The sequence below is a fragment of the Hevea brasiliensis genome, chromosome 18, assembly GCF_030052815.1.
Source record: "Hevea brasiliensis isolate MT/VB/25A 57/8 chromosome 18, ASM3005281v1, whole genome shotgun sequence".
In the NCBI taxonomy this organism is placed as follows: domain Eukaryota; kingdom Viridiplantae; phylum Streptophyta; class Magnoliopsida; order Malpighiales; family Euphorbiaceae; genus Hevea; species Hevea brasiliensis.
The window spans coordinates 36,242,555-36,386,733 of NC_079510.1; the positions used below are offsets into that span (position 1 = coordinate 36,242,555).

Sequence of the window (144,179 nt, forward strand, 5' to 3'; positions counted from 1 at the left end):
TGCAGCAATTTAAGTAGAAAATAAAGAAAACAGGTAATGGGTAATGTAAATAAAGTGTTAATCTAAGCAAAAATTAACTAAATTAATAATGGGTAAGCAAAAACAAAGACTAATTAATAGTAAAATTGATTCCAAAGTTGGGGTTTATGAATTAAGTCTATTGGGATTTGTCTTGGGTCATCCAATTTTAAAAGAAAATAGAGTTTGAAGGTGATTGATTCTAAAATCCTTTGATATCTTTTTCAAGCAAACCAAAGAGTATTTTAAGAAAACCAAACCTACTTTCGTACGATATTTGATTAACTTAAAACCCATTAAGTTTTGTAATCAATCAATGAATCCTCTTAAAACCCTAGTTTATTTCTAAATCTAGGGGATTTCAAGTTCTAATCCTTGATTATCTATCAATGATTTTCACCTTTCGGTCCTTCAATCAAAGATTAAAAACTAGACCCAATGGGATCCAACATTAGGCAAGTCATAAAGCACACAAAGAAAAGAATCAAAACTCATATTTATATAAATCTAGATAAAACCCAATCCAAATCCACAAATAGATTCAAAATAATGCGACCCAACTCTGAAATCTTAGAAAAACTATTCTATCATGATAAAATTTACAAGAGGAAATGATAAAACTAGCAAAAGAAACATAAAAATAGACTAAAAAATAGAAAAACCCAGGGGAAGGAGAGCCCAAAACTCTGAAAAACTGCAGGTGGACTGGTAGCAGCTCTCCAGCAGAAATGGCGTGCTCCTTCTCCTTCTTATTCTTTCTTGCGTGTTTTTTTTTTTCTTTTCTTTGTTTCTTCCCGTTTCCCCTTGTTCTTCTGGCAAAAACTAGGAAATGATGAATTTATATGGTCCCAAAAAGTTGCCCTAAAAGTAAATAAGAGCTAAGGAGTGGATAGGAAATGAGGTGTAAAATTATCCAAGTCAGCAGCACTATTCACGTTCTGGGCAGTCTGCTTAAGGTTCGGCTTAACCCTAAGCAGCTTCTTAGCAAATTTCAGCTTTTAGTCGCACTGTCTGCTTAAGGTTAAGCAGACCTTCAGCAAATCTCGGCAGACTTAGAGTAAAATAGACTTTTCTGCTCATGTTTGACTTGTGCTGCACCTTAAGCACTGCCGCTTTACCCTAAGCAGGATCTTAAGCAAAAACTCAAGCAAATTTCGGCTAACTTGCTCTTTCAAGGCTTGATTTCTTCAACTTTCCTCTATGCTTGAAGAACTCCAAATTTCTTCAAATCACTTCCTAATGCACTCATTGATCTTTGATTTGCCACAAAATCCTATCAAAAACAACAAAATTACAAAAATCAAATATAAAGTATCTAAAGTTAACAAATAAGCTAAAATAAAGCTAAAAACATAAAATATACTAAAATATAAGGGCAAAATGGATGCAAAACTACCCTAAAATGCCTATATGAAATGAGTATAACAGTACATCCCAACAGATTAGGTTTCCTAATCTCTTATCTCTCTTGAACTCACTGATACTATAAATTTACAGTGACTGAGCTATCCACTAATGACTACCCGCAGTGGTATCCTCACTCCCATCTAGGGCAACTATACTACCAAAAGTTACCTTTATGTCGTCGTGCCTTGCACTAGATAGGCACATCGTTAGCCTTATACTAACAAAAACACAGCATTCTTTAGAGTACGTACTCCCATGACAGACCTCAACATGTCTGCTAACTCTATTTCACATCTCTATGTACTCTACGAAAATTAAGAAACTAACTGAAGCACTCTTTTATTATCCGAGTTATAACGCAAAAGCTAAAAATAAGGAGTTATAGAAGAAGACAAAATAGGGTCCTATACTTTGCATGTGACCTCCTAATAAGACCCCACACTCCCAATTATACTCTTTCCCATGAATCAGGAACCTAAGCAATGATACCAATCTTTCACTATCTTTGGTGGCAAAAGAGGGTACCTATCAGAGTACTTGCAGGCATTACATATAGCCATCCTTGCAAGCCCCTGAGCGAAGAGCCACGCTTTGCCACAGTTCACGCATGAGAGTTCCCAGGAATCGTAGGCATTGCGTATCGCCATCCCTACTTTGCTATAATACCAACCTTGTCACGACTCAAATTATGGGCCAGACCGGTACTAGGACTTGGGTCAGCATAAGGCCCCTGAAACCCATAGTAAGCCCAACTAAACTCTAACCTATCAGTAGGCTCATGTTGGGCCCAATTTCAAGAAATCAACAGGACAGAGTCCAGTCATAAGATGGACCATCCAACGGGGAGTTATTAACTCACCCGACCTATAATCTCAATAAAAATACATTTGGGAACTCAACTCACCCATCAATCATCCACAATCTAGAATAAAATCAATGGGAGCTCCACTCCCTCATCTATCATAAGTATCCAACCACCAAATTACACATACATAAAGTTTAACAAGTTACAATCCTAAATATTAATAAATATTACAGTCCCAAACTAAATAATATGTTTCTTCACATGCGGAGGGCTAGGATTTATATTTAACAACACAAAACATAAAATTAATAGCAGCAGACCTGCGAAGAATGAAAGCAGGTTAAACACATGGACAAAGCTCTCCAGTAATATGGAAAAATAGTGAACATGAGTGAGCATTTGACTCATAGAGTAAATATTTATTTTACATACAATCTCTATAACTATATAATTCTAATGGATCCTTGGAAATGAAATGCATCATCTTCATACAATTCATATTAAATCACATCAAAGATAATCTGGAGCACTTATGCACCCGTGTCAAATCCATACTTACACATACATATATGGGGAGCTGATCCCCCTACCCAGCTCTCTTAATCCAAGGCCTGCCAGCGAGATCAACTCGAGCTGGACTTTTGCTTAATAATCCATATACGGGGGCTAGCGAGATCAACTCAAAACTGTGCCTACTCCGACTTATCCATAATAAGGATTGAGTCGTAGTGAGTCAAGCTCCAGCTGTGTCTACCCATCCTACCCATATTCATATAGTCCACATACACACCAACTCACACACACACATCTCCAGATTATCAAACACAGCAATCAAAGTAATATCATCAAGTATAAATGCAAAACAAGACATGCCTAATATTTAACTATATAAATATAAGTATAAGTGATGCATGAGCATGCCAGAAATATAATAATATTGAAATTATAAATAAAATAAATATCTACTCACAACACTTTAAAGGTTACTGCGGTGGATGGGCAGAGGAAGAAGGCTGTCTCGGCTCACCTAAACAATATACCAAAATTATCAATAAACAACTTGAAACAAAGTTGTAGAGAATCAAAAGACAGCCTAAAGGTTTTGCCGAAAATCCAACAGAGTTTTCCCTATACCTAGGAAATACCTAACCTGCAAAATGATCCAAATAACACTTCTAAATCACATCTTCCATATCCACATCTCATCAACATCATATGGCCCCTCCTGGGCCCATCAAACTAGTAAAAAATTATATAACTACACATAAAATAATTATTTAAAAATTCGAGGTGTTACATCAATTAATGCTCAAAATGTTAAAGGGCAAAGTAAATTTAGAGTATATTTGACTTAATTTTTGAAAATCAATTTATAAGCACCTAAAGTTTATAAGCTAATTCAAGCTTATAAACATTTAAAATTTTAAACAATTACGTTTTTTGTTTAGGTGCTTTTAAGTGACTAATAAGTAGTTAATGTATTTGGTAAAAAATGACTTATAAACACATTTATTATTAAAATAGCTAAATGAGATTTATGATAAAATTTTAAAAATTAAACAAGGATAATATAGTAAAATATTTTGTCAAGCTAACTTATAAGTACAGGGCTTATAAGCCCCAAAATAAAAAGTTGAGTCTCCTAGCTTATTTTTTTAGTTTATAAATTCAATTTATAAGTTCAAAAATTTTTATAAACAAATAAATCAATATATTTTTAAAATTAATCAGATTATAAGTTAAAACAAATACCCTTTAGTATTGTATGATTTGACATTTTTCTTTTTATTATTAGGAGAAACGGCATTGTTGCATGCTACAGCAACTGCATATATGGAGTTTTTTACAAAATGGGTGTAACAGAAAAAATAATATACCAAAAAAGGGTGAAATTGTGGTGAGTTAGAAGATTTGAGAGCGGAACGCTAATTATAATAGTGTTTTGAGGATGGAACGCTAATTACAATAACGTTTAAAACTGAACGCTATTCATAATAGCGTGCAATTGATTTCAGTTAAAAATTATTAAACAAAATAATTAAACAAAATTGAAGGACAGTTGGACGCCACCTAGGAAAGCTGGATGCTATCATAAGTAGAGTCCAACTTTATTTTTTTTATTAATTGTTTTATTTTATATTTTTAAATAAAATATAAATATTATTTTAATAAATAATATTATAATAATTAATATTATATACCATAAAATTTTTATTATAAAAAATTATTTTCTAATTTAAAATTGAATTAAATTTTAATTAAAAAAATTAAAATATAAAATGTTATTAATTTTGTTTAATAAATACTTTCAGAAAATAATAAATCACTAAATATTTAATTAAATTTTAAATTAAATAAAAATTTACAATATAAAATATTGTTGATTTTGTTTTAAAAATTATTTCAAAAAAAATTAATTATTAAATTTAAATGTTACTAATTTTATTTTAATAATTATTTTAAAAAAAATAATAAATTACTAATTATAATTAAGCATTATTATTAATGAAACATCCCTAATTTTTAAATAATTATATATATATATATATATATATATATATATATATATATATATATATATATATATATATTTTAACCCTCATATTGTGGACTTCGCGTATGTACTTTCATTTCGTGAAAATTCGATCATCGCCTAGATCTGCAATTTTGGGCTGAGCAGATAAGCTGCTAGAACCATTTTAGAACCGGGTCAAGATTATAGGCTACCCCACCATTTTTAAACGTTCTGAACGCGTTCCAGTTGTTAGATTTGGCATAGGTAAATTCGAACTCTACATTACTCAATTTTTGCCTTGTACTGGGTTAAAATAAATTTTATAAAATATTCATGGATGATAAGAAAATTACGATTCCTATTGCAATAGCCTTATAATATTGTTAAGGACCGTGGGGCAGGTTTATAAAATTTTTAAAGTTAGTTTAGATAGTTTTTGAAAAATATTAGTTTTAAAGTCTAATAATTGAGTTGTCTGATATTGTGATTATTGCTTGGTTTGGAAGGCCCAGGAGGGGCCATATAATGATGATGAGACATGGGTTGAGTTTAAAAGTGTTATTTGAACCATTTTGCAGGTTGGGTAGGTCATAGGTGTAGGGGAGACTCTGCCGGATTTTCGGCACGACTTAGGGTGTCTTTGGTCTTTTTCAAGCTTGTATTGAGTCAAATATATTAAATAATTATAATAAAATTGTCAAGTGAGCCGGAACAACCTTCCTCCTCCACCCAGCTACCGCAGTGATCTCGGTTCAAGTTTTTGAGTGAAATATTAATTTTAATTGTAATTTCGATATTATTATATGTTCAAGCATGCCCATGCATCACTTATAAATATGTATCTATGTAGTTAAACACTAGGCACATTTTATATTGCATTCATAATTGTTGAAGTGCCATGGATGTTGTTTGTGGTAATTTGGAGTAGTGTGTGTGCGTGGCGTGCGTGTGGTATGGTATTGGGTATGGACAGGATGGGTAGACACGGATAGAGAGACACTTGCTGTGACCTGGTCCTTCGGGGTAGACACGGCTTGAGAGACACTCACTGGGACCCCGCATTTGGTTTATTAAGCGAAAGTCTGGCTTGAGAGACACTCGCTGGCAGAGGTTGGATTAAGAGGGCTGTATAGGGGATCAGCTCCCATATATGTATTGCTTGACAGTGTTGGGTGTGTGAGTGCTCCAAATTGCCTTTTTGCTGTTATGATATGAAAATTATGATGATGTTTCATTTCACTTCACAGGGTGCATTAGCTTTAGATAGCTATAGAGATTATGGTTAAAATTAATATTTTACTTTCTGAGTCGAACGCTCACTCCTGTTCATCTATTTTTCCAGACTACAGAGGGATTATTTATTGTGGCTAACCTGCTCTTCTTCTTCGTAGGTCCATTGATAGTATTTAATGTATTTTGTACAATTGAGTTAAATTTTAGACTACGCATGTGTTAGAAGCACTTATTTTTATTTTGGGCCTATATTATAAAAGTTATGTTGGACCTGTAAAATTATTAACTATATGCATGATGGGATTGGATGAGGGAGCTGAGCTCCCATTTGAGTTATGACATTTTGATTATGTGGAGGGTGAGTTGAGCTCTCCAATTTATTATATATTGTGTTTACAGGTCGGACGAGTGAAAAAATCCCCGTTAAATGGTCCATTTTATGGCCGAACTCTGTCCAGTTGAATTCTTGAAATTGGGCCCAAATGGGCCTTAGAGTTGGGTTGAGGAATAGTTAGGCTTACTACGGGACTCGGGGGCTTTAGGCTGGCTCAGGTCCTAGTGCCAGCCTGGCCCGGCCCATAGGTTGGGTCGTGATAATTAAATTTTCCTAATTATTAATTTTATAAAATAATTAATGTTTATTTCATAATATACTAATTAAATCAAGATTTGACTCGAGTTAAATCTTAACTCTTAAACCTTCATGACTGAATCAATTTTAAAAATTTTGTTTTGTTGTCCCAAAGAAAGTGACAAAAAGGGGGGTGAATTGGACGCTTTTGGTAATTTTTTAGTCATTGCTCAAGACTTAATAAAAAATTGTGGCTTTGCACTTCTATGTATTTGCATAACTCTATTTTTAAGATGTAATTTAAGTGATCAAACAAGTTATGCACAAATAGCAGCTCATACACAAAATAATAACTTAATATCAAGTGTATCTTTTCACATATAAATCAGAATTTGCAGGTTTAATTGTTCAAGCTTAGTATTAACTCATTAAAACAAATTTTCAACACATTCAATATATAATCAGAGAAACAAAGTGCTGAAAATTAAAGAGTTAAAGGAAGAAAAGAATCAAACACAATGTTTATAGTGGTTCGGCTCTCTTAGCCTACATCCACTCTTCCCAAAGTCCCAATTTGAGAGTCACTCCACTATTTGATCTTTTTTAACAGGCAAGATTCAAAGCCTTTACATTCTCAGCAAGCTTCCCAAGTGCTTGAGAACCTTTACAATGTCTTTACTTCCCGTAAAAGCCCACAAGCTTTACAAGGTGCTTGAAGACCTTCTACAAGTGTGTCCTCACACTTACACAACCTTAAATAGGTTTTGGTGTAGATGAAATCACTCTCAATAACTCTCAGATACAGAATTTAATGGTAAAAGATTGAGAGAGAAGATTTGCACTCAAGCTCAAGAGTATTTGAATGAAAGCTTTAAAAATAGTATAATAAATTCTCAATGAATAGGAACACTTTCATTCGGTAAAATTATAATAAATGATGCCTTTTATAGGTGCTTTTCATTGCTAAAAATGTCTGCTAGAGAGTGTGCCTACTGGCTCTTTAATTTTTAAAAAACTAGCCGTTACTTCTTTGAAAGTCTTGTAGCAGAGTTGTGTCAGGTCAGAGCATGAAAATAGTTAACTAAAATTTTCACTGGTTAACTAGTTTCATAAGATAGAAAATTTTAGACAATAAAACTAGTTAACTAATTTTCGCAATGAGTTAACTTATTTCGCTACTGTCTGACTTAAATTTTGAAATTTTGATTTTTTGAAGGAAAGTTGTAAAAATTATTTTGACCATTCAAAAACCTTAGAAATGATGTAAAAACACTTTCTAAACTCTTGAATCTAAAAAAAAAATTGATTTTAGGTCTTAAATGGCATAATCTCTCCAATATTGTACAATGGACCTAATAACTTAATTTCTATCTTAATTCTTCATGGACTTTGATTCGTCTTGTGTTATACAAGATAATAATCTCTTTTTATATCAGCCATTTTAATAGAATAGTCCTTCCATTAATGTCTTTGCATATCATGTTAATGTATATTTCATTAAGTTTTGCTATTATCAAAATTACGCTCATTATAGCTTACGGGGCCTACAATCTCCCCTTTTTTGTTGATGTCAAATCTTAATGAATCTATGAAGATTATAAAAAATTAAATTGTATAACTATCTACATATGTCATGTATGCAAGAACTTGCTTTGAGACAAGCTCCCCCTATATGTATGCACACAATTATTCAAAATGCAATAAAGTTGAGAAGCTACAAAATAGCTCCCCCTAAATCTGATATTCAAAGCATTTTAAACAATTTCCAAGATCAATTCAATCATCATATATAAGCTATATCAACCATAAGTCAATCATAAAAGATCATCATCATATCTTCAATAACTTTCCAAAATAAGTCTAAAATATCTATATCAGAATATGAACCATATAACCACTAACAAAATTAGTTAACTAAAAATATACCCAGTTAAATAAAAACATTCTGTCAGTTAAAATATTTTCCTATCTTCTCCTAATTTCTCCCCCTTTTTGACATCAACAAAAAGATAGACTCTCTCCTATTTTCTCCTATTTTCTCACTCTTTTTGAAAAATAAACAAAAAGACACAACTTTGAAAGTCATAAATCATATTTCAAGGTTTATCTTTGCTGCCAAGGATCCTGCCACTTCTCCTAAGGTGAGTAGGATCAACAGCTTTGGCTTGTTTCTTCTTCTTTGGGGTTTTTTTTTTTTTCAAATATGGTTACTTGGATTTTTGGAGGAATGGGTAAAACTGATTTTCTAGCTTGTGCTTTGGTTTTTCTAGGGCCATATTGCATGGGTAAAGAGATGGATGATTCAGGTACTGGTTGAGAGGTAGTAGGAGCAGGGTTTGATTGATCAGAGGATGGATATTGTTACTGCTTTTCTATCTTATTGTCAACATCTTTCTTCTCCTCTTCTCGTCTTGAACCATTTCTTCCTTCACTTTTTTCCATTCTCACTGCTGCTGTTGCTTTTAGTATGAGATGGGGAGGATTCTCTTGATTTTTCCTTGTCAGGTTCTTGTTCTGCTTCTGATTTCTCTTCTGCAGTTTCTTTCTTCTCATCATTTTTCTCTACTTCTTCAACCTCAGCTAGCTTACTTTTTTCTTTTTCCTTTTAAGCAATTTCTACATGCTCATCTTCTTCTTCTTCTTCTTCCACTTCAAAAATTTTTACTCCACTTGGTTTAGCAGCCTTTGCATTGCTAGGACCAACAATACCATGTGGGTAGCTTTCAAGATCTCCAAACTTCCCAAAAGATTCACCAAACAACATTTGAGCCATCTTCTTCATGAACCATTCCTGCCTGTCTAATCTATTGATCAATATATCCATCTTTACATTTTGCTCAGCCATAATTCCTTTCTGCAATTCATGAGATTTTTCTAAAATACTCAAGCTCAGTCCACTCATTTCTTTTATTTCCTTCATCATTTCTAGATTTGCTTTACTTATTTTCACAAAATCTGACATTTTCAGCTTCATTTTCTCTTTCTTCTTAGAGCTTTCCCCTTCATCTATCTTAGAACTTCTCTCTTTCAACTTGCTTATTGGGATATCAAATTCTGTTTCAGAGTTTGATTCTGATTCAAATTCAATCTCAATCTCAATCTCAGTCTCTTCTTCTTGTTTTTTCTCTTCTTTTTTACTCCTTTTCCTACCATCATCAGCCTTGAATATCTCCTTAATAGGGATAGGATTTGAGCAACACAACAGAACTAGCAAGAAAAAGCTACAGAAGAAGAGACCGAATTTGAGCAACACAACTTTCTGCCACAATGTATTCTACTTCAACAGTAGAAAGAGTTACAGAAGTTTGTTTCTTACTATGCGAAGACACTAAGGCATGACCTAGGAATTGACAAGTACCCGAAGTACTCTTTTTATCCAATCTACTTCTAATAAAGTCAGAATCACTATATCCAACTAGATCAAATGTGTCACATTTAGGATACCATAATCCAATTGAGTGTGTACCAATGAGGTATTTGAAAATCCTTTTAACAACAATTAGATGAGATTCCTTGGGACATGATTGAAGACGAGCACACAAACACACACTAAAATGAATGTCGGGTCTTGATGCAGTTAAATATAAAAGTGAGCCAATCATACCTCTAAATAGCTTTTGATCAACATCTTTACCCTTTTCATCCTTTTCCAACTTGATAGTGGAGCTCATAGGAGTTCCAATACTCTTTAAATCATCCATCTTCAATTTCTTTAGCATATCTTTGATGTACTTGGATTGATTAATGAAGATGCCACCATTGAGTTGCTTAATTTGTAGTCCAAAGGAAAAAGATAAGTTCACCCATCATGCTCATTTCAAATTCATTAGCCTACATCCACTCTTCCTAAAGTCCCACTTTGAGAGTCACTCCACTATTTGATCTTTTTCAACAGGCAAGATTCAAAGCCTTTACAATCTCAGCAAGCTTCCCAGGTGCTTGAGAACCTTTACAATGTCTTTGCTTCCCACAAAAGACCACAAGCTTCACAAGGTGCTTAAAAACCTTCCACAAGCTTCACAAGGTGCTTGAAGACCTTCCACAAATGTGTCCTCACACTTACAAAACCTTAAATAGGTTTTGGTGTAGATGAAATCACTCTCAATAACTCTCAGATACAGAATTTAATGCTAAAAGATTGAGAAAAAAGATTTGCCACTCAAACTCAAGAGCATTTGAATGAAAGCTTTAAAAATAGCATAATAAATTTTCAATGAATAGGAACATTTTCATTTGGTAAAATTATAGTAAATGATGCCTTTTATAGGTGCTTTTTATTGCTAAAAATATCTGCTAGAGAGTGTGTCTAATGACTCTTTAATTTTAAAAAAACTAGCCATTACTTCTTCTAAATTTGTGTAGCAGAGTTGTATCAGGTCAGAGCATGAAAATAATTAACTAAAATTTTCACTAGTTAACTAGTTTCATAAGACAGAAAATTTTAGACAACAAAACTAGTTAACTAATTTTCGCAACGAGTTAACTAATTTTGCTACTGTTTGACTTAAATTTTGAAAATTTGAGTTTTTGAAGGAAAGGTGTAAAAATTATTTTGACCATGCAAAGACCTTAGAAATGATGTAAAAACACTTTCTAAACTCTTAAATCTAAAAACAAAATTGATTTTAGGTCTTAAATGTCATAATCTCTCTAATCTCGTACAATAGACCTAAGAGTTTAATTTCTATCCTAATTCTTCATGGACTTTGATTCATCTTGTGTTATACAAAATAATAATCTCCTTTTATATCGGCCATTTCAATAGAATAGTCTTTACATCAATGTTTTTGCATATCATGACCTATAAAATCACTTCAAAAACTTATGCACAAAGGATTAATGTATATTTCATCAAGTTTTGCCATCATCAAAATCAAGCTCATTATAGCTTACGGGGCCTACATGTTTGTCTCAGTTAATGTGTGCATTTAGTCAATATTAATTTTATTACTATATGTTTAATTAATTTTAGGCTAAATGACAAAAAAAAATCAATACCTTTATGTCAATCATCAATTTTAGGGGTGGCAATAGATCGGATATTTACGCATACTCAATTTGAGTGAACCCTGATAGGATAAATTTGGGTAGTATATAATCAAGTTTGGGACGGGTTTGGATTTGAGAAATAATACCAGTGATGGGTTTGAATTTAGGTAGGGCAACTTTCACGAGAATTTTACCTGTTATTATCCTTAATTTTAACCAAACCTTTCATTTTTATCAATTTAATCATAAACTTTTCATATTATTTTCAATTATAGCAATTATACATAATTAAAAATAATTAAACTCATCAATTTACAAATTATTCAAATATTTTTATTTGTATGTCAGTTTTAGCTCATCTATTTAATTTTATTAATTTATTCAATAAATTTAATATTTTTATTATTTTTAACAAATTTCTTATTCATGAAAATATAATAATTGAATAACATATTTAATATTGTAATCTTAATAATTGAGGAAAATTAATAATAATGCTTAATTATAATTAGTAATTTATTGCTTTTTGGAAATAATTATTAAAATAAAATTAATAACATTTAAATTTAATAATTAATTATTTTTTCAAAATAATTATTAAAATAAAATTAACAATATTTTAAATTGTAATTTTTTTTAATTTAAAATTTAATTTAATATTTAGTAATTTATTATTTTTGAAAGTAATTATTAAAAAAATTAATAACATTATTTTATATTTTAATTTTTTATTTAATTGAAATTTAATTGAATTTTAAATTAAAAAATATTTTTTTATAATAAAATTGTTATGGTCTAAAATATTATTTATTATAACATTATTTATTAAAATAATATTTATATTTTATTTAAAAATATAAAATAAAATAATTAATAAAAAAATAAAATTGTAGGTAGCGTCCAGCTTTCCTTTAATTTTATTTAATTATTTTATTTAATAATTTTTAACTAAAATAATTTAATAAAATCAGGTGCACGCTATTATAAATAGTGTCCGACTCAAAACGTTATTATAATTAGTATCCCACTCTCAAAACGCTATTATAATTAGCGTATTGCTCTCAAAACTTTCAAACTCAGCACTTTTTCTCCTTTTTTGGTAATTAAATTCTAACTTATCCCTTCTGGTATATTATTTTTTCTACTACACCCATCTAGTAAAAAGCCCCATATATGGAGTTCTTTGAATACCTAGTTCTGTTATTGTTTAGCAAATATCAAGTGTTGGTTCTCTTCGCTGACCAAGGGCTTCTAGTCGCATTCTTCGCTTGGAATAAAGTAGGTTACTTTTTAATTCAAAATGGCTACACATCAATTTTTAAGACTGCTCAAGGATGCAACTAAACTCTCAAGAAATTGATTGTAGCTTGGCAACCATAGCTAGTGCTTGGCATAGTGGCCAATCATATGCATATGCTGCCACATTTGAATGCATTTTGGCTTTGTTCTGCCCCCTTTGTAAGGAGGAAATGAGGTCTTCGTGTGGAACAACTTAGACAGACAACAATTATTTTTACTCAATTTGGATTAATCCGATCAACTCAAACTTGACCAAAAAATAATAGCATGAAGACAGTGTGCAAAAGAGGAAAGCGACAAACCTAAACTTAGTATTCTCTTTCAATACATATATACCTGATCCCACCTTTATTCAATTATTGAGAGCTTGAAGACCATATTGGATTTTCTATATGATGGCTTATCTACTTGTTAACTTGGTTTGAAATCCCATTTTGCATGCTGTAAATGAAACTAGGGGCAAAATTTCCTTCTTAATGTGCTTAATGCAATTTTCCTTGACCTACCGCCAATAAAGACTTTTGAGGCTTCTTGAATCCTAATCATACACAAAGTTGCTGCCTCTAATAGGTTCATCAAGCCTAACATAACTTGGTTCAATAATTGAAAAGCATTCCACTTACATAATATGATTAAGTTTGAATCCCTATTTGCACTAAAAAAAAAAGGTATCAACGATGGATTGATGGATCTAGTACTGAATCTATCACTAATTTGCCACAAAAATATAGATTAGTGACAGATCAACAAATCCGTCATTGAAATACATTACCGATGAGATTTTCAGCGACGATCATAATCCGTCACTAATCCATAGATAATTCACAAAATTGACTTTCAATGATAAATTTTAGTCATTTGTTAAAGTATCAGCGATGGATTAGTGAAGTATCAATAACGAATCTGTAGCTAATCAATATTTTTCTATAAAATTTTAATCTGTCACTAAATCACTATTTGATACTTGTGTTTTCTTTTAATATTCCTCCGGTCTATCTACTCAAAGGGATGTTGCTAAAATTAACTCTTCAATCATATGTGTGAGCGTACACATGTCTTATTATAGTTTGTTTTGATAATATTTGAGTGAGATGATAAGTATGAGCTTTGTAAGTGCACAATCCATCTTTTTCTACTTGCTGAAAGTAATATATTTCTGTAGTTTGTTTTGATAATATTTCTTTCCTCAAATAACAAATCAAAATATTTCAATAATTTTTTTCACTAATTAATCATCTCTAAATCTTTAATTTTTATTCAAATTTTATGTTAGACAATGTGAATATGATTACATTATATCAAAAATAAAATTACTTTATCAATAGATATTGGGTCGAGTGGAAGGAATTCAATTCCTCTAAAGTAAGGCCTTGGATTTGAGCCTGTGGGTCACTGGATAAGGGTCCCAAACCAAAATAATTACTTTGGTTTATTTTAAAAAAATATCTTTGTGAAATTTTTGTATTTTACTTTTTGCATTTAAATAAAGTGATTTTTATTTTTTTTTCATAGTAATCATTTCAAAAAAAATTAAAATATAAAATATTATTTTTAAATATATATATATATATATGAAGGGTCACCATTTTTACATTAATTTAATATTTTTTTTCATAAAACATTTTCTTTACGAAACTAAAATTACGTAAAATTTACGAAATAGAAAATAGAAAATTTATAAAATTTTCTATAAAACAAAGTAATCTTTCTTTAAAAAAATAATCATAAAATATACCATTACTCGAAATTACAAATTAAATTCATCATAGTTATTTTAAAATAATCAAACAAATAACAAATTAAAATTATAATAATTTTACTTAAATTCATATATATCAATATATACAATTATTATTATTATTATTATTATTATTATTATTATTATTATTATTATTATTATTATTATTATTACATAATCTAGGTTGTTGATTTAAGTATATGTTAGATAGTCAAAGATAATTAAAGGGCCTAATCATATCAAGAAGTCAAATCTTTATGCAAATTTTCTATTTAATCTAAATTTTTTATTTTGACAATTAAGGCTCAATTTCTAAATGCCTAATGGCATAAATAGTTCATAATTTTTACATTTTGGTGAATTAATCAAATTCTTTTAATTTTAATAAAATCAATTATAATCTTAAAATTGATAAAATTTTATTTAAAATTAAGCATAAATTTTAAAAAAAGCAAGTTAAAAAAAAAAACACTTAACCTCATTCAACTACGATTTTTATAAAAAAAAAATTAAATTATATAAATTATAATAAAATATTCATTTTTCTCACATAATTAAAAGAAAGAGAGAGAAGTGTTAACATATTTCTTAACTAAATAATTATTATATTTAATAAATATAAAAAAATATTAAAAATTACTATTTCTTAATTTTTAAAAAAAATTAATAATTATAAATAAATTTTAAAATACGACAAATAAAAGTGGAAGAAACTATTTAACTAAACAATAACTTTGATTGGTTGGGCTTTCAACCGAACCGACCCATTATTAAGAACCCAATAGCCCAAATGCAAAAAGGATTGAGAATGGTGGGAAGGGAGGACGGGAAAAAGGAGGAAGAAGAGAACAGAGAACCCTATTCCAAGTAGAAAACCGTCGGCTACTTTGCTCCTCTTTTTCATTCTCCCTTAGCCACTCCTCAATACCATTTTGCGAGTGAGTGTGTTTTTTATTATTTTTACTTTTTAAATCTAAATTATATGACTTGCACTTTGATTACTTGCTCTACTTTGTAGTTGCTCTGTAGTTGATCTTGGGTTGGTATTAGTATAATCTTCAATTTCTTGGACAACAGCCAGTTTTCATGATGTTTTAATTTTGAATTTGGCTTGTTTTAGTGGATATTTGGTGTGGTTTATTTTCCTCCATTGAGCTTTTTCTGTATAGTAGCTACAGCTGGTGTGGAGTTGCTGGTTCTGGTGTTTTAGCTTTTTGTTTGCATGTTTTGTTAGTAGTTATTCTGCTTATAATCATTTTTTGGAGTTTAGACAAATGCATGCTTTGGTTATGCGAGTTTGTTTATTGAAAGTTGTAGTATCACATTAGCTCACTTGAATTTTGGGCCTTAATATAACAGAATGGAGAATGTGAATTCATGTGGATGATTTGCATTGCAATTCTGATGGGTTTGAGTTGAGTTATTCGTTGCTGAAAATGGAACCCATGAATGTTGCTTTTGAATTTAACATTTTCATCAATGATAACCCAAAACCAATCCCAAGGACCTGGAGAATTGAAATGGAAGAGTTGTTTTGTTGATTGGGGTGGGGATAGGGGCAGCAAGCCAGCAATGGATTAACTTTATTTATGCCATAGTCTCTTACATATTTGATTGCGCATATGCCATCCATGAGTTTTATGTGATTGTTTTAGATTGCTTCTTTCCAAGAGGAACTCTCTTTAATACAGTGGGAATTAAGAACTCATACAGTTACTATTTTTTTTCCCTTCAATATTGAAGTGGTGGGAAAGGGGTGATTTGAACACAAGTACTGCTCTAAAGAAAAGAGGCAAAGCTACCAATTAAGCTATACCGTGGCCACTGTTTAATGTTGCCATTAATTCAATCCTTTGTGGGTTAGATTCGTATTGTTAAATTCCATGTTTTACTTTCACTAACTTATTATTATAAACTTATGTTGACTGCTATTCAACTATGAAAACAAGCATTCGTTTTGTCATTGGCTTGCTCACAAATCTTCTGTTAGCAAATAAAAGAGAGAGTAGTACTTTTAAAAGACCTTCTGTTTAGAAATTAAAATTTTATAAGAATTTAATTTAATTAATTTTTTTATTAATTCTCATATTGAAAATGAAAAAATTTAATTTTTTTAATTTTTAAAAAATATATTTAAAATAATAAAAATAAAAAATAATTATATAAAATTAAAGATTTATTTTAAGCGAGGGAAATCAGAATACCTGCCCTTACAGCAAATGGGTTCCACAAAAAGCTGAGAATCGGCTGAGAATTACATTGTCTGCCGTAATTTCACCACAAAAAGCGATTCCATCTCTAGTAGATTGGGATACAACACACGATGGGCTTAGAACTGTTGGGCCTCCTTGATTTACTTTTGTGTAAGAATTTAATCCTAAATTTAAATTCTATTAACAAATTAATTCCTATTATTAATTGCTTTTCAATTTAAAATAATTTATTTCATACTTTTTGTTTTAACAACAAAATAGTCTCTACATCTAAATTTTATATTGAAGTAATTATATATTTTATATTTAAATAATTATATAAAATTATTTTAAAATAATATATATAATTAAACTCATTTATTTTACATATAAATTCTATATTTATTATGTTGATATCGCATATCATTTATTCATTACTACATGTTGTGAAGGCTTAAAATTTTAATAAAGGACCGAGCCTAGAATTTTAGTAAGAAAGTGAAGTTATATATATATATATATATATATATATATATATATATATATGCACACACACAAGCGGATAAACTTATTTATCTCTTGAAAATAGACATGATTAATGTGCCATTTAATTACTTTTTGTATTGATCATTGACGTTTTTATATGAATTTTATAATTACATTCATTGTCAAATTGTGATTAATAAATCTTTTATGTTTTTATTACCTAATGGTCACAGTCATAGATTAAAAAAATGTGTTATATTGGAGGGAGAGGTGCATGTATGGTTATTTTTTATTTTATCTACTCCTTCATTAGATCTTTCCTGCACACCCGACTTAAAGTGATGCATGTGTGATTATTATAAAGAACATGTATACATATTAAGAGATAGACATAGAGGGAGAAAATCAACTAAACTTGTTGAAAGAGGCAATGGGCATATCTTATTACCTTTATTATGCGTCAATACATTGGAAGATGAATACAATCAACATGAATTATCCTTTTTATTTATTACAATTAATAGTGATCAAATGACCTAAATGATGACATTTGCTTAATAGCCGTTAAGATCTGATGGATTCACCCATTCTTGTCTCTGAAGTTTGGCGACTAAATCCTTGTCAAGATGGAATGCTCTTATTAGAACATCAGGATTAATGGATGGGCTGGCTCCAAAAACTGTATTTGCTGTTGTCACAACTCCTGGATTTTGACTGTTTAATGCTGCTATGGCAACTGCAGGATTTTTTCCAATATTCAACTGGAAGTGAATGAGTCCAAATGGAAATACAAAAACATCTCCTGCCTTGAGAACTTTAGCAAAAACACGATGATCAGGATTGGATGTGATAAAACCAGCATACAAGGTTCCTTCCAAGACAGTTAAGATCTCTGAAGCCCGAGGGTGATGGTGGGGTGGGTTTAGTCCACCATTTGCTTCATAGTCTATACGAACAATGGATAGGCCATTAGTATTAAGTCCTGGTATCGAATCCACAGTCAAAAGGTTGGTGCGTGCTCCAAGTTGTTTGGAAGTTTCGCTGGCAATATTAAGCCCAGAATGGAAGAAATCATCTGCTGTGACATGGTCTGGGTCCTTGCAAAATTTTCCATTCACGAACACTGCATGAAAGAAAGAAATGTGTTATACCATTATGTCATTAACACAATTTTATTACCACGCATGAATATAACTATAAGATTTTAACCGTTAATTATAATCGTTATATGTAACGGTTTCATTTTAAAATTTTTCAAAAAGAAACTTATGAAATGAAAATAAATTTGAAAATGCTGCCTAAAAAAAATCAATTAATAATAGTAATAAAAGGAAATAACATAAACGGTTGCATACCACCAGAGCTAGCATCATCAGTTGACACACAAAAGTCCTGGAGAGGGCTAGGGTCATAGGCAATGGCAAATGAGGCAGCCAAAGCCAAGAAAGCAAGAGCTACGAGGAAATTAGAAACTTTCATTATGTTTGCTGGGAAGCTTAGAATTCTTAGAAGAGTTTTGTTGTTGTAAGGGATGAGAAATCTTGCATGGGATGCTTGGGTATTTATAGATGAGGGTTTTTAGCTAGGGTGACCAAAGAAAATTCAAGAATTAATCAAACAAGGAAGGTTTTTCAAATTTGTAATCTTAATCTGAAGGTCAATTATCTAATTTGCATGGAATACATCTCCAGACATCGTGCATGTGGCTTAGATTAATTAGTCTCATATATTGTTTGTTGAAATTTGACCTTTTAAGTTGGCCAACCTTTCTTTAAGTTGGCCAACCTTTCTTTCATACTTTTTTTTAGTTGAATTCCAAAATGTTTTAACAAATAACTTACATAATTTATGTCACGACCCAACCTATGGGCCGGACCGGCACTAGGACCTGGGCCAGCCTAAAGCCCCCGAGGCCCGTAGTAAGCCTTAACTATTCATTAACCCAACTCTAAGGCCCATTTGGGCCCAATATCAAGAAAACAAACGGACAGAGTCCGGCCATAAAATGGACTTTCCAACGGGGAGTTTTCGACTCACCCGACCTGTAAACACAATAAACAATCCATTGGGGAGCTCAGCTCACCCTCCACATACTCATCAACATAATAATAAATGGGAGCTCAGCTCCCTCATCCAATCCATCAAACATGCATAGCATATTAAGTTTACAGGTCCCAAAATAATAATTTAGTTTACAGACCCAAATCAAATAACATTTCTAACACATGCGGAAATTCTAAGATTTAACAAGTTTATACAAACAGTAATAATTGACCTGCGAGGGAGAAAAGCAGGTTAACCAAAATAAAATCCTCCTGTAGCCTGAAAAAAATATTGAACAGGAGTGAGCGTTCGACTCAGAGAGTAAAATATCAATTTTAACCATAATCTCTATAACTATCTAGAACTAATGCGCCCTGTATAGTGAAATGCAACATCAACAACATTTTCACATCATAACATCAAAAAGGTAATTTGGAGCACTCACACACCCTGTAGTATCAATCATAACATATGGGAGCTGATCCCCTATACAGCTCTCTTAAATCCAACCTGGTGCCAGCGAATTACTCAAGCTCGGACTTCCACTTAATAACCAAATCGAGGGTCCCAGCGAATTACTCAAGCCGTGACTACCCCTCGAAGGATCGGGTCCCAGCGAATTACTCAAGCCGTGACTGCCCCGTCTGTCGACACCATATTTTGGCCGATCCCTAGAATCAATAAAAATTCTTCTTTGAACAGCTAATCACGTTTCCGATCCCTCTTTGATAGGCGGTCACATTTCCGATCTCTCCTCACAAAGAATTGAATTAATGCTGAGTCCTCATATTCATTAAGGCCTCGCCGATCTCTCAAATCATTTACCGACCTCTTAAACCCGTTGTCGAATTTCCGGACCTGTCAAGTATATTCCTGATCTCTGTTGATAAATAAAATGAACTGGCACTAGATCTTTTCCTACCAGTTTTATTGCCGACCTCCTTTTCGGAAGATTAAGAGCTAAAGCTTTGGTTCGGTTTAACGAGGGTTCCGATCTTAAGTGTTCAAGTTAAATTTTCAATTTTAATCAAGTCCCGTTCAGCATTTCTCCCCCACCGATCTCATGCTTATTGTGCTTTCCGATCTTTTATACTTAGATTAATAATGGCATTTAGTTCATGTTTCGCTATGCTCATACAATCAAATACTTAGGCAATTCAAAGATTTTCCAATCACATCCATTCATTGAACAAAAGAGATATTCCATTTCATTTCATAATTTGTACAAGTTATTCGGTGGGGATCACCCCACTGATTTACATTCCGCTCTCTCTCTCTCTTCCTCGCCTCCTCCTCACTATCTTCACCATCGCCCCGAGCCAGTCGTCCATCCAAGAGAAGTCCTCTTCGTGATAGCGCTTTGGAGTTCGGCCAAGAGATCCTTATGAGCATTCACATAGGCTCCGCTATTCCCGACACCATCTCTTCATCCTTTCCTTAAGCTCTTTGTCTTTCTCGAAAGCTCCTTATCCTTCGTTAAGCTCCTCTACAAGTTGAGCGACTGAAGCGCTTCATGGCCTGAAGTGCCTGGACTTCTCTGAGAGCCCGTTCACTTTCAGCCAAGTCACGAGACCTTTCGGCCAGCTGGTCTTCATGGTACTTCGCCCGTCCCTCGACTTGAGATATATAATCCCGAGCGGATGAGAGTTGGGATCGAGGGAAGCCAATTCGATTTTTCTTCCCGACCTCCTTACCTGAGACGCTGAATCTTTTCCGAATCATGGTCCGGTTCACTGCACACTCCACGCTTAGGCTCATGGTTCGAGTCAAGATATCATCGAGACTATTCTCAGGATAGCCTGTCCGGTCCTCCCGAAAGAAGATGGTAGACACCGTGACTTTGGCAAAATCGGGTTCTCCCCGACACCCGGTTATTCTTCAAGCAGTCGATCCACATTTGAGCGCCATGAGAAGAGGTCCTCCCAGAAGCTTGAGGAGGCCCCCCTTCCGTGCTTGGGACAACTGAGAGAGGCGGAGGCTGCTCTTCCGATCTAGGAGGAGATCTGACAGCTTCAGTGGTCGGCGGACCCGAAGGTTGAGGTGGGTCTCTTGGTATCTCCCTGTGTTCGTGACCGGTGTTTGAAGTCGTTCAACGCTTCATCTCCTTTACTTTCCGAAGATCTCTTTGTCCTTCTTCCGCTTCCTAGAACCTCACCACCCGCCATACCGCACAAAGAAAAGGTTAGTGAGATCTCTAAGGTCCCGAGAACCGAGATATAGAAAATACCAATGCCGAGGTCGAGAGCTAAGTTCGCGAGCTTGGCCGGTGATCGCTGCATGGTCCAATGGTGCGATTCGCGATCACCGCATTTGGACAGAATATTTTAGAGTGGCGGCACGACTTTTCACTCCATCACTATTGAGCTTTCCTCTTGACTCGAGGTAATGTGCTTCGAAGGGGCCTGGTACCACCAAATACGAGGAAAGTCCTCAAAGCATTTCGGATCTTTACTCCTCGTAATGAAGAACCTGGTTCTTCCAATTCTTAAGGGATGAGGGCAGATCGGAAAACAAACCCACAATGAGGCTTCACTGAAAGAACCAAAGTGTTCGCCATCCTTTCGCGAAGTTAGTCCAGTGCAGCTCGGCGAACACCTTAGCCGTAGGTCCGATTCCCTTAGCTCGGCATAGACCTCTGAAAGCAACCAAGATCCGCCACGAGTTGGGGTGGATTTGAACAATGGATACTCGGTGAAATTTTAGGACCTCCTTATAGAAATCGTCTAGAGGGAACCTCGCATCGCCTTTAACTGCTCCTCGTACACCATAACCATGTCATTCTCTTCAAAAGAGTGATCGACCAAGATCGCCATTGCACTTGATCACCATATGAATCGAGACAAATGTTGTGTTCTTGAACAAACGATTGCAGATCGGATTCAAGAACCGACGGAAGCTCGTCTATAGGAAGGGTCTCTCTCCTTGAAGGTGGTGCAAGCCTTGATGGTATGACCCGACCCCGACTGGAGCAGACCCTAGGGGTTTAGGTTGCACGCCGGGCCCGATCGCCTCTTCTTCGCCGATGATGACCATGAGAATCGAATGGAAGGAGGGCTCGCCGCTCTCGACCTTCTGCACCGCTCATTTTTAAAAGAAACAAAGAACTTAAACAAGAAAGAAGATCAAAGTCCTTACGAGTCCGATCGGCGGTGAGACCGAGAAAATGAGAGAACTTCAAGTTGTGAGCAGGGATTGAAAATGGAATGAGAGAATAACCGCTAACCCTCCCACCCCTATTTATACTAGTCCGAGCATTTAATGCTCGCGAGGTTCTAGGCAGCGCATCGATTGGTGACGCGACAATGTTTCTCGACACTTTTCTCAAATATCCGAATGTTCTGAGATCGGTTTATTAGAGATCGGCATAATAAGTTAAACATTTTGAATAAAGGGTCAACTAAGTGTCATTCAGGTAAAGAATCAGATTGGATAATCACATTAGGGATCGGAAAATAATCAATGCAAAAACAATAAGATGATAACCGACAAAATGAAGTCTTTATTTCCAAAAGATCGGATTGCATACATCCTTTGGGCGATCTCTAGGGATCGGATTACAATAAAGGTCTAACTACATCATTTGGGAGATCTCTAGAGATCTGATTACATTGAAGAATTACATCATTTGGGCGATCTCTAGAGACCGACGAAAATCCTATCTGAAGGGGCCGATCTAAGGATCAGTTTATAACTGATCCCAAGGATACCACCAGCCGATCTAAGGATCGGGCTATAATCGATCCAAGGATTGCCGACCGGATGCTTCATCCGCCGGAACACCCAATGTGGATCGAATCATTGTCGAACACTCAATGTGATGAGAAGCGAATGAACTCGTTGAGCAACTCGAGATCGGTACAACCGAGGCCCGCAATACGGATCGGTCAAATCGGTTCTCTCACCATCGTCAATTAGGATCATCCAATCACCGGATCGTAAATTTTCATCGGTGAGAAGGAAATCCATCGGAAAAGATCAAAGCCTCGATTATAGCGAACTTCTACGGAGCGGCTAGAACAAGGTAAGTAAGAAATGAAGAGAGGAAAGTCGATGAAGAAAATGTCTCCGTCGATGGTATATATAGGGAAAATGAGCATTTATTCTTTGAGCGGAAAGCAAGCGGGCGCTTGAGAATCGAGATGCAATTAATGCTTGGACCGAATCGGTGATCAAGGGATAAAAGAGATCGGAGATAGGAGATCGGCATGAGAGATCGGAATAGGAGCTAGGGGAGGATCGGAAGACAAAAAGAATAAGACAAATCCCAATAACCGTCGTCGAGAATCGAGCCGAGGTAGTTAAAGCGTGGCGACGAGATCTCCACCGCACGCCTAAGAATCGCCCGCAATCTTGACAGTGCGTGGTATGTCATGACAGTCTGTACATCCCAATCTCCACCGTTGATCTCACTTGTAAGGATGAATCCGAACCCTTGGATCAAAAGAGAAGACGACAATACCAGCGTTTTCACTCTTAGCCCTCGGATCGTTCCGGACAAGAGGACTCAAGACCGTCAGATTAAAAGAGGAAAAGGACAAATATTCTGAGAAGCGATCTCAGCCATTCGTTTTGATTCTCTTTAATTCCTGAACATCCGATCATGTACTTCAAAATCTTGACCCTCCATCTCCCTCAAAATAAATCCTGACCCTTCATGGGGAGCACCCGATTCCTATAAATACCTGCATGAAAAACTGTTCAAGGACGGAAAAAAAAATATAGACAAGAGGCTGCTATTATCGTGGAGGAACTCTGAAACTTCATTCAGTTTGTTACTCTGCTGTTTTGTAGTGATTAAAAAGACTTTTGAAACTAGTTTTCAGGAGTGTTTTCTTGAAAAAGATTTTGAATACTGGAACTCTACATTTCCAGTTTGTTCATTATCCGTCATACTCTCATCATCTGCTTTCTTTTCCTCTGTTCAAGCTCAACTTCCTTCCACTGTTCTTACAGTTACCTTTTAGCTAAAGCATCTCTCGGTTTCACGACAGACATCAACTCTCAGGCTGATCAATCCGCCATCTTCATCACTATTTACCACCTCATAGTTATTTCAATACATTTGGCTCCTCACAGACATCAACTCTCAGGCTGATCAATCCGCCATCTCCATCACTATTTACCACCTCACAGTTATTTCAATATATTTGGCTCCTCACAGGTAAGAGTTCATATTACTGTTTTATTAAGTATTTGCGTTTACTTTTCACACTTTCTTTGTTCTCTTTACGTATGCGGTTTTCTCTAAGTTTATTCTAAGCAAAAAATCTCAAAGAACGTTACTCTCGAATTATCTCTTTAGTGATCGGTTCATCATTCATCAATTTTCGTCATTTCTGAATACGAGCTTTTAGCTCCTAGTAGCGTGTAAGTGGTCAGGCAAAATATAGGTATCTGCAACTTAAGGGTCTCTTTTAAAAGAGAAAGCTTGAATAACACGTCAGGAAAATAGCCAAACTATTAGGCTGACGTGAACGGGAATTCGGCAAGATACCATGAAGAGGAATAAAACCAAAATAAACTAGACAGAACAGATCGGACATTAATAGGTATGCGTAAAATGACTACATGGAAGGTCGGTAAATCAAGTTTAGTATTACCCATTTAGTCATAGGGTATCAAGAAACCTTATCTCCAGCATTTTTGAATGCCAGAAACCTTAGTTTTAGGTTCTTGTGACATGTAGCTGAAATTGAAATTCGGGAGATCGGCAAAGCCCCTTCCAGGCTCCTGCTAATCCGAAAGAGATCGGAGGAGGGTTCTTATCCGGTCTCCCCTCAAAATTCTAATAAACGTCTAAAAGAGATCGGAGGAGGGTTCTTATCCGGTCTCCCCTCAAAATTCTAATAAACGTCTAAAAGAGATCGGAGGAGAGTTCTTATCCGGTCTCCCTTCAAAATTTTAATAAACATTAAATAGAGATCGGAGGAGAGTTCTTATCCGGTCTCAACTCAAAACATTAATAAATAACTCTAAAGGAGATCGGAGGAGGGTTCTTATCCGATCCCCCCTCAAAATTTTAATAAACGTCTAAAAGGGATCGGAGGAGAGTTCTTATCCGGTCTCATCCTAAAAATAAATAACTTAAAGGGGATCGGAGGAGAGTTCTTATCCGGTCTCCCCTCAAAACTTTAATAAATAACTTAAAAGAGGTCGGAGGAGAGTTCTTATCCGATTCTCACACTCGTTCACTAAGGTTGTCTCATTTACTTGTGTATCTGGGTAATCCTAATTAGTGAAAAACCAAATATTCCTCTTACCAAAAGGATTAACATTCCCGTTCAAGCCCTTCTAACTAATTTATAAAGGACGCAAAATTAAATCTACTTACCCTTATTAAGGGACGAGGTGGGGTGCCTAACACCTTCCCCACCCGTTTACGGACCCCGAACCTAGAATCTCTGTCTTGAAGTGGTTTCATTCTTTATTTATCTTCTCAAATGGTTTTCTTTAGTTACCCTCAAAACTAAGGTGGCGACTCCTCACTCTTTCCCACTTCGGTGAGTGATCGTCCGGGCGACCGCAAAAATCCCATTGCGACAGCTTGGCGACTCCACTGGGGAGACTAGGGACCCAACCCCAGTCTAGAGGTCCAAAAGTAGGCTTAATTTTTGTCCGATCAAATTATATTTAGAGGGGCTCACTCGGCGATGTCTTATATGCTAATTATTATTGCTACTAACTATTTTGTTTTGCCTGTTCTATCTCCTACAGTGCTCTTCATTTCAAAGAAAAAGGAAAAAAGAAAAAATGGAAAAATAAAATCCCCCTGAATTGGGAAGAGGTAAAAGTGTCCCTTCACACACTGAACACTTACACAATGTCCTCACACACTATGGTCCTAACCCGGGCTTTCTTACCCTTTTAGGAAAGTAGTATTGGTTCATGTAGAGGTACCCGTGGGTTTTACCCCGTTAGTATCAGTGAAGGCTTCTGCTCAAATTGAAACTCGTTCTATTTACCGTGATACGTGGAATTTTCCGATAATATCATGGGGGTAGGATGGGGCTCTCTTTTCTGATGAGGGCAATTTGGGAACTGTGGCTATTAGAAAATTAGATCTGAGCTAAACCGTCACGATAGGCGAAAGCCGTAGTAAATCGCCTCATAAGATAGAACTATCCAGATAGGTAGCGCTTACCGGTGTTAGGAGTCTCCCTACTATAGGACAAAAGGGCATACTTACTCTTACCTATTACCTTTAATTTCCTTTTGTTCATTTCTTTTGAGGGTAATCTTGAATCCTACTAAAGCCTACACATTTTCCTACTTTGATAAATGTGTACGTGTCACCTACACAACAGTATGATTCAAAATTACCTAATTTGTCTTACTAACAAATTTTCCATGAGCGTTACCAAACCAAGAGTCCGTATAAGGATAGGCATCATTTTTATCATGGCATCCTTGAGTCGATCGGCGGGAGAGGCTCGAGATGCTAAACTTTGGTCCAAATCAGCTCATTGGTGGTACCCTCGCAAAATGATGTTTCCGAGGCATACATTAGCTCAATACCTTCACTAGATCTGGACAAAATAGAGGTCAAAATGAACAACCTCGAGGTGCTGTCTAATAGATGGAGGTTGCTTCCGATCGTGTCAAGGTACGATTTGAAGAGAAATGCGGAAGGATTGCAACCTTAATGCAAGTCAAGGTCCAAATCCTCGCATTAAAAGCCATGTTGACGGTTTGGAATCCTAAGTGCAGTGTTCTCTTTCAATGACATTGATACGGCCCCCACTATGGAGGAATATCGGGCATTCTTTGGGGATCCCATACTCATTGCGAGCGGATCTACTTACACCTCGAGCATAGCGGACACAGAAGCGGTTGGCACATATGTTGGGTTCTCCCCGGAAGAAGTAAAGTCCAGAGAAAGCGATCAAAGGAACACGCATGGATGGCATTGGATGTACCTTGAGAAGCGGTTAGATCATCACCTCCAAGAGAAAGCGGTGGGATCAAGCTTCCGTAGCACTCGCCTTGGGAATCTATGGTCCGATCCTGTTCCGGGGCCATTGGGGATCATCACTTGCGGTCAATGGAGGTATTTTGGACAGTAGAAAGCGGGGATCAATCCGATACCGGCAATTCTTGCGAAACCTTGTTAACCTAACTACTGCGGACAACGAGGAAAGGGTCCATTAAGTGTTGCTCTCGGTTATTATACCTCTGGACTATCGGTCACATGTGTCTGTGGAGACAAAAGGATTGACTTGGTACCTTGACCAGCCTCCCATTGAGAAGATGATCCGGTTAGTGATCACTCGAAGAATGAAAAAAAGCATGGCGGGAGCAGTTTTGGGTTTCAATAGCCATGATTATTGTTGGAGGAAGTCGTGGACGTCAAGCCAACCCATCTTGATTGGTACAGAGGTATTCGGTCGGTGTCCCCGATTGGAATAACCGGTATACAAGTTACACTCCAAAGACGTAATGAGGCGGTTGGCTCAACACGATCCATGATCAACATTAAAGAATACCACCAAGGTCACTTCTACCATGAGCTCAAGGAAGAAGAAGGGTTGAAAATGGCTCGCAAGTCCCGGAAAACATCACTCTAATGGAGAGATCACCCAAAGGCCCAAGTGCCTCGGCGATTACCTTAAATGGAGAGCGATAGGGACCAAGAACGCTCTCAGTAGAATTCAAGGGCGACAACCCTCGCCAAGACGCCCTATTAGAGGAAGGCGATAATCGCTGGTTGACTCGCTACAAAGGCAAATACCGAGAACTCACAAATGCAAGAACGAATGAAACAATTGGAGGACCAACAATGAAACTTAAGAGAAGGGTAAGAAAGATCAAGGAAGAGGCAAGGGCCGAAAGGATAGGGTTCAAGAGCAAGAGGTACAGTGGGAAAAGAAAGAAACTCTCTCCAAGTGAGGTCAAAGAGATGAAAGGCGAGAATAGTAAGCTTCAGAAAGGATGAAGTACCAAGAGGTACTCGTTGAAGAGTATAAACAGGAAAACAAGAAGAAGAAGCTTGAATTAAAGAACAGGCACTCCTCATCAACGACATCTTGAAAGAGTGTGCTAAAGAAAGGAAAGAGAAAGAGAAACAAGCTGCCTCTATCAAGGACTGAAAGAAAATGTGGACCAGTTGGAGAAAATGATAGCACAGGAAAAAGGAACTATTATTACAGATCCGAGTATGCTCTGAAAGTGTTCGATCTGCCAAACAAGAGGAAAGGTTATATGAGTATCTCGAGAAAATGTCATCTCATTATAAAGAACCTCCTGAACCTAGGCGATGTAAAGAATATGTTGTACAAATTATTGATTAATGAAATGATTTTTGGACCATTGTTTAAGCGATTTGTGAATGAATAATATGACTCCGTAGGAACTCCTCGCTAGGGTTATGTGAAAAATTGAGTGCGCTATATGAACAGTATCATAAATGCACATTCAATCCGTCATTCACAAATCGGACTATCAAACGATGCCATGATAAAGTTGATGCGGTTATCCTTTTGCGATTCCAACTGGCTCTCAAATGCCATCAGTATCCTTCGTCCAGACCAGGACTTTTAGTTTCTTTGCAAAACTCAAATTCATTTAAATTTTTTTTATCCTCACAGGAAATCAATATTGATTCAAACAAGGCAAGTCTGACCAAGCACACGATCCAACCCAAGCGAGTGTACTTAACAAGATCTCGAACGAGGAAGATAATGGAAAATCGGAGCAAATGCAGAACCTACAGGGACAGTCTCCGAGTTGAAAGATCGACTTTACGAAATTATGAGACTAATGAAGGAAATGTCTCGAGAACAAACACCTTGAACCTAGCCCACCATTACCTCCTCCGCCTCCTACAACAAATGATCCTCAGCAAGCTTCAACCTCTTTTACCTTTCAGTCTCCCATTCCGGACCCGACAATCACTGTCAATCCGTTGACCATAAATAATGACCCACCTTTTTCCTATTACCCGACCGTCTCAAATACCGAGCCTCACCATTCAATCCCGATCCCTCCAGTTTACTCCACCCCTCAGCTCCCGGTTGGAGGAGCGTATCATACGGTGGAAGGAGAACATAGGGTGAGAGAAAACGAGAAACTATCTGCCCTAGAAGAAAGATTGAGATCAATAGAAGGGTTGAACATGTATGGCTCGATCGATGTGTAAATCACGAGATTGGTGCGGATGTGGTGGTACCACCCAAATTCAAGGTTCTGATTTCGACAAATACAAATGAAACTCAGATCCCGCATCCACACGGCAACCTACATTGCCAAAATGTTCGCTTATGAAGACGATAGACTTCTCATTCACTTCTTTCACGAGAGCCTCTCCGGAGCAGCTCTGAGATGGTGCATACAATTGGACAGGAGCAAGCTGCACTCCTGGAAGGACTTAGCCGATACCTTTCTAAAGCAGTACAAATTCAATTGTGATGCGGCACCCACGAGGAGGACCTCCGGAACAGTGCAGAAAGACCGGGAAGGTTTCAAGCGGTATGCCCAACGATGGAGGAGAAGGCGCGAGTATATCCTCCAGTGACCGATAATGAACTCTGCTCCCTATTCATCGAAACATTGAAGGCTCCCTACTTCAACCTGATGATCGGAAATACCTCCAACAGCTTCTTAGATATCATCCAAGCCGGTGAGAGAATTGAAGCTAATCGAGAATAGGAAGACTACAGGAGTTGGTGAGAACCACATGAAAAAGACTGCCAATTTTGGCAAGAAAAAGAAGAGTGATGTGCATTCCATCACTCGACAGAATAATTTTCCCCAATTCCCCCAAAATAACTACCGGCCATATCCTCCCTCTCATGGCCCAACTATCGCAAACATCCCACCCCCTTTCCCTAATTATTCACAACCACGCCCCTGTCGCCCCACTGCAAATTTCCAACCAAGACCACCTCCTCCTCCGGCTCAACCACGACCACCACAAAATAACCCAAGACCTCCAAGGAATCTGATCCACCCTTCCCCTCCCTCTCGGTGAAATATACCGATACCTTGTCGGTATAAACCAAATCGTGCAGTCCCTTTAGACCCAATCCAGCCGCCATATCCCAGGTGGTATGATGCCACTGCCCGTTGTGAGTATCATGGAGGAGCACAAGGGCATTCAACTGACAACTGCGGGGCACTCAGAGGGAGAGTGCACGCTCTAATCCGGAACGGGTGGTTGAAGACCGAGGGAAATGGTTCCCTCCCCAATGTCACCTCAAACCCACTACCTAACCATAATGCGGGTAGTGGTGTGAATATGATTGAGTCGAGGAGAAGGATCAACAACGAAATTGGACAAGTTGGTCCCTTATTTCAAACAAATTTTTGCCATATCGAAGAGAAGGTCACCTTTGCCCTCGGTAGCAGGATTTGAAGAGAGTACAGGTGTCCTTACCATGGAGCGGCAATGACCATAAGCTGCAAGATTGTGAGGGTTGCAAGAAGTCCAAATTTGTTATCTCTTAAAGTTCTGAGATGCTAGACAAAGGCGGAAGGGGAAGTGAACACCGCTAGACTCAGCCAAACTGCTTCTACCTCCAAGCCCAGAATCACTTTCTCACCCCCAGTAGCCTCACCGCCAGTAACAGTTATCCGAACTACGCCCCAGCTTCCTGTCACCAATACTCACGCAGTCCCTTGGAACTATAATTTCCAAGTTTTTACTCAGGGAGCGTCAAGCAGCGCATCCGTCCCTAGCCTTGCCTCACCTCCGACACCACCAAAACCATGTTTCGCTCCTCACGAGCATTTCAGGATGACTTATGCTGGACCTGCTAGCAACATTACTCCCCAAACCAGTTCTCGGCCCGTTATTGCAACAAAACCTTCTCCACCTGAGCAAGAAGTCGAGTTTATAACTCGAAGTGGGAGGTGTTACGGGAACGAAGAAAGAGAGAAGAAAAAAGGGAAAGTAAAAATGGGAGAGTCATCAAGAAACACGGAAGAGGAGGTTGAGAAAGCAGAGGAAGCAGAGCCTATTGAGCGCAAGGAAGATGAAGAACTGCTGCTCCAAATAATGAAGCAAAGCGAGTATGACGTGGTGGAGCAATTGAGAAAAACCCCCGCCCGAATTTCACTGTTATCACTGATCCTGAGCTCGGAAGTCCACCGACAAGCCCTACAAAGAATCCTGGATCAGGCCTTTGTGAACCCCGACATTACTCGAGGCGGTTTGAGAAAATAGTAGGACAAATCCGGGCATCGGCTCTGTAGCCTTTTACGAAGAGGAGGTAGACCTGCGGGCTTAGGGCACAATAAAGCTCTACATGTAGCGTGAAGTGTAAGGGTTGTATAGTGGCCAAGGTTCTCATCGATAACGGATCGGCCCTCAATGTCTTGCCTAAGCGCGACCTTAGCCGAGCTACCGGTTGACCAATCGCATATACGTCGAGTGAAATTGTGGTAAGAGACTTTTACGGTACCAGGAGAGAGGTACTGGGAGACATTGACTTGCCAATCCAAGTCGGGGCATGTACTTTCAACGTCACGTTTCAAGTGATGAACATTGAGCCGGCTTACACTATGTTATTAGGGAGGCCGTGGATCCACTCTGCGAACGCTGTTCCTTCAACCTTACACCAGAAGATCAAATACATTAAGGACGGCAAAATCATCACGGTCAGGGCGAAGAGGCCATCTGGTCACCAAGCCGCAATCACTTCCTTATGTGGAAGCGGCGAGGAATCATTGGAGAGTTCTTTCCAGGCCCTTGAATTGCAAGATCTTTGGGAAGGAAGGGGCTATGGCTATGGTGGCCAAAGTAATGTCAAGAAAGCGGGTATCAAGAGGGGAAAGGCTTGGGCACCTTTGCCTTGCAAGGAATCGTCGAGCCTATACTGGCTATTCGGAAGATAGGCCGTTGTGGTTTGGGGTATGAGGAGGATGCCCTCGTGGATGGGCGATTACGGATGAGGAGAATGCTTGGGATCAGAGGTTCGACCAGGAGACGGGAAAAATGACAATAGTCCCGAGACGTACGGAGATCTTCACCAAACCGGTCATCCAACATCCGGCAAGTACAGAACAATCACCAGATGATCCATCCATAGATGTCATCCAACTGGATTCCTTGTATGAGGCCCTAGTTTCACCCATGGCTGAGGAGCAGGAGCTTGACAACTGGACAACGGAGGATATCCACGTACTCAATTTGAGTAAAGTACCTCTGGTTATCTACACTTGATCACTTTGTCCATGGTGACAAGTGTAATACTGTAAATGGACCTTTTCTTATGGCATTAATATTAATGAATTGATAGCGCATTTTAAATCCAATACTCTCTTTCCTTTTAATTCCATCCTTATAACATGTTCTATTCTTCATTCATTCATGACCATTCATCAATTAACACCTAATAATCCAAAAGACTCAGAAATTCCTCAGTTAATTTTGAAATCCCCATAAGCGCCATTACTTCAAGTAATTCGAGGAAGACCTTACAGAAGAAAGCAATGAAAAAGATGAACCCTGCCTCGTGCCTTGTGAAGATGAAACGCGCACAATAAACTTAGGCACGGAAGAAATAAAAAGGGAACTTAAGGTAGTGGAGAGTGAGGAATTGGGAGATATGATCGGTCAGCAAGGAATTTCTCGGCGTATTTTCATGGAGCTATGATGATATGGTCGGTTTGGACCCCGGATAGTGGCGCACAAGATTCCCTTAATTCCGAGAACGATCCGGTGAAGCGGCGAGGAGAATGAATCGACACCTTGCTCAAGGTTCGGGATGAAGTCAAGAAAGCGATATGGCCGGGTTCTTGGAAGTAGTCAAATATCCCCAATGGGTGGCTAATGTCGTCCCGATAATGAAGAAAGACGGAGAGTCGGGGTGTGTGTTGACTACGGGGACCTTAATAAAGCAAGTTTGAAAGATGATTTCCCTCTCCCTCACATTGATGTGTTAGTTGACAATCTTTGCGGGATTGGGTAGGTGTTCGTGTATTGATGGGGCATCGGTACAATCAGATTCCGATGGACAAGGAAGACAAGGATAAAGCGCTTTCATCACCCAATGGGGGTATTTTGCTATCGGGTCATGCCCTTCGGGTTGAAGAATGCGGGCTACTTACCGGTAGCGCAATGGTCACATTATTCCACGATATGATGCATAAAGAAGTGGAGGTATATGTGGATGATATGATCATTAAATCCGAGGAGAAGAGAGCCACGTTCAGTGATGAGGAGGGTGCTCGAAAGGCTCAGAAATACAAGTTGAAGTGAACCACGCTAAATGCATCTTGAGCTAGATCGGGAAAAGCTGTTGGGATTCATAGTAGCGAGAAAGGGATAGAAGTGGATCGGACAAAGTTCGAGCTATTCAAGAAATGCCGTCCCCAAAAGCGAGAAAGGGAGGTGCAGCTTTCTAGGAAAGTTGAACTACATTTCAAGATTTATTTCTAATCTCACCGCCAAAGTGAGCCTATTTTGAACTACTCGGAAGAACAATCCTACCCAATGGGATTCGGATTGTCAAAAGGCTTCGAGACAATCAAAGCGGTATTTGTCAAACCCACGGTATTGGTCCCTTTGTGGCGAGCAGGCCTCGATCTGTACATGGCAGTCCAACGAGCTCTATGGGATGTGTTTTAGGACAACATGATGATACCGCCGAAAAGAGAGGGCCATTTACTACGAGCAAGAAGTTCAATGATTATGAGTCAAGGTACTCTTTCTTAGAAAAGACTTGCTGTAGCGTTAGCACAGACGACAAATCGCCTCAAGCACTACATGTTGAATCACAAGACATGGCTTATCTCGGATGGATCCTATCGATACGTATTCGAAAGCCCATTCGTGCGGGAAGGATAGCCAAGTGGCGAGTTATACTCTCCCAATATGATATAGTCTACATGACCGGAAGCGGTGAAAGGTAGCGTAATTGCGACCTCTAGCGGAAAACCCTATCCCGGATTATGAAGCTCTGGATTTTGAGTTCCACAGCGAACATATTAATGAAGTAGACTGCGAAGAAGAGGGGTCGATCGATGTGTGGGAAATGTATTTTGTGAGCGATCAATTTATCAGGAATGGAATTGAGGCTGTACTAGTATCCCCGGAAGAAAGCACTTCCCAATAGCTGCTAAGTTGGGATTTGGTGTACCAACAATGTCGCAGAATATGAAGCTTGTGTAATGGGTCTACATGTTGCTATAGAGATGAAAATCGAGAAAGTTGGAGGTGTATGGAGACTCGCTCGATAATTTATCAGTCAAGGGAGAATGGCAAACCAAGGATCCCAAGCTAATCCCCTACCGTAAATACTTCTTGGAGATGATCGAGAATTCAAGAAATCTCTTTCACTCATCGAGTAGAGACAAGAATCAATTTCTTGACGCCTTAGCTACTCTAGCTGTTATGGCTCAAATCGAAGAAGGGCGAGACGTTTGACGTTGAAGATTAAAGTAAGGGATGAGCCACCTATTGCTTCATGATTGAAGAAGAGCTCGATGGAAAGCCTTGGTATCACGACATCCAGTCTCTTGTAGAACCGGAGAATTCCCTTGAGGGCAAGCAAAAATGAAAAGAAGATGATTCGGAGGTTAGCATTGGGGTACTTTCCCGGTGGGAAACCCTATACAAAAGAAGCTCGACGGTGAATTATTGAGATGTGTGGATGCAAAGGAGGCAAAGAGAATCCTTTTTGAAACTCATGAGGAAATTGTGCAACTCACGCCAATGGACACATGATGGCCAAGCAAATCATGCGACGTGGGTATTTTTGGACCACAATGGAAAAGGATTGCATCGAGTATTTCGGAAGTGCCACAAGTGTCGATTCTGCAGATCAGATAAATGTGCCACCTCACAAGCTGTTCAATCTCGTCTCACCGTGGCCTTTTGCAATGTGGGGCATAGATGTGATTGGTCCCATCAATCCCAAGGCATCCAATGGGCACGCATTCATCCTTGTAGCCATCGATTATTTCTCCAAGTGGGTCGAGGCGACATCCTATGCTCACATCACGCAGAACACGTTTCTCAAATTCTTGAAACAATATCATATGCCGCATGGTCTCCGAATGAAATTGTCACCGATAACGCCAAGAACTCAGGCGGTCAGAAGATTGAAGGCGTGTGATCAATACGAATCCGACATCTCAATTCCTCCCCATACCGTCCCCAGATGAATGGAGCGGTGGAAGCCGCGAACAAAAATCTAAAGAGGATAATCCGGAAAATGACGGTCACATATAGGGATTGGCATGACATGCTCCCCTACGCTCTTCATGCATACCGGACTTCCATAAGAACCTCAACTGGGGCAACTCCATACTCACTGGTCTACGGGATGGAAGCAGTATTACCTGTTGAGGTTGAAATTCCTTCCTAAGGATTACGAAGGAATCGAGGATTGGTGAGTCGAATGGATCGATCAAGGTTGGATCGATTAAACTTCTTTGGATGAGAAAAGGTTAACAGCAGCATGTCACGGGCAATTATATCAGAGGAGAATGGCTAGGGCATTTGATAAAAGCGTTCGCCCGCGCGAATTCCAACCCGGGGACTTAGTTCTAAAGAAAGTACTACCAAACCAAAACGATCCCCGGGGCAAATGGTCACCAACCTACGAGGGACCCTATGTGGTTAAAAAGGCGTTTACTGGAGGAGCCTTGATCTTGACCCACATGGACTGTGAAGAATTCCCGAGACCTGTGAATGCCGACACTGTCAAGAAATACTATGCATAAAAGGAGAAGGGATGAAAACCGAAGGCGTCCTAAAAAAAAAAAAAAAAAAAAAAAAACCTTATTGGGGTGAAAACCAAAATGGGCGTCCCAATAACAAAAGGGGGGGAATAAGGAAGGGGGCATGAAACCGCGGATAGAGAGGCAACCGTCACGGCAAGGGACTTCAGAGAACTTGGAATATGGCAGTTAAAAGACTTCAAAACCAACTAAAAGGAATATATGAGATCTATCCTTGTACCTTTCCTTTTCCTTTGAAAGTCTATTTTTCCTAAAGCCATGATAAAGTTATACTCCATTCATACGCTTTTGTTTTCCCGCTTACTCACTTTTTAATACTATCCTTTCTCTTTGACTAATGCGCTATTGATTAGTTAAATTTCTGCCATAAGATTTGAATTTAAAAATTGATAACCTCGCGTACTTTACTATGAGATTTGCAGGGAATAGCCGCCAAAAAAAAAAAAAAAAAAAAAAAAAAAAAAGAGGTGAAAACCCGAAAGGGCGCTTCTGGTCGAATGGACGAAAAGAATGTGAAAACCCACAAGGGCGCTTTCCGAAGAATAAGGAGAAAGTCGGGAACGGAAAAGGGACATCCGAAAGAACGAGGTCATAGGTCAGGCCTTACAACTCCTCCTCCATTAATCGTCCGCCTTCATTATCTTGTTAAGAACACTTTGTCAGGAAATAACTTCATGTGCCAAAGTCAGACTTGTTTTGTAAGTTGATTTTAATTTCCAGCAATTTAAATTCCTGCTATCAACCTCTGGTTCCTTGATCTAAGTTGATTTTAATTTTCTGCAATTTACATTTCTGACATCAACCTCTGGTTCCTTGATCTAAGTTGATTTTAATTTCAAGCAATTTAAATTCCTGTTATCAACCTCTGGTTCCTTGATCTAAGTTGATTTTAATTTCATGCAATTTACATTTCCTGCTATCAACCTCTGGTTCCTTGATCTAAGTTGATTTTAATTTCCTGCGATTCCACCATCAACCTCTGGTTCCTTGATCTAAGTTGATTTTAATTTCATGCAATTTACATTTCCTGCTATCAACCTCTGGTTCCTTGATCTAAGTTGATTTTAATTTCCTGCGATTCCACCATCAACCTCTGGTTCCTTGATCTAAGTTGATTTTAAATTCCTGCAATTTACATTTCTGTTATCAACCTCTGGTTCCTTGATCTAAGTTGATTTTAATTTTCTGCAATTTACATTTCATGCTATCAACCTCTGGTTCCTTGATCTAAGTTGATTTTAATTTCATGCAATTTACATTTCTGTTATCAACCTCTGGTTCCTTGATCTAAGTTGATTTTAATTTCATGCAATTTACATTCCTGTTATCAACCTCTGGTTTCTAGATCCAAGTTGATTTTAATTTTCGAGGTCATTAACTTAGGTGTGCTTTAGTTCCCTAATTTCGAACACCTAATCGTCCAAAATATGAGTCTGAATCTTTACATAATTCCTATACGGAAATTTTTCCTTTAATAGAAATTATGTAAAGAGAGGGCATTATCGACACCATATTTTGGCGATCCTAGAATCAATAAAAATTCTTCTTTGAGCAACTAATCACGTTTAGATCCCTCTTTGATAGGCGGTCACATTTCCGATCTCTCCTCACAAAGAATTGAATTAATGCTGAGTCCTCATATTCATTAAGGCCTCGCCGATCTCTCAAATCATTTACCGACCTCTTAAACCCGTTGTCGAATTTCCGGACCTGTCAAGTATATTCCTGATCTCTGTTGATAAATAAAATGAAGCGCACTAGATCTTTTCCTACCAGTTTTATTGCCGACCTCCTTTTCGGAAGATTAAGAGCTAAAGTTTTGGTTCGGTTTAACGAGGGTTCCGATCTTAAGTGTTCAAGTTAAATTTTCAATTTTAATCAAGTCCCGTTCAGCATTTCTCCCCCACCGATCTCATGCTTATTGTGCTTTCCGATCTTTTATACTTAGATTAATAATGGCATTTAGTTCATGTTTCGCTATGCTCATACAATCAAATACTTAGGCAATTCAAAGATTTTCCAATCACATCCATTCATTGAACAAAAGAGATATTCCATTTCATTTCATAATTTGTACAAGTCTCACTCTCTCTCTCTTCCTCGCCCTCCTCCTCACTATCTTCACCATCGCCCCCGGGAGCCAGGTCGTCCATCCAAGAGAAGTCCTCTTCAGGATAGCGCTTTTGGAGTTCGGCCAAGAGATCCTTATGAGCATTCACATAGGCTCCGGCTATTCCCGACACCATCTCTTCATCCTTTTCCTTAAGCTCTTTGTCTTTCTCAGAAAGCTCCTTATCCTTCGCGTTAAGCTCCTCTACAAGTTGAGCGACTGAGCGGCCGTTGGCACGAAGTGCACGGACTTCTCTCGAGAGCCGTTCACTTTCGGCCAAGTCACGAGACCTTTCTGCCTGTTGGTATTCATGGTTCTTCGACCTTCCCTAGACTTGAGATATATAATCCCGGCGGATGAGAGTTGGGATCGGAGGAAGCCAATTCCTGATTTTTCTTCCCGACCTCCTTACCCGACTGAATCTTTTCGAATCATGGTGCAGTTCACGGACACTCCACGTTTAGGCTCATGGTTCGAGTCAAGATATCATCGAGACCATTCTGGGATAGCCTGTCCCGGTCCTCCTGAAAGAAGATGGTAGACCCCAGGACTTTGGCAAAATCGGGGTTCTCCCTGACAGTCCGGTTATTCTTCAAGCAGTCGATCAGCATTTGAGCGCCACGAGAAGAGGTCCTCCCAGAAGCTTGAGGAGGCCCCCCTTCCGTGCTTGGGACAACTGAGAGAGGCGGGGGCTGCTCTTCCGATCTAGGAGGAGATCGGCGGCTTGGTGGTCGGCGGACCGAAGGTTGAGGTGGGTCTCTTGGTATCTCCCGGGTTCGTGGCCAGGGTGTTTGAAGTCGTTCCGAACGCTTCATCTCCTTTACTTTCCGGAAGATCTCTTTGTCCTTCTTCCGCTTCCTAGAACCCTCACCACCCGCCATACCTGCACAAAGAAAAGGTTAGTGAGATCTCTAAGGTCCTGAGAACTGAGATATAGAAAATACCAATGCCGAGGTCAGAGAGCGGAAGTTCGCGAGCTTGGCCGGTGATCAGTTGCATGGTCCAATGGTGCAGTTCGCAGTCACCGCATTTGGACAGAATATTTTAGAGTGGCGGCGACTTTTCACTCCATCACTATTGAGCTTTCCTCTTGACTCGAGGTAATGTGCTTGAGCGAGGGCCCTGGTACCACCGGCTCTGAGGAAAGTCCTCAAAGCGGCTCGGATCTTTACTCCTCGGAATGAAGAACCGGTTCTTCCAATTCTTAAGGGATGAGGCGGTCGGAAACAGACCCGCAATGAGGCTTCGCTGAAAGAACCGATGTTCGTCATCCTTTGGCGAGTTAGTGCATGCGGCTCGGCGAACACCTTAGCCGTAGGTCTGATTCCCTTAGCTCGGCATAGACCTCGGAAAGCAACCAAGATCCGCCACGAGTTGGGGTGGATTTGAACAATGGATACTCGGTGAAATTTTAGGACCTCCTTATAGAAATCGTCTAGAGGGAACCTCAGACCGGCCTTTAACTGTTCCTCGTACACCATAACCATGTCATTCTCTTCAAAAGAGTGATCGACCCGAAGATCGCCATTGCACTTGATCAGCTCATATGAATCAGGACAAATGTTGTGTTCTTGAACAAACGATTGCAGATCGGATTCCCGAAGAACCGACGGAAGCTCGTCTATAGGAAGGGTCTCTCTCCTTGAAGGTGGTGCAAGCCTTGATGGTATGACCAGGCCAGGCACTGGGCGAGACCCTAGGGGGTTTAGGTTGCACGCTGGGCCCGACTGCCTCTTCTTCGTCAGATGATGACCATGAGAACTGAATGGAAGGAGGGCTCGCCGCTCTCTGACCTTCGGCACCGCTCATTTTTAAAAAGAAACAAAGAACTTAAACAAGAAAGAAGATCAAAGTCCTTACCGGAGTCTGATCGGTGTCGGTGAGACTGGAGAAAATGAGAGAACTTCGAAGTTGTGAGCAGGGGATTGAAAATGGAATGAGAGAATAACTGGCTAACCCTCCCACCCCTATTTATACTAGTCCGAGCATTTAATGCTCGCGAGGTTCTAGGCAGCGCATCGATTGGTGGGACTCGACAGCTGTTCTGACACTTTTCTCAAATATCCGAATGTTCTGAGATCGGTTTATTAGAGATCGGCATAATAAGTTAAACATTTTGAATAAAGGGTCAGCTAAGTGTCATTCAGGTAAAGAATCAGATTGGATAATCACATTAGGGATCGGAAAATAATCAATGCAAAAACAATAAGATGATAACCGACAAAATGAAGTCTTTATTTCCAAAAGATCGGATTGCATACATCCTTTGGGCGATCTCTAGGGATCGGATTACAATAAAGGTCTAACTACATCATTTGGGAGATCTCTAGAGATCTGATTACATTGAAGAATTACATCATTTGGGCGATCTCTAGAGACCGACGAAAAATCCTATCTGAAGGGGCCGATCTAAGGATCAGTTTATAACTGATCCCAAGGATACCACCAGCCGATCTAAGGATCAGTTTATAACTGATCCCAAGGATATTGCCGACCGGATGCTTCATCCGCTGTCGGAACACCCAATGTGGATCGAATCATTTCGGAACACTCAATGTGATGAGAAGCCGAATGAACTCAGTTGAGCAACTCGAGATCGGTATAACCGAGGCCCGCAATACGGATCGGTCAAATCCAGTTCTCTCACCATCGTCAATTAGGATCATCCAATCACCGGGATCGTAAATTTTCAGTCGGTGAGAAGGGAAATCCATCGGAAAAAGATCAAAGCCTCAGTTATAGCCAGAACTTCTACCGGAGCAGCTAGAACAAGGTAAGTAAGTAATGTAGAGTGGAAAGTATGATGAAGAAAATGTCTCCGATGTGGGTATATATAGGGGAAAATGAGCATTTATTGTTGAGCGGAAACGGCGCACGCTTCGAGAATCGAGATGCAATTAATGCTTGGACCGAATCGGTGATCAAGGGATAAAGAGATCGGAGATAGGAGATCGCATGAGAGATCGGAAAAGGAGCTAGGTTAGGGATCGGTAGACAAAAAGAATAAGACAAATCCCAATAACCGTTTTCAGAAACATAGCCGAGGTAGTTAAAGCGAGCCAGACGAGATCTCCACCGCACGCCAAAGAATCGCCCGCAATGCCGACAGTGCGTGGTATGTCATGACATCCTGTACATCCCAATCTCCACCGTTGATCTCACTTGTAAGGATGAATCCGAACCCTTGGATCAAAAGAGAAGACGACAATACCAGCGTTTTCACTCTTAGCCCTCGATCGTTCCGACAAGAGGACTCAAGACCGTCGATTAAAAGAGGAAAAGGACAAATATTCGAGAAGCGATCTCAGCCATTCGTTTTGATTCTCTTTAATTACTGAACGTCCGATCATTTAATTCAAAATCTTGACCCTCCATCTCCTCAAAATAAATCCCGACCCTTCATGGGAGCACCGATTCCTATAAATACTGCATGAAAACTGCTCAAGGAAAAAAGAATATAGACAAGAGGCTGCTATTATCGTGGAGGAACTCTGAAACTTCATTCAGTTTGTTACTCTGCTGTTTTGTAGTGATTAAAAAGACTTTTGAAACTAGTTTTCAGGAGTGTTTTCTTGGAAAAGATTTTGAATACTGGAACTCTACATTTCCAGTTTGTTCATTATCTGGTCATACTCTCATCATCTCTGCTTTTCCTCCTGTTCAAGCTCAACTTCCTTCCACCTGGTTCTTACCTGGTTACCTTTTAGCTAAAGCATCTCTCGGTTTCACGACAGACATCAACTCTCAGGCTGATCAATCCGCCATCTTCATCACTATTTACCACCTCATAGTTATTTCAATACATTTGGCTCCTCACAGACATCAACTCTCAGGCTGATCAATCCGCCATCTCCATCACTATTTACCACCTCACAGTTATTTCAATATATTTGGCTCCTCACAGGTAAGAGTTCATATTACTGTTTTATTAAGTATTTGCGTTTACTTTTCGCACTTTCTTTGTTCTCTTTACGTATGCGGTTTTCTCTAAGTTTATTCTAAGCAAAAAATCTCAAAGAACGTTACTCTCGAATTATCTCTTTAGTGATCGGTCCATCATTTCATCAATTTTCGTCATTTCTGAATACGAGCTTTTAGCTCCTAGTAGCGTGTAAGTGGTCAGGCAAAATATAGGTATCTGCAACTTAAGGGTCTCTTTTAAAAGAGAAAGCTTGAATAACACGTCAGGAAAATAGCCAAACTATTAGGCTGACGTGAACGGAATTCGCAAGATACCATGAAGAGGAATAAAACCAAAATAAACTAGACAGTAATGGATCGGACATTAATAGGTATGCGTAAAATGACTACATGGAAGGTCGGTAAATCAAGTTTAGTATTACCCATTTAGTCATAGGGTATCAAGAAACCTTATCTCCAGCATTTTTGAATGCCAGAAACCTTAGTTTTAGGTTCTTGTGACATGTAGCTGAAATTGAAATTCGGGAGATCGGCAAAGCCCCTTCCAGGCTCCTGCTAATCCGAAAGAGATCGGAGGAGGGTTCTTATCCTCCTCCTCACAAGTCTAATAAACTTCTAAAAGATATCGGAGTAGGGTTCTTTTCATGTATAACCTCAAAATTCTAATAAACGTCTAAAAGAGATCGGAGGAGAGTTCTTATCCGGTCTCCCTTCAAAATTTTAATCAACATTAAATAGAGATCGGAGGAGAGTTCTTATCCGGTCTCAACTCAAAACATTAATAAATAACTCTAAAGGAGATCGGAGGAGGGTTCTTATCCGATCCCCCCTCAAAATTTTAATAAACGTCTAAAAGGGATCGGAGGAGAGTTCTTATCCGGTCTCATCCTAAAAATAAATAACTTAAAGGGGATCGGAGGAGAGTTCTTATCCGGTCTCCCCTCAAAACTTTAATAAATAACTTAAAAGAGGTCGGAGGAGAGTTCTTATCCGATTCTCACACTCGTTCACTAAGGTTGTCTCATTTACTTGTGTATCTGGGTAATCCTAATTAGTGAAAAACCAAATATTCCTCTTACCAAAAGGATTAACATTCCCGTTCAAGCCCTTCTAACTAATTTATAAAGGACGCAAAATTAAATCTACTTACCCTTATTAAGGGACGAGGTGGGGTGCCTAACACCTTCCCCACCCGCTACTTTACCCAACCTAGAATCTCTGTCTTGAAGTGGTTTCATTCTTTATTTATCTTCTCAAATGGTTTTCTTTAGTTACCCTCAAAACTAAGGTGGCGACTCCTCACTCTTTCTCACTTCGGTGAGTGATCGTCCGGGCGACCGCAAAAATCCCATTGCGACACCGTCCTATCCATAGTCCACACCACATCACACTCACGCCAACGCACGCACACTGCTCCAAATTACCACAACAACATCCATGGCAACATCAACAGTTATGAATGCAACATAAATCGTGCCTAGAGTTTAACTACATAAATATATGCATATAAGTGATGCATGGGCATGCTGAACATATAATAATATCGAAATTACAATTAAAATTAATATTTTACTCACAGACTTGACGATGGTCACTGAGGCGGCTGGGCGGAGGAAGAAGGCTGTCCCGGCTCACCTGATAATTTTATTACAATCATTTAATAAATTTGACTCAATACAAAGAAAGGAAAGACCAATTACGTCCTAAGTCGTGCCGAAAATCCGGCAGAGTCTCCCCTATACCTAGGACCTACCCAACCTGCAAAAGGGTTCAAAACACACTTCTATACTCACAATCCATATATCCACAGTTCAATCATATCACACAGCCCCTCCTGGGCCCATCAAATCAATCATCCATCACAATATGTAAAATTTCAATTTAGTCCTTATTATTGATCATTTTTGCAAAAACTGCCCAAACAAGCTCTAAAAATTCTAAAACTTTGCCCCGCGGTCCTTAGCAATATTACTAAGCTATTGCAAAAAGAATCATAATTTTCTAAGCTACCACGAATATTTTACGGATTTTTAATCCTATTTAAGCACTAGAAAATTACGTAAAAACAAGGTTCGGGTTTACCTTTGCCGATTCCGACTTCGGGAACGCACTCGGGACGTCTGACAATGGGGGGGTAGCTAAAACCTCGATCCAATTCGGAGACTTTTCCGGTAGCTGGTTTGTCTGGCCGGAAATTCACAGATCCGGACAACTGTCGAATTTCCGCGAATTGAGGATACCTACACGAAGCCCAATAATAATATATAAAAAAATCAGGGGTGTTAAATTCTTCCCCCCTTACAGAAAATTCGTCCTCGAATTTTACACAAGGCTGAATAAAGCACATGATTATACATTGAACAGATAAGGGTACTTGCTACGCATGTCCCGTTCTAACTCCCAGGTGCACTCTTCCACTGACTGACTCCTCCACAAAACCTTAACCATAGGGATCTGTTTTGATCTCAGCTGTCTCACTTGGTAGTCCACTATGGCTACAGGCTGCTCCTCAAATGTCAAGTTCTCTTTTAGCTCTATCACATCCGGCTGCAGTACATGAGAAGGATCGGGAATGTATTTCCTGAGCATGGAGATGTGAAACACGGGATGAACGTGAGAAAGGTTGGGTGGTAGCTCCAACCGTGAGGCAATCGCTCCAAATCTATCAAGAACCTCAAAAGGTCCGATATACCGAGGTGCCTACTTGCCCTTCTTTCCAAATCTCATAACTCCCTTCATTGGAGAAACCTTCAGGAATACATAGTCGCCATCGCAAACTCCACATCCCTCCGTGCAGGTGCATAACTCTTACGCCTCGAAAAGTCCTCGATCGTTCCACGATTAAAGGAACTACCTCAAGTGTCTTGCACTAGGTCTACATCATGCACTTTCGCTTCCCCATTTCATCCAACACGGAGAGACCTACACTTTCTTCCATATAGTGCCTCATAGGGTGCCATTCCTATCTTTGGAGTGATAATCGTTGTTGTAGGCAAACTCCACCAAAGCTAGCCGATCATCCCATTGACCTCCAAAATCCAAAACACTCATGCGAAGCATGTCTTCCGATGTTTGGATTGTCCTTCGGACTGTCAAATGCATGCGAGGGTGGAAAGCCGTACTAAAGTTCAACTGTGTGCCAAGTGCCTCCTGCAACTTTCTCCAAAACCGAGAAGTGAACTGGGGCCCTCTGTCAAATATTATGGAAGCCGAAACTCCATGCAATCTGACTATTTCTCGAATGTAGAGCCGGGCATACTGTGCCACATAGTATGTAGTCTTTACAGGTAAGAAGTGAGCTAATTTGGTCAAGCGGTCTACAATTACCCATATCGAATCATATCCTCATGTGGTACGAGGCAACCCAGTCACAAAATCTATAGTGATCATTTCCCACTTCCATTGCAGGATAGGGAGCTCTTGCAGCTTCCACTGACGGTCTCTCAGTGTTCAAACTTCACCTTCTGACAAGTCAAGCACTTGGACACAAAGTCTGCTATGTCTCTCTTCATGCCATTCCACCAGTAGCTATCTTTCACATCATGGTACATCTTGGTGGAACCTGGGTGGATACTGTACAGTGTATAGTGTGCCTCTCGCATGATATCATTCCTGAGGTTGTCCACATCGGACACACATATCCTAGAACCTTGCACTAGGGCGCCATCATTGGCAAATCCGAACTCACCACCTTCACCTTGCTGTACTCTTTCTATAATCTTGATCAATTGTTGGTCTCTGTGCTGGGAAACTCTAACTCTGTCCCTCAAGTCCGCCTCACCGAAAAGTGAGCCAACAATACCCCTCATCTGAAAGATCTAGGATTAAACCTTGATCCATCAACTCATGTACCTCCTGAATCACGATCTCTTCTCTGCTGAAATGTGCCAAACTACGTAAGATTTTACGCTTAAAGCATCTGCTACTACATTGGCCTTCCCAGGGTGGTACTGGATGGGGCAATCATAGTCTTCCAGAAGCTCCATCCATCTCCTCTGTCTCAAGTTTAAATCCCTCTGTTGGAAGATGTACTTTAAACTCTTGTGGTCGGTGTATATCTTGCACACTTCACCGTACAGGTAGTGTCTCCAGTTTTAAGTGCAAAGACTACACCGCCATTTCCAAATCATGGGTGGGGTAGTTACGCTCATGCCTCTTCACCGCCTTGAAGCATAAGCCACTACCTTTCCATTCTGCATCAAAACACACCTAGGCCAACTCGAGGCGTCACAAGACACGGCGTATCCTTCACCACTCACGTGTAGTGTCAACACAGGCGGTGGTTAGACACTCCTTGAGCTTCGGAAACTCACCTCACGATCATCTGTCCAAATGAATGGAACATTCTTCTGGTCAACTTAGTTAGGGAGCCGCTATCACGGAGAAATCTTGCACAAAACGCTTTGTAGTAGCTACTAAACCCGTAAAACTTCGCACCTCGATGGTTGTTGTAGGCCTAAGCCAATCGATTCTGACTTCAATTTTCTTGGGATCCACTTGAATACAGTCACTTGAAACAAAGTGTCCCAAGAATGAGATGCTTTCTAGCCAACATTCACATTTCGAAAATTTGGCGTATGGTAGTGCTCCATCAAAGTCTGCAACACCATCCTCAAGTGCCACACGTGTTCTTCCTCGGTCCGAGAGTATACCAGAATGTCATCTATGAATACGATGACAAAACGGTCCAAAAATGGCTTGAACACCCTGTTCATCAAGTCCATGAAGGCTGCTGGTGCATTAGTGAGTCCAAAAGACATCACCAAGAACTCATAATGACCATATCTTGTCCTGAAAGCCGTTTTGGACACGTCCTCATTCCTGATTCTCAATTGATGGTAGCCTGACCGCAGGTCTATCTTGGAAAAGAATCTAGCTCCTTGGAGCTGATCAAACAAATCATCGATCCGAGGAAGTGGATACTTGTTCTTCACAGTCACCTTGTTCAGCTGTCTGTAGTCGATACACAACCTCAATGACCCATCCTTCTTTCTCACAAATAGAACAGGAGCACCCCAGGGTGAAGTGCTCGGACGTATGAAACCCTTGTCCAAGAGCTCCTGTAGTTGCTCCTTCAGCTCTTTCAATTCTGCTGGTGCCATCCTGTAAGGTGGCATCGATATGGGGTTTGTACCCGGAATAACATCAATGCAGAACTCTATTCCCCTTTCTGGTGGCAACCCTGGAAGCTCTTCAGGGAAGACATCCATGAATTCTCTGACAACGAGAACATTTTCCATGCTGACACCTTCTACAGATGTATCTCTCACCAATGCCAAATACCCTTGGCATCCACGCCTCAACATTTTTCTGGCACTAATTGCTGACACCAAATTATATGGAGCCACGCTCCTGTCACCATCAAAGCTAAACTCTTCCACACCAGGTATGTGGAAGTATACCTTTTTGTTCCTGCAGTCTAAGGTGGCATAATGAGTTGCCAACCAGTCCATCCCCAGGATTACATCGAAATCCATTACTGGTAGAGGAACCAAGTCTGCTGGGAGGATCTTTCCATCCACTACCACTGGGCTGCCCGGAAATACCATGTCTACATCTATGTTGTCACTAAGTGGGGCAGCTACCGACAAAGGGCATTCTAAGGTTGTAGGGTTTCTACCTAACCTCATGGCAAACACAGGGGAGACAAATGAGTGCGTAGCACCCGGATCTATCAAAACACGAGCCTCATAAGAATGCACTGGAAGAATACCTGCCACAACTGCATTTGAAGCTTGAGCATCCTGGTGGGTCAGGGTGATAACCCGAGCTTGACCCCTAACCTGAGTGGCGTAACCACGACATCGACTTCTACCTCCTGATCTGCCTCCAAATCCACGTCCCCCTTATCCTCGGCCATACTGAATCGGCCACTGCCATGTTGGAAGCTACCGGATACAACTGTCGAGGATCATTCGAAACAGAACCCTGTTTCCCCATCTGTGGCTCGCTGAACATTGGGCATTCTCTAGCAAAGTGACCCGGTTGGCCACACCTGAAGCATACTCCTGTTCCGATCAAAAAAGGTCTGAATGTCCTCTTCCACCTTGTGCACAAGGTGCCAAGGAGGATCTGAACTGCACCAGGAACTCATGCCCAGCTGTTACCACTGCTGGATCCATACCCTGGTCTGAATCCTCGTGGTCGGTGTCTGAAACCACTTCTCTTGCTCCTACCCTTTCCTCTGTAATTACCCTGGCCACCACTGTCCGGAGTACCCATGGAAGGGACACCTGAGGAACCCTCTGCTCTGTTTTTCTTTGCTCTTCCGCTGTCATCCACGGATAGCTAATCTCAATCTGTGCAGCTCGATCAACCACCACATCAAAAGATCGATCCGACATCATGGCCAGTTCGCATACCTCTGTCAAGCCCCTTTAGGAATCTTTTCACCTTCATAGTCTCTGTAGATACTGCTGTAGGGGCATATCTGCTCAATTCCAGAAATTCTGTAGCATATTCATCTACAGACCTACCATTCTGTCTTAAGGCCTCAAAGGCCCATTGCTTCTGATCTCTGAAGCTTTCTGGCACAAACCGATTGATAAAAAGTTCCACAAACTGAGCCCATGTCAAACCCTCCATCCGGGGTAACACGTAGTCATTCATCCATTGTCTAGGCATGGGCCCCATGACGTGCTGCATACATTCTATCAATCTTCTATCAGTCAACTGTAATTCTGTTCCTGCCTGTCTGCAGGAATCCAAAAATCGATATGCATCGTCTGACACATCATAGGTACCAGGCACCAACTTCTTAAAATTTATGATCTGTTTGTAAGGTTCCCCTCTTGGTGCGGTGGACTGCTGCTGTGGAGGGTGGACCATATCTTTGCGCCATCATGTCGATGGTTCTCTCTGCAGACCCGGCTAGAGTAGCTGCCATGGGGTCCATGGGACCCTGTGCCATGAAAGACTGTTCTTGAACTGTGGGTAGCTGCTCTTCTACTTGAGCAGCTCTAGGCCTCCTACCCCGCCTCCTGGCAGCGCCTCATCTGTCTTGACACCTCGTCGGGCACATCTGTTACAGTGCGATGGCGGCTCTCACCTTCTACGCATTTTCCGAAATTCAGCAAGATTAGCCCACAAAATTCAAAATTGCACATTGCACAACTCTATAGACTCATATTTACACACAATATATGAAGCAGAAACTAGAAGCAAAGACGACAATGCAAGACGAATATGGACCCTATTTTTCCGCATGTGACTCCTATTAGACTTTTCCCAACACTTTAGACAACTTTTCCCTAGGAATCTGGAGCCTAAGCTCTGATACCACATTTGTCACGACCCAACCTATGGGCCGGACCGGCACTAGGACCTGGGCCAGCCTAAAGCCCCCGAGGCCCGTAGTAAGCCTTAACTATTCATTAACCCAACTCTAAGGCCCATTTGGGCCCAATATCAAGAAAACAAACGGACAGAGTCCGGCCATAAAATGGACTTTCCAACGGGAGTTTTCGACTCACCCGACCTGTAAACACAATAAACAATCCATTGGGGAGCTCAGCTCACCCTCCACATACTCATCAACATAATAATAAATGGGAGCTCAGCTCCCTCATCCAATCCATCAAACATGCATAGCATATTAAGTTCTGTGTCCCAAAATAATAATTTAGTTTACAGACCCAAATCAAATAACATTTCTAACACATGCGGAAATTCTAAGATTTAACAAGTTTATACAAACAGTAATAATTGACCTGCGAGGGAGAAAAGCAGGTTAACCAAAATAAAATCCTCCTGTAGCCTGAAAAAAATATTGAACAGGAGTGAGCGTTCGACTCAGAGAGTAAAATATCAATTTTAACCATAATCTCTATAACTATCTAGAACTAATGCGCCCTGTATAGTGAAATGCAACATCAACAACATTTTCACATCATAACATCAAAAAGGTAATTTGGAGCACTCACACACCCTGTAGTATCAATCATAACATATGGGAGCTGATCCCTATCTGACTCTCTTAAATCCAACTCAGTGCCGAATTACTCAAGCTCGGACTTCCACTTAATAACCAAATCGAGGGTCCCAGCGAATTACTCAAGCCGTGACTACCCCTCGAAGGATCGGGTCCCAGCGAATTACTCAAGCCGTGACTGCCCCGTCCTATCCATAGTCCACACCACATCACACTCACGCCAACGCACGCACACTGCTCCAAATTACCACAACAACATCCATGGCACATCAACAGTTATGAATGCAACATAAATCGTGCCTAGAGTTTAACTACATAAATATATGCATATAAGTGATGCATGGGCATGCTGAACATATAATAATATCGAAATTACAATTAAAATTAATATTTTACTCACAGACTAGACGATGGTCACTGAGGCGGCTGGGCGGAGGAAGAAGGCTGTCCCGGCTCACCTGATAATTTTATTACAATCATTTAATAAATTTGACTCAATACAAAGAAAGGAAAGACCAATTACGTCCTAAGTCGTGCCGAAAATCCGGCAGAGTCTCCCCTATACCTAGGACCTACCCAACCTGCAAAAAGGGTTCAAAACACACTTCTATACTCACAATCCATATATCCACAGTTCAATCATATCACACAGCCCCTCCTGGGCCCATCAAATCAATCATCCATCACAATATGTAAAATTTCAATTTAGTCCTTATTATTGATCATTTTTGCAAAAACTGCCCAAACAAGCTCTAAAAATTCTAAAACTTTGCCCCGCGGTCCTTAGCAATATTACTAAGCTATTGCAAAAAGAATCATAATTTTCTAAGCTACCACGAATATTTTACGGATTTTTAATCCTATTTAAGCACTAGAAAATTACGTAAAAACAAGGTTCGGGTTTACCTTTTGCCGATTCCGACTTCGGGAACGCACTCGGGACGTCTGACAATGGGGGGGTAGCTAAAACCTCGATCCAATTCGGAGACTTTTCCGGTAGCTGGTTTGTCTGGCCGGAAATTCACAGATCCGGACAACTGTCGAATTTCCGCGAATTGAGGATACCTACACGAAGCCCAATAATAATATATAAAAAAATCAGGGGTGTTACAATTTAAACTTTAAATTTCATAGAGTACGTATATGACAGTCAATCTAATTTAGATTTTTTTTTAAAATTTTTTGCATAATTAAAAATAATTTGAGTTAGTTATTTTAAGTTAAATATTTACTCATACCTAATTGTACAAGGAAAAGAGAAAATAAATAAAATTAAATTTAACTTTTTTAATATTATTTGGATAGATTATCATACACACATATATATGTATATGAGAAATACAATTTATCTAGCTACCTTAATGTATTTTTTTCCCTTATGCCTAAGTTAATTATCAAAATATAAGTAGATAACATTATTTTGTCTTTGAGGTTTAATAATATTTTTTGCCCATTTAATTACATATTCATGTCTGATTGAATTGTATTTATAAAAATGTTGTCAAATATATAATAATAGACCAGATGGGTATTTAAATAATTTTAATATAAATAACACTTATTTCTCTTTTGGGTTAAAAAAAATTTTTTTTTTTCTTCCTATCTCATTTCTATTTGAGGTTCAAATAAAAGAATTAAAAAAAAATTAAATTTTTTTTCTTTTGTCTTTAGAGTACAGTAAAAGACCTGATTCATTATATATCTAAGATATAAATATATAGATCGTACTTATTGAATATATAGATATTATATATAAAATATGTCTTGAATCTATAATAAATTAGATTTAAATAAAATATATATATATATATATATTATTTGAGTCAAATTAACAAAATGTCATACATCAATCGGTAATAAGGGATAATTACAAAATAACATTAATTATAAATGATTATCATTATGCATGCAAGACGAGGATAATTAAAAACGAAACACGTTTCTATTCTGCACATAAAAATGGCAATTATCCATTTTGTTTGTTGAATTTCAATATAAAGACAGAATTGGTCTCTTTCTGTGGTACTGCTCATGATCCATCGCTGCAATAATTGTCCTATTCATTCATCACAATGCATTTCGAATTCTCTCTCTTTCATCTCGACCTCTTCTCCGTTGTTTGATTTCTCTTCTTAATTATTTCGTAATTCAAAGCTACATTCAAATGGGTAATTGGCATCTTTGAAAATGGCTACACTACAAATTTATGGCTGCTGCTGCCCATTTATTATCCACAATTTAAAATTACTTAGCTAATTAATTTCTCAATCTATTTAATTAATTATATATATATATATATATATATATATATATATATATATATATATATATATTAATTGTATACATATATCTATATAAATATTTAATTTAAAGATAACATTAATCTTCAATACAAAATTTAGTGTTCTTATAGACTTAATTTAAAATAAATAAATGAATATAGCACTATAAATCGAAGTATTATTTATTGTTTATACGACTTCTATTAATTTTTTAATTGAAGATTTTATAATTTTAAAAATAATTTTAATTTTATTAAATTAAATTTTATTTGTTCTTAATTTATTCTTATTGAAAATTAAAATTTTATAAAAACTTAATTTGATTGAAATTTTTTTGTCAATTATTATGTTTTGTTTTATTTGGAATACCACGCGATGACACTTGATTTATATTTATTTTAAAATGATTTGTTTTGAATTAAAAAGAATTAATTTCTTCCATTTTAAATATGAAATTGACAAGAAAAAATATTGAATTAAATTCTGGTAAAATTTTAATTTTTAACATAAAAATAAATAAAAAAATTTAATTTTTTTAACTTAAAAAAATACAAGCTATGATAAACAAATAATGACATAAATTAAAAAAATTAATTATTTTTTTTAAATACAAAAATTGACTAAAAATAAATTAATTAAATTGAATCTTTATAAAGTTAATATAGAAATATAATTGTATGAGAATTAAATTAAATTTTTTTCTTATAAATATATATTTTTTTCCCAAATGAAGCCTTAATAAAATCGTTTTGTGTTATGTTGTAGTTACTTATATCATTTGTTATTCATTTTCCAAGGGCTCAATAGAGAATAAGGTCCACTTTTGACCATCAAAAACATATGATAATTAATTAGTACTAAAATATTAATGTAATCATTGAGAGAGCAACGGAAAATAGAGATTAAAATATCAAAATCTCTGTACGTCCCCTTAATAAAATTAAATAATAATATCTACCTGATTGGCATTCTTATGTCTTCCGAAGAATCGGTGGAGGATTTCAAATTTAATTTGAGTTTTACTCTATTTTTTATATATGTTTTTTCCTTTTAATTCATATGTTTTGTTATGAAATGGAAAGGGTTTTTTTCTTTTCTAATAAATAAAACGGATATATATATTTTTATATATTTTAAATAATATAATTTTATTAATAAAATTAAATAAATAAATTATTAATTTTATTAGAATTGACATTCATATTCCTCCCTTTTTCTCTCTTGTCCCAATCCTTATTGATGAATTTTTATTTAATATAACCATTGTGTATACAATAATTTAATTATAATTATTGATTATAATAGAATATACTTAGGATCCACCACAATCAATGATTATAATGAAACTGTTATATATATATCAATTCCATTATATAATTTTTCCTCACTGAAACCCTAAAATTTCCCTTACCAATCGTGGTAATAATTGTCTCTCTAAATAAAATTTGCAGTAAAAACTACACAACTCTCATCAATTGTTTCTCCCTTGTACTATCCATGACGGAATTAAAAAGGACTAGAAAAATTCATGATTTTTAATATTTTAATTTTTAATTAAAAATATATTATATGTGATTATTTATATTTTATTTTTAAAATAATATATATCTAAATATTATATATGTAATAAACTAAATATTGCGTTCATCATTACTTATTATGGAGTTAAAGCATATTAATGGTCCTAAACGTCTACATCCTCTGCTATTCGATGGTGAATTTAATCAATGGAGTTTTTTTTTTTTTTTTTTTTTTTAATCTAAGTATAGCACGTAACTTTTTTTTTTGGGTGTATTTATTTAATTGTGAGGTTTCAGACTATAACTGTGAGGTTTTTTTTTTTTTTTTTCAGACTATAACTGTGAGGTTTCAAGTTCGAATCCCAATTAGATTTAATTATAAAAAAAGGGCAATAGATTGGTTCTTAATTTTTAATCTAATAACTCCTTATCCACTATTAAAAAATATACATGGATGATGGCATACGATATGGGCTGCAGAATAAGGATCAAAACTTTTACTATATAAAGAGATTTGGTAACACTTATAGTTCAGTTTTTGTATTTTCAAAATCAAATAATTTAATCTCTCTATCTAATTTTTTATCTAATTAATTATTAATTATAGTAAAAATAATCCAAATCCCCGTAATTCTATATATTTTCTAACTAAACGATTTAGTTAAAAAATTTTGCATTATAAACAAATAGTCCATTGATTTAAACTTTATTAATAAAATAATTGCTTGATTTAAACTATTTTATTTATAATAGAACATTTCAGGGACTAAATTATTTAAGTAAAAAAATTATAGATTTAAGGGCATTTTAGTCATTGTCACACTAATTAATGATAAATTGGATGGAAAATTGGACTGGAGATTAAATTGTAAGTTTTGCTAAATTTTAAAATTTGAAAACACAAGATAGATTTTGTCAAATTGAGAAACTAAATTTTAGTTTATCCAAAATTTAATTAGACTAAATTGGTTGGTGCATAGGGGCTCAAACAAATATGAAGGAATTGCACCATATGCTTTGCGATCTCAATGCATGATTTTGTTTTATAACAGTTTACAGGAACAAAGAAAGACGGATTAGTGAAGCATCAGCAACAAATCTGGAACTAATCAATATTTTTCTACAAAATTTTGATCTATCACTAAATCTCTATTTGATACTTGCGTTTTCTTTTAATATTCCTCCAGTCTATCTACTCAAAGGGACGTTGCCAAAATTAACTCTTCAATTATACGTGTAAGCGTACATATATGTCTTAGTGTAGTTTGTTTTGATAATATTTGAGTGAGATGATACGTCTGAGGTTTGCAAGTGCAGAATCCATCTTTTTCTACTTGCTGAAAATAATATATTTCTGTAGTTTGTTTTGATAACATTTCTTTCCTCAAACAACGAATCAAAATATTTCAATAATTTTTTTTCACTAATTAATCATCTCTAAATCTTTAAATAAAATTACTTTATAAATAGAGGTTGGATCGAGTGGAAGGGATTCAATTCCTCTTAAGTAAGGTGTGTGTGTGTGTGTATATATGAAAGGGTTACCATTTTAACATTAATTTAATATTTTTTTTCATAAAACATTTTCTTTACGAAATTAAAATTATGTAAAATTTACGAAATAGAAAATATGAAATTTGTAAAATTTTCTATAAAACAAAGTAATCTTTTTTTTTATAAGAATAATCATAAAATCTACCATTAATCGAATTTAAAACTTAAATTCATCATATTTATTTTTAAATAATCAAACAAATAACAAATTAAAATTATCATAATTTTACTTAAATTGATAAATATCAATTATTATTATTATTACATAATCTGGGTTATTGATTTAAGTATATGTTAGATATTCAAAGATAATTAAAGGGCCTAATAATAGAAAAAAAAATAATACTAAATCAACAATCAGATTAAATAAAAAATAGTAAATATGGATCACAACCAAACAATAAAATTCAAATGATAATAATATAAAATCAAGAGAAAAAATGATTAGAATAGCCTGTGAATTTGTGGATTGAAGCACGCTGAATTTTGGCGCTATCCTTTGAGAGGAAACGGCATGTCTGCACCGAGTAATCAATCAACCGCGTCTCTCTCGCAAGATACTTCAATCCGTTAGAGCTTTTGTGTGCAGCTAAGAGTTTTCCGAACCGATTATTCTCAATACTCAGAATTTATTGATCGATATATCCAAAAATATCAGATAGAAAAATTGCTTCCTTTGGTAGAGTAAAAAAAAATTGAGGCAAGATGTAATAAATAAATAAATATATAATGAACATAAAACAATCAATTCGTGATAGATAGAAGAAAACAAGATTAAAGGTTCGATGGGATTTAGTGGAGAGTACGTGACGATAATGGGTGGTTCATGAATAGAAAAAATATGTGTTTTTCAACGACTAAAAAATCCTAGTTTTAATCTAGTAATCAAAGATATTAGGCCACTGATCCTTAAAAGTAACAAGCAAGTAACGTTAAAAAATAAAAAATAAAATAAGTTCCCAAAAAATAGGGAACAAACTTTACTGGGTCAAAAAGATTTTTTTATAATTATTATATATATATTTTTAAATTTTAAATCAAAAATCCAACATTCCCCCACATGATTTAAAATTTAATTAATTTTGAGCATATAATACTGTGTAATAGGCGTTAGATACCTTCAAGGTTTGAACCTACACTTAGTGTTAGTGAGTTTTAATATGAAAGAACACGGTAACATAAATATTTTGAACTAGTCCTTTTTAAACAAGATTAAAATTTACCACACACACAATATGAGAAATTATATAGGTTCTATCGGTGTTGTGCTTTACAGTCATGCACACGTATCTATTTCATGAGTGTCTTTAGAAAATTGCCCAAATTTTCACAGTGGCAACCCCACCACCACACTGACTAGGTGAACCCTCCAAGAGCAATCTGTGATCATTACCCCGCAAAAAAAATATGCCATTGGGTTCATTCAGAATTTAATTCTTTTTATACATCACAGTAGAAAGCACTAAACCATAGGAATGGAACTCAGGATTTTTCCGCAATAATAAAAATATTGTGTGCTCTCCCTCGTTACTATACAGTTTCATTTTTAACCATTGAACTTTATTCATGGGATCACCATATCTCTAAAGACGGGTGTCCACTATGGCAACTACTTTATAGGCTTCAATCCCATTCCCCTCAATGTTTGAAGAATTTACTGGCGTGCCAGTCCTTTAGTGAGCGGATCGGCAATATTACTTTCAGACCTGAAAAAGTCTAAAGAAATCACACCATGAGAAATAAAAATGACGTATAGATTTATGTTTAACCATTAGGTGCCTCCTTTTTTCATTAAAATTTTTACTTTTAGCTCTAGCTATAGTAGCTTAACTGTCACAATGTATTAAAATTGGAGGTAAAGGTTTAATGATGAAAGGCAAGTCATTTATAAAATTCTAAAGCCACTCTGCTTCAGTACTAGTAGCATTTAAAGCCATTAATTCTGCTTTCATAGTAAAGCGAGAAATTATTGTTTGTTTTGCAAACTTCCATGAGATTGCACCACTGCTAATGGTAAAAACATAACCACTATTTGATTTATTTTCTTCTGAATCAGAAATCCAATTGGCATCACTATAACCTTCCATTACTGCAGGAAAACCACAATAATGAATAGCATAATCAATTGTTCCTTTAAGATATTTAAATACTCTTTCTAATGCATGCCAATGTAAAGAGTCTGGATTATGAGTATATCTACCTAATCTACCAACTGCGTATGCAATATCATTCCTGGTATGATTAGCTCAATGCAATAATGCTCCTATTATTGAGAGTATTTATATTGTGAAACACTTTCTCTAGCATTTTTTTCTCAATTTAACTGCTGTATCAAAAGGACTAAATACAGGTGACATATTAGCATAATCAAACCTTTTCAATAGAGTGAGATTGAGTTAAGGCAATGTTGTTACCATTTCTCAATAATTTAATACCTAAAATTACATCAACTTAACCTAGATCCTTCATATCAAAATTACTAGATAAAAAATATTTGGTTGTATTGATAACATGGATATTACTACCAAAAATTAAAATATCATCTATATACAAGCAAAGAATAACATAAGCATCACCAAATTTCTTACAGTAAACACGTTTATCAACAATATTAATATTAAAACTATAAGATAACATAATCTTATCAAATTTTTCATGCCACTATTTAGGGGCTTATTTCAAACCATATAAGGATTTTACAAGCTTACACACTTTTCTCTCTTCTCCTGGTACTACAAAACCTTCTGGTTGATTCATGTAAATTTCTTCTTCTAATTCACCATTTAAAAAAGCTGTCTTCACATCCATTTGATGAATATCTAGCTTATGGATAGAAGCTAAAGCAATCAAAAGCCTAATATTAGTAATTTTAGAAACAAGTGCATAAGTGTCAAAGAAATCTACTCCTTCTTGTTTAAAACCTTTAGCAACTAACCTAGCTTTAAATTTTTCTATGGAACCATCAGTCCTTAATTTTTTCTTAAAAACCCATTTACACCCTATTGTTTTGCAACCAGGATGAAAATCAGATAAAACCCAAGTTTTATTAGAAGTAAGAGAATCCATTTCATCCTTAATTGCTTCTTTCCAAAATGGAGCATCAACAGAAATTATAGCATCATTATATGTTTAGGTTCATCTTCAAGCAAGAAGGTGAAAAAATCAGTACCAAAAACTTTAGTTTTTCTATTTCTCTTATTTCTTCTAGGTTCATATGAACTCACATTATTATAATTAGAACTAGAAGGACCCTCATTAACAAGTCTAGATAACACATTTTTTATAGGAAATATATTTTCAAAGAAACATGCATCTTTGGATTCCATAATAATATTATTAGAAATTTCAGGAATGTCAGAATGTAATACTAGAAAACGATATGAATTACTATTCAAAAAATATCCAACAAAAGCACAATCAATAGTTTTACGACATATTTTTCTTTTCTTAGTAATTGGAATATTAACCTTAGCTAAACACCCCCACACTTTGAAATATTTCAAAGAGGGTTTTTTGTTATTCCATAATTCATATGGTGTTTTATTAGAATTTTTATAAGTAATTCTATTTAAAATAAGACATGCAGAATACAAAGCCTCACCCTATAAATTATTAGGTAAACCAAAAACTAAGCAACATAGCATTAACCATATCCATTAAGGTCTTATTTTTTCTTTCTGCTATTCCATTAGATTGAGGTGAGTAAGGAGCAGTAACTTGATGGATAATACCATGCAATTCACAAAAATCATTCATTTCATTAGAAGAATACTCACCACTTATATCAGAATGTAAAATTTTTATTTTCCTTTCTAGTTGATTTTCAACTTCTGCTTTATAAACTTTAAATTTATCAAATAATTCACTTTTAGATTTAATTAAATACACATAGCAAAATTTAGAAAAATCATCAATAAATGTAACAAAATATCTCTTACTACCACGGGTCAAAACATTATTACTATCACAAATATCACTATGAATCAATTCTATCAAGCATGTTTCCCTTTCCACAGATTTAAAAGGTTTTCTGGGTTGTTTTGCTTGAACACAAATTTGACATTTATTCTTTTTATTAATTTCATGTTTTGGAATTAAATCCAAACTTATCATTCTTTTCATAGTGTCAAAATTTACATGTCCAAGTCTACCATGCCAAAAAGTATCACATTCAACATTAGTAACAAAAGTAAAAGAAACTGCATTAATAGAAGAAGGCATTACATTCAAATTATAAAGTCTATCAACCAAATAACTTTTACCAATAAAATTACTATGTTTACTAATAACAACTTTATTGGAACCAAGAACAAGTTTCAAACCATGCTGATCTAACAAAGATGCACTAATTAAATTTTTCCTAATAGAAGGAACATGAAAGACTCCATCTAATACAAGAAAATTTCTAAAAAACAATTCTAGTTTTATTTGGCCTTCTCCTAAGACTTGAGCCTCACTCCCATTAAAATTCTTTTTGGATGCAACCTTCTTAAAACTCTTAGATTTTGATTTGTGAAAATTTTCAACAACATGTGCCTTGGCTTTTAATTCAATTTTTTTGTTTTGGGGTTTTGTAAGACGATGCCTATCTTCAATTCTCAAAGAGACAAGCAATTCATCAAAAGAGAAATTTTCACGTTTCTATTTCAAACTTCTAGCAAAATCGAACTATGAAGGTAGTAATTTTTTAATAAGAGATGTAACCAAAATAGAATTATCAATTGAAACATCTTTTATTTTCATGTCAAAAATAATGTTTTCAAAATCATGAATTTGGTCAGAAACACTTTTTCCATCAACCATTTGAAAATTAAGCCATTTTTCAATTGAACATCTTTTCAAACCATTTTCTTTTGTGCCATATTTATAATCTAAAGCTTCCCATAATTCAAAAACAATTTTGGTATTACAAAAATTACGATAAATATTATCAGATAAGGCACTTAAAATTTTTTCATAACATAAAATATATTTATCAGTTAAATCATCCTTAGCAGTAGTAGATTGACTAGTGGATGAAACAACTGCAATAGTTTTTTCAGCGAGAAAAAATGACTCTCTATCCTTAAATCCAGTCAAAATCACAGAAAATAGTCCTAATTCAGTAAGCCAAAATTTCATTTGTTGTTGCCAACAAAGAAAATTTTGTCCAGTAAATTTTTCTAGTTTGCTAGACAAAGATTTCAACACATCCATTTCAACAATCAAGCATGAACACTTCCTCCCAAAGATTGATAGAAAAAAAAAAAATTAATACCAAATCAACAATCAGATTAAATAAAAAATAGTAAATATGGACCACAACCAAATAATAAATTCAAATGATAACAATATAAAATCAAGAGAAAAAAGGATTAGAGTAGCCTGTGAATTTGTGGATTGAAGAATGTTGAATTTTAGCGCTACCCTTTGAGAGGAAACGGCCCATCTGCACCGAGTAATCAATCAACCACGTCCATCTCGCAAGATACTTCAATCCGTCGGAGCTTTTGTGTGCAGCTAAGAGTTTCCTGAACTAATTATTCTCAATGCTCAGAATTTATTGATCGATATACCCAAAAATATCTTTTGGTAGAGTAAAAAAAAAATCGAGGCAAGATGTAATAAATAAATAAATATAGAACGAATATATAACAATAAATTCGTGATAGATAGAAGAAAACAAGATTAAAGGTTATATGAGATTTAATGAGAGTACATAACGATAATGGGTGGTTCATGAACAGAAAAAATATGTGTTTTTAAACAACTAAAAAATTTCTAGTTTTAATCCACTAATCATAAATATTAAGTCCCTAATCCTTAAAAGCAGCAAGCAAATAAAGTTAAAAAATAAAAAAAATAAAATTAGTTCCCAAAAAATAGGGAACAAACTTTACTAGGTCAAAAAGATTTTTTTATAATTAATATATATATATATATATATATATATATATATATATATATATAATTTTAAATCAAAAATCCAACATTCATATCAAGAAGTCAAATCTTTATGCAAATTTTCTATTTAATCAAAATTTTTTATTTTGACAATTAAGGCATAAATAGTTCATAACATTTACATTTCGGTGAATTAATTAAATTTTTTTAATTTTAATAAAATCAATTAAAATTTTAAAATTAATTAAATTTTATTTAAAATTAAAATTGAATTTTGAAAAGTATGTCAATACTATCTGTCATGATAAATGACATTTTTATTTTATCTCAAATAAGTGGGTTCCACATAACATATAAGCAAATTAAAAAACATTTAACCTTATTGAACTACAATTTTTATAAGAAAGCAATTAAATTATATAAATTATAATAAAATATTCATTTCTCTCACATAATTAAAAGAAAGAGAGAGAGTTGTTAACATAAATTTCAAGAAATTATAAATAATTATTATATTTAATAAATATAAAAAATTTATTAAAAAAATTAATATTTCTTAATTTTTAAAAAAAATTAATAATTATAAATAAATTTTAAAAAACGGCAAACAAAAGTGGAAGATGGATTATTTAAATAAAGTATTTTGTTTAATGACTCTGATTGGTTGGGCTTTGAAACGAACCGACCCATTATTAAGAACCTAATAGCCCAAAAGCAAAATGGATTGAGAATAGAGGGAAGGGAGGACGGGAAAAGAGAGGAAGAAGAGAACAGAGAACACTATTCCAAGTAGAAAGCCGTTGGCCACTTTGCTCCTCTTTTTCATTCTCCCTTAGCCACTCCTCAATACCATATTGCAAGTGAGTGTGTTTTTTTTTATTATTATTTTTACTTTTTAAATCTAAATTATTGGACTTGCACTTTGATTACTTGCTCTACTTTGTAGTTGATCTTGGGTTGGTATTAGTATAATCTTCAATTTCTTGGACAACAGCCAGTTTTCATGATGTCTTATTTTTAAATTTGGCTTGTTTTAGTGGATATTTGGTGTGGTTTATTTTCCTCCATTGAGCTTTTTCTGTATGGTAGCTACAGCTGGTGTGGAGTTATTCTGCTTATAATCAATTTTTGGAGTTTAGAAAAATGCGTGCTTTGGTTATGCGAGTTTGTTTATTGAAAGTTGTAGTATCACATTAGCTCACTTGAATTTTGGCCCGAATGGAGAATGTGAATTCATGTGGATGATTTTTTTTTTTAATTTTTAAAAAATATTTTTTAAAATAATAAAAATAAAAAATAAATATATAAAATTAAAGATTTATTTTAAACGAAGGAAATCAGAATACCTGCCCTTACAGCAGTAATTTCACCACAAAAAGCCAGTCCGTCTCTAGTAGATTGGGATACAACACGCGAATGGGCTTAGAACTGTTGGGCCCATTAGAATAGAATTTTTTTTTAATTAATTTACAATTCAGTCCTTAAGATATAGCAAATTCACATGTAGTCCTTGATTTACTTTTGTGTAACAATTTAATCCTAAATTTAAATTCTATTAACAAATTAGTTCCTATTATTAATTGCTTTTCAATTTAAAACAATTTAGTCCATACTTTTTGTTTTAATAACAAAATAGTCTCTACATCTAAATTTTATATTGAAGTAATTATATATTTTATATTTAAATAATTATATAAAATTATTTTAAAATAATGTATATAATCAGACTAATTTATTTTATATGTGGATTCTATATTTATTATGTTGATATCGCATTTCATTTACTCACTACCACATGTTGTGAAGGCTTAAAATTTTAATGAATGACTAAATGTAGAATTTTATAAATATATATATATAAGCAGATAAACATGTTTATCTTTTGAAAATAGACATGATTAATGTGTTATTTAATTACTTTTTGTATTGATCATTGACGTTTTTATAAGAATTTTATAATTAAATTCATTGTCAAATTGTGATTAATAAATCTTGTATGTTTTTATTACCTAATGGTCACAGTTATAGATTAAAAAAAATGTGTCATATGGTTATTTTTTATTTTATTTGCTTCTTTATTAGATCTTTCATGTACATCCGGCTTAAAGTGATGCACGTATGATTATTATAAAGACATGTACATATATTAAGAGATAGACATAGAGAGAGAAAATCAAATAAAATTATTGAAAGAGGCAATAGGCATATCTTATTACCTTTATTATTAATCAATACATTGGAAGATGAATACAAACAACATGAATTTTCCTTTTTATTTATTACAATTAATAGTGATCAAATGACCTAAATGATGACATTTGCTTGAATAAATTCAAGAATAGCTGTTAAGATCTGATGGATTCACCCATTCTTGTCTCTGAAGTTTGGTGACTAAATCCTTGTCAAGATGGAATGCTCTTGTTAGAACATCAGGATTAATGGATGGGCTAGCTCCAAAAACTGTATTTGCTGTTGTCACAACTCCTGGATTTTGACTGTTTAATGCTGCTATGGCAACTGCAGGATTTTTTCCAATATTCAACTGGAAGTGAATGAGTCCAAATGGAAATACAAAAACATCTCCTGCCTTGAGAACTTTGGCAAAAACACGATGATCAGGATTGGATGTGATAAAACCAGCATACAAAGTTCCTTCCAAGACAGTTAAGATCTCTGAAGCTCGAGGGTGATGGTGGGGTGGGTTTAGTCCACCATTTGCTTCATAATCGATACGAACAATGGATAGGCCATTAGTATTAAGTCCTGGTATCGAATCCACAGTCAAAAGGTTGGTACGTGCTCCAAGTTGTTTGGAAGTTTCGCTGGCAATATTAAGCCCAGAATAGAAGAAATCATCTGCTGTGACATGGTCTGGGTCCTTGCAAAATTTTCCATTCACCAACACTGCATGAAAGAAATGTAATCATTAGCACAATTTTATTGCCATTAATGCGTGTAACCCTCATATGTACAACAAATATATTTTAATCATAGATTATGATGAAATCCATTTGATTACCATAAAATTCACATAAGATTTATTATAGATTATAATTCATATGATTATAATGAAAATGACACGAAACCTATCATAATAAATTACTATAACAAAATTTTCAGAAATGAAAATAAATTTGAAAATGCCGCTCAAAAAAAGTACTCAATTAATAGTAGTAATAAAAGGAAATAGCATAAGCGGTTGCATACCACCAGAGCTAGCATCATCAGTTGCCACACAGAAGTCATGGAGAGGGCTAGGGTCATAAGCAATGGCAAATGAGGAAGCCAAAGCCAAGAAAGCAAGAGCTACGAGGAAATTAGAACCTTTCATTATGTTTGCTGGGAAGCTTAGAATTCTTTGGTGAGTTTTGTTTTTGTAAGGGATGAGAAATCTTGCATGGGATGCTTGGGTATTTATAGATGAGGGTTTTTAGCCAGGGCGACCAAAGAAAATTCAAGAATTAATCAAACAAGGAAGGTTTTTCAAATTTGTAATCTTAATCTGAAGGTCAATTATCTAATTTGCATGGAATACATCTTCATGACATCGTGCATGTGGCTTGAGGTTGACCTTTTAAGTTGGCCAACCTTTCTTTCATACCTTCTTTTTTTACTTGAATTCCAAAATTCTTTTACAAATAACTTTCATAATTTAAACTTTAAATTTCATAGAGTACGTATATGACAGTCAATCTAATCTAGATTTTTTTTTTATTTTTTCTGCTATTAAAAATAATTTGAGTTAATTATTTTAGGTTAAATATTTACTCATAGCTAATTGTACAAGGAAAATAAATAAATATATATATGTGTGTGTGAGAAATACAATTTTATCTCTTAAAAGAAAAGCTACCTTAATGTTTTTTTCTCCCTTATGTCTAAGTTAATTATCCAAATATAAGTAGATAACATTATTTTGTCATTGAGGTTTAATAATATTTTTTGCCAATGTAATTACATATTCATGTCTGATTCAATTTTATTTATAAAAATGTTGTCAAATATATAATAAGAGACCAGATGGGTATTTAAATAATTTTAATATGAATAACACTTATTTCTCTTTTGGGTTAATTACAAAGATTTGAAAAATATAATTTTCCTTTTTTCTCTTCCTTTCTCATCTCTATCTCAGGTTAAAACAAAAGAATTTTTAAAGAAAATTAAAATTTTTTAATTTCTTATCTTTTTTCCATTTCCTTTGATTCAAGCAAGGAGTTAGAATATAGTCAAAATTTTGTCTAAACCTGATTCATTATATATCTAAGATATAAATATGTGAATCGTACTTTTTTGATATACAGGTCTTACATATAAAATATGTCTTAAATTATAATAAATTAAATTTAAACCAAAAAACTTTACATATTATTTTAGTCAAATAAACAAAATGTCATACACCAATCGGTAATAAGGGATAAGCACAGAAGAACATTAATTATAAATGATCACCATTATATATGCAAGACGACGATAATTAAAAACGAAAGACGTTTCTATTCTGCACATAAAAATGGAAATTATCCATTTTGTTTGTTGAATTTCAATATAAAGACAGAATTTCAATACGTTGAATTTCTGTGGCAGTGCTCATGATCCATCGCTGCAATTTGTTGACACGTAATTGTCCTATTCATTCGTCACAATGCGTTTCGAATTCTCTCTCTTTCATCTTGGCCTCCTCTCCTTTGTTTGATTTCTCTTCTTAATTATTTCCTAATTCAAAGCTACATTCAAATGGGTAATTGGCACCTTCGAAAGTCGCTACACTACAATTTCATGGCTGCTGCTGCCCATTTATTATCCACAAATTAAAATTACTTAGCTAATTAATTTCTCAATCTATTTAATTATATATATATATATAATTTAAAGATAACACAGTTCTTCAGTACAAAATTTAGTGTTCATATAGAATTAATTTAAAATAAATAAATGAATATAGCACTATAAATCAAAATACTATTTATTGTTTATGTGACTTCTATTAATTTTTTTAATTTAAGATTTTATAATTTTAAAAATAATTTTAGTATTATTAAATTAAAAATTATTTGTTCTTAATTTATTCTATATGAAAATTAAAATTTTATAAAAATTTAATTTAATTTTTTTTTTATCAATTCTCATGTTTAAAAATCTAATGGTTTTATTTGGAATACTACACGATGACACTTGATTTATATTTATTTTAAAATGATTTTTTTTGAATTAAAAAGAATTAATTTCTTTCATTTTAAATATGAAATAGGTAAAAAAAATATTAAATTAAATTTTTGTAAAATTTTAATTTCTAAAATGAAGAATAAATAAAAGAATTCAATTTTTTTAACTTAAAAAAATACAAACTATGATAAACAAATAATGATCTAAGTTAAAAAAAATAAATTATTTTATTTAAATATAAAAATTAACTAAAAATAAATCAACTAAATTGAATTTTTATAAAATTAATATAGAAATATAATTGTATGAAAATTGAATTAATTTTTTGTTTTTTTTTTTTTTATAAATGATTTTCTTTTTCCAACTGAAGCCTTAATAGGTTATGTCGTATTTGCTTGTGTCATTTGTTATTCATTAAGGCTCAATAGAGAATAAGGTCCACTTTTGACCACCAAAGACGTATGATAATTAATTAATACTAAAATATTAATGTAATCATTGTGAGAATAACGGAACATAGAGTTTAAAATTTCAAAATCCCATACATAGCCTTAATAAAATTAAATAATAATATCTACCTGGTTGGTATTCTTATGTCTTCCAAAGAATCAATGGGGGATTTCAAATTTGAGTTTTACTTTATTTTTTATATATATTATTTTCTTTTAATTCATATGTTTTATGGATTTTTTTTTCTAATAAATAAAACGGACATTAAAAAAAACATTTTTTAAATAATATAATTTTATTAATAAAATTAAATAAATAAAATATTAATTGACATTCATATTGCTCTTCTCTTTTCTCTAGTCCTAACTCTCACTGACTAATGGTATAACCGTTATACATACAACGATTTAATCATAATCATTGATTATGGTGAAACTCATGTGAAACCCACCATAATCAATTATTACAATAAAATTATTATATGCATATCAATTTTATTATATAATTTTTCTTTAATAAAACTCTAGAATTTCCCTTACAAACATGGTGATAGTTGTCTCTCTAAATAACATTTGCAGTAAAAATTACACAACTCTCATCAATCGATTTTCTCTTATACTATCCATGATGGAATTAAAAAGGTCTAATAAAATTTACGATTTTTAAAATTTTAATTTTTAATTAAAAATATATTATATGTGATTATTTATATTTTACTTTTAAAATAATATATATCTAAATATTACATATGTAATTATCTAAATATTGTGTTCATCATTACCTATTATGGAGTTAATGCATATTAATGGTCCTAAACATCTACATCCTCTGCTATTCGATGGTGTATTTCATCTATGGAGTTTATATATATATATATATATATATATGTATGTATAGAGTATAGCACGTAACTTTTTTTTTTGTGTATTTATTTAATTGTTATCATTCACATGGGAGGCTTTCATAAAGAACATGAATCCTATTTAAAGCATATTTTTATTACATTGTTGCAATCTCACATGGGATATAAGACATGAACTAATTTCTAAAAAAAAATGTAATAAATTTGATAGAAAATTTACCTAAATAATTTTTTTAACATTATCTTGATGACCTTGTAGCATATATAGTCATAAAAGATTCCAATTGATATGATCTAGGTTAAAATTAATATATAATTAAGAAAGAAAATAGATATTTTCAACGGTACAATTAAGGTTCAAGCCAATAATTATTTTCAATAATTTTACCCCTAAATGCTTTTGGTAAGTATACATTGGAATTAATTAGTGCAATATTTAAAAATAATTTCAATATCATTAAGGTAAAGATAATTAATTTTACTAATAAGTTTTAATTTAATGATACTGAAGTAATTTTCCAAACTATGACCATAAAGTTTAAATTCGAATCTCAATCAGATTTAATTATCAAAGAAAAAAGGGAAGATAGATTGGTTCTTATTGTTCGATCTAATAAGTCCTTATCCACTATTAAAAAAACATACATGAATGATAGTATACGATATGGGCTACAGAATAAGGATCAAAACTTTACTATGTAAAAGTGAAAATATAAGAGTAAATTACTACTTAATTTCTGAGATTTAGTAACACTTATAATTTAGTTTCTGTATTTTTAAAATTAAATAATTTAGTCTTTTTATCTAATTTCTCATTTAACTAATCATTAATTATAGTAAAAATGGCCAAAATGCCATCAATTCTATATATTTTCTAACTGAGTGATTTAATCAAAAGATTTTGTATCATAAACAAAATAAACCCTTGATTTAAACTTTATTAACAAAATAATTATTTGATTTAAACTATTTTATTTATAACATAAAATTTCAGAAACTAAATTGTTTAAGTTAAAAAAAATTGATTTAAGGGCATTTTAGTCATTGTCACTATAATTAATGGTAAATTTTGAATTAGAGATTAAATTGTAGGTTTTATCAAATCTTAGAATTTGAAAATATAAAATAAAATTTTCCAAATCTCATAAAGTAAATTGTAGTTTATCTAAAATTTAATTAGACTAAATTGGTTGGTGCATAGGGGCTCAAACAAATATGAAGGAATTGCACCATGTGCTTTGCGATCTCAATGCATGATTTTGTTTTAGAACAATTTATAGGAACAAAGAAAGACACATGACCTCCGGATAAACTTCTTACAAAATGTGACAACTAGATGTGGAAAATACATTTGGGTCGGATAAATTTTGAGTTGCATATCATATTATATTATTCTTTTTAGTAGGATTCAAGTTAGATGATTTTATGTTGTGATTAATTTGGAATTATCAGTTATCTATCGAATTGCTATGTGTAAATGATTTCAGCCAATTTACAAATTATATATTATTTTCAACTAAAATATTAATTTTATTTATTTAATTTTTTAATAAAAATAACTTAAATGAATTAGTTTTGAGTCAGGTCATGTTGAGCCATCAAGTTATTAAACCTCAAATAACGCTCAAAATGTTAAAGGGCAAAGTAAATTTAGAAAGTGTTTGGCTTAACTTTTACAATCAGCTTATAAGCACCTAAAGCTTATAAGTTAATTCGAGCTTATAAACATTTAAAATTTTAAACAGTTACATGTTTGGTTTAAGTATTTTTAAGTAACTAATAAGCAGTTAATTTGTTTGATAAAAAATAACTTATAAACACATTTATTATGAAAATAAATAAAAAAAGATATTAAATAAGATTTATGATGAAATTTTAAAAATTAAACAAGGATAATATAGTAAAATATTTTATCATACTAACTTATAAGTACATAGCTTATAAACACTAAAATAAAAAGTTAAGTCTCTCAGCTTATTTTTTTAGTTTATAAATTCAACTTATAAGTCAAAAAATTTTTATAAACAAACTAATCAGCTTATAAGTTAAGACAAACACCCTTTTAATATCATATGATTTACTGTTTTTCCTTTTATTATTAAGAGAAATTGTATATATGGAGTTCTTCGAATACCCAGTTCTGTTATTGTTTAGCAAATATCAAGTGCAGGTTCTCTTCGCTGACCTAGGGCTTCTAGTCGCATTCTTTGCTTAGAATAAAGTGGGTTACTTTTTAATTCAAAATGGCTACTCTGTAGTTTTTAAGGCTTCTCAAGGATGCAACTAAACTCTCAAGAAAATGACTGTTGCTTGGCAACTATAACTTGTGCTTGGATTAATGCCCAACCATATGCATATGCTGCAACATTTGGATGCATTTTGGCTTTGTTCTGCCCCCTATATAAGGAGGAAATGAGGTCTTCATGTGGAACAACTTAGACAGACAACAATTATTTTTGCTCAGTTTGGATTAATCCAATCAACTCAAATCCCGACCAAAAAATAATAGCATGAAGACACAGTGTAAAAGAGGAAAGCGACAAACCTAAACTTAGTGTTCTCTTTCAATACATATGATGTCCCAAAATATGTCCAAGAGGGGGGTGAATTGGACTTTAAAAATAATTTTTCGGTTCTTGCTCAAAACTTTTGAAAAATTACAGCTTGGTTCAACCTAATTTTCTAATGTGAAATATGTGCAATACTCCTCAATTGATAAGTTGATACAAAGTTGGCTCATAAGCATTTAGTATACTGATCTAACAGAATATATTGGTATTCAGTAAAAATTTTAGTAATCTGAATACGATCACAACACATCAAACAGAGCAGTACACTAAATATATTAGTTGACAGCAGATATAGCAATAAGCAAATTATATCAGATATCAACAGATTCAATAGTAAACCAATTATCTCAGCAAAATCACTTCAATCAGAAAATTAAAATGTATAAATATAAAGAGTAAGGGTTGAGAAAATTGAACACTGAATTTTTATAGTGGTTCAGCTCAACTAGCCTACATCTACTCTCTCAAAGATCCCACTTTGAGTCTTCACTCCACTAATCTTCTCTTTTAAAGGCAAGAGACAAAAGACCTTTACAAATCTTCTCACCAAAGTCTTTACAAGTAGCTTCACACTTCTACCAAGTGTTATCCGAAACACTTTTCACAATCAAGCTTCAATAGGTGCTTGAATGACCTCTCATAAATGATAAGAAAGTGTTTAAAACTCAATCTCACTCAATATAACAGAATCTATAAAGAAGAGATGAGTAGGTAAGCCAATGATGAGCAATAAAAACAATTTGAGCACTTTGAATAAAAGCTTTAATGATCTTAAGAGGTTAGAAATAGTAGAGAGACTTTCATTAAGTGCAAAATGGCCAAGGACAGGTGTATTTATAGCTTTGGAATGTTTCTGACCGTTTGAGAACTCATTTGAACATTACAATTTCAAATTTCAAGAAAATAGCCATTATTTTGTCTTTTTCTGCGATGTTGTGCAGAGTTGAGATAGTTAGCATACCAGAAAAAGTAGCAAACCAGTTAGCATACCAAAATAAGTAGCAAACCAGTTAGCATACTAGGAAAACTTTTCTGCATAACTTTAAAAACTTTAAAACTTTACATCAAATCATAATTAAATGCTTTTAGGCCATTGATGATATTTAAAAGAAAATAATTGAGGAATTAAAAATAAGTATCATTGGCTTCTACTCCTCAATTCTTTTCACAAGTAATCTTAAAAGTTAAAAATAACTTATATATTACATATACCTTCAAATTTAATCTTCAATGCAGTTTTGGAAGGTAACCTTTTCCTCATTTATCTCCTTTAATTCATCCTGTGTTATCTTAAAATGTCATCATTTCTTTAAAAGTACGAAACCATCATGAATTCCTTGAATCTTTTTCTTTGTCCTTTGAGAAGCACAACACTTAACACAAGATTTATTTGATTCTAGTTGAGTTTTGTTATCATCAAAATCTATGTTCCTTTGAGCTCATGGGGTCAATAACATATATATCTGATCCCATCTTTATTCATTATTGAGAGCTTGAAGTCCAAATTGGATTTTCTATATGATGGTTTATCTACTTGTTAACTTAGTTTGAAATCCCATTTTGCAAGCAGTAAATGACACTATGGGCAAAATTTTCTTATGAATGTGCTTTATGCAGTTTTCCTTGACCTACAGCCAATCAGGACTTTTGAGGCTTCATGAATCCTGATCAAACACAAAGTTGCTACCTCTAATAGGCTCATCAAGCCGAATATAACTTGGTTTAATGGTTGAAAGCATTTTACTTACATAATATAATTAAGTTTGAATCCTTATTCGCACTAAAAAAGAAAGTATCAATGACGGATTGATGGATCTATCGTTAAATCTGTTACTAATTTGTCTCAAAAATATAGATTAGCGACAGATCTATAAATCTGTTATTGAAATATATTAGTGATGAGGTTTTCAGCGATAAATATAATTCGTTATTAATCCATAGATAATTAAAAAAATTGACTTGCAATGATAAATTTTTGCCCATCGCTAAAGTATCAGCGACGGATTAGTGAAGCATCAGCAACAAATCTATAGCTAATCAATATTTTTCTACAAAATTTTGATCTATCACTAAATCTCTATTTGATACTTGTGTTTTCTTTTAATATTCCTCCAATCTATCTACTCAAAGGGATGTTGCCAAAATTAACTCTTCAATTATACGTGTGAGCGTTCATATATGTCTCAGTGTAGTTTGTTTTGATAATATTTGAGTGAGATGATACGTATGAGGTTTGCAAGTGCACAATCCATCTTTTTCTACTTGTTGAAAATAATATATTTCTGTAGTTTGTTTTGATAACATTTCTTTCCTCAAACAACGAATCAAAATATTTCAATAAATTTTTTCACTTATTAATAATCTCTAAATCTTTAATTTGTATTCAAATTTTATGTTAGACAATGTGAATATGATTACATTATATCAAAAATAAAATTACTTTATAAATAGAGGTTGGATCGAGTGGAAGGGATTCAATTCCTCTTAAGTAAGGTATATATATATATATATATATATATATATATATATATATATATATATATATATATATATATATATATATATATATATATATATGAAAGGGTCACCATTTTTACATTAATTTATTTTTTTTTCATAAAACATTTTCTTTACGAAATTAAAATTATGTAAAATTTACAAAATAGAAAATATACAATTTATAAAATTTTCTATAAAACAAAGTAATCGTTTTTTTATAAGAATAATCATAAAATCTACCATTACTCGAATTTAAAAATTAAATTCATCATATTTATTTTAAAATAATCAGACAAATAACAAATTAAAATTATAATAATTTTAATTAAATTCATAAATATCAATATATACAATTATTATTATTATTATTATTATTACATAATGTAGGTTATTGATTTAAGTATATGTTAGATATTCAAAGATAATTAAAGGGCCTAATCATATCAAGAAGTCAAATCTTTATGCAAATTTTCCATTTAATCAAAATTTTTATTTTGACAATTAAGGCTCAATTTCTAAATGCCTAATGGCATAAATAGTTCATAATATTTACATTTTGGTGAATTAATCAAATTTTTTTAATTTTAATAAAATGAATTAAAATTTTAAAATTGATAAATTTTTATTTAAAATTAAACATAAATTTTAAAAAAAGAAAATAAAAAAATGTAACCTTATTCAACTACGATTTAAAAAAAAAAACTAAATTATAATAAAATATTCATTTGTCCCACATAATTAAAAAGAAAGAGAGAGGTGTTAACATAAATTTTAAAAAATTATATAAATAATTATTATATTTAATAAATATAAAAAAATTATAAAAAAATATTACTTAATTTTTTTAAGAAAATTAATAATTATAAATAAATTTTAAAAAACGGCAAACAAAAGTGGAAGATGGATTATTTAAATAAAGTATTTTGTTTAATAACTCTGATTGGTTGGGCTTTGAAACGAACCGACCCATTATTAAGAACCCAATAGCCCAAAAGCAAAATGGATTGAGAATAGAGGGAAGGGAGGACGGGAAAAAGGAGGAAGAAGAGAACAGAGAACCCTATTCCAAGTAGAAAGCCGTTGGCCACTTTGCTCCTCTATTTCATTCTCCCTTAGCCACTCCTCAATACCATATTGCAAGTGAGTTTGCTTTTTTTTTTTTTTTTTTTTTTACTTTTTAAATCTAAATTATAGGACTTGCACTTTGATTACTTGCTCCACTTTGTACTTGCTCTGTAGTTGATCTTGGGTTGGTATTAGTATAATCTTCATTTCTTGTACAACAGCCAGTTTTCATGATGTCTTAATTTTGAATTTGGCTTGTTTTAGTGGATATTTGGTGTGGTTTATTTTCCTCCATTGAGCTTTTTCTGTATTTTGACTCCTTTCTTTGTCTATGCTTAACTAGCTACAGCTGGTGTGGAGTTGCTGGTTCTAGTGTTTTAGCTTTTTGTTTACATGTTTTGTTAGTAGTTATTCTGCTTATTATCATTTTTTGGAGTTTAGACAAATGCATGCTTTGGTTATGTGAGTTTGTTTATTGAAAGTTGTAGTATCACAATCGCTCACTTTAATTTTGGCCCTTAATATAACAGAATGGAGAATTTGAATTCGTGTGGATGATTTGCATTGGAATTCTGATGGGTTTGAGTTGAGTTATTCGTTGCTGAAAATGGAACCCATGAATGTTGCTTTTGAATTTAACATTTTCATCAATTATAGCCCAAAACCAATCGCAAGGACCTGGAGAATTCAAATGGAAGAGTTGTTTTGTTGATTGGGGTGGGGATAGGGGCAGCAAGTCAACAATGGATTAACATTATTTATGTCATAGTCTCTTACATATGGGATTGCATATGCCATCCATGAGTTTTATGTGATTGTTTTAGATTGCTTCTTTACCAGAGGAACTCTCTTTAATACAGTGGGAATTAAGAACTCATACAGTTACTATTTTTTTCCCCTTCAATATTGAAGTGGTGGGAAAGGGGTGATTTGAACACAAGTACTGCTCTAAAGAGAAGAGGCAAAGCTACCAATTAAGCTATACCGTGGCCACTGTTTAATGTTGCCATAAGTTCAATCCTTTGTGGGGTTAGAGTTGTATTGTTAAATTCCATGTTTTACTTTCACTAACTTATTATTATAAACTTATGTTGAATGCCATTCAACTATGAAAACAAGCTTTAGTTTTGTCATCGGCTTGCTCACAAATCTTCTGTTAGCAAATAAAAGAGAAAGTAGTACTTTTAAAAGACCTTCTTCTGTTTATCAGACAAAAGCATCTGATGGTTGTCATAGGGTTCTCTAGTTAATTTGCTAATGTGCTTATCGTTATTTGTATTCCATTCATGACAGATTTCGCTTCTACCGACCCTTGCAACAGACCCCCATTTAAAGATGTTGCTTATTGATCCAAAAAAGAAGTTATCATTCTCACGGTGCATCAGAGATGGCGATCTGGTTATCGTCTGTGAGAAGCATGATACAATGAAGGCCACTAAAGTATGTGAGATCTCAGTGCTTCAGAACCGTTTTGGTGTATTTAAACCTTCAGATTGGATTGGAAAGCCTTTTGGATCCAAAGTGTTTAGCAACAAGGGTGGATTTTGTCTACTTATTAGCTCCATCCCCTGAATAGACTCTGGTTTTAAGCCACAGGACTCAGATTCTTTATATTGCTGATATTTCCTTTGTGATTACATACTTGGAGATAGTTCCTGGTTGTTTGGTACTTGAGTCTGGCACTGGTAGTGGATCTTTAACTACCTCACCAGCAAGGGCTGTGGCTCCTACAGGACATGTTTATACATTTGATTTCCATGAACAAAGGGCTGCCTCAGCAAGGTAAGAAATGGGGTTCACCTGGTATAGTGCCTCCCAATTTAATAATTTGTGGTTTTAGTATTTGTTAGTGGGAATTGTTTGATTGTTTAATTGCATTGAATATTTTAAAAGAATTAATGAATAAACTAAATTCTGTTACAAATCTAGGATCCAAAATCAGTGATATCGGATTTGTTATCTATAACGTGAAAAAGTGACCTCATCTTCTCATAATAAAATAAGTATTTAATATATTCAATTAATGTACTAGAAAAGCATGTTTCTAATTAGGAAACTGGACAAAGGCCAAACTAAAAGGAGGGAGATACTGCATTTAGTTAGATAGTTGCAGTAAGATTAGACCTAGGCACTTTAATTGAAGCTAAGCTTCAGACATAATCAAGTTTTTCTTCTTCTTTATGTCCTTTTATTTTTTTGGCTGGGGGGGTGGTTCTTGGGGCAAGAAGATTCTACTACTATTCATACCAGATTTCGCTTCTGCCGACCCTTGCAACAGACCCCCATTTAAAGATGTTGCTTATTGATCCAAAAAAGAAGTTATCATTCTCACGGTGCATCAGAGATGGCGATCTGGTTATCGTCTGTGAGAAGCATGATACAATGAAGGCCACTAAAGTATGTGAGATCTCAGTGCTTCAGAACCGTTTTGGTGTATTTAAACCTTCAGACTGGATTGGAAAGCCTTTTGGATCCAAAGTGTTTAGCAACAAGGGTGGATTTTGTCTAATTATTAGCTCCATCCCCTGAACTATGGACTCTGGTTTTAAGCCACAGGACTCAGATTCTTAATATTGCTGATATTTACTTTGTGATTACATACTTGGAGATAGTTCCTGGTTGTTTGGTACTTGAGTCTGGCACTGGGAGTGGATCTTTAACGACCTCACCAGCAAGGGCTGTGGCTCCTACAGGACATGTTTATACATTTGATTTCCATGAATAAAGGGCTGCCTCAGCAAGGTAAGAAATGGGGTTCACCTGGTATAGTGCCTCCCAATTTAATAATTTGTGGTTTTAGTATTTGTTAGTGGGAATTGTTTGATTGTTTAATTGCATTGAATATTTTAAAAGAATTAATGAATAAACTAAATTCTGTTACAAATCTAGGATCCAAAATCAGTGATATCGGATTTGTTATCTATAACGTGAAAAAGTGACCTCATCTTCTCATAGTATAAAAGAAGTATTTAATATATTCAATTAATGTACTAGAAAAGCATGTTTTTAATTAGGAAACTGGACAAAGGCCAAACTAAAAGGAGTGAGATACTGCATTTATTTAGATAGTTGCAGTAAGATTAGACCTAGGCACTTTAATTGAAGCTAAGCTTCAGACATAATCAAGTTTTTCTTCTTCTTTATGTCCTTTTATATTTTTGGCTGGGGCGGTGGTTCTTGGGGCAAGAAGATTCTACTACTATTCATACCAGGTTTTATTAATTGATGAAGATGTTGCAAGCTGCTTTTCTTCCCCCACCCCCACCCCACCCACATCTCTTCCCCCCCCCCCCCCCCCCCCTCTCCCCTCTTTCTTGTTTTTTATTTGTAAGTAGGGAAGATTTTGAGAGGACAGGAGTAAGCAGCTTAGTAACAGTTGGAGTTAGAGACATTCAGGGTGAGGGATTTCCAGATGAATATTCTGGGTTGGCTGATTCTGTATTTCTGGATCCACCTCAATCATGGCTGGTTATTCCTTCAGCTGGGAAAATGTTGAAACAAGATGGGATTTTGTGCTCTTTCTCTCCATGCATTGAGCAAGTACAACGCTACTGTGAAACTCTTAGATCAAATTTTACAGGTAAGTTGTAGTACTATTGGTGATTCCTGCCCCTTTTAAATCCAGCAATGTGTTAATATGATATGCTTTGTGTGGTCTAAATATTCTTTCGTCTCTAAATTTTCTATTAACCAGTTGGTTTAAAGCACATTCAATAACACGTTATGGGATATTAATATATGTATCTTGTGCTGGCATATAGACATAAAGACATTTGAGGTGCTTCTTCGGATGTACGAAGTTTGTGAAAGGCAAATGGATTGTGGCCAGAGCGATGAAGATGTTTCTCTTGGATCTCCTCCGTACAAGAGAAGACAGTGCTCAAATGAAAGAAGTAAAGTGCAGGAAAATACCAGTTCTCCTGTAATCATGGCTAGGCCATGTGGTGAATCTAGAGGGCACACTGGCTATTTGACATTTGCAAGACTTAAATGTCAATGATGAATGAATAAATGCAGTCACTCATCCATCCACTTTTTAGGTTAGAAGAATTCTGTGCTCGTATCTGGTTTTGTCTGTGCCTTATTGTGAATTCTTTCTAATCACCTTGAAACTTTAAAAGTTTTGAAGGAAAATTTTGGCTGTGGTATTTGTTTTAGATTTTCTATTTCCTCATTTGATGTTCAGAAGCAATGCATTATGCAATAAAAATAATAATATCTACTGGCTGCTATTTACTCTCTTGATGGTAGAGAAGAAATGGTTTTTGATGAATAATGGCAGTTAGCAGCCAACATAACTATTATAATTTTGGAATCACTTCTGAGATCAAATAGAATCCACGAATTTATGCTTTCTCCCAAATGCTTGGACAAAGCAGGTATTTTTTTTTTTAATGGGAATAATGTACATAAACTATGTGAAGGATTTGTGGAGAATTTTCTTGTCCAATTAAGAAACTTCCATTCAAATGGAAAGGGATTTTAACTTAAATAATTAAAGCATGTTCCATAAATATGTTAAAAATGCAGGTCTAAGTTACGTTTGTTTCACAAAAAATACTTTTCAAGAAAATATTATGCATTTTATAGCGCTTGGGTACTTAAGAAAATAGAGAAAAATTAAATCATTTTTAAAGAAAATGACTTACTCTTTATAAAAGACGAAGTCATTTTTAAGATTTTGATAATCTTATTGAAATGTGAAAATATTTATATATGTATGATATAAATATATACAATTAATTTAATATCACAATCAAATAATAAAAAAAATTCTTATGGAAAATATTTGTTTAAAAAATATTTTTTATAAACAAATATTTTATATATATAAATTATTTTTCATGAAATAAAGAAAATTTAAAATGTTGAAATTTTGATTATTTGATTTAAATGTTGTTAGAGGAACGTGATCCATGAACGTATGATGCAGGCCTGAAGTTGGAGCATTGCCAGTCACATATTTTGCCTCAAATTAGTTCTCTTCCCTGAGGAAATTTATACCATACATTTAACACTTGTCAGCAATAATTTCTACACAAGCATCCAAACATATAAAATAGTTTTAATATGGATAATCCACCATTAGATTTCTTCTTGGATATTTTAAATTTTAGTGCCACCAACCACTTGAAAGTAACTGCAAACTCATCACCAATTCCATATTTCTTGATGATCCATTTGCTGCAAAATTCTAACCACCACCCCACGAGCTACTAAAGACAAAACCACCTATCATTGTCTCTGTTTAAAGTCGATAAAAAAGCAGGCCGCCAAGTGCAAAGCCAATACTTGCTTGTACCATAACCATTCATGCGACTTTTAAATTCTCTACCTCTTCTATACCAGAGAAGAAAATCTCCAGCAGAATCTTTCTCCCTTGTTGTTTTTCAACCTCAAAATGCATACAGCGTTTGTTTTGTCTCTTTCAACCCCATTTTTAAATCAACAGAAACTTCTATATGGAAAATCTATCCCCAGATTTAATCCAACCCTGAAACTCTCTGCTTTCAAACCTATTCAAGCCAGTTGTTCTCATGGCTTCTCATGTCAAAAAACCTCATTTTTGGGTTCTTCCTGTCAATTTTTCAAGTCTCAGATATCTACTTCAATTCTACATTCAAATAGTGGATATCACAGTTTGAATGTCAGAGCCGCCTCAGTTCCTGATAGCACAAGTGCTAATGAAACAAGTGACTTGGTCAGGATTTCGCAGCTAGGTGCTATGTTTGGAATTTGGTATCTTTTGAACATCTACTTCAACATTTTCAACAAACAGGTTCATAATCTGTATAATTTATCTGGCCTGTATCTTCACTCTTTCTGTAAAATTGATCTGTAAACTGTTGCTTTCATTTTCTTGCATATGTCATGTATGGTCCGAGTTTTGTCTTCTCTACCTCTTCTGTGAATTAGCATTGTTTTGAGATTCTGAGCAGAATAATAATAATAATAATAATAATAATAATAATAATAATAATAATAATAATAATAATAATAATAATAATAATAATAATAATAATAATAATAATAATAATAATAATAATAATAATAATAATAATGATTTTCTCGAAGCTATATACTTGGATGATAAAATAAGTTCATGAAAATTTGAAATTATGAATATATTTTTTTTCTAATATATTCATTATCTGGAACTTGTTCATTAGCCATAATACATTATTCATTGCCAAACTCCTTTTCTCTATTTTCTTGGAAACAAGATGGTAATTATTACCACCTTCCTCTACATTTCTAGGATTGAAGAGACTATCAATCACAAGAGTTGAAAATTATCTGAGTTTGCTTTCTTGATTGTCTTATCAATTTAAAAGTTTTGTTGATCGATTTCAACAAATTGCAAGGCAGAAATCAATGGAATTTTAGAGGAAGAAACTAAGAAACTAAGTTATATGTTTATCAAGAAAGCAAGAACCTGTATTTAATGTTTGTTTATAGGTTCTTAAGGTGTATCCATTTCCAGCAACAGTTTCTGCTTTCCAATCTGGCTGTGGGACTGTGATGATTATTATAATGTGGGCATTAAATCTCTACCATAGACCAAAGCTGACTAGTTCGCAGGTACTTTCGTTATTTTAAAGAACTTTTCTTTTTCTTTTTTAATTTTCTTGAATTTTGAATGCAACTGCTATATGTTGCTTCTGATAAATTCACTTTCAGCTTACAGCAATCCTGCCATTGGCTGTAATTCATACGCTGGGAAACCTTTTGATGAATGTTAGTCTTGGAAAAGTTGCTGTTTCATTCACTCACACGATCAAAGCTGTGGAGCCCTTCTTCACAGTCTTATTTGCTGCACTGTTTCTCGGCGAAGTAAGCAATCATGTGCTAATGTTACCAGCTGCTTCTCGTAAATGCTTTTATGTTTTCTTGTGAGGATAAGTGTGGTGATGAAAAGCCAGCTCCTTCTGCCACTTTGTAGTGACCTTATAATGACAGTTTTCACTGCTCTATTTGCACAGAGGCCCTATTTCTGGGCACTTTCCTCCCTTGTACCAATAGTATGTGGAGTAGCTTTGGCATCATTCACTGAGGCCTCTTTTAATTGGTAAGAAATATTATAACCCATTATTGAGTCTCACCCACAAGCTTGAGCTTTTAACTCGAGGGGTTTTTTGACTTAATATGCTTAACTATTCTGTTGTAAATCAGGATTGGTTTCTGCAGTGCTATGGCTTCCAATGTCACTAATCAATCTCGAAATGTACTTAGCAAAAAATTTATGGTTGATAAAGAGGTAACAGAAACACTAATTTTACTTCTGAAATTTCTCCAATTCACCTTTACTTCACATGAAAATCATTAATTCTTGTCTATAGCATTCTTCTGAGTTTGGTCATAACCTGCAGTGTATTCCTGACAGGAAAAATTGGACAACATCAATCTCTTCTCAGTAATAACCATCATTTCTTTTATCCTGTTGGTTCCCACAGCTATTTTCTTGGATGGGTACAAGTTTACTCCTTCATACCTCCAGTCTGCAGTGAGTAGTATCCAAAACAATTGATTGGGACTCCAAAAATATTCCAAGAAACTATTCTGAAAGCCACATTGTTTCTTCCTTCTTTTTTTTTCCCCTCCCTTTTTCAGGCAAACCAAGGGTTGAATGTTAGAGAGCTATGTTTAAGATCTCTTCTCACTGGGTTCTGCTTCCACTCTTATCAACAAGTGAGGTTTTTTATAGTTATTGTTTTGCCTTTTCCACATACTTTAAATCTAAGACCATGTTTGGCATAAAACACATTGGAATGGATATGTTTTAGTTATTAATTTTTCCCTCCTTGTATAGGTCTCTTATATGATACTAGAGATGGTAAACCCTGTTACTCATGCTGTGGGAAACTGTGTGAAGCGTGTGGTTGTGATAGTCTCCTCAGTCATCTTCTTCCAAACGCCAATTTCACCCATTAACTCACTTGGTAATTAACTTTCTTAGAACTAATTTGTTTCAACGAGAAGTTCCATTTCAACTTTTGTTTCTTGAGACTGGCCGGTTTTTAACTACAGGAACTGCATTGGCTCTTGCTGGAGTGTTCTTGTATTCAAGGGCAAAGCAGATAAAACCAATGCCAAAGGCTTCTTGAATTCTATCCCAACAAAAAGGCTCAGTTTGTGTATTTAATCATCTAAAAGAAATTAAACTCAATTTGTTAAAATAGGGTAGAAATTTATAACCTCTGCATTTGTTCTTGGTATTCTGCATGATCTGGCCATGCAAGTTAATATAAAGTCAAATAATGGGAAATTTAGGTACATTTGGAAGAGAAAAATAATCAAGCATCAGCTTCACCCAGCATTCATCAGTCTAAGCAAATTGAACCCATCAAGTCTGATTAGCAGAGAATATTGACACACAATTATAAATAAGAATGGCAAGTTATGAGCATTATATCCTCCATAATTTTGGTGATAAAATTTAACAATTTATAGAAAACCCAATTGGCTGAGATGAAATTCTATATATAATTTATGATTGAAAAATAAAATTCCTGAAAATTCTAGCGAAAGGTGCAAGTAAAACAAGAAAATTACGCCCAAAGTATAGAGCTTTCCATTATGCACAACGTTTAAATTATATTTCATTGCATGCATAATTTAAATATTCTGCTTAACTTTTCAGGACGATTCAAGTGGGAATATAATTATGAACTTAAACCATAATTCCACCTTCACTTTTAAACATAATAAATAAAATTATAATAATAATTTGATTCAGATAAATAATCATATATAATATTATTTTAAATAAATAACTAAGTATTCAATTAATTTAAATAACAACAATTTATGTGAATTTTTAACTTACAATAAAAGTGCATCAATAAAAAAATTGAATTTAAAAATAAAAAATTTGCATAAATATATTCTATTTATTTTAAATCATAATTCTAATAATTCAGTCAATAACCGAATTGCAGCCGAACACAATTATAGTTTTTTAGCACCCATTTTATCTTAATGTTATTATTTATACTATATATTATATTATAATTATATCATATTTTATTATTATTTATTTTTATTTAATATATTATTATTTTTAATTTATTTATAAGTAATATTTCACTCGTAGCCTCCTATTTATTTATTTATTTACTTGCACGCTAAGCATAATAGCATCATTCTTCAAAGCGTTAATATGAATAGTATCTCGTCTTTAAACTCGTCAACTTAGTAATATTCCACTTCTTTTTATAATTAAGTTGAAACTCACTTCTTCTAATACATTATTTTTTTTTCTGTTACATCTATTTGAAAAAAAGCCCATAAATGTTTATAGATTTATCAACCTGCTCATTGAATTTTTTTTCTTTCTTATCACATATCAAATTTCATACGCACTAGAAAAATCAATAATCATCATTCATCTCCATTAGCTAATGTCATAAGCCTCACTACAGCCTTGAGTTGATAAAAAGTGAGAGAGAAGACCGATGTTGTCCCTCGCTACGACAATCTCTCCAGGATCGCTCAGTCATTTGATCGGTTTGATCTCCTCTATATGTTAAGAGTTGAGAAATTGCGAAGTTGCGCTAATTATTGATAATAATATAATTATAAAATTAATTAAACCAAATAAATTTTACTTAATATATACATATTAAAAATAAAATGTATTAATATTATATGTAATCGCATAGTTAATTGGTTGTGTTTTTAATTATTTATATTTATTAATTTTAAATTTAAGAATTTTTTGCAATTAAAATTTATAAATATAGATGTATATTAATTTTATTTAAATTTTTATGTTAAATATTAAAAAAATTAAAAAGTTACATGTTAACTAGTGATAATAATAAAACGAATGAGTTTTATTTAATATATATATATATATATATATATATATATATATATATATATATATATATATATATATTATTGATGATAAATTCTTTAGTAAACATATAAAATATTAATATTTATATGATTTACCCTCTTAATATAAGTTACACTAACAAGCTTGCCATCCACTATCATAAAAAATATATTAATCAACCCAATTACAGCCGTAAGAATCCTCATAAAAATTGCTCACAGTAATTAATACATTAGTTAGTCTACATAACTTAATATATTTAGTATTTTAACTATATAGGTAAGAGCCCCTGCAATTGGTAAAAGCCTCTATCTGTAATCGGCAAAAATCACTCTCATGAATGGCAAAGCCCCTCTCTATGGCAAAAAGCAAAATAATCTCTCCACAATACTCTTAATTATAGTATTAATCATCTAATTTTGATCTAATTAGAAATCCAACTCAATTTAAGAATAGCATTGTAATTGGAGGTTTACTTTACTCTAATACAAGAAATAATCCTTCATTCTATCAATGAATATTTTTTTCACTCGAATTAGGAGAAGATCTCTTTAAATTCTACTAAAAAATGAGTTACAAATTTAATAATTATATCAACCATAACCACGAGAGCAATAGCCACCTCATTAATAATAATAATAATTCTATGTCCGTTTTCTACTTTAAGTTAGAACCTTTCTTCTTTCATAGAACTATAATTTAGAAGGGCCCCTTTTCGTAGTGAGCCAAAGCCATGCCTTACACAAGCAAGAACCACTTTTATTAATGAGTAAAACCTTTTTTCATAGCCAAAAGGCTAAATAACCTCTACATTTCTTCTATTTATTATATTAATTCTTGAGTTTTAATTTAATTAAAAATCTAATTTAAATTAGAAATAACACTATAATTAGAGTTTTACTCTAATATAGGAAATAATTCTCAATTCTATTAAAGAATATTTTCTCTCAATTAAATTAGGAAATGATTTCTCAAATTTCATACTATATGTGTGTGAGAGAGAAACTCAAGAGGTTATATAAAAATTAAAACCTCCATAAATATTTTATTATATTGATTTTTTCACATACAAATGCTATGTATTAAATATGTAGCAAAAACTCTAAAATTAACATCAAAATACTTTTAAAAATTAACATTTTCTAATTTAAACAAGTGCTCAGTATTGATGGCACAAATCACTTATTTAATGGAAATTATTTTTCATAAATAAATTATTTTTTACGCAATAAGCATAGTATAAAAAATAGAAAAATAATAAAAATAAAATCTAAAAACTATTTTCTACAGATAGAAAAAAACCCACAGGTTAATTTTCAATTTCATATAACTTTTATTAAAAGCCACTAAACCCTAACTTTCATTTCTTTCATTTATAAACGTCGACATATTTTTTAGGTGTTTTTTTTTCAAATGAAAAATACATGGAAATTACTATTTTTTTAGTAAAATATTATCGGTTATTGTTATTAATATGTAAAATAATAATTAAAGATATTACCTATTAATATTAAATATATTTTAATATATATTTTTTAAAGATAAATTAAGAATTAAAAATAATAATTAAAAATTAGATTTAATCTTTTGCATATATTATAATAAACAAAATTTTTCTATAATTATAAATATTATTATTACTTTAATTATTATTTATAATTATTTACCGTAATGATGTGAAAATAATTTTGTTACATAAAAATGAATGTCAATTAGTTATTATATTATTATAATAACTTTTAATAAAAATATTTTAATTTAAATAAAATAATAAGAAGAAAAAGCTTTAAAATAAAATATTTAAAATTAGTAACAAACAGAGCACTCAAACAACTATGATATTTTAGCAAATGAAATAGTATCCAAAGGTGATGGTGAGTACTATATAACCGGGTAATGAGTAATGACACCCGATCTATATTCGAGTTATTATAGATTATTTAGACTCACTCGACACGTTAATAGGTGTCACTCATGCAAGCGTATCCTTATATGTTAGGATTACATAATAAGATAAGATCCTAAGAAAAGTGTCATGATTACATAATAAGATGAGATTCCGAGATAAGCGTTATGGCTATAGTCCTAACATTCATAAAACTCTCAAATGGTACGGACTCAAGTCTCAATCAATCACGAATTTCTAATCCTAATAGGAATTTACATATAAACTTATCATAGTACTATTTTTATTATTAATTTAAGCATTTTAGTAGAGATAAATTTTACAGATCTAATACTCAAATCTATCATCCTATACTTACAGAAGAGAAGAATAACACTAAGCCACTGGCTATTAATTTTATTTTTATCAAATAAATTGACCCAATTGTTTGATTTCAAAAAAATTAACAACCTTTTAAAAAAATTGATTATTTAGGCTAAAATATTGAAATGGACAGAAAATTAAATTTCTCTCTATTAGAATAAGTGAATTTATTAATTAATTCAGTTCAATTATTGATTTCGTCATAACCAAGTAGTGTCGTTATATAATTTTCCTTTAATAATTATTTACAATATTATCAGTTCAATTATTTGATTCATTAATTTTTAATAATGTTTTCTATTTTTACAATATAGTTTATGTATAAATGTATATAGTTTTAATCCACTTGATTAAGTTGATTTTTTTATTATAAAAATTAAGTTAAATTGAATTAATTAAAAATTTTAAAATTCAAACTAAACTAAATTAAATTAGTTAAATAATGAACTGAAAATACTGAACTATGTAGACTTCGTTTCTATTTAACCTTCCCATGTTTTGTTTGAAATAAGATATTCATCACATAAGTACCTCTTTCATTAGAGACCTCTCTCTGATAGTGGAGCTTCTTTTTGGAGTCTTTTGCCGTGGGGCTTCTTCTCTTTCCTGTTTTATCAGCATCTAATCCTCGCACTTACTCCTGTTAGTTTTTCCATTTCTCCTCATCTACTTATCCTTTCTGTCTTTGGCCTTGCTTTACCCGTGCCCACTGTGACTCAACTTGAACAGTCCTTACACGACCTCATTACCATGAATGAAACCCTTAGTTGTAAGGAACCCCCTCTCGAGTTATTATCTGAGGCAAATTCAGGTTTACGTATTGCGGAGAATAAGCTGGTAGCAAGAGTTGTTGGGTTGAGAAAGTATAATCCGTGGGTTTTAAAGTCTACCGTGAGTAAAATTTGGAAGTTATCATCAGAGTGCTCTGTGAAACGTGGGTCTGATGGGTGTTTTATATTTGGTTTTGAGGATTGTCAAGTTATCCAGATGGTTTGTGATGAAGGCCCATGGTTAATTGATAACAATTTAGTGATCTTCAAACGATGGCCAATTGATAAATCTGTTGAGGAGATTGATTTCTCTAGGGATGGTTTTTGGATTCAAATCCATGGTTGCCTCCGAATTCCTGGAATGATGAGAGTGCTAGACGGATTGGAAGTTTGTTTGAAGGGTTGATAAAAATTGATGATTATAGAGGAATGATGGAAGAGTGGCAAACTTATTTTCGAATCAAATGTGGCTCAATGTGTTCAAACCATTGGTTACGGGTTTCCATCTGAATAAAGCAAATGGAGGTAGAGATTGGATTAGAATTAAATATGAGAAAATATCTACTTTTTGCTATTTCTATGGAAAAATTGACCATATCCTAAAACAATGTCCAGAAAGAGATTTCTTAGACATTCATGCAGTTATGGCAGATAAGCCTCTAAGATTTGGAGTTTGGCTATCAGCTAAACCTTATTTCCCTCTGCAAGTCTATGCCTCTGCTGGTAAGTCTCAGAACTTTGCTTTGAATCTCAATGTTTTCATTCCACGTACACTGGGGTTCAGTCAACCAAGCCCATTCCTATGGTGCATGCAGCAGCACAAAGTCTAGACGCTCCCCCAGAGCGCAAGTAGTAACGGGTCAGAAGCCATTAGGTTGTATTAAATGTAAAGCTTCTTCGAAGATAAATGTAACAAGGCAAATGTGTACAGGCAACAAGTTTCAAAGCTCAAGGGATCAGAATTAGGGGAAGGTGCATTCTGAAAAGGGGAAAGATACTCTTTGTTTGCCAGCGCCGAGTGATGATAGCCCTGGCAAGTTCTCAAACACCTCAATAGCAGCTAAATCTAGTTATTCTGAAGACCATCCCTCTGAGCGGAGCATTAATGAAGAAGAGACAGAGCAAAGGTAGGAAGCCAGGACCGTTGAAAAAGGTGAGTCCATATGTGTTGAAACTGTGTTATCTCGGCCTATTTTATCTGCAGCCTTTCTTTCTAGTACCATATTGGGCAACAAAAGAAAGTTAGGAAAGGGCTCATCTAGTAAATTTCCAGCTGAAGTTATGTGGCAGACCAGGAAATGACCTATTTAGGAATCGTTGGGCCATCTGATTGCACAAAATTCAGAAGATTCAGATCCCTTATGCATTGAGCCCAAACCATTTGATTTTCTGTTGCATCTGGCCTGTAATTTTAAGAAACCTAAATTCTGGGCCGAGTGCAAATGAGATTATTAATGTGTGCTTTCGATCTCTCCGAAATTCACAAAACACAGAGCAATCCGTCTCCGAGGACGCTATAACTAAGATATCTTCGGTGCTCTCAAAGGTGCCCAATGAAGATGGTTAGTTAGGGAAATCTCAGGAAGGGAATCTGGTCAGGCATAAATGGAAGAGGAGAGCTAGGGAAGTATCTAACAATCAAGAGAAGGAGCAATCAGTCCAAATAGAGGAAAGAAATGAAACACATAAACAGGGCAAGGGTGAGGAGGAAACAGCAGTAAGGGTATACTCAAAAGTGCTAGATTGAGGGAAAGCACCTATTGGTCCAAACTCTGAGGCTTCGGTGGCTGGCCAAAAGCCACCATGGTCGCCATAACTTCTATCGCTTGGAACTGTTAGGGGTTTGGGCAACCCTAGACGGTTCGAGCTCTAAAAGAGCTCAAGTTGAAATATAGCCCTGCTATTATATATCTTATGGAAACATAGACTAAGAGAAATTATATGGAGAAAATTAGAAGCAGGATGGGTTTTAGTACTGCCTTTTATGTGGATCCAAATGGGAAAGTGGAAGGGCTTGCGCTATGGTGGACTGATGATGTAGATATTCAAATCCATAAATCCTCTTACCATTTCATAGATGCACAGATAAACCTTGTGGGCACTTCTCAGAACTATCATGCCACATTCATTTATGAAAGCCTGTATAGAGAATATAGACGTGCAGTTTGGGAGGATATTTTGGGGTTGAAGTCTTCATCGGCAGAAGTGTGGTTGTGCTTTGGCGATTTGAATACAGTGCTTAACCAGGCAGAAAAGGTTAGGGGCAGCCAATTTACCTCTTCTCACGCCAAGGATATCTATAACTTCATGTATGCTTGCGGATGATAGATTTGGAGTTTAAGGGGCCTTCTTTCACTTGGTTCAACAAACAATTTGGTTTTGCTGCCATTCAACAAAGATTGGACAGAGCTATGATGGGTTCTGACCATCGGCCCCTTATTTTGTGTTTAGACCCCCCTCATCATAAATCAAAATTTTTGTTTCGTTTTGAGCAGAAGTGGATTCATCACCAGGAGTGTCTAGGGATTATTGAGAATGCTTGGAGAAATCCCACCCAAGGATCTCCTCTGTTTATGGCATCGCAGAATTAAAACAATGTAGAGCTAAGCTAAGCCAGTGGAATAGAGTAAATTTTAGTGGGGAAAAAGCAGAAATACGAAGATTGGAAGATCAACTTCAAAATGTGTTATTCTGATCCATTAAAACTAGACAATGGGAATGTTGCAATAGGTATTTTGCAGAGTTTGCGAGTATTATGCAAAAGGGAAGAGGATCACTGGAGACAACGCCCTCGGATTTCTTGGCTCAATAATGGGGATCACAATATCAAGTTCTTTCACTTTTTTTGTAACATCCTAATTATTAAATAAATATTATTTTATTATATTAAATATTATGTAAATTTATTTAGAATTTTTCTAAATTTTAAAAATTAGGTTTGATTTTCTTAAAGTAATAAATTTTAATGATTTTTAAAATATTAATATAAAGACCACGTGTAATCCTTCTAATTTTTAAAATACTTATTTTATGGATAAATATTAATTTTTTATTTTATTAAAATTTTAGAAAATTATTTGAAATTTTTCCAATTTTAGAAATCGGGTTTGATTTTTCAAAGTAAATAAACTTTATTAATTTTTACAAATTAATTTAAAGATTACGTGGCAAAATTAAAAATATATTCGGGCTCTAAAATTTTTTTTGAGTTTTCTGAAATTTTTTCGAAATTTTTGGGCCTCGTTCTTTGTCCCAGGGCAAAGTAAAAATTTAATTTCAGATATTTTGAATTGAACCGACCGAATCGAACTGGATCAGGTGGGACTAATCAAATCGGACCGGCATTTTCTTTTTCTCTCTTCCTTCCCTGCTTCGCGCCCGACCTACTCCCTCTCTCTCGCGATTTCTCTCTACTCCCGCCTCCCCAGCGCCGGCCACTACTCACCCAGCTCTCCCAGGTCATCGGCAGCCCACCAGGACCCCTTTCCCTTGCCAGCTGCCTCCCCTGAATGCTGAAAAACCGGCTTGGAAACCTCCCTTATGAGCGTGCTGTTGCGCACTTTCTCGGGCAAAACTCGGTCGATCCGGTTACCAATCGGACCGGGTCTTATCACAAATACCTTTTATTCGTTGAGAGCTTTCCATATATACCAAAAACATAAATTTTCACTGAGTAGATTGTCCAATTTTAGTCCGAAAAGTTTTAGCCCCTTTTAATTTTTAGGCTAAATTTCTTCAGAACCGGAAACCCCACGTAAAATCCTAGGGTACCAGCGCGCTCTACACAATGAGAGCTTCGCGAGGATATAAATTTCATAATTTTCCGACACCAAAATTTCGATGGTCCCATGACCTTCACTGTGATTTTTCGAGCTTTAAACGAGTTTAATAATTTTCGAAAATATTTTTCTCTAACTCTTGGTGTTGTGGGCTTCGCATATGTACCTTCGTTTCGTCGAAATTTGACAGTTGCTCGGGTCTGCAATTTCAGGCCAAACAAGCAAGCTATCAGAAAAACTTCAAAACCGAGTTGAGATTATAGGCTACCCCACCGTTGTCAGATGTCACGGCATGTCCCAAGCATCAGAATTGGCATAGGTAAACTCGAACCCTAATTTTTCTTAATTATATAGTGTCTGATTTCGATTAAAAATCTATAAAATATTCGTGGTAGGTTAGAAAATTATAATTCCTTTTGCATTACCTTAGTAATATTGCTAAGGACCGCGGGGTAAAATTTTAGAATTTTTAAAGCTTGTTTAAGTGGTTTTTGTTGAAAAGTTGGTTCCGAGGATTGAATTGTAATTTTCTCAGATTGTGAGTTTTGATTGATTTGGAGGGCTCAGGAGGGGCCATATGTTATTGATGTGTTGTGATTATGGAAAATTGAGAATTAGAAGTGTTGTTTGAACCATTTTGCAGGTTGGATAGGTCCTAGGTATAAGGGAAACTCTGCTGGATTGTCGGCAAAACTTTAGGGCTGCCTTTTGGTTCTCTATAGCTTTGTTTCAAGTTGTTTATTGATAAATTTTCATATATTGTTTAGGTGAGTTAGGACAGCCTTCTTCCTTCGCTCTGCCACCGCAGCAACCTTTAAAGTGTTATGAGTAGATATTTATTTTATTTATAATTTCAATATTATTATATTTCTAGCATGGTTATGCATCACTTATACTTATATTTATGTAGTTAAATATTAGGCATACCCTATTTTGCATTTATACTTGATGATATTTACTTGGTTGCTGTGATTAATAATCTGGAGCTGTGTGTGTGAGTGGGTATGGGTGCGTGAGTGCTCTAGATTATCTATGTTGTGACATGACTTGTATGAAGATGATATATTTCACTTCTAAGAATGCATTAGATTTAAATAGTTATAGAAATTTTAAGTAAAATAAATATTTACTCCCTCAGTCCAATGCTCACTCCTGTTCACTATTTTTCAGGTTACAAGAGAGTTTTTTTTCTTTGTATTTAACTTGCTTTCATTCTCCGCAGGTTTCCTTGCTATAAACTTTATGTTTTGTACTGTTAAATATAAATTCTAGTCTTCTACATGTGTAGAAATATGTCATTTAGTTTGGGGCTATAATATTTATTAATATTTGAGATTGTAACTTATTAAACTTTATGTATGTGAAAATGGATGGTTGGATACCTATGATGGATGAGGGAGCTGAGTCCCATTGATTTTATTTTGGATTGTGGATGATTGATGGGTGAGCTGAGCTCCCAAATGTATTTTTATTGAGATTACAAGTCGAGTCAGTTAATAACTCTCCGTTGGATAATTCATTTTATGGCCGGACTTTATCCTGTTGATTTCTTGAAATTGGGCTCAATATGGGCTTACTGATGGGTTAGGGTTTATTTGGGCTTATTATGGGCTTCGGGGGCCTTATGCTGACCCAAGTCCTAGTGTCGGTCTGGCCCATAATTTGGGTCATGACACGTGACAAAGCTAAAAATATATTTGGACTCTATAAATTTTTCTGAGTTTTCTAGAGTTTTTGGGCTTCATTTTTAGTCCTAGGGTAGAGTAAAAATTCAATTTCGAGTATCTTGAACGAATTGGACCGAATCGGACTGATCGAACCGAATTAGTCTTCTTTTTCTCCTCCCTTCTCCCGCGTCATGCAACCTCTCTCCCTTTCCCTCTCATTTTCTCTCTTCTCTCTCATCCCCTCCATGGCCAGCTGCCACCCCTCCCTCCCCAACTTGCCGGTGCACCTCTAGCTCCCCTCCCTGCCACTGGCCATCGCTCCAGTGGCCGGAAAAAGGAACTTGAAATTCCCTCCACGTGCGACACTATCATTCAGCTTCTCGGCCAAAATCCAGTCGATCCGGCTCCCAATTAGACCGAGTCTTATCCCGAAGAGCTTCTACTCCTCGAGAGCTTTTTATAGACGCTCAGAACACTAATTTTCATTGAGCGGTTTGTCTAATTTTTGTCCAGGAAGTTTTCACCTATTTTAATTTTTGAGCTAAATTTCTCCCGAACCGAGAACCCCATGGAAATTCTAAAAGTACAGGCATGCTCTACACGACAAGAGCTTTATGGCAATATAAATTTCAAAATTTTTCGATACCAAAATTTCTATGGGTCTCACGAATTTCGCAGTGATTTTTTTGAGTTTTAAATGAGTTTAAATAATTTTGTAAATATTTTATTCTAACCCCTGGTGTTGTGGGCTTCACGTAGATATTTTAGTTTCATGAAAATTCGACCGTCGCCTAGATCTGTAATTTTGGGCCGGACAAACAGGTTGTCGAAACTGTTTCAGAACCGAATTGGAATTGCGGTCCTCCCCACCATTTGTAGACGCCTCGGATGTGTTTCAAGCATCAAAATTAGCATAGATAAAGCCGAACTCCAAGTTTCTTTAATTTCATAGTGTTGGGTTTAGAATAAAAGTCCATAAAATATTCGTGGGTAGTTAAAAAATTATAATTACTTTTGTATTAGCTTTGTAATATTGCTAAGGAATGCGGAGCACAATTTTAGAAATTTTAGAGCTCGTTTGAATGATTTATAATAAAATATTAGTTATAGGGACTAAAATGTAAATTTTCAAATTTGTGAGTATTGACTGTTTTGGAGGGCCCAGGAGGAGCCATATGATGTTAATGAGATGTGGTTATGGGAATTTGATATTTAGAAGTGTTATTTGGATCTTTTTGCAGGTTGGATAGATCTTAGGCATAGAGAAAACTTTGCTGGATTTTCGGTAAAACTTAGGATTGTCTCTCGATTCTTTAAAATTTTATTTTAAGTAAATGTTGACAAAATTTTTAATATAATGTATAGGTGAGCTGGGTCAGCCTTCTTCCTTCGCCCAGCCGCCGCAGTGACCTTTGGTTAATTTGTGAGTAGATATTGATTTTATTTATAATTTCAATATTATTATATATATTCAAGGCATGCTCATGCATCACTTGTATATATATGTATGTAGTAAAAATTAGGCACACTTTATATTTCATTTGTTCTTGATGATATTGCTATGATTGTTGTTTTATGGCGATCTAGAGCTGTGCGTGTGAATTAGTGTGTATGTGGTTTGTATATGGATATGGGTAGGATAGGTAGATGCGGCTGGAGCTTGACTCGCTGAGACCCAATCCTTATTATGGTTAAGTCGGGATAGGCACGGCTTTGAGTTGATCTCGCTGGCCCTCGCATTTGGATATTAAGAGAAAGTTTGGCTTTGAGTTGATCTCGCTGGCAGAGGTTGAAACTAAAAGAGCTGTATAAAGGATCAGCTCCCATATATATATATATATATATATATATATATATATATATATATATATATATATATATATATATATATATATACCTGTGTGAGTATAGATGTGATACACGGGTGTGTGAGTGCTCAAGACTGCCTTTGATGTGATTATGACTTGATTTCTTAGAAATGTGTGAAGATGATGCATTTCACTTTTAGGATGCACTAGACTTAGATAGTTATAGAAATTGTATGTAAAATCAATATCTTACTCTATGAGTCAAACGCTCACTCTTATTTATCCAATTTTTTCAGGTTACAGGAAAGCTTATTCTTGTGTTTAACCTACTTCCTACCTCGCAAGTCCATAAATTTCTATTTTCATATTTTGTTCTGTTAAATTTGAATTCTAGATCTCCACATATGTAGAACCATTTTATTTAGCTTGGGATTATAAGTTAATTATTTTGGGGTTGTAAATTTATTAATCTATGTATGTGTAAATGTGTGGATGGATGGCTTGATGGATGAGGGAGTTGGACTCCCATTTGATTTTATATTAATTTGTGGACGATTGTAAGGGTGAGCTGAGCTCCCCAAATGGTTTTATTTTAATATTACAGGTCGGGTGAGTTAAGAACTCCCCGTTGGATGGTCCATATTATGGTCGGGCTTTGTCCAGTTAATTTCTTGAAATTATGCTCAAAATATGGGCTTCATGGATGGGTTAGAGATTAGATAGACTTACTACGAGTTTCGGGGGCCTTATGCTGACCCAAGTCCTAGTACCGGTCCAGCTCATAATTTGGGTCGTGACAATAATGATATCAGAGCGTAGGCTCCAAATTCATGGGAAAGAGTATAATTGGGAGTGTAAAAAGGGTCTTATTAGGAGGTCACATATGGAGTATAAGATCTTATTTCGTCTTCTTTTGTAACTTTTTTTTTTCTAGCTTCTGCGTATACCTCGGGTAATATAAGAGTGCTTCAGTTAGTGTCTTTATTTTCGTGGAGTACATAGAGATGTGAAATAGAGTTAGCAAACATGTTTAGGTCTTCCATGGGAATACGTACTCCAAAGACTGCTGTGTTTTATCAATATGGGGCTAACGTTGTGCCTATCTAGTGCAAGGTACTAATATTTAAAGGTGAGTTATGACAGCATAGTTGCCCTAAATGGGAGTGGGTACCACTGCTAGCAATTATTAGTGGATAGCCAAGTCAGAGTAAGTTTATAGTATTTGTGAGTTCAAGAGAGATCAGAGGTTTGGGAAATCTGGCATGTGGAACGTACCGTAGTAACTATACAATATTCTTAATGTTTATGCTGTAAGCTGCAGATTATAGTATCGATATGTGATTATTGTGTAGAGTTGCGTGCTTCCCCGTGGTGCATCATGATTAGGGTGTTTGTAAACAACCTCTGTGTTGGTACAGTTATATCAAGATAGAGTTTTATTTTTGCAGATAAGTTAGAAAAACTCCTAGTCAGGGTTTAATACCTTAGAGATAGAACATCAAAGGTCGTAGTTGGGTGATAACTAGAGTCAGTGACTCATTTATCCTACTTTGAGTACAGAGTTATAGCATATGTGGCACAAAACTAGAGGTATTTAGTATGGTTGCAGTGTAATGATAACAACTACTTGGTGGGATCATCTAGTCTTCTGTATGAGATCGTTGGCAGTGTTGGTATTACGATGGACATATTGCCTAAAGTTTAATGAAGATAGCATCTCCTTCATATGACAGTGGAGCGTAAGTATGGCTCTACTCCCTAAAGGAGATTGGAGGTTATGAATAATATTCATAACCTGCGAAATGGCATTCTAGGAAGGTTGACAACATAAAAAGAGAGTAGACAGCCTTATATAGTTGTAGTAATGTGGTGAAGGTAGTACCTCTCTTGCAGTCAATTATATTGTAGAATATGGTAATATTTTTTGAAAAGAGACAAAAGAGTACCACTAATATAATGATCTGTGGAATGATGTCCTAAATGGGACTATAGTGTGATAGGAAATAGTGGCTCAAGTACCCCCCCTTAGGGAGAGTAAAATTTTCGTTATAAGGATTATAAGGGATCAGATCATGATTGAAGTAGAGCTTTTGAGTAGCAATGGCAAAAGAAAATCCTATAAATTCCCTCCTTGAGGTAGTAGGGGGTAGTATGCGGTCTAAAGGACAGAAACAAAGATCACATAGTGAATGCATGGGTATTATTCCTTGAGTTCCTTATTAGCTTCTTATTGCTGGAGACAAAAGTATACTCTAAGTAAAGGAAAGGATAAGAATAGATGTTAGCATAAGAAAATCATAGAATATGTGTATATATATAAAAGAAGTGCAGAAGGGAAAGATAAAATAGTTGGATCAAATGCAGTAGGAGAGATAACCTGAATACCGGTAGAAGTACTAGCTAGAGTGGTTAAAGGACCAATTTTGAGTAACATCAAGGTATTGATGATTTGATAGAGACAGTGAAGGGATATTGGTTCCTTATATAATAGTCAGGTCAAGAAAGAGAGTAGCACTAAAGAATAAAATAGTCAAGTTCTATTTTGGGTAAGATAAAAGAGATGAATTAAAGAGCAAACAGAATAGTCAAGAATAGGACAACATTAGGAAGATCAAAGTGAGATATAAAATACATAAAGTGCCATCCTGAGCAAGGTAAATGGGATGAACTGAAAAGTAATATTAGAAAGCCCAAAACGAGAGTACATGAGTGAGAATAGTTGTCAAGATATAGCGTCAAGAAGTATAGGACTTAAAGTAGGTTATAGTTCAAGCAGTGTCAAGAGCTAAAACATAGAGTTCAGAGTTGTAGGATACTGATCAAACTCTATCTATTCCCGTCCCCAAGATGGAGTAGGTAGCAATGGGATAAGTCCATTTAGACTTCTAACAGTAGGTTGATTAAGATTAATGTAATGGATCGTATAGGTATGATGAGAGAATAGAAGGGTAGGAAATGACACATAGGCATTAGGTTGGACTATGGAGATAACAAAAGGGTAATTAAAGGTTTGTTATGAATGTCAGGCGAATGTCTTAAGTGTGATCAACAGAATCATTTTGCAGCAAGGCAATAATGACAGAACAATAATAGGGGTAGAACGGGCAGTGACAGGTATAGGTGGTTATAAATTACAAGAAGGTGCAATGATCAAAATAATGATTATAGGTAAGGGTGAAGTTAGTATTGAAAGTGTAACATCCCGAAAATTTCGAACTCTGAATAGTACTATTTTCGATTTGTAAATAGTATTATTCAAAGCCAACTTGAGGACTAAAAATGAGATGGAAATTAATTAAGATAAGCAGGATAAAAATCGAAGCGATCATCGGGTTATGGACTTGATCGGTATTATTGAAAAAGATGGACTATAACTCAATGAAGGGCATTTTGGTCAATTCACATGAAGAGTTGACTTTTGACCTAAACGTCAATTAAAGTAAGTGAGATTGATGCATTAGAATAGGATTTAATAAATGGAAAGGAGTATGAAAAATGAAATGGGGACATAAGTGGAATTATTGAATTGTTATAATTATAAATAAAATTATAATTATAATTAATTTAGATATTTTTACTATAAGACAAAAATTACTTATGGAAGATAAATATCCATCTACATACATCACTCACCATCATCATCATCTTCTTCTTCTTCCCATGTGTGCCGTCCACCATCCTTCTCTCTTTCCTCCATTGTTGATCAATTCAAGCTTCCAAACCCTAAAAATCTCCCACAATTTTCATATGAAATCAATAGAAAACCTTGAATTAGCCCTTGATTTGAAGAAAGGAAGCGAGAAATCAAAGTGATTTGGGAGATTTGTGAAGATAGGAAATGAGCCAAGTGAGGTAAGTTGTGAATTGAACTTAGCTAGTTATAAATTCAAGTTTTATTGTAGAAATTGTTATGAAAATTGATGGAAATTGCTTGCAATTGGGTTTGATAGTGAAGAGGAAAATTCGGTCAAGGGTTATGGAGTTAGGGATTTTTGTATTTTGATGTAATTAATTGGATTCCTAGGCTTGAATGAGGTAGTAAACATGATTATTAACTTGAATTGATTAAATTGGAAGATGGAAGTTAGGGTTTCTTTATGCAATTAGGGTTTTTGTGATATGGAGCTTAATTAATGTTAATATGGTTATATTATGACTATTGGATGTGCACTTGGTGAGAAACAATAATGAATTAGTGAAGAAAGTAAGTGAATTGATGTTGTACCCTAAGTGCTGAATTTGGACAGCTTGAGTCCAGTGGAGTTAAATGCTCATAACTTGAGCTACATAACTCCAATTGAGGTGAAACTAACGGGAAATGAAAACTAAGATAATATACTAAAATTTTCATAAGAATACTTGACCTAAAAATGGCTAGAAAATATCACAATTAGGGTTAGAATCTAGCAATGCAAAACTAGAACCTGGAAAACTGACCAAATGAACAGTACGTACTTATTTGAGCATAACTCACTCTACTAAAATCCAAATTAAGTGATTCTTGAACCTGTGTAATCTTGAGACATAGGGGAATAATTCATATAAAGACTATGAAGCCAAATTATGACTATAACCTATCCAAATTTGCTTGACAAAGTAAGTTCAGAAATCCGCCTTGATTTTGGAACAAACCTAAAACCTGAGAAATTGTCACATGAACAGTTTTGGCAAAATGATAATAACTTAAGCTACATAAATACAAATTACATGATTCCAAAGTCAAAATACACATAAGACATAGAACTACAACTTTCATGTTTTAACCCAGACCAAATTCTTAGGGTAAAGTAGTTGAAATTTTAGAGTAAGTCAGAATTTCAAAACTGAAATTCCTCCAACTCAAAAATTCTGCCCTGTGACCTCCGTGTGGTTAATAGGACATAACTTCCTTTGTACATCTCTAATTGAGGTGCTACAAAATGATTTAGAAACTTAAGACAAAGGCCTAAAATTTTGTTTGAGAGACCTTATACAAATTTTAGGAGTAAAGTACTTAAATAGTGAGTGCAAATTCTAGTAAAAATCTAGAAAATCTGAGAATTGTAGGTTAAGACACCCAGGAGCAGTACCTAGTATTTTGACCATAACTGATGATCTAGACCTCCAAATTAAATGATTTAAATTGATAATTAAAGCTAAAACATAGAGGAACAACTTTCATGGAGATTACTTTGGCAAATTATGATTGAAATTAGGTTGAAATTGAGTTCTAAAGACATGTTCAATTACTGCTTTGCAGTTAGGAATAGTTAAAATGTGTAGCTATCTTAAGAATTCACTATGGATTTAATTGATTAGCTATTAGTAGAAGTTAGAATGAGTATTGAAACTTTGAAATTTTATATTTTTAGTAGAGAAGAGAACCTTGGAGTAAAGGGAGAATTAAGTTAAGAAAAAGAATCTAAGACAAGGTTTGTGCACAACTTGAATTTCTCTTGTGTTTTAATTTTGCAAATGAAACTAATGTGAATTTCCTTTGTATTTGAGAAATGTTTACATTGTTTTGAGAATATTTTGAATGTTGAAAGGAACGTATTATTGTGTTGAAAAAACGGACGTTTAGCCATTGATTTTATTATAGTAAGGGGGTGGCCAGATTGAATATAATTTAGAAGTGCTTTGTAAAATTGAGATGCTGCCAACCCTATGTGTTGATTTTGATTTAAAATGTTGTGATTTGAATGGAAATTATTTTAAATTGTTTTGTAACCATAGTTGGCATGGCAAACTTTGATTGCTTCCCTCATTAATAATGGTTAATAGGGTTGAGATTGATTTGTTACCTTCCCCCTCTGGCTTGCCAGTTGAGGTTGAGATTGGATGGGTGAACTCATATTTGCTAGCTAGGTTTTGCTTCCCCCATTAGTAACGGCTATTTGGAGTTGAGATAGCTTTGTCGTAGTGTACAATACGGCATTGATCGTGAAATTTTGTGTCATGGCTTAAACTGTGTGATGTTGGCAATACAAATGATTTTAGTTATTTTAATAAATGTGTTGTGAAAACAAATGTTTTGTGAATGACAATTATTGATGTTTGGGAATATTACTACTGTTTTCATATTTCATGGAAATTTGAACATATTCAATACTTTATCATGATTTGATAAACTATGTTTTGTGATGATTTTATAAATTGATAGTTGTGCGCCACTGAGGTTATATACTCAGCGATAGCTTTTCTTATACTATCGCAGGTAAAGGAAAAGAAAAGACTGCAGAGTAAGAGTAATAGACACTACCTTGTTGTACCAACAGGGTATACTTTTAGGTTACCCTTTTGACTTTTGCTTTTGATGTAAATAAAGTCTATATGTATGTAAGGAACTATTTGAGTTGTTATACAATGATGTTGTAATGTTATTTTGTTAACTACAAATGAATGTAAATTTATAAGACTTTCTCTCTTTCAAGTTGTGAATGAAAGCTACATCTATTTAAATGTTGATTTGATGATTTGAGATAAATATAGATATTGCTACAGGTTTATTTTTAACGGGTTTTAAATTTTTGATTACTTGAATTTTTAGCTGTTACCATGCCAATTTTTTGCCAAATTTCTTAAAATTTTAAAAATACTTTTTTCTTCTCTTAAATAAATTTCATGGTATTTTCTTAATCTTAAAGTCACTAATAACCCTTTAAATTGACAATCTTAAATTGAAAAATGAATTTGAATCGTTCAAAATCCCTTGTAGTATGTTTAATAGATTATCGGTAGACGGAGTTCAGTAATTCATTAGGCATATTATGGGATCATGTTATATCTTTTGAAAGGATAAGGTGTGACAAGAAGAATCTATAAGTGAGAAATATCTTTCAGAATACAACAAAAGTTAGAGGCACAATACAAATGATGATAGGAATGAATGGTTTCTAGTGAAGGTATTCAATTGGATCCTAAGAAAATTAAGGCATTAACTGACTGGCTTAGGCCCATAGCAGTCACTGAAGTGCAGTGTTTTCTAGGCCTAGCAGGCTATTATAGGCGCTTTGTGCATAATTTCTCCAGGATAGCAGCTCCCCTAACCAAGTTAATTCGAAAGAATGTCCCGTTCTTCTGGTCAGACGAGTGTGAGGAAAGCTTCTAGAAGCTTAAGGAATGTTTAACTTCTGCCCTTGTATTGACATTGCCTATAAGTGGAGAAGGATACACAGTGTACTGTGATATTTCCAAAGCTAGGTTGGGGTGTGTTTTAATGCTACACGAAAAGGTAGTAGCCTATGCTTCCAGATAGCTAAAAAGGCATGAGCAGAGCTACCCCACTCATGATTTGGATATGGCAGCTGTAGTGTTTGCATTAAAGATTTGGAGGTACTATGTCTATGGTGAAGTATGTGAAGTATGGACATTTTGAAAGGACAATTCAGACGCTGGAAGATATGCTTCGTATGTGTGTCCTGGACTTTGGGGACAATGGGATGATCAGCTGCCCTTAGTAGATTTTGCCTACAATAACAACTATCACTCCAGCATTAGGATGGCATCCTATAAGACACTGTATAGCAGAAAATATGGATCCCCCCTATGTTGGACAGAAGTGGGAGAAGCAAAAGTGCATGATATAGACCTGGTGCAATATACCTTAGAGATGATTTCTAGGATCAGGGAACGTTTGAAAATTGCCTTCAGCAAACAGAAGAGCTATATAGATCCTAGGCAGAAATGTGTTATTTGTAGTGGGCGATTATGTATTCCTGAAGGTCTCTCCGATGAAGGGAGTTATGAGATTTGGGAAGAAGGGAAAGCTCGCACCCAGATACATAGGGCCTTTTGAGATTACTGATAAAGTTAGAGCAGTGGCCTATCAGTTAGAGTTGCCACCAAGCCTTTCTCATGCTCACCCAGTATTTCACATTATCATGCTTAGAAAGTGCATACCTGATCATTCCCATGTGCTGTAACCTGACACTGTGGAGATGAATGAAGACTTGACTTTCGAGGAACAACCAGTAGCCATAGTGGACTATCAGATGAGGTAGTTAAGGTCAAAGCAAATCTCTATGATTAAGGTTTTATAGAGGAACCAATCGGTGGAAGAGTATGCTTGGGAGTCAAAACGGGATGTGCACAGCAAGTACCTGTATCTATTCAATATGTAATCTTATAATTTTATTCTGCCTTATGTAAACTTCAAGGACGAAATTTCTGTAAGAGGGCAAGAATGGAACACCCCTAATTTTTAAATAATTATTTTATATGTAAATATTATTTTATTATATTAAATATTATGAAAATTTATTTAGAATTTTTCTGAATTTTAAAATTCGAGTTTGATTTTCTTAAGGCAATAAATTTCATTGATTTTTAAAAATTAATTTAAAGACCACGTAGTAAAGCTAAAAATATATTTGGACTTCACAAATTTTTTTGAGTTTTCTGAAATTTTTTTAGAATTTTTGGGTCTCGTTTTTTGTTTCATGGTAGAGTAAAAATTCAATTTTGGGTATCCTAAATTGAACCGGACCTAATAAGACCGGTCAAAGCGGATCGGTCTTCTTTTTCTCCTCCTCCTTTCTCTCGCATCGCGCGACCTCTCTCCCTTTTCCTCTCATTTTCTCTCTCCTCTCTCCTCCCCTCGTTGGACAGTCGCCGCCCCTCCCTTCCCAGCTCGCTGGCGCACCTCCAACTCCCCTCCCTGTCACCAGCTGTCGCTCAAGTGGCCGAAAAAATGCGCTTGAAACTCTCCCCATGCACGACGCTATCGTTTAGCGTTTCGATCAAAATCCAGTCGATTCGGCCACCAATTGGACCTGGTCTTGTCCGAAACACCTTTTACTCCTCAAGAGCTTTCCATAGACACTAATAACATTAATTTTCATTGACTAGTTTGTTCAATTTTTGCCCGAGAAGTTTTAGCCAATTTCAACTTTTGGGCTAAATTTCTCCCAAATTGAGAATCCCATGGGAATTACGAGAGTACCAGCATACTCTATACGACGAGAGCTTCGTAGCAATATAAATTTCAAAATTTTTTAACTCTAAAATTTTGGTGTGTCCCATGAATTTCGTAGTGATTTTTCGAGCTTTAAATTAGTTTAAATAATTTTGTAAATATTTTATTCTAACACCTGGTGTTCTGGGCTTCGTGTAATGGGAATTCGATTGTCACCTGGATTTGCAATTTTAGGCCGGACAGACAGACTGCTAGAACTGTTTCAGAATCGAATTGGAATTGCAGTCCTCCCCACCAACTTGCAAATGCCTCAAACGTGTTCCAAGCGCAGAATTGGCATAGGTAAACCTGAACTCCAAATTTCTTCAATTTCATAATGTTGTGTTTAGAATAAAAATCCATAAAATATTCGTGGGTAGTTAGAAAATTATAATTTCTTTTGTATTAGTTTTGTAATATTGCTAAGGACTGCAGGGCAAAATTTTAGAAATTTTAGAGCTCATTTGAATGATTTATAATAAAATGTTAGTTATAGGGACTAAAATATAATTTTTTAAATTTATGAGTATTGACTGTTTTGGAGGGCCCAGTAGAGGCCATATGATGTTGATGAGATGTGGTTGTGGGAATTTGATATTTAGAAGTATTATTTGGATCTTTTTGCAGGTTGGGTAGGTCCTAGGTAGAGAAGAAATTTTGTCAAATTTTTGATAAAACTTAGGATTGTCTCTTGATTCTTTAAAATTTTATTTTAAGTAAATATTGATAAAATTCTTGATATAATGCATAGGTAAGCCGGGTCAGCCTTCCTCCTCCGTCCAGCCACCGCAGTGACCTTTGGTTAATTTGTGAGTAGATATTGATTTTATTTATAATTTCAATATTATTATATATATTTAAGATATGCTCATGCATCACTTATATATATATATATATATATATATATATATATATATATATATATATATATATATATATATGTAATAAAAATTAGGCACGCCTTATATTGCATTTGTTCTTGATGATATTGCTGTGATTATTATTTTATGGCGATCTGGAGCTATGTATGTGAATTGGTGTGTATGTAGTGTGTATATAGATATGGGTAAGACGGGTAGACGCGGCTGAAGTTTGACTCGCTGGGAGCCGATCCTTGTTATGGTTAAGTCGGGGTAGGCATAGTTTTGAGTTGATTTCGCTGGCCCCCACATTTGGATATTAAGAAAAAGTCCAGCTTTAAGTTAATTCCGCTGGTAGAGGTTGGAACTAAGAGAGTTGTATGGAGGATCAACTCCCATATATATGTGTGAGCACGAATGTGATACACGAGTGTGTGAGTGCTTCAGATTGCCTTTGATGTGATTATAATTTGATTTCTTAGAAATGTGTGAAAATAATGCATTTCACTCTTAGGATGTACTAGACTTAAATAATTATAGAAATTATATGTAAAATCAATATCTTACTCTATGAGTCGAATGCTCACTCCTGTTCAACCAATTTTTCCTGTTCACCCAATTTTTCCAGGTTACAGGAGAGCTTATTCTTTTGTTTAACCTGCTTCCTTCCTCCTAGGTCCATAAATTTCTATTTTCATAAACTTATTAATCTATGTATGTGTAAATGTGTGAATGGATGGCTTGATGGACGAGGGAGTTGGACTTCCATTTGATTTTATATTGATTTGTGGATGATTGTAAGGGTGAGCTGAGCTCTCCAAATGGTTTTATTTTGAGATTACAGGTCAGGTCAGGTGAGTTAAGAACTCCCCGTTGGGTGGTCCATGTTATGGTCAGACTTTGTTCGGTTGATTTCTTAAAATTGGGCTCAAAATATGGGCTTCATAGATGGGTTAGAGATGAGTTGGGACTACGGGTTTCGGGGGCTTATGCTGACCCAAGTCCTAGTGCCGGTCCGACCCATAATTTGGGTCTTGACATTTTTACTATTCAATGAAGACACAGGAATTCTATTCTTAAACTAAAGAAGTTGGATGGGAGATGGATAAATAATCCAAAAGGTATTCAAAAGGAAATTGTGCAACATTTCCATCGTGTTTATAGCAAAGCTGCTCTGTCCAGTGTTGATCTTGGGTTTTATTCAACCAGTGGTTACATCAGACATCAACATTCATCTTAATGCTGAAGTTACGGATGTGGAGATCAAGCAAGCAGTTTTTGCGTTTGGGGGATCGAAAGCGCCAGGACCAGATGGTTTTTCGAGAATGTTCTATCAACATTTTTGGCATATTTTAGGTCCTGATGTCTGTTTATCTGTGAAAAGTTTTTTGGAGGGGTGGTTTTATGTCAAAAGAGCTTAACAAGACTAATATTATCTTAATTCCAAAATTTTGCTCTGTTAATGAATATAGGCCAATTAGCCTATGTAATTTCCTCTACAAAATGATTTCAAAGATCATTGTCTCTCCTCTTAAACCTTGGATGAATGTTTAAATTGCGCAGGAACAAGTAGCTTTCATTCCGGTAAGAGCAATCCAAGACAACATTATATTGTAGTTGCCCACGAAGTTTTCAATAAACTCCAAACTTCAAAAAGTAAAATGCATTCCATGGCTATAAAGTTGGACTTACATAAGGCATATGATCAAGTGGATTGGGATTTCCTTCAGTTAGCCTGTTCAGACTTGGCTTCTCTACTGAATGGGTGCAGCGAGTAATGCAATGTGTGTCAACAGTTCAATACTCTATTCTTATTAACGGTGATCCTTCTCCCTTCTTCTTTCCAACACGAGGTCTGCGCCAAGGATATCCGTTATCTCCATACCTCTTCTTATTTGTGTCTCAAGCTTTATCTAGCATTATTCATTGTGAAAGACAGGTTGGAAAGCTTAAAGGTTTAAGGCTATCAAGGTTCACTCCTGTGATAACTAACTCTCTTTTTATAGATGATATGCTGCTGTATGGTTGGGCTTCTCGTCAGGGGGCTAGTTGTTTACATTCTATTATCTGCAGATTCTCCCATGCTACGGGCCAGAAAGTGAATTTCCATAAATCTTGTATTTGGTTTAGCAGATTTACTCCTATGGCTTTGAGGAGAGAAATTCTTGATATGTTTGGTATGGTGGAGATGGAACAAAATGAAACGTATCTTGGCCTCCCCTCCTTTTAAGGGCAAACAAAATCTCAAGCTTTTCAATTCATCAAAGAATTTATGCAAAAACTCTCTCATGGAAGCAGTTTTTGTTATCTCAAGCGGGTAGAGGGATCCTCATCAAGTCAGTTATTAGTGCTATTCCGGCCTATGCCATGGCCCTTTTTAAATTTCCCCATAGTCTTTGTAACCATCTCAATAGTATCACCTCTAGCTTGTGGCGGGGAAGGAAGGATAAGGAAAAGAAGATGAGTAGGGTAAGTTGGAGGAAAGCTACTTTGCCTAAATTCATGGGGGGTATTGGCTTTGTAGATTTTGAAAAATTCAGCTTGGCTTGTCTTGCCAAACAGAGTTGGAGACTCACTTCCAATCCAGGTAGTGTTTGGGCTAGAGTGTTGAAAGGATTATATTTCCCCCATTCCAATTTTTGGCAAGCTACTAAATCAAATCATAGTTCTTGGATTTGGCAGAGTTTACTTGCCAGAAGAAATGTGACAAAAGAAGGTACTCTTTACAAAATCAGAGATGGTGGCAATGTTCTTATATGGGAAGATCCTTGGATTAAGTCCTCTCCAAACTTCAGAGTTGATCGCCCTGCTAACTGTCCTACTAATATCATTTGGGTTGCTGATTTGATTGATCACAATAGGTTGGAATGGAAAAGAAATTTAGTGAGGCAAGTTTTTAGTCCTAATGTTGCCAAGAGTATCCTTCAGATTCCTATTGCTCCACGAGGGTGTGAAGATAAACTTGTTTCGAAGTATGAGAATTCTGGCACTTATTCTGTTAGATCTGGCTATAGACTGTTGGCCAAGAGCAGTTATGCTGATTTGGTGAACAGAACAATGCAATCTAATCATATTCCTGATAAGGTCTGGAAATACCTTTGGGAGTTATCCTTTCTGCCAACAATAAAAATTTTTATGTGGAGAGATTTGCTTAATGCAATTCCAGTAAATGATAGTTTGTCTAGAAGGGGTATTAAAGTGGAGCCCATTTGCCCTGTTTGTTATCAGGAAGTAGAGACTATCGAACATTGTCTATTTTGGTGTTCCTTTGCTAGAGCTACTTGGTTCAGTGGCCCCTGTGCGTATAAACTAGATATGATTGGGTTCTCATCTCTCTTAATAATTGGTGGCTGTCTTTGATGCAAGAAGTTGAGGAGGGCAAAATGCAGGGGGAGGTTCTTAGCTTGGCAGCTATTTCTCGTGGAAAGCTTGTAATAGAGCCATTTTTTATCAATGCATTGCAAATCTAATTTGCATTTCTCAGCAGATTGTATCTGATGCACAAGAGCAGCGTTTGATGGGGTCTACCGATCAGTCTCAAATTGGTGCTAGTGTGTCGCAAACAAATGAGAGCAGATGGGTGAGGCCTCCCTTAGGCACAGTGAAGTTTAATTCGGATGTAGCTATGAAAGATGGTAGGAATTTTGTTGTGATTGCTGAGGTTGCTCGAAATCATACAGGAAAAGTTATTAATGGTATAACTAAGAAAATAGATTGTTCTTCAGCTCTAGTAGGGGAGGCGTAAGTAGTTTTACAAGCTTTAATTCTAGTGAAAAGAATGCAGTGTTCATCTATCATTATAGAATCTGATTCTGCAAATCTTATCTCGACCATCTCCAATTTCCCTTTAGTTAAATTTTGGGAAATTCATGCATCAGTTGTTGCTACTCAGCAATTGGCTTTTTCTTTCTAGCATGTGGAATTCTGTCATGTTAAAAGAAAGATCAACGTGGCTGGACATATGGTATCCCAGCTTAGTGATAAAAACTTGTTGCCTTGTAATTGGGTTACTGAAACTCCTTCTCAGTTGGCTCTAGTGCTTGCAGCTGATGCTTCTGGTGTTATGTAATGCTTTTAGCAAGTTAAAAAAATATATATATATCTTTATCAAATCAAAGAGAATATATTTAGAAGCAACTGCTTTGACAACATTGAGCAAATCTACTCAATCTTTGAATGAATTCCTCAAATCTTGTCAAAATATGCTTATATTCTCCTATTTCTCGTATTTAAGATGTGGGGCATTATGTGATTTACCACAAGCACACATGTATACACCCGAGTGTATACATTTACCTAATTAAGAATTAATACATCATTAAAATAATGATGAGTCTTATTATATAAAATATAGTGAGTACAATTTTAAAATATGAGTTTTGATTGACTGGGTGTATAAAATAACTTATACACCCAAGGGTATCCAAGAATTTTTCCAAACATGGATGAAGTAGCAACAGAGCAAAAATTAAGTGATTGAGAGAGAAAAGTAGACTCCCTTAAGTGGGCCCAGTTATTTATTTATTTTTTAGTTTGTTATGATTAGATCTTAAATTAGAATTAAAGATATAAATATAATTAAATTAAATTTGAAGTAAATTCAAAATAGATAAAAAAAATTAAGATAAAATTTTAATTAAATCAAATTGAATTAAACTAAACTAGTTTAGTTCAATTCGATTTCATTTGAAGTACTAAAAATTTCCATTTATTGAATTTTTAAAATTTTTATGGTAATAGGGAAGAAGTTAGTTTGGATGGAGTGGTACTGTAGTAATCATTTTAAATATCTCGGCTCAATCCTTCAAATAGATAAGGGATGTGAGGAGAATGTTAGTCATAGGATTAAAGCCGGATGGTTGAAGTGACGACGTGACACGAAAGTTTTATTTGATGGCAAGATTCCCAATAAGTTGAAAGGAAAATTTTACCGTATAGCCATATGACCGGTCATGTTATATGGTAGTGAGTGTTGGGCACTGAAAGAGTCGTATGTGTCTAAGATAAGAGTTACGGAGATGAAATGAGTGACCATATTATACTAGATGAAGTCCGTAATAAGAGTATTAGAGAAAAGGGAGGAGTGGTGCCTATTGAGGATAAGTTGAGAGAAGGGAGATTGAGATGGTTTGGTCATGTGAAGCGCAAATATATGAAGGCTCCAGTTAGACAAGTAGAGCACATTAGGTTAGAGGATAGAAAGAAAAGAAGAGGTAGACCTAAACTGACTTGGAGGTGAGTAGTGCAACATGACTTAGAAACATTACATATTTATGAGGATTTAACCCAAAATCATTTAGAGTGGAAAAAGAGAATCTATATAGCTGACCCTAAATTTTTTGGATAAAGCCTTAGTTGAGTTGAGTTGAATTTTTAAAATTTTTAAGCAGAATCAAACAGTTTGATGCTCACCCCTACCACTGGTGTGGAGCTTTTTGACCATTGAAAGTTGTCCTATCACTGGTGTGCAAGTTTTTGACCATTGAAAGCAAGGACAACAGAATTTGTGATTATTTATTCAATACAATCATTGTAATAGGACATACCATAATCAATGATCATAATTAAATCAAAATAGTATTTTAAAATTTTTTGATGGATTGGGATTGAATGGTGTGGTTTTTGGATTGAGATTGAATGGTGTGGTTGCTGAAATAGGGTTTGGTGATTTGGAGGAAAAAATGAATGTCTTTTATATTTTTTTCTAATTTTTAGATCTTTTATTGAACTTTTATTTTCAATAATTAAATTTTTATAACAATGCTGCTTTGAAGTACAATTACCTCCAACTCTTTTGCGTGCAGGGTGCATAATTGACATCAACATATATATATACATATACAAGCAACCTAACCTAATAGCCTAATAGTTGAGTACCAATCATATGTGAAGGTAAAAAGAATTGAGCTATGCAGACACAGTCCGTTGCTTTAAATCTCAGTTTCAGTCGTTCAGAATAATTCAACAAAAGAACATAGCAATCACAAGACAAACTTCCTCTATTCCAAGAATTGAATCACCATTAAATAAACTTGCTTTAATTGTTAACCATTGTATCAATATTTAACCCAGGAAAAAAATTGAAATTGATGTGAGAAATCTCAATTCAGTACAGGTACCAGAAAATCAGATTCATCAATTTCTAGTCATAATACACTTGACCAAGTCTAGAATGCGACAGAAATCAAAGAAAAGAGAGGATTCTTTACCCTCCAGCCCATCACGGTGGTGTCGGTTGCTGCCTGCAAGATTATTGCAAGGACTCCCGCCAATAACAAGATCAAATCCGCCAAATGAGCTCATCAACTGCTCTAATCGGTCAGCATTCAGTTGTTGCACATCCACAATGTCAATCAAGTTCCCTGTCTGATTGGTTTGCTCCCACCAGCATCTCATAATATTTCTGTTTACTTCTGAGATCTCAACTGAAACAACATTCTTCAGTCGAATGCCAAGCCGGTGAAGAGCAACTTCTGCACCGCCAATCCCAGAGAAAAGAGAAAGAAGATTGATACCTCCAGGGAACAAGTCTTTCAAAACTGACAGATGATAGGCAACAGTATCAACCTATGGCATATGCAAGAAGGAATTCAGAAAAATTCACAAACATGATACAATTTTGGCAGATCTACTGAAGGGGGAAAAACAGCAAAAATAAAGCATTGAAGATTATTAAAGAATTATTAGTAAGAAAGGAATAACTCATGCAAAATTGAGCAATATGCAGAGGAGATTTGACAGATAGAGATTTTACAAAATACATAATAATCTCACCTGGAATGAGTTACCAAGTGATTTATATCTATCAGTCCTACTTATTCCACCACCCCTGGTATGGTTCCTAGGGAAACCCAAAAGCATTTCTACTTCATCTGGTTCAAGTGGAGCAACTTTATTCCTGCCCACCCATACCAGATTCCATTTACGGCATTCATCAAGAACAAACTTCTGGACTGACAAAGGTGGATCTCCTTCATAGTCCTCAATGGCTTTGCGGATCCTATCTGTCAGTTTTGCACTCCCAATGCAAGTCTGCAAGCAATTTAGTTTTGTCCTTGTGTCCCATGAAGGCCACCATTTCTTTGTCAAAGGTAGTGCTTCATGTACGGTGTGTGGAGGAAGCGGAAGAAGGGGAAATCTGTTTTGAATAGGAAGATTGTGAACATAGCCCCTTTTTCTTGCAGCAGCACAGAAATATTTTGAATCCACAAATTCTGGTTCCACATCATACAAAAACCGTGAAATAGTGCTCCAAACACCTTTAGGAGCAAGTGCTACATTCTCATAGTAAAAATAGGGAGGTCCAATGGCAGCTTCTGGTAGTGTTCTACGAGTTACAATAGCCGGATCAGTGGGGACCCCAAATCCAATCATTGGATTTGGGAGACGAATCATCTCATCATCTCCTTGAAGCATCGTCTTCTCCAATCTCAAACGCTGCTTCTTTTTCCACTTATCATATTCATAATAACTCCTCTTCTTGTGTTTAGGATAATTGTCATCAAAAAGTTTGAGCTTTGGCTGTTAATTTGGAGGCAGATAATCAAATGATAATCAAACAGATTCAATCAAATACAACTGTGACTGGTAAGAGGAACTTAAATCTTGCATCATATATTCACATTTCTAGTAAGAGGAAAGAAATTACCTTTTCTTCTGGAAAGGACGCATCAGCTGCCTTTGCCATTTGAGCAGCACAGATGAAATCTGTAAGTTCTGCAATTGTGGCATCTGGTCCTGCAACATTTGAATAGTAATAGTTTAAGAGGGGAGGGACAAAAAATAAAAAAAATAAATAAAAAAAAAACTCTATACACCACAACAAACATGAAACTGAGAGAGATTTCATAAATTCTTCAGTTTATTTGATCACTTGGTACGGCTCATCAAGACACAAGAGTTTGCAAAGGAAGACAGTAGATACCAAAATAGTTAGTGATATAAGGGGGAAAATATATGCCTGCTCGGACCACATTATGTGTCCAGGGGTACGACCACGAACTTATCGCCCAAATAGAGAGGTCGTAGCCGACCATAGAGTGATTGGTCCCCTAGGGTAAGCCCAGGGCCAATGCTCTCATGACCTAAATACTATGACTACAGCCATTCAAAACTAGCTCTGCCAATTCTCCTAAACAGCCTACACTCTTCCATGAGTACCATAAAAATCTAGCTCAATTGCCTTGTACACCAAGTCACCTCAAGCTGGCTGGGAGTATTAAATAAATAGCTGACTGGGCGCATTTAATATCCTGGAGCTCAAGGACTTTCCACTCAGACAAAGTACTAACACAGCTACTCTACAAAGACCTAGATCCTAAGGCAATTGTCACTAACATGCCAAGGTATAACAATGACGTCTACTATTTATAGGTATGATAGACAAGAATCTTAGCCAAAACATGCACCAATCTAATAATACCAGCGAATTGTCCACTTGCTCTACTTAGCATTCCGATAGCTCAAAGAAACTTAGTTTGTACTGGGTGAAGGTATTGATCAAAGGAACATTAAGCATCCTGTCACTTGAGCATGTGTTCCTTATTTTCAATAGGCAAAACTTCTAGCTCAGCTCAAAGAAACTTAGTTTGTATTGGGTGAAGGTATTGATCAAAGGAACAATAATCATCCTGTCATAGCACTCCAAAAAAGAAAAAACACAGCAACAAATTACAGAATGTAATCCCAACATTTGAGAAGGATCTGAATCCAATTGGTAAATTTCTTAGCAGGACAATTTACCTTACTTGAAAGACTCAGAGATTCACAACCAAAATTATGTATTCTTGCCATAAATAAATCTCTGCAAATCGCAAGAGAAAACATTAACAGCCCCAGAACCTATTACGGATCAAATTTTTATATTTTATATCAAAGATAAAATCCAAAACAAGTTAAGAAGAAATACATGTAAATATATATATATATATATATATATCAAAGACCAATATTTGGCAGCCAAGATAAGTTTTAAACAGTAGTTATATAACTCCACTATGGTTCTGCCTAACTTACCATTGTCCTATGATAACTACTATGTACAATCAAACCATACATCAACCAATGGCAGATATAAAAAACTTTTTATGCGGGGTCAACACATAAAAATTTCACGCATCCAAAAATAAAATTTCCAAGTTGATTTTCAAGTATCAAGAGCTCAACATCTAAAAACTTAGTAGGATAAAATTGAACCAATATAACAAACTTTTCAAGTGAAAAGAAGAGAAGGAACTAGCCGGATTCAAGCAAGTCAGACAATAATTTGAGGGGTATATATATATATATATATAAGTACATCCAAAATAAGAATATAAGTCTACCACCGCCATTACCACAACCACATTGAGAAGATAAGCCTACTAGTGAATAACATAATCATAAATCGTTTACTTTAAGCTAAATAAAGATTTATTTATTTATTCTTTTATTTTTTACAGAGGGAAAAGGAAGGGGGAAAATTGAATTTTCTCATCTTAATTCATTGACATCTCATCAATACCTCTGGTTGAAACTCTTTACCCTTTTCCTGAAACAGTACTCCAAGACAAGAATATAATAGACAAGGAGATTACAAGCTAAGAAATTACTTATTACATGTTGCATATAGAAACTCATTGCAAAATTACCACAAGATATAGTACATACCACATCGCTCCATTGCTATTGAAGCCTCCTCTACTGTGTAGCCCATCCTTGATAAAAAAACCAAAGTGTTCCCTTGTTTAGGCTCAGATTTTGCAATTGCCTGACAGACAGATGAAGTAGAACACTAAAAATTTGGATGGAATTCCAAGAATAAAATGTCATTTCTTCATACACCTCAAAAGAAATTTGCAAGTATAGTAACTATACTATATGCACAAGTGCATACATTAGCAGAAAATTTGAAGCTTGTGGTCGTCTGGGCAAGTAGGAAACAAACATCAGTACAAGATTCAGTAGTTCAAACTTCAAACAAGTTAAACAAGGATATATTGAGTTCAGTAAGTGATTATGTCTACAAATCCATAGGCAACCATCCAAGTAACTAATATAGCCAAAAAGATTTGCTACCTCACTTTCAGAGCTATCTATGTCAGAAAAATCATCCAGAAAGCTCCCATCATAATCTGAAGACCAGTGATCAGAATCGACTTGCTGCTGTTCTTTAGGAGATTTTTCAATCGCCTGAAGAGAGAGAGAGAGGGAGAGAGAGAGAGAGAGAGAAGAGGATAAACAATAAGCAGTAAAAGCTAATATTTCCAAGAATAGAAGGTAGGAGAAAGGCAGCAAATGGCTCAAATCACTTCTTACAAATGGACAACTGGACATGGTTGCTGAACAAGACCAATGGTATCTCTAAAGTCAAAGAACCATCATGCAATTGTTCTTAACCACAAAGGTCATTAATTACCCCACACACAATTAAGAAAAATTATACAATGAAACCGATGTATGTACAACGGTTTCATTGTGACCGTTGATTGTGATGGGTTTCATCAGGATCAATGATTATAATTAAACCATTGTAGTTACAACAAATAAAAATTCCACAATTAAGGCAATGGTAAGTTGGCAAATGTCACGATTTCATATAATAATTATATTCAATGCCATTGTTGATGTGCCCATTATATTCAATGGATGATAGCACCAAATACAAAGAGGAGATCAGCAGAAAAAGAGATAAACTAGTAAGATCAGGCCCTTTTTTACTTTTCTTTTTTGGTGCAATGGCTGAACTATACAACAAAGGGTAAAAATGCTCCCTTGAACCTAATGTATCTAGTGTAAGCACCATATCAGCCAGGTTTCTTCAGACAACACCATGTGACTATGCTAACTTTAATAGCTAAACTATCCAAATGCCACCATTGTTTTACAACACCATAGATATTGCAGTAGAAATGGATTAGCTGATCTTTGACATTAAAAAACCATATAGAGGGCTAATTTGATCATTTTACCCAGAATTCAAAACTAGTGACAAATCTTCACAAAACCAATCTTATAGGCAGCTGTAAATGCAGGTATGAGAAGATTAAAGATGCCTTGTTTTAAATATTCTGAGAGTGCAGCCAAAGAATTTGTTTAAAAGAAAATTCCTGAATCTACCTTAATTCTTATGAATCCTAGTTGGCACAGAATTACATCTAAGAAGTAGCTAGCTGAATTTTGACATTAGTTCTCCAATATTTAAGTTTGATGGCAACAAAGTTCATAAAATGTCCCTTTCAAAAATACAGTCATATCAAAGATAGCTCTATGTGTACCCACACTAGATACTACTGAAGCTATCATTTTCCTGTTGATTAACATATCAAAGAAACCAACAAATGAATCTGGCATAGTGGAGTGCATAAAAGTAACTAACAAAGATAACACAAAGCATAAAGGTAGACTATCTCACCGAGTATGTGAGGAGAGTTTCCAAAATTGTATCTGTATTTCCCTCTCCTAAGCATTCAAAAGAAGATAGTTGTAAACTTTCTTGGCGAGAAATAATGCCTGGAAGCAAATAAGAATCTTTACCATTTTCCTGAATTGCTTTGGCAACCATTTCTGCATCAAATCCCATCCCAATAAAATGATCAATCAACTTGGAGCCAGAAGAGCTTGCAGATGATCTTGCCTTGAGACAGAAAATAGAATCAAGTGTCAGTATGTGAAAAATATCATCTTTTGATCTCCTCTAATAACTCCTCACCTATAAGCAAATTGAGGGAATCCAAGAATCAAACTCACCGAACATTTAAGAAGAGTTTCCAGTATCAAATCAGTATTTTCCTCTCCTGAATAATTAACACATCACAGCAGTGTTACAAATCAAGCTTTCAACATTTGTCTCACATGCATGTGTTTAGATAGTTCAAATCAGAATAAGAAAGAACCTTTACCATTTTCTTGAATTGCTTCAGCAACCATTTTTTCAGGAAATCCCATCCCTACAAAATGGTCTATCAACTTGGAACCAGAAGAACCTACTGATGAGCTTGCCTTGAGTCAAAGAAAGGATTGCAAAGCTTAGTTAGTAATGAATATCTATGTTTTTATTTAGATAGAGAAAAAAAATTGTACACGCCAATAAGTACCAAGGAAATTCCATACATATTGTTGCATAAGCAAAACGTTAACCAGAAGAAGGTAATAGATCATATATATGAAGAATAAATAACTATGAAATGATGAACAGCCACAGGCACATACTTATGAAAGGTAATAGAGATCAATTCTTAGCAATATTCATCCATTAAAAACACTCATTAATACAATAAAGACAGTAATGAAATACTGCCTTAATAACAAATGCAATGTTTTCCATCCTACACAATCTTTTAGGCTTTGACCTAAAAAGTAGGAAAGAATTTCCCAAATGGCAAATTAAAAAAATACTACCTCAGCTGAGCTTGCTGTAGCTTCTGCACCTGGAACTGTGAGACTTGATGAAGAAGACAATCCATAATTTTCAATTTCTCGCTCATCTTCACTGCCCCAGTCAAAATTGTCATCCTCCCCACAAAACGAATCTCCATCCTGCACAATTTTTACATAAACACACAAAGGTAAGACAAACAAAATTGCAATCTGAAAATAGGTTCAATTATATCCACAATAAATTAGTCTGCAAAAGGATAAAGTTATTCAGGAGTGCGAGGAAGATACAAAGGAAAATATGAAGAATTGGCGGACTACAATTTACAAGGGTGAAAAAAAAAAGTGACAAAAAAATACCATTTCCTTCCAAGCTACAGCTTCCAAGATTTCAAGCTGTTTTAGAAATAAATGAAGGATTAAGTGAGAAAGAAATGCAGCCAATTATTATAAATAAAATTAATAAAGAAAGCAAAACTACCGGTGGCTGTAAGTACACATAAAATGTTGCCCATGCATTTTACAGACTGCTTGAGGATAATAGATTTAAAAACCAGAAATAATGGCTCTCACTAAAAATCCATAAGTTTAAACTTAAAATTAAACAGAATTACGAAACAAAAGATTTTACTTGATTTCCATATCATAAACTCTCCAACCAGAGGATAACAAGAAGTATAGACCCACAATTGTTAGATTAAAATAAGGCTCCAAATCAATCAATGCCAATGCTAATATAAGGCTTCAAATCAATCAACGCCAATGCTAATAGGTCCTTTAAAATCCCAATCAAGTATTGGGTGGATCACTTAATAAAATTTTATCTGCAAGACTTATTGAAAAACAAGGCCTTATATGCCAAAAGTGAAGCCAAATGTGAAAAACTTCACTTTGCCATTATACTTGACACAAACAGCCCGGCAAAATATTTACTGCACATGTTCGCCATGAAAACAGCACAATAATTTTCACAAATTCAAGCCACTCATGAAAACAGTACAAGAATTTAGAATATGCACTTCTGCATTTCCTATTGGGCATTCTTTCCTTAAGAAATACGAAGAAAGGGAACCCACCAAACAATAAAAAAAGAAAAGAAAATTGACATATATAAATTAAGCCCAGAAAAATTATGATCTAATTAGACCTTCTAAGCCAAACAAACAAAAAAGATACATATAACATAGTGTTTGGTTCAAATCAAATACAAACTTAGAATTCATTTCAAATGAGACTTCCAAAATAATATAAATGGGATGTCTATTTAAACACATAAATAATGTCTATCACCTAAGTACATGGTGCTAGAGAAAGGTAGGAGCGAGTGTGAGAGAGAGTTAGGAGGGAGAGGGAGTGAAAGATAAGAGAAAGAAGGGGGAGAGGAAGTTAAGAGAGAGTGAGAGAGTGAAGATTTGTTTGGGAGAAATACATGGGCATTTTAGTAAAAAAAGAAATATTGTTTTAATTTTTTTTGAAATTCATTTCAAATTTCATTAAATTTAATGAGTCATTGATCTAAATTCTGAAATTCGAACTTAAAATTTTTATAAAGCAAATAATATGGTATATAAAATTCAATTGAATTCTATAAATTTTTGTGAAATTCATTTAAACCAAAAGATCCCTAAAAATAAAAAATAAAAATAAAAACAACCTGTAATGTTAATTAGCAAAGAAGATATTGATAGAAGTAGAAAGAAATTGAGCTCTTCAAGCAGTTTCTGATCCAGAAACTGCCTTAAAACCAAGACATAATGTACCTCCTCCCTGCAAAAGAATATTTTCTGGGGAAGCCCAAAAGATTAGAGTCACCTACCTAACAAATTAAACAGAGAAAACAAAACAGAGGTCAGAAGGAATGGAGAGACGACAAGAAACAAGCTTACATGCAGGAAGGCAGATAAAACTCCACACACACACACACACACACACACACACACACACAGAACGCAGGTTAGACTTTAGAGTGAGAGAAGTCGTGAAATTTAAGAGGAGAGAATCACTTTGAGCGTGAGAGAGATAGAGAGCAAGAGAGATGAGCACAGATCTTTGTGCGAGAATCAAATAGTGAGAACAGGGGAACAAATTTATAGCAATTTTTTCACACTTTAATTCCGTGGATAAAAGCATATCACTCACCTACTACCTTACCTCATACCTAATATATGTTTAATTCAATTAATTAAGATTATCACTTAATAAATACGAGTTCGAATTTACACGGTCTCAATTTTTATTAAAAAATTTATATTTATTTTAAATATATACTCTGCATATATAAATTTATAATAAATATGAACTTTTTTATAATGTATTTGAATAAAATAAAATAAAATTTCATAAAATAGGATAAGGTAAGGCGATGAAAAGTAAGGAATCAAAATCTCACTTATTCAGTAGGTTAAAAAACTGAAAATTTTAATGATTTTGAAATATTCGAAAACTTCACCGTAAAAAATTCATCTTTTATTTTAAAACATTTCTTTCAAACAAGCTACAAAAATAGAAAAATAAAAAATTAGAATGAAATTTTTTTAATAAATAATATATTTTTAATTATTAGACTAAATCATATTAAATATATTTTCATGTTGTTATTTATGATAAATGTGAATCTTCATACCTATTGCGTTAATTTTTGGTACTCAACTGGCCGCAGCGCGTGCTGGTAATAGTTTTACTTTTCTTTATTAATTTATTCAAATTCAGTTTTACAATGCCCGCGCTAACTTAAAAAAGTAATATATTTATAGATAAAAAAAAATTAAAAATAAGAAAATAGTAGCTTAAACATTTTCTCGATTTATTGTTCAATTAATAAGTAAATTGTTTTCTATTTTAATTTAAAATCTTTGATAATTTTACTTGTTATGATTTATTACATTAACGAATTTTAGATTTTAGTTGTTTTATATTGTTTGATATAATTAAGAGATTATTTTAATGATAATTTTTAATTATTTTATTTATAAATATTATTTATAAATAATTTATATCTCATTAAAAATTTTAAATAATGAAGTGGTCTCAAAAGAGAGTATGATCACTTTTTTACTCTTGAGAATATTGTTCAGTCTTTTCTCTCTCCTTTACTTTTTTATACTAATCATTGGGTTTTGAACTTGTTTGATTCCTGAAAATATTCGCTTTTTAAATGCGTAACAAGTTTAATATTTATTAGATTAAATATTTATTTAAAAATTAATTAAAATTCACATAATAAATACATGAATTATTAAACTCATTTTCATATGAGTTCGAACTTTTCGTTATTATATCCTTTTTAAATTTGAATGTAGTTATTATAAATTTAATTTTATATATGAATGAGTTTAATAATTATTAATATTTTTTTTGAAATAAATATGATTTTGTTAACTCACTTTATTACATCTTTAAGAAACTTTGGAGTTACATATCTCTATTCTAAATCGTCAGATATAGAAATAACAGCTCTAACTATTATATAAGCTGTCTGGTTTACTGACTTTCTAATAAAATTGAAGGAAAAATTAGAAACTTCCTTTAGAAATAACCGACAGTCTTCAACCACTGTGCCAAAATAAGATAGGTCTTGATTTTTTGACATGACAGCTTAAACAAGGAGCATAGCATCTAACTCAAAATCGACATCCCTCCACCTATTTTCCTTCGGCCAACTCAAAACTTCTCTAAAGCTCATAGCTTCTACTTGTAAAGAATTCATGTTACCAGCTTTAGCCTATTAATAGTATGCCCTAGAGCATATCATTTAGTATGTACCTTATACATGTTTTATTAATTAAAAGGCATTTTCACTTTTCCGTTTACATAATATATTTATGTATAATAGAAAATGTCCATTGATATTTTGTTAAAAATTCTATTCTTAAGTTGTTAAGAATATGAGTGATAGTATTTCTAGTATAAAGTATCATAAATTGATTCACAATCTAGGATACTTCACATAGGACATGACTTATCCAGAAAGATTGTATTCATATTTGTTCCCAATGTATTTATATGAGATATAAATAAAATGGAATGGTGAGTCTCATGCCATATAACAAACATGATAGGCACTTATACATGATAAGTAGACCGAACCAGTGACATTTATAACAAGTACATGGATTTTACTCTTCTCAATGTATTGTCATAAATCATATCAGTGCATATAATCTTTAGACCTGAGATAGCACAGTTATCTTGTATATAGGTGGTTTGAGTTTGATACTGCTTTCATACTTGTACTGTGTATGGGTATATGGGCATGTGTTGGCTCTTATTAGTTATATATGAAGGTAGGTGTTGATCAAGATAGAATATATTACCCTAAGTAAATAGGGATAAAATTCTATATTCATTTAATTGTTCTTGATGTTTCAAGTTTCTGACCAGGACAGATAGATTTAATCAGAAAAGAGTTTTTGATGAGAAAATCTTTTAATCAAGAACTAGAATTAAAAGAGAACATAATATTCATAGCAAATGGGGTTTAACATAAACCAGGACTCCAGCTCGAACTGGGATCTTGTAACAAAGAGATTATAGTGCATGGTAACATATAATTATAGGTTCATTTAAGGTAAACCTTATTACTGATTGGGTGGCTATAGCATGCTATGCTAGGTGTTAACCATAGTCTAAAAGGTGCCTAAAATTATTTAGAGAAATCATTTATGGTAAGAAAGAGTTCTGATGATATTAAGAGTTGATATCATATCTCATTGCTAATTAGTGATGAGCCTAGTGAGTCACACACATGCACAAGTAATCACCAAGTTAAATATGATTTAATTAATTAATTAAATAGTTTAATTGATTAATTAAATATGTTTGATTTGCAATTAGATTATAAAATCCCTAGCATGGCTTGAAACCAAATATAGGTTATTGGATGTATAGTATAAGTTAAATTTATATTTAAAGTATTTAAATATGAATTTAACTGTGAGAAATTAATTAATAGAAATTAATTAATTAATTAATTAATTAATTTATATTTGATATAAATTAATTAGAAGAAGAGAAATAATTACTTTGGGTTGAGAACTCAAAATTAAGACACAGGAGTATTTTGGTCATTTCACAGGGTGACATGTGGCACCATGAGATGGTGACACATGGCACTATACATAAGGTTGCCAATTGTCTTTTAATCATGTAAGATGATCAAAGTCAAGATTAAATCTAAGTTTGACACTTGACACAATATGATTGGGTCAATTAAACTAAGAGCCAATCAGAAGGTGACATGTGGCAAAGGGTTTTAAGTGATGACCTAGCTATATAATGTGTTGTTATGAAAGAGTAAAATAATAAGCTGCTGTTCTTCATAGGTGCCGCCACCCTTGGAGTGCTCTTCCTCTCTTCTTCTTCATCTCTCATCAATTTAAAGAGAATTACCAACATTCTCTTGAATTAAAATTGCTAGAAGTCATTTCTAGTGTTCTGTATACATCTGTAATATCTCTAAAAGGCAAAACCTGAATTTCTAATTGATTGGAAAGGCTTGAGAAGCTGTTCAAGGGGCTGCCATTGGTGATCTTGGTGTGGATAAGCTAGAGGGACAACATCTGGCGTCCTAGGCGCATCCCAAAGGTGTCAAACACAACTGCAGTACATCAAAAGGTTAGTGCACTTGTTCTTGATTTAATCTAGGATTCTAATGAATTAATCTGTTAATTCTAAAATCTTAAATTGTAAATGTAGATCCAAAAATATATTAAAAGTGTTTTAATATGCTGTTTATCATTGAAATCAAATAGATAAAAACGAATCTTACATGATGCATGTGATCCTAGAAGAAAATTTTTTTGAATTCAATGATCTAAACTTATGTTTTTCATGCTTCCGCTCCTTCATAGCCTTCATTTGTGTAGCCACAAGCTTCTTAGCATCATTCCTTACGATCCACCCTTACCTCATTCTACTATTTTGAGCACTATAAACGGCATCAAAATTGTATTTCAATCTCCCAACACTTTGAGGACTCCACTTACACTGCTGGACTTGAACACTAGGTTGAGAAGACAAAATCTACAATTGTTGTGTATCTCTCCATTGCATCCAAATACGAATAGCATTCGAAGCAACTTGCTGAGGAGTAAGAACAACTTGCCACCATACCTTCCTATTTTTGTTATCCCATATGCTCCAAATTAACATTAACACATTGCAGTTGTCATTAGAATCCAAATAACAAAACAAATTTTCTCATCCAATCCATCGTAATATGAACATTACCACCTCAAAAAACCAACAATCTTGAGAATAAGGACATCTAAATAAAACATGAACAACTATTTCATTATCACCATTACACAAAGGACACATATCATCCACTTCAATTTTGCGATCTTTCAAATTAGACAAAGTTGAAAGAACATTTGACATAACGCTCCAAATGAAAATTTTCACCTTTAAAGGCACATTAGACTTCCACAGTTCCTCCAAGTATCCATTTTTGCATAATTCAACTAATCATCTAAATTATGCACTTCTAATAACCCGTTTTAACTGAATAACTGCCCCTTTTTATTTTATAATTAAAAATTAACCTTTATTTTTTTAATGTCAGGAATTGTAAGTTTATTAATTTAAAATTCACTTGAAAATAATTAATAATTTTTAGTTAATTTAAAATTAAATACTAATAATCTTATAATATATTTAGACAATTAGACCAACTCTTTTGAAATTTATTTAGTATTATTTTTAGAATTCTTATTTAAAAAATATCTTTTAAAATAGTTTGATTAAAAAGTAAAAATTAATTTAAAACTACATTTAATATATTTTATTTATAAAATTTTAACAATAAATAAATAATTTTTTAATAATATTTTTAAAATACTTTTTTAACATTACACCCAAGTCTGAATGAAACTTTAGGGCCTATTTTATAGAAGGGAAATTGAGTGGAATTATAATAAAAGTAAAATATTTATGGAAATAAAAATTATTTTTTTTTTTTATAAATTTTTTCTATATGAGAAGGAAACGAAGTGATTTGTGTATTTTTTTTACATTTTTATAGAAAAAAAATAAAGAGAGAAATTATTACATTACTAAAAAAATTATATTTATTTTAAATATATACTTTTATAATTATACTTTACATATAATGTTGATCTGTATTTTTTGTAAATTAATTAATAATTTAGTATAAAAATTAAGTGCTTTTATAATAATACATTTAATTAATTATCATATTCAGTTTAGGATTTTTTTTATTAAGGACATTAATTTATTTTTATATTATTACCCAAATGCTTTTAAGGTTAGTTATAAAAAAATAATAGTAATTAATTAAAATATTCTTAAAATATATAAAGGTTATAAGAAGAGTTGAAGGAATTAAAAATAACAATAAATAAAAATTAAATTAAAAAAATAATTAATATTTTTTTAATTTATTAAAATAACAAATAAAATAAGTCAAAAAAATTTTCTAAAACATCACTTCAAACAAGACATGGGAGTACCTCACGATAAATGTGAAACTTTTAAGTAAGAAAATTGGAGATGTATTTTCATATTATTAATTTCATATTATTAATTTGTAATAAATGTAAATATTTTTTTAATAAAGAAAAGAGTAACTCTAATCAGACTTGATATATTTTCATATTATTAACTCTAATAAATGATAATCTTCATTCTTATAGCATTAATCTTATTTTAATTAAAAAAAATTAACGCCAAATTCACTTTTCTTTATTATTATTTTTTAATTCAGTCATTAATTTTAAAAAGTAATATATTTATAAACTAGATAAAAAAAATTAAAAATAAGAAATTGTAGCTTAACCATTTTTTCAATTTATTGTTTAATTAATGACTAAATTATTTTATATTTCAATTTAAAATCTGTGATAATTTTACTTACTATGATTTATTACGTTAATAAATTTTAGATTTGAGTTGTTTTATTTTATTCAACATTATTAAGAGATTATATGTTAATAATAATGTTTAATTATTTTATTTATACATATTAACTCTATCCAATTTTATCTATTATATTTTAAAATTTTTTTATTTAAAATTATTTATTATATTTAGAAAAATAAAGAGTATTAACTATTTTTTTTAATTTTATTTTTTTAATAAATAAAATAAATATTTATATAAATAATTAAGTGAGATAAAAGGTATTTAATTAATTAATAATATATTTTTATAATAAAAAATTATTTAATTATTTCTTTAATTACCATATAAAATTTAAATACAATAGATAAAAATTAACGAAAATAATATTATTCATATATATTTCTGTGTCATTTAAGAATTTTAAGTGATGATATAGTCTAGAAAGAGAGTATGATCACTTTTTTACTCTTGAGAGTATTGTTGACTCTTTTCTCTCTCCTCTCAATTTTATATCATAAATTTAAAAAATTAAAGTCATTGGGTTTTGGGCTTGTTTGGTTAGCGAAAAATATGCATTTATTTTTTCAAGGTTGAATGTAGCTATTATAAAAATATTTTTCTATATGAATGAGTTTAATACTTATTAATATTAAATATTTATATTTAAAGTACATATAATTCATAAATTAATTTTTTTCACTTTATAATCCAAATTGAACCTTTATTTTTTTTTAATATGAGTGTAAGCTTATTAATTTGAATTTCAACTGAAAATTAATTAATAATCTTTAATTAAATTAAAATTAAATACTAATAATCAAATATGTTAATATATTTCCAACTTTTTAGAAATTAATTAGCACTATTGTTAGATTTGTTATTAAAAATATATTTTCTTAAATATTTTAATTAAAAATTAATTTAAAATTATATTTAACATAATTTACTTATAAAAATCTAACAATAGTTAAATGATTTTAAAAATAATAATTTAAAAAAAAATCACTTTTTTATCTTCCATCCAACTCTAAATGGAATCTTAAGCTATTTTATAGAATGGAAAGCTAAAAAAGGAAAAGTAGATAGAATTATAGAAAGGAAAGTTAGAAAAGTAAAAGTAGATAGAATTATAAGAAAAGTAAAATCTATTGTAGAAAGGAAAATTATTATTATTATTATTTTACAAATCTTTTCCCTATTGAAAGGTAAATAAGTAATTTGTGTGATTTATGTATTTTTCATGTTATTTTTCATATGTTGATAGAAAGAAAAATAGAAGAGAAAGGTGTTACATTATGCGTATATTGAATATATAAAATTATATTTTAAAAGTAACGATGTTGAATTGTATGATTATTTATAATATAATTTTATAATTGATTAATTATTTTATTTAATATAGTTATTTATAATAAAATTATATTGATATATGATAATTTATTCTCACATCAAATTTATGTCTTACTATATACATTTGAGGTAAATATTTTAATTATATATAATTTTCATTTTAAGTTAAAAATTAAAAAAAAGTGTACAAAATTAATTTGTGGATGTGCATGGAAGGGAAAAAAAAAGGGCATAAATGAAAAATAGAACAATTAATTTTTTTCATTTTTTCCCAACTTAGATGAAAAATAAAATGGCTTAAAATGCTTAAATTCTACTCAAAATACTCATAATTTTTTTTTCTTTCCCCTTTTCTTTCTTTCAAAATAATAAAACCGAACTTTTATTTTCTTTTATTTTCTTTTTCATTTTCTAATAAAATAAGGAGTTAACTTTTTATTTTATTTCCTGCATTTTTCATTTTTTAGATGAAATTTTCACCTTCAGAGGCACATTAGACATACACAGCCTCTTCCAAGTATTCCTTTCTGCAAAATTCAACTAATCACCTAAATTATGCAATTTCTTATAGCCCGTTTTGACTGAATAATTGCCTCTTTTCTCTTTAGTCCAAATGAGAGCATCATTTCTTTCAATAATACTTAAAAAGGGATCTGTTTAATTATAGCAACATCTCTATAACAGAAAGTAGCATCAATCACTCCCTCATCCGATCTCAACTCATTAACTCTCATCAAGTTATAAATTTTAATATCATCAATCACATCCAACTTCTCAATTTCAATATAAGGATTAGCACTAATCTGGAGGCCCGCTTCCCCTAAAGCACAACATTAAACTCCTACAGCCTACGAAAGCCTACACCCCCTTGATCCTTACTCTTACATAACCTCTCCCAGGACATCATCGAAAATTGGTATTTAAAACATGTCGTATTCATAAATTAATATTTTATTTTATAATTAAAATTTTAGCCTTTATTTTTTTAATGTCAGAAATTGTAAGTTTATTAATTTAAATTTCAATTGAAAAATAATTAATAATTTTTAGTTAAGTTAAAATTAAATACTAATAATCTTATAATATATTTAGTCAATTAATCCAACTCCTTTGAAATTTATTTAGTATTATTTTTAAAATTCTTATTTAAAAAATATTTTTTAAAATAGTTTAATTAAAAAGTAAAAATTAATTTAAAACTACATTTAATACATTTTATTTATAAAATTTTAACAATAAATAAATAATTTTTTTAATAATATTGTTAAAACACTTTTTTACCTTACACCCAAGTCTGAACGAAACTTTAGGGCCTATTTTATAAAAGGGAAGTTATAAGGAAAATAGAGTGGAATTATAACAAACGTAAAATATTTATGGAAATGAAAATTATTATCTCTTTTATAATTTTTTTTTTTATATATATGGAAAGAAAATGAAGTGATTTGTGTATTTTTTATACTTTTATAGAAAGAAAAATAAAGAGATAAATTATTACATTACTATAAAAATTATATTTATTTTAAATAATATGCTTTACAGATAAATGTGATATGTATTTATTGTGTATTAATCAATATAATTATGTAATTTTAGTATAAAAATTAAGTGCTTTTATAATAATACCTTTACTTAATTATCATATTCAATGTAGGATTATTTATTTATTTATTAAGGACATTAATTTATTTTTATATTATTACTTATTTCATCCTATTTTTAAATGTTTTTAAAGTTTTTACACAGAGATTAAGAAAATGATCGGATAACCTCTTTTTTATAAAAAGAATACTAATAATAAATTAAAGATAATGAGAAGATATAAAGATATTGAAAATAATAATAAATAAGGATAAAGTTAGAAAAAAAATAATTAATACTTTCTTAATTTATTAATTGTCAAATATAACAAAACCAAAAATAATAATAATAATAAAACATAGCTCAAAAACAGGACAATGAGAGGAATTCACAATAAATGTGAATTTTTTTAATTAGTAACGAAATTGGAGATAAATTACCAAATAAATAATACGTAAATTTATAAACTAAATTAGAATTGATATATTTTCAAATTATTAACTCTAAAAAATGATAATGTTCATTCCTATAGCATTCCTCTTATTTTAATTAAAAAAAAAAAACTATAATTTTTGGTACTCGCATTTCACTTTTCTTTATTATTATTTTTTTTAATTCAGTTTTACAATGCCCGCAATAACTTTTAAAAGTAATATATTTATAAACTAGATAAAAAAAAATTAAAAATAAGAAAGTATTAGCTTAACCATTTTCTCGATTTATTGTTTAATTAATAACTAAATTATTTTCTATTTCAATTTAAAATCTTTGATAATTTTACTTATTATGATTTATTACGTTAATAAATTTTAGATTTGAGTTGTTTTATATTATTCAATATTATTAAGAAATTATATGTTAATTAAATTAAAATTAAAAACTAATAATCAAATATATTAATATATTACAAACTTTTTTGAATTATTTAGCATTATTGTTAGAATTATTATTAAAAAAATATTTTCTTAAATATTTTAATAAAAATAATTTAAAATTATATTTAACATAATTCATTTATAAAAATTTAACAATAGTTAAATAATTTTTAAAATAATATTTAAAAATAAAAACACTTTTTAACCTTCCATCAAACTTTAAACGGAACCTTAAGCTATTTTATAGAAAGAAAAGCTACAAAAGAAAAAGTAGATAGAATTACAGAAAAGAAAGCTAGAAAAGTAAAAGTGGATAGAATTATGAGAAAAATAAAATTTATTGTAGAAAGGAAAATTATTATTATTATTATTATTATTATTATTATTATTATTTACAAATCTTTTCCCTATTGAAAAGAAAATAAATGATTTGTGTGACTTATGTATTTTTCATGTTATTTTTCATATTTTGATAGAAAGAAAAATAGGAGAAAAATATGTTACATTATGCCCATATTGAATATGTAAAATTATATTTTAAAAAATCACTATGTTGAATAGTATGATTATTTATACTTATTTATAATATAATTTTACAATTGAATAATTATTTATTTAATATAGTTATTTATAATGAAATTATATTAATATATGATAATTTATTCTCGCATCAAATCTATATTTTAATATATACATTTGAATAAATATTTTAATTATATATAATTTTAATTTTAAATTAAAAATTAAAAAATAAATTGTATATAAAATTAGTTTGTGGAAGCGCATGAAAGGGAAAAAAGGCATAAATGAAAATTAGAAAAAAATTAATACTTTTTCCCTCTTTTTTCCCAACTTAGAACAAAAATAAAATGGCTTAAATTCTTAAATTCTACTAAAAATACACGCAATTTTTTTTTTCTTTCTTCCAAAACAATAGAGTTGGACATTTGTCCTTTTTTTTTCTTTTTTTTTTCTTTTTTTTTCCAACAAAATAAGTAATTGACTTTTTATGCACTTTTGCTCTTCCTTTTTCTCACTGGACTCTTTTGGAATAAATTATTTAAAATATATACAATGATTTAAATTTTTTATACTTATAATTTCTTATTTAATTGATATATTCAGACTTAAGTTAACTTACATTTATGATACTATATTTCTAATCTTACAAAAAAAAAAAGAATGAACTATTAAAATAACTTTTTAGAGATAATTTTGAAAATCGTATCCAGTAATTTAGTAAGTTGCTTTTAGAAAGACAAAATTTTCATTTTTATCAAATTAACATTATAAGATTTTATGATGTCACATTATTTTTATGTCCATTTATGAAATGCTAACATAGCATGTGACACCCCTCACCCGTCTACAGTGTAGCCGAGTAAGAAGTGCGTATTCAGTGTCGGAGCACCCTATCTTATCCTATAATGTCCATTGTTAATTTTTAAACTTTGTAGAAAACATGTGGTAATATTTTTTTTATCACAATTTAATTTTGTGGAAATCCGGGCAGAGCCTCCTCTGATTTATTGGCATCTGGCGAGTTCCAATAGTTACCTATTAAAAATAATTTTATATCTGTATCATTTTTCCATGTACCATATCATATCATTTCAAGAAAATAAAATTCAGTTCATTCATATGAAATTTATATACAAAAATTACAAGCTTTATTTACAGTCCAAAATATAAATTCATTTAATTATAATGTTCAAAATTAATATACATCTCATTATACATGAATCAAAGTACAAAACCTAAGTACATTGGGGCCTTACCAAAATAAACACTACTGAGGTGAGCTCTGGACAGTAGTAGATCTGGATAACTGTAATCAGAGTACTACTGTGGCGGCAGCGGCTGTGGCGGCTGCTGCTGTGGCAGCTGCTGTGTTTGGTCTCCAGTACCTACGCGATGGAAAATCCAACACGCTAAGCAAATTGCTTAGTGGTGCATAATCTTAAAGCAGAATAACTAAATTATTTAAAATGACAATAATATGTGAAATTTCATAATTATAGGTCAATTGTATATTTCAATTGCACTTTGGAAATAATTTAATTATCAGTATCTTATCTGTACATTTATTTCTTTCTCTGTCTTTTAAAGTCATATCAGTATCTAAGTAACCTATAACAGACTATAAGGCTGGATACACGGGAGTGTCTATCCTGTATACAACTGTCATATCAGGCAATAGACCAGCGAGCAGGCAAATAATATCTTGTATACAACTGTCAGTCAGGCACAAGGCCAGCGGGCAGGCATATAGTATCCTGTATATAACTGTCTGTCAGGCACAAGGCAAGCGAGCAGGCATAAAGCCAGAAATACAATTAGGCACAATGGCCAACGGGCAGGCATATAGCTTGTAGAACAATCATATCAAACATATATTATCAGTCCATGATTTTCTATGTAGGCAGTACTGCTATCTGTAGTCCCTAATTGGTATACCAATCGATCCAACTATATATATATATAAGCTTAGGTTTACTTTGGGTGAGTAAGCATTATTAAGCACTTGTAGTTTTATTTTTTTCATGCTATGTACTATTAAGGGTTCATAACATATTGTTATTTCACTTCATGTACTATCTATGCTTTATACCATTTTTATGTCATTATAATGGGAACATAGGTGCCAAGTACATATTCGTATAACTTATGTATTTATCACTCTCATTATTTTATGTCATGTACTATACATATTTATAGTATTGCTATTTCATATATGATGGAAAATAGGTTCCAAGTGTATTTTCCTATGACTTATGTGTTTAGAAAACCATTTAGGTAATTTATATTTTATGTATCAACTGATTTCATGTTACCTTGTAGTGAGAAAGTGGGTCCCATATACCTATTTCATGTAATTTAGCATGAAGTGACTTATTAGGGATAAGTCCCTATTAAATACAATTTATTTCAAGAACCTTTCTTAAGGTTCGGTTTACTGTCTTGACTTTGCATATCAAATTGAGCAGTTTGTGGCTACTGTTTGGCTCCACTTCCTCCATGGAAGTTATTCCTCTATGTCTTGTCTTTATTTTTCCTTTTGAATCATGTCATTTGGATTTGTATAACTCAAGTTATGGTCAAATAACCATAATTGGTTCAGTTGCAAATTCTGGTTCTTAACTAGGCAGTATTGGTATTACAGTTTAGCAATTTATTTGAACTGGTTCTAGCAACATTTAGGCCTAGTGCTCTTCATAGGATTTGTTGTCCTATGTCTTATGGTCAATAAGAATTTTTAGTTGCAATTTTTCAAGTCATGTTGAATTACTTATAGCCACATTATTGGCCTGGACTCAAATGTCCTATATTAACATGATTTCCATTTAGGTCAATAGCTTTGACCCAAAATATAATCTTCTTACATTCATAATTTGAGATAGGTGTCTCAAACAAAGTTAAAGCCTTATTTCTTAGGTTTCCAGAACTATATGGCACATTTCAATTGAAGTTTTCTAGTAGAAGATATGTTTAAAAGACTATGCTAGAATCAATGGTTGCTTATGCACTTTTCCAGAATTTATACACTAAATTGACCTAGCCAATTGACCTATTTTTCTTGATTTCTGGGTTTTGGTCAAAATACCAATCTTGTAGATCTATGTCTTATTGAAATTTTGGAACTGGTTTCAGGACATTTGGATTTCTGTGGCCCAAGTTATGACCTCTTTGCCAAAACTAGTCAAGTTACATATGTCCAGAAATTCTGGACTATTTTGGTTCTAGACTGTTTTGGTACCCTAAATTGGGCGAGTAATTTCATTTGGTTAATGGCATTTCTGAGCTTTGTATTCTTCATAAAAGTTGTAGCTCTATATCTAAGCTTTCCAATGGTATAAATTTTAGGTCATTTGGACCTGTCTAGAGTGAGATATGACCAAATGAATGAATATTGTTCATTTGGTCAATTTTCTGGGTTCACCAAATGGTAATCCGAATTAGGGCAAAGTTTAGGTCACTTTTTAGGCAGAATTTGAAAATAGCTTCTTCAAGAAATTTGAGTGTTTTAGGTCATATTTCACCTCCAATTGGCCTCATTCCAATTGGAGTCACACAAGGTCAATTATGGCTCAAAATACATGTAACACCCCTCACCCTTCTACAGTGTAGCCGAGCAAGGCATGCTACATTCGGTGCTAGAGCACTCTATCCTGTCTTATCGTGTACAATATTAATTTAATTATATTATCTTATGTGTAGAAATTTTTTTTTCTCACATCTTATTTTCGTGGAGACCCAGACAGAGTTTCCTCTGTCTTATTAGTGCATGGCGAGTTTCCTTATTTACCTGTTAAATCCCATATCCATATCATTTTCTATAAACCATGTCATGTCATCATAATACTCATAACCATTTCAAGTAAATAAAATATTTCATTTCATTCATATAAAATTCATACATTCATATAAAATTTAGATACAATAATTTACAAATTATTTACAATCACAAAATGATTTACATCTTTTACTTATATATAATAACCAAAATGCAAAATCTAAATGTACATAAGCCCTACCAAAATGAACTGCTGAGGTGACAATCTACATTGTAGCAGATCTGATCAAAATTTTGTCTAAACTCTACTGCTGCTGCTGTTGCTGGTACTGGTCTTCTGTACCTACGCGTGGTAAGAACCAGCGCGCTAAGCATATTGCTTAATGGTGCATAAATTGAAATAAAAATAGCTAAATAATTGAAATAATTATTCCACGTATAACTTTATAAAGAAATATAGATTTCATGAGTTTATAGTCTTTTACATGTTTATAAAACTTTGAAAGCAATTAAGTTAATCGAGATCTTTTCTGTTCATTTATTTCATGTTTAGTCTTATTACTTATACCTGTGATGTTTTCATGTACTTACGTAAATTTAAGGTTTATTACTGTTATATGTGCCCAAGTAACCTATGACAGACTATAAAGACTAGATACACGGGAGTATACTAGTTAAACATTTATATGTGTAACATGTATACATCTGTCATGTTAGGCACAAGGCCGACGGGCAGGCATAAAGCTAGAAATCATAATAGGCACAATGGCCAACGGGCAGGCATGAAGCCTATAGAACAAACATATCAGACAGATGTTGTCTATCAATGATTATTTCTGTGGAAAGTACTACAATCTGTAGTCCTTAATTGGTATACCAATCAATCCATGCTATATAAATAATTCTAGGTACACTTTGAGCAAATTATTATTATTAATTACTTATGATCTTATCATTTCATGTCGTGCACTATTAGTGCTTTATAGTATTTTCATGTCAATTTATAGTGGGAAAATAGGCTCCTCCTTTATTTTCATGTAACTTATACATTTAGCAATTCATATAGGTAATTTACATGTCATGTATCAAATAATATCTTGAACCTTTCTTTAGGTCCAGATTTGGTGTCTTATCTTCTCCTAGCAAATTGGCCAAGATGTGGCCACTATTTGGCTACATTTCCTTCATGGAAGTTGTCTCTCTATGTCTTGTCTTTGTTTTCTTTTTTTGAATCATGTCATTTGACGTTTTAGAACTCAAGTTATGGTCAAATAACCAAAATTGATTCCTTAACTTACTCAAGTTCTAGAACCAGGCAGATTCTGGAGTCAATCTTTTTCTAATTATTTGGACATGTTACAGCCACTTTTAGGCCTAATGTTCTTCATAGAAGTTGTTACCCTATGTCTTATGATTACTAAAAATTTTGAATTATAATTTTTTAGGTCTTGTAGAATTAATTATAGCAAATTAACTGGCCTGGACTCAGGTGCCCTGTGTCTACAGGATTCCAGGTTTAGGTCAGTAGTTTTAACTCTCATTTTAGGGTTCTTACACTCAAATTTTGAGAAAAGTTTCTAAATCAAAGTTGAAGCCCTATCTCTTAGGTTTCCAAAACAGTTTGGCTCATCCCATTTAGGATTTCCTAGCGAAAGTTATGATATAAATCCTGTTCTAGGGTCAGGTAGTAGTTGAGGCAAATTCTAGGATTTGGTGTACTAACTTGTTCAAACAATTTGACTTAGTCCTCTTGGGTTCTGGGTTCTGGTCAAAACATCAATATTGTATATCTATAAAACTTTTGGCACTGGTTTCATTGCTTTTACAATTTTATAGACCAAGTTATAGCCTTTTTGTCAAAGCTGGTCGGGTAAGCCTGTGTCTAACAAATTCTGGGTAGATTGTTTGGACAGTTTTGTTGATCTAATTTGTGCTAATAATTTGACTTGGTTAGAGGCAGATCTGGGTTCTATGTTCTTCATGAAAAATGTGGTCCTATGTTTACCATTTCCAATGGTTCAAGAATCAGGTCATTCTGACCTTCCTAGTATGAGTTATGGCCATTTGCACATTTACTGTTCATTTGGTCATTTTTCCAGGTCCAGATTAGAGTTACCCGGATTTAAGCCAATTTAAGGCCAGGTTAGGGATAGTTTTTGGGTATGATTTCTTTATGAAAAATGTGGCAAATTGTCCTAGATTTCATCTCCAATTGGCCTCACACCAATTGGAGCAACACAATTCAACTTATGGCTTAAAAACCACACTAGACTTAATTTCCTGCATAGAAAAATCAGCACTCCCAATTTCAAATCCTCCCAACTCCCAAACTTCATTTCACATTCATAGTACTTCTAATGGTAAAAAATTCATCTCAACATCATCAATTTCAAGCCATACATAAAATTCCCAAATTTTCACCAAAACCCTAACTTCAAATTTTCAATTCATGGCATACACATACCAAACTCATACTAATCACTTTATCCATCATCTATACTCATCAATAACATAAATAAACCACTTAATTTCATCAAAAACTAACAATTCTCAAACTTTCTCATGGCTATCAAAATTTAGAGATTCTATTTGCTCATGGTTTTCTTTTGATTTCATGCAATTTCTACTTGATTTAGCATGCTTACAAAGATTAAAGAAGGAAAAGAACTTGTTGATGCACTAACCTTGTGAGTAGAATTTTTCTAAGCTTTAAACTTCACTTTTCCATCAATTTCTTGTGTTTTCTTGAGTGCTTCATACAATTCAAGCTTCCATCTGGGGTTTTCTAATGATTTCCCAAAGAAATCATGGTGAAAGACCTAAGTTTCAAGCTTTTGGTTTGTGCTTTAATGGAGTATTTTGAGAGAGAATTGAGAGAGAAGGAGGATGGTAGATTGCTGGATAAGAAGACCAAAGTTCTGATTTTTTTTAGTCTTTTAAATGATATTTATACTATTTAATAACAAAATGACATACTTGTAATTAAAGAGAAATGGCAATTTTATAATTACATTGAATTTCCTAATCATTTTGGTTTGACTATTAATATAATTATATTTAATTTTTTTATAATTTTAATTAATTAAAATAATCTTGCTTTATTAGTTTAATAAATTCCATTTTTGGTCAATGTGTAACCTTTAAATTTTTTTTATCAAATCTTACTCTTACCGGATTTTCGGTTTACTTTTCTTTCTTTTTTCTTTTACTCATTTTTTTAATTAATTTTTTTATCAATATTTATTCACATTTTATGTCATATATCTCACTTACTTGAATGGAGAAGTTGGTCAAAAATCATCTCTGAATGTGAAATGACCAAAATAATCTTCGTTTAGCTTAACGAGCTAAAATTGTCTGTATCGATTTATAAAATTCTCTGAATATTTTCTTGTCAGTCTAATTCCATCTAAAGCTCAAAAATTCTTCTTTGGAGTCCCAAAAATTATTTCACAAGGTTTCTCCATGGTTATAAGATCACTAACTGTCTTCACAATCGCTTCCCATTAGGTCACCCATTGCCGTGACCCCGGCTTGTTTAACCTATTGGCATTTCATTTCTTTTATTTTCCCTTAATTTTTCTTAATCTTTATTCAATCAATTTATGACTCCTCACTCTAGTTTGAGTGTAGTTCCAGAATCCTGACTGTTCGAGCAGACATTAGTCGTCGGAACAGTAGAATATACGGATTACCTAAAGTAAAGGCGTTACAATGCACACTGTTTTTTAAAAATTTCTCAACCTGCACAAAAGAACAATCCCAAATTGCATTCCTCCAACTCCCAAACTTCAAATTGCATACAAGGCACTTCTAATTATCATCAATCAAATCTCAATTTGATCAAATGTCCAGTAATTACATCAAATCTCCAATAATCAATTCAAAACCCTAATTCAAATTGTCAAAGTCAACCATTCACATTCAATAAACTTTCTAGTATAAGTATTTTCATCAATCAACATATAGCCCTCATTTGCTTATTTATCAACATCATAAATCACCATTTAAATTCATGAAATAATCAATCTTCCATGTTCACAAGGCTGCCAAAATGAAGCAATTCCACAAATTTCCAATTGTTAGGCCAAACCCTAACTCAAAATAGCAATTATCAAGTATAATAATGCAATCAAATTTCTAATATGTATAATTTCACCACTCAACATCATTAATCTCCATCAAGGTCAAGAATCCATTAAGCTCTTAAGAATCTCAAGGCTGTCAAAATTTGAAGTAGTCATACCCTTAACAGTTTCTTGTAATTATATGCAATTCACACTTAATTTGGTAGGTATACTACACTTAGAAGTTGAAGGACAAGTTTTAGTGCACTAACCTTAAATCAAGAAATTCTCAAGCTTGTAAAACTCCAAAATTTCCACTTCTTGTTGCTGCCTATAGTCTTCCCAAGGTGTGAGGATCAACTTTTGTGAAGTGAGTTTATGGTTTCATGTGGAAAATGAAGGGATTAAGAGCTTGCATGTGAGAAGAATCCATGGAGGAAAAGGAAGATGCATTTCAGCCATGGTGAGAGATGAGTTGAAGAAGATGAGTTAGTGGATTGTTTCTTGTCATTTTATGCATTTTATACCTCCACTAACTTTTAAATATTAATTATAATATTAAAGTTTTTATATTCTAAATAATCCCCCCATATTTCCCTTAATTACACTACATATATAATCCCTTATTTTCATGGGGTTTCCAAAATTTAATACCACTCATTTTTAATGGACATTTAGGTTAAAAGTCAACTCTAGGTGCCAAATGATCAAAATGCCCCTCTTCGGGTTATAGTCTCTCTTTTTCGGTAATACCGATTAAATCCCTAATTCGTCGGTTCCTTTAATTTTTATTTTCGTTTGTACCAATTTACTAAATTTTCTTTGACATTTTCAAAGCCATTTGTACCTCAGTAGACATTTAATTATGTCCCGAAAATTATTTCTCAGGGTTCCTCACGGTTTGGGGTCGTCAACTGTCTGCGCAGTGACTTCCCGGTACGATTACCAATCGCTACAGTTTTAGCTCATTTAACCTAATTGCATTTCATGTCTTTTATTTTTCCTTAATTTTTTTTGTATTTTTTTATCATTTATTTCATCATTTTATATCTCCTCACTATCATTTAAGTGTAGTTCTGGACATTCTAGCTGTCTTATATCTCCTCACTATCATTTAAGTGTAGTTCCAGACATTCTACCTGTCTGCACAGATGTTAGTTGTTGAAACAGTAGAACGTACAGACTACTTACGGTGATGGTGTTACAATTCTTTTCCTCTAAATAAAATTTCGTCCTCGAAATTTACCCAGTGTAAATAATCGAAGGACTGCTATCTCCTTGTCTTTTCGCTTTTTCATGTTATAATACTTCACTTTCTCTTTAGTTTGTCTTACTAGTCCTAGCTTTACAATCTTATCCTTATCTTGATTTTCTATTGAAAATACGTAGCTCTACACAATAGTACTAAGTCGGTACTGTAATTTGTAGCTTAAAGCACAAACATCGAGAATATTGCGTAGTTACCACGGTATATCCCAATAAATCAGATTTTTCCTATACTTATCCTCAATCAGTTCTGCACTCATCTTCTTTCATCTCATATATACAGTCTCTTTCTTATTTCCATCCATTATCTTTAATACGTTTCTTTTCGGTTGATAATCTACTATCATCTTATGGCCTAAAGGGTTAGTGACATATATATCATCTTCTAACCCATCTATCAGTATCCTCCTTCAACAGGAGGTACAATGCATATATAGGAATAAATAGAATTAGGGTCTATCAATACATATGTAATGGTATTATAAATAGAAAATGTACCTTTGACAACATCTACCAGATCTGGCTCCTCCCGAGCCATAGCGTACACGCGGGGTACTACACCAATCCTCGAGCTGTTCTATAGTCTCAGAAGCCCTCTGTGATGTACCAGCTGTCTCTGGTCTCATCGGTCTTCTACCCCTCTGTGCTGTCAGGGCAGACCTCTGAGTCTGTGGTATAGCTGTGGGAGCACTCCTCTGTGGGCAATCTCTCAAAAAGTGCTTTGTGGACCCACATCTAAAATATCCACTTGTCAGCAATCTACACTTTCCTTTGTGCCTCCTCCCATAATGTGTATAAACTGGCACCGGGGCTGATCTCTGTGCTATAGGACCCGCAGAATTGCCAACTGATACACCCGTCTGACCTCCTCTCCTCGGGGCAAACCGGGACCTCTGCTTCTGTCCTCTGCTCTGAATTTGACCCTAAGACCCCCTAGGTCTCTTGTTCTCTGGAGCAGCTATGCTGGAATGGCCAAGTCCAGACCCTCTCTTGTGCTGCCTGTCCCTCCTGGATAGCTCATTATTTATAACTCTCTCTACTGGGGTCCAATATATTGGTTAGGGAGGTGGTTGTGGTGGCTGTGGCTGTGGAGGTGGCATAGCTCCAGTGACCTGACGGAACAATTGAGTCATATGCTCGAGGAAGGCCTGCTGTGTCCTTTCAAAGGTACCCAACGATGGCTCTGCTCTATTGCTACTGCGCCCTCAACTAGAAGCAGGTGCGGGTGCGTGACTCTCTACCTCTTCCTCAAATAGTTTAGGAGACCCGTGCTCTAATGGATCGGATGCCATTGATCTTATAAAATAGACAAAGAACATATCTGCATTAGTGTCACCTCGACTCTATCTACAGGCTCATGCATGTGATGCAAACTATTTCTTTCTATCTATCTAGGTCTATAATTGCCTAAACCTTTACTCTGATAACACTAAATGTGACACCCCTCACCTGTCTATAGTGTAGCAGAGCAAGAAGTGCACATTAGGTGCTGGAGCACTCTATCTTATCTTGTCGTATTCATTGTTAATTTTTAAAATTTGTAGAAAATATGTGGTAATATTTTTTTTTAAATCACAATTTATTTCTATGGAAACCCAGGCAGAGCCTCCTCTGATTTATTGGCATCTGGCGGGTTCCAATAGTTACCTATTAAAAACAATTTCATATCTGTATCATTTTTCCATGTACCATATCATATCGCTTCAAGAAAATGAAATTTAGTTCATTCATATGAAAATTTATATATAAAAATTACAAGCTTTATTTACAGTCTAAAATATAAATTCATTTAATTACAATGTTCAAAATTAATATACATCTCATTATACATGAATCAAAATACAAAACCTAAGTACATTGGGCCCTACCAAAATAAACACTACTGAGATGAGCTCGGATCAGAGCAGATCCGACAATCAGAATCGAGTACTCTCAGAGCTGGCCGATATGGCGGCTGCTATGTCTGGTCTCCAGTATCTACTTGATGAAAAATCCAACGTGCTAAGCAAATTGCTTAGTGGTGCATAATTTTAAAGCAGAATAACTTAATGATTTAAAATGACAATAATATATGAAATTTCATAATTCTAGGTCAATTGTATATTTCAATTGCACTTTGGGAATAATTTAATTATCAGTATCTTATATGTGCATTTATTTCTTTCTCTATCTTTTAAAGTTATATCAGTGCCCAAGTAATCTATAGCAGACTATAAGGCTAGATACGCGAGAGTGTCTATCCTGTATACAACTGTCATGTTAGGCACTAGGCCAGCGAGCAGGTATATAATATCCTGTATACAACTGTTGTCAGGCACAAGGCCAGCAGGCAGGTGTATAGTATCCTACATACAACTGTCGGTCAGGCACAAGGCCAGCAAGCAGGCATAAAGCCAGAAATACAATTAGGCACAATGGCTAAGGAGCAGGCATATAGCTTGTAGAACAATCATATTAAACATATATTATCAGTCCATGATTTTCCATGTAGGCAGTACTGCTATATGTAGTCCCTAATTGGTATACCAATCAATCCAATTATATATATATAAACCTAGGTTTACTTTGGGCAAGTAAGCATTATTAAGCACTTGTAGTTTTATTTTTTTCATGCTATATACTATTAAGGGTTCATAACATATTGTTATTTCACTTCATGTACTATCTATGCTTTATACCATTTTCATGTCATTATAATGGGAACATAGGTCCCAAGTACATATTCATATAACTTATGTATTTATCACTCTCATTATTTAATGTCATGTACTATACATATTTATAGTGTTGTTATTTCATATGTGATGGAAACATAGGTTCCAAGTGTATTTTCCTATGACTTATGTATTTAGCAAACCATTTAGGTAATTTACATTTTATGTATCAACTGATTTCATGTCACCTTGTAGTGGGAAAGTGGGTCCCATATACCTATTTCATGTAATTTAGCATGTAGTGACTTATTACGGATAAGTCCCTATTAAATACAATTTATTTTAAGAACCTTTCTTTAGGTTCAGTTTTACTGTCTTGATTTTGTATATCAAATTGAGCAGTTTGTGGCCATTGTTTGGCCCCACTTCCTTCATGGAAGTTGTTCTTCTATGTCTTATCTTTATTTTCCCTTTTGAATCATGTCATTTGGATTTGTATAACTCAAGTTATGGTCAAATAACCATAACTGGTTTAGTTGCAAATTCTAGTTCTTAACTAGGCAGTATTGGTTTAGCAATTTATTTGAACAGGTTCTAGCAACATTTAGGCCTAGTGCTCTTCATAGGATTTGTTGCCCTATGTCTTATGGTCAGTCAAAATTTTTAGTTTCAATTTTTCAAGTCATGTAAAACTACTTATAGCCACATTATTTGCCTAGACTCAAATGTCCTATATTAACATAATTTCCATTTAGGTCAGTAGTTTTGACCCAAAATTTAAGCTTCTTACATTCATAATTTGAGATAGGTGTCTGAAACAAAGTTAAAGCCTTATTTCTTAGGTTTCCAGAACTATATGGCACATTTCAATTGAAATTTTCTAGTGGAATATATGTTTAAAAGACTATGCTAGAGTCAATGGTTACTTATGCACATTTCCAAATTTTATACACTAAATTGACCTAGCCAATTGACCTATTTTTCTTGATTTTTGGATTTTGGTCAAAATACCAATCTTATAGGTCTATGTCTTATTGAAATTTTGGCATTAGTTTCAGGGCATTTGGATTTCTGTGGACCAAGTTATGGCCACTTTTCCAAAATTGGTCAAGTTGCATATGTCTAGAAATTCTGGACTGTTTTGGTACCCCAACTTAGGCGAGCAATTTCATTTGGTTAATGGCATTTATGGGCTTTGTGTTCTTCACAGAATTTGTAGCTCTATGTCTAAGCTTTCCAATGATATAAATTTCAGGTCATTTGGACCTGTCTAGAGTGAGATATAACTAAATGAATGAATACTATTCATTTGGTCAATTTTCTAGGTTCACCAAATGGTAATCCGGATTAGGGCAAAGTTTAGGTAACTTTTTAGGCAGAATTTGAACATAGATTCTTCATGGAAATTGGAGTGTTTTAGGTCATATTTCACCTCCAATTAGTCTCATACCAATTGAAGTCACAAAAGGTCAATTACGGCTCAAAATACACATTATTTTTCAAAAATTTCTCAACCTGCACAAAAGAACACACCCAAATTGCATTCCTCTAACTCCCAAACTTCAAATTGCATACAAGGCACTTCTAATTATCATCAATCAAATCTCAATTTGATCAAATGTCCAGCAATTACATCAAATCTCCAATAATCAATTTAAAACCCTAATTCAAATGGTCAAAGTCAACAATTCACTTTCAATAAACTTTCTAGTATAGTATTTTCATCAATCAACATATAGCCTTCATTTGCTTATTTATCAACATCACAAATCGCCATTTAAATTCATGAAATAATCAATCTCCCATATTCACAAGACTGCCAAAATGAAGCAATTCTACAAATTTCCAATTGTTAGGCCAAACCCTAACTCAAAATAGTAATTATCAAGTATAATAATGCAATCAAATTTCTAATCCATATAATTTCACCACTCAACATCATTAATCTCCATCAAGGTCAAGAATCCAGTCCTTAAGAATCTCAAGGCTGTCGAAACTTGAAGTAGTCATACCCTTAACAGTTTCTTGTAATTACATGCAATTCACACTTAATTTGGTAGGTATACTACACTTAGAAGTTGAATGACAAGTTTTAGTGCACTAACCTTAAATCAAGAAATTCCCAAGCTTGTAAAACTCTAAAATTTCCACTTCTTGTTGCTGCCTATAGTCTTCCCAAGGTGTGAGGATCAACTTTTGTGAAGTAAGCTTATGGTTTCATGTGGAAAATGAAGGGATTGAGAGCTTGTATGTGAGAAGAATCCATGGAGGAAAAGGAAGATGCATTTCGGCCATGGTGAGAGATGGGTTGAAAAAGATGAGTTAGTGGATTGTTTCTTGTCATTTTATGTATTTTATACCTCCACTAACTTTTAAATATTAATTATAATATTAAAGTTTTCATATTCCAAATAATCCCCCCATATTTCCCTTAATTACACTACATTTATAATCCCTTAATTTCATGGGGTTTCCAAAATTTAATACTATTCATTTTTAATGGACATTTAGGTCAAAAGTCAACTCTAGGTGTCAAATGACCAAAATGCCCCTCTTCGGATTATAGTCTTACTTTTTCGGCAATACCAATTAAATCCCTAATTCGTCAGTTCCTTTAATTTTTGTTTTTGTCTGTACTAATTCACTAAATTTTCTTTGAAATTTTCAATATCATTTGTATCTCAGTAGACATTTAATTATGTCCTGAAAATTATTTCTCAGGGTTCCTCGCGGTCTAGGTTCGTCAACTGTCTGCGCAATGACTTCCCGTTACGGTCACCCATCGCTGCGGTTGCAGCTCATTAACCTAATTGCATTTCATGTCTTTTATTTTTTCTTAATTTTTTATTGTATTTTCTTATCATTTATTTCATCATTTTATATTTTCTCACTATCATTTAAGTGTAGTTCCAAATATTCTAGCTGTCTGCACAGACGTTAATCGTCAAAATAGTAGAACGTACAGACTACCTACGGTGAGGGTGTTACATAGCAATTTCTTATTTCAATTAGCATCAATGTTACGTTAATATTCTATTAAAAGTTATTATAAAAATATATTTTTATATTTTTTTGTAAAATACATTATTATAAATATATGTTGCCGCACTTTCTTATTTCTGCTATTCCATATTCTCAAAATTAACATTAAGGCATTGCAACTATCATCATAATCCAAAGAACCAAATAAATTTCTCATGCAATCACATTGCAGTCTGAACATTACCATCCCAAAAAACCAATAATTGATGCTCTCCCACAATCTTGAGTACAAAGACATCTAAATAAAACATGAACAACTGTTTCATTATTACCATTACACAAAAGGACACATATCATCCACTTCAATTTTGTGTTCTTTCAAATTAGACAAAGTTAAAAGAACATTTAATACAACCCTCTAGATAAAAATTTTCACTTTTAGAGGCACATTTGACTTACACAACTTCCTTCAAGTATCCCTTTTTGCAGAATTTAACTTGTTGTGGCAGTGGGTGTAGAATAGGCTTTGAGGCGTGATGAATCACTATCTTTAAGGTATTAATTGCCCCCACTAGATTGCTGCAAGGTTATGGCAATATACCTCCAGGATACAACAAAGCCTGAAATCTGCAGACAGCAACTCCTGAAGATTTCCCTTAAGAACTCTTTATACGAACCGTTTAGAGAGACTAGAAGAAAAGAAGAAGAAGTAGAAGTAGTATATATCTGGATTGAAAAAACTCATCCATATTTATAATGAATGAAAAGCCATGGCACCTTTACTAGATAGACACATCTGTTTATCTCCAATAGATACAACTATTTGTGTAATAGACATGTCGGTTTATTAAAAGATACCTATACAAATAGTTGTGACTATTTATATAGACATATCTATTTATTAACAGACACCTATACAAACAGTTATGACTTTTGTATAGAACAGACATGTCTGTTTATTAACAGACACCTATATAAACAGTTGTGACTGTTTGTATAGAATTGACATGTCCGCCTATTAATAGACACATCTACTTGTTGATAAACACATATGTTCGTAATTTATTTACAAAAATTACAATATGATAATTATTTTATTTCACACATATACGTGTCAAGTGCCATAATAAAATTATATATATTGAATTATATATATATAATTCTATACATATTTCA

At 33.6% G+C, this 144,179-nt stretch overlaps 4 protein-coding genes and 1 pseudogene across 9 annotated transcripts; 2 read left to right on the plus strand and 3 right to left on the minus strand.

The window, feature by feature from the left end:
• Nucleotides 1-17,686: 17,686 nt before the first annotated feature.
• On the minus strand, nucleotides 17,687-64,567 carry LOC110669337 (germin-like protein subfamily 1 member 11). Of its 2 annotated transcripts, XM_021830986.2 has the most exons (3): nucleotides 64,387-64,567; nucleotides 63,496-64,083; nucleotides 17,687-17,789 (listed from the first exon to the last, which is right to left on the minus strand). In XM_021830986.2, exons 1-2 carry the CDS (start codon nucleotides 64,508-64,510, stop codon nucleotides 63,512-63,514), a joined length of 696 nt encoding a protein of 231 aa, XP_021686678.2. In that variant the 5' UTR covers nucleotides 64,511-64,567; the 3' UTR covers nucleotides 17,687-17,789; nucleotides 63,496-63,511. The 2 variants fall into 2 exon arrangements, with proteins under 2 accessions (XP_021686678.2, XP_021686663.2); XM_021830971.2 differs by lacking the exon at nucleotides 17,687-17,789 and having other exon boundaries at nucleotides 63,361-64,083.
• On the minus strand, nucleotides 17,798-18,766 carry LOC110669331 (germin-like protein subfamily 1 member 13). Its single transcript, XM_058141073.1, has 2 exons — nucleotides 18,609-18,766; nucleotides 17,798-18,376 (listed from the first exon to the last, which is right to left on the minus strand). The coding sequence occupies exons 1-2, from the start codon at nucleotides 18,730-18,732 to the stop codon at nucleotides 17,808-17,810; spliced, it is 693 nt and encodes a 230-aa protein (XP_057997056.1). The 5' UTR covers nucleotides 18,733-18,766; the 3' UTR covers nucleotides 17,798-17,807.
• A 9,137-nt stretch (nucleotides 64,568-73,704) lies between the features above and the next one.
• Nucleotides 73,705-77,948, plus strand: LOC110669324 (uncharacterized; annotated as a pseudogene).
• Nucleotides 77,949-79,007: 1,059 nt separating this feature from the next.
• LOC110669318 (phosphoenolpyruvate/phosphate translocator 2, chloroplastic) lies at nucleotides 79,008-82,065 on the plus strand. The gene is made up of 9 exons (XM_021830934.2): nucleotides 79,008-79,570; nucleotides 80,251-80,373; nucleotides 80,473-80,625; nucleotides 80,775-80,860; nucleotides 80,965-81,049; nucleotides 81,176-81,295; nucleotides 81,403-81,480; nucleotides 81,602-81,731; nucleotides 81,820-82,065. Exons 1-9 carry the CDS (start codon nucleotides 79,193-79,195, stop codon nucleotides 81,894-81,896), a joined length of 1,230 nt encoding a protein of 409 aa, XP_021686626.2. The 5' UTR covers nucleotides 79,008-79,192; the 3' UTR covers nucleotides 81,897-82,065.
• A 27,655-nt stretch (nucleotides 82,066-109,720) lies between these two features.
• On the minus strand, nucleotides 109,721-118,165 carry LOC110669314 (DNA (cytosine-5)-methyltransferase DRM2). Of its 5 annotated transcripts, none has more exons than XM_058140386.1 (13): nucleotides 118,078-118,162; nucleotides 117,835-117,890; nucleotides 116,435-116,470; nucleotides 116,099-116,236; nucleotides 115,600-115,699; nucleotides 115,448-115,494; nucleotides 115,235-115,334; nucleotides 115,113-115,159; nucleotides 113,777-113,890; nucleotides 113,369-113,468; nucleotides 111,369-111,457; nucleotides 110,495-111,241; nucleotides 109,721-110,287 (listed from the first exon to the last, which is right to left on the minus strand). In XM_058140386.1, the coding sequence occupies exons 3-13, from the start codon at nucleotides 116,435-116,437 to the stop codon at nucleotides 109,856-109,858; spliced, it is 1,917 nt and encodes a 638-aa protein (XP_057996369.1). In that variant the 5' UTR covers nucleotides 116,438-116,470; nucleotides 117,835-117,890; nucleotides 118,078-118,162; the 3' UTR covers nucleotides 109,721-109,855. The 5 variants fall into 5 exon arrangements, with proteins under 5 accessions (XP_057996369.1, XP_057996370.1, XP_057996371.1 ...); XM_058140387.1 differs by having other exon boundaries at nucleotides 117,729-117,890; nucleotides 118,078-118,127; XM_058140388.1 differs by lacking the exon at nucleotides 113,777-113,890 and having other exon boundaries at nucleotides 118,078-118,165.
• Between the last annotated feature and the right edge of the window lie 26,014 nt (nucleotides 118,166-144,179).

Excerpts from the sequence above, each read along its gene's own strand:
- LOC110669331 (XM_058141073.1), bottom strand. The coding sequence starts at position 18,732 with ATGAAAGTTTCTAATTTCCTCGTAGCTCTTGCTTTCTTGGCTTTGGCT. Across the intron at positions 18,377-18,608 it reads TGATGATGCTAGCTCTGGTG|TGTTCGTGAATGGAAAATTT; the intron begins GTATGCAACCGT and ends TCTTTCATGCAG.
- LOC110669337 (XM_021830986.2), bottom strand. The coding sequence starts at position 64,510 with ATGAAAGGTTCTAATTTCCTCGTAGCTCTTGCTTTCTTGGCTTTGGCT. Across the intron at positions 64,084-64,386 it reads TGATGATGCTAGCTCTGGTG|TGTTGGTGAATGGAAAATTT; the intron begins GTATGCAACCGC and ends TCTTTCATGCAG.
- LOC110669318 (XM_021830934.2), top strand. The coding sequence starts at position 79,193 with ATGCATACAGCGTTTGTTTTGTCTCTTTCAACCCCATTTTTAAATCAA. Across the intron at positions 79,571-80,250 it reads TCAACATTTTCAACAAACAG|GTTCTTAAGGTGTATCCATT; the intron begins GTTCATAATCTG and ends GTTTGTTTATAG. Across the intron at positions 81,050-81,175 it reads AATTTATGGTTGATAAAGAG|GAAAAATTGGACAACATCAA; the intron begins GTAACAGAAACA and ends TATTCCTGACAG.
- LOC110669314 (XM_058140386.1), bottom strand. Across the intron at positions 113,469-113,776 it reads TAGATAGCTCTGAAAGTGAG|GCAATTGCAAAATCTGAGCC; the intron begins GTAGCAAATCTT and ends TCTGTCTGTCAG. Across the intron at positions 111,458-113,368 it reads AATAGCAATGGAGCGATGTG|GACCAGATGCCACAATTGCA; the intron begins GTATGTACTATA and ends CAAATGTTGCAG.